Source organism: Diprion similis, chromosome 11 (genome assembly GCF_021155765.1).
Source record: "Diprion similis isolate iyDipSimi1 chromosome 11, iyDipSimi1.1, whole genome shotgun sequence".
Lineage (NCBI taxonomy): Eukaryota > Metazoa > Arthropoda > Insecta > Hymenoptera > Diprionidae > Diprion > Diprion similis.
This window is the reverse complement of record NC_060115.1, coordinates 15,235,832-15,380,010: the sequence shown is the minus strand read 5'-3', so window position 1 is coordinate 15,380,010 and position 144,179 is coordinate 15,235,832.

The following is a 144,179-nucleotide window of genomic DNA, read 5'->3' as shown; positions in this document are numbered from 1 at the left end:
CTCAAAACACGGAGTCGAATTTCGTTCGTTTGTTTCGTGGATATCGGTGAGTAACTTTTTTTCTATACATGCTAGCGACCTAAAACTTGTTTCATCGCATTCAGCGCGTCAAATTACGCCGGAAACGGCCGTCTCTGTTTTGATATTGCTCGAAACACGAAGTCGGAGTCCGTTTGTTTGTTTTCCAGATATCGGTTGGTAACTTTTTTTCTATACATGCTAGCGACCTAAAACTTGTTTGTTCGCATTCAGCCCGTCAAATTACACCGGAAACGGTCGTCTTTGTTCTGATATTGCTTAAAACACGAAGTCGAATTCCGTTCGTTTGTTTCGTGGATATCGGTGAGTAACTTTTTTTCTATACATGCTAGCGACCTAAAACTTGTTTTATCGCATTCAGCGCGTCAAATTACGCCGGAAACGGCCGTCTTTGTTTTGATATTGCTCGAAGCACGAAGTCGAAGTCCGTTTGTTTGTTTTTCAGATATCGTTTGGTAACTTTTTTTCTATACATGCGAGCGACCTAAAACTTGTTTCATCGCATTCAGCGCGTCAAATTACGCCGGAAACGGCCGTCTTTGTTTTGATATTGCTCGATAGACGAAGTCGGAGTCCGTTTGTTTGTTTTTCAGATATCGATCAGTAACTTTTTTTCTATACATGCTAGCGACCTAAAACTTGTTTGATCGCATTCAGCGCGTCAAATTACGCCGGAAACGGTCGTCTTTGTTTCGATATTGCTTAAAACACGAAGTCGAATTCCGTTCGTTTGTTTCGCGGATATCGGTAAGTAACTTTTTTTCTATACATGCTAGCGACCTAAAACTTGTTTCATCGCATTCAGCGCGTCAAATTACGCCGGAAGCGGCCGTCTTTGTTTTGATATTGCTCGATAGACGAAGTCGGAGTCCGTTTGTTTGTTCTTCAGATATCGGTTAGTAACTTTTTTTCCATACATGCTAGCGACCTGAAACTTGTTTTATCGCATTCAGCGCGTCAAATTACGCCGGAATCGGTCGTCTTTGTTTTGATATTGCTCAAAACACGGAGTCGAATTTCGTTCGTTTGTTTCGTGGATATCGGTGAGTAACTTTTTTTCTATACATGCTAGCGACCTAAAACTTGTTTTATCGCATTCAGCGCGTCAAATTACGCCGGAAACGGCCGTCTTTGTTTTGATATTGCTCGAAGCACGAAGTCGAAGTCCGTTTGTTTGTTTTTCAGATATCGTTTGGTAACTTTTTTTTTATACATGCGAGCGACCTAAAACTTGTTTCATCGCATTCAGCGCGTCAAATTACGCCGGAAACGGCCGTCTTTGTTTTGATATTGCTCGATAGACGAAGTCGGAGTCCGTTTGTTTGTTTTTCAGATATCGATCAGTAACTTTTTTTCTATACATGCTAGCGACCTAAAACTTGTTTGATCGCATTCAGCGCGTCAAATTACGCCGGAAACGGTCGTCTTTGTTTCGATATTGCTTAAAACACGAAGTCGAATTCCGTTCGTTTGTTTCGCGGATATCGGTGAGTAACTTTTTTTCTATACATGCTAGCGACCTAAAACTTGTTTCATCGCATTCAGCGCGTCAAATTACGCCGGAAGCGGCCGTCTTTGTTTTGATATTGCTCGATAGACGAAGTCGGAGTCCGTTTGTTTGTTCTTCAGATATCGGTTAGTAACTTTTTTTCCATACATGCTAGCGACCTGAAACTTGTTTTATCGCATTCAGCGCGTCAAATTACGCCGGAATCGGTCGTCTTTGTTTTGATATTGCTCAAAACACGGAGTCGAATTTCGTTCGTTTGTTTCGTGGATATCGGTGAGTAACTTTTTTTCTATACATGCTAGCGACCTAAAACTTGTTTCATCGCATTCAGCGCGTCAAATTACGCCGGAAACGGCCGTCTCTGTTTTGATATTGCTCGAAACACGAAGTCGGAGTCCGTTTGTTTGTTTTCCAGATATCGGTTGGTAACTTTTTTTCTATACATGCTAGCGACCTAAAACTTGTTTGTTCGCATTCAGCCCGTCAAATTACACCGGAAACGGTCGTCTTTGTTCTGATATTGCTTAAAACACGAAGTCGAATTCCGTTCGTTTGTTTCGTGGATATCGGTGAGTAACTTTTTTTCTATACATGCTAGCGACCTAAAACTTGTTTTATCGCATTCAGCGCGTCAAATTACGCCGGAAACGGCCGTCTTTGTTTTGATATTGCTCGAAGCACGAAGTCGAAGTCCGTTTGTTTGTTTTTCAGATATCGTTTGGTAACTTTTTTTCTATACATGCGAGCGACCTAAAACTTGTTTCATCGCATTCAGCGCGTCAAATTACGCCGGAAACGGCCGTCTTTGTTTTGATATTGCTCGATAGACGAAGTCGGAGTCCGTTTGTTTGTTTTTCAGATATCGATCAGTAACTTTTTTTCTATACATGCTAGCGACCTAAAACTTGTTTGATCGCATTCAGCGCGTCAAATTACGCCGGAAACGGTCGTCTTTGTTTCGATATTGCTTAAAACACGAAGTCGAATTCCGTTCGTTTGTTTCGCGGATATCGGTAAGTAACTTTTTTTCTATACATGCTAGCGACCTAAAACTTGTTTCATCGCATTCAGCGCGTCAAATTACGCCGGAAGCGGCCGTCTTTGTTTTGATATTGCTCGATAGACGAAGTCGGAGTCCGTTTGTTTGTTCTTCAGATATCGGTTAGTAACTTTTTTTCCATACATGCTAGCGACCTGAAACTTGTTTTATCGCATTCAGCGCGTCAAATTACGCCGGAATCGGTCGTCTTTGTTTTGATATTGCTCAAAACACGGAGTCGAATTTCGTTCGTTTGTTTCGTGGATATCGGTGAGTAACTTTTTTTCTATACATGCTAGCGACCTAAAACTTGTTTCATCGCATTCAGCGCGTCAAATTACGCCGGAAACGGCCGTCTCTGTTTTGATATTGCTCGAAACACGAAGTCGAAGTCCGTTTGTTTGTTTTCCAGATATCGGTTGGTAACTTTTTTTCTATACATGCTAGCGACCTAAAACTTGTTTGTTCGCATTCAGCCCGTCAAATTACACCGGAAACGGTCGTCTTTGTTCTGATATTGCTTAAAACACGAAGTCGAATTCCGTTCGTTTGTTTCGTGGATATCGGTGAGTAACTTGTTTTCTACACATGCTAGCGACCTAAAACTTGTTTTATCGCATTCAGCGCGTCAAATTACGCCGGAAACGGCCGTCTTTGTTTTGATATTGCTCGAAGCACGAAGTCGAAGTCCGTTTGTTTGTTTTTCAGATATCGTTTGGTAACTTTTTTTCTATACATGCGAGCGACCTAAAACTTGTTTCATCGCATTCAGCGCGTCAAATTACGCCGGAAACGGCCGTCTTTGTTTTGATATTGCTCGATAGACGAAGTCGGAGTCCGTTTGTTTGTTTTTCAGATATCGATCAGTAACTTTTTTTCTATACATGCTAGCGACCTAAAACTTGTTTGATCGCATTCAGCGCGTCAAATTACGCCGGAAACGGTCGTCTTTGTTTCGATATTGCTTAAAACACGAAGTCGAATTCCGTTCGTTTGTTTCGCGGATATCGGTGAGTAACTTTTTTTCTATACATGCTAGCGACCTAAAACTTGTTTCATCGCATTCAGCGCGTCAAATTACGCCGGAAGCGGCCGTCTTTGTTTTGATATTGCTCGATAGACGAAGTCGGAGTCCGTTTGTTTGTTCTTCAGATATCGGTTAGTAACTTTTTTTCCATACATGCTAGCGACCTGAAACTTGTTTTATCGCATTCAGCGCGTCAAATTACGCCGGAATCGGTCGTCTTTGTTTTGATATTGCTCAAAACACGGAGTCGAATTTCGTTCGTTTGTTTCGTGGATATCGGTGAGTAACTTTTTCTCTATACATGCTAGCGACCTAAAACTTGTTTCATCGCATTCAGCGCGTCAAATTACGCCGGAAGCGGCCGTCTTTGTTTTGATATTGCTCGATAGACGAAGTCGGAGTCCGTTTGTTTGTTCTTCAGATATCGGTTAGTAACTTTTTTTCCATACATGCTAGCGACCTGAAACTTGTTTCATCGCATTCAGCGCGTCAAATTACGCCGGAAACGGCCGTCTCTGTTTTGATATTGCTCGAAACACGAAGTCGAAGTCCGTTTGTTTGTTTTCCAGATATCGGTTGGTAACTTTTTTTCTATACATGCTAGCGACCTAAAACTTGTTTGTTCGCATTCAGCCCGTCAAATTACACCGGAAACGGTCGTCTTTGTTCTGATATTGCTTAAAACACGAAGTCGAATTCCGTTCGTTTGTTTCGTGGATATCGGTGAGTAACTTTTTTTCTATACATGCTAGCGACCTAAAACTTGTTTTATCGCATTCAGCGCGTCAAATTACGCCGGAAACGGCCGTCTTTGTTTTGATATTGCTCGAAGCACGAAGTCGAAGTCCGTTTGTTTGTTTTTCAGATATCGTTTGGTAACTTTTTTTCTATACATGCGAGCGACCTAAAACTTGTTTCATCGCATTCAGCGCGTCAAATTACGCCGGAAACGGCCGTCTTTGTTTTGATATTGCTCGATAGACGAAGTCGGAGTCCGTTTGTTTGTTTTTCAGATATCGATCAGTAACTTTTTTTCTATACATGCTAGCGACCTAAAACTTGTTTGATCGCATTCAGCGCGTCAAATTACGCCGGAAACGGTCGTCTTTGTTTCGATATTGCTTAAAACACGAAGTCGAATTCCGTTCGTTTGTTTCGCGGATATCGGTGAGTAACTTTTTTTCTATACATGCTAGCGACCTAAAACTTGTTTCATCGCATTCAGCGCGTCAAATTACGCCGGAAGCGGCCGTCTTTGTTTTGATATTGCTCGATAGACGAAGTCGGAGTCCGTTTGTTTGTTCTTCAGATATCGGTTAGTAACTTTTTTTCCATACATGCTAGCGACCTGAAACTTGTTTTATCGCATTCAGCGCGTCAAATTACGCCGGAATCGGTCGTCTTTGTTTTGATATTGCTCAAAACACGGAGTCGAATTTCGTTCGTTTGTTTCGTGGATATCGGTGAGTAACTTTTTTTCTATACATGCTAGCGACCTAAAACTTGTTTCATCGCATTCAGCGCGTCAAATTACGCCGGAAACGGCCGTCTTTGTTTTGATATTGCTCGAAGCACGAAGTCGAAGTCCGTTTGTTTGTTTTTCAGATATCGTTTGGTAACTTTTTTTCTATACATGCGAGCGACCTAAAACTTGTTTCATCGCATTCAGCGCGTCAAATTACGCCGGAAACGGCCGTCTTTGTTTTGATATTGCTCGATAGACGAAGTCGGAGTCCGTTTGTTTGTTTTTCAGATATCGATCAGTAACTTTTTTCCTATACATGCTAGCGACCTAAAACTTGTTTGATCGCATTCAGCGCGTCAAATTACGCCGGAAACGGTCGTCTTTGTTTCGATATTGCTTAAAACACGAAGTCGAATTCCGTTCGTTTGTTTCGCGGATATCGGTGAGTAACTTTTTTTCTATACATGCTAGCGACCTAAAACTTGTTTCATCGCATTCAGCGCGTCAAATTACGCCGGAAGCGGCCGTCTTTGTTTTGATATTGCTCGATAGACGAAGTCGGAGTCCGTTTGTTTGTTTTTCAGATATCGGTTAGTAACTTTTTTTCTTTACATGCTAGCGACCTGAAACTTGTTTTATCGCATTTAGCCTGTTAAATTACGCCGGAAACGGTCGTCTTTGTTGTGATATTGCTCAAAACACGGAGTCGAATTCCGTTCGTTTGTTTCGTGGATATCGGTGAGTAACTTTTTTTCTATACATGCTAGCGACCTAAAACTTGTTTTATCGCATTCAGCGCGTCAAATTACGCCGGAAACGGCCGTCTTTGTTTTGATATTGCTCGAAACACGAAGTCGAAGTCCGTTTGTTTGTTTTTCAGATATCGGTTGGTAACTTTTTTTCTATACATGCTAGCGACCTAAAACTTGTTTGTTCGCATTCAGCCCGTCAAATTACGCCTTAAACGGTCGTCTTTGTTCTGATATTGCTTAAAACACGAAGTCGAATTCCGTTCGTTTGTTTCGTGGATATCGGTGAGTAACTTTTTTTCTATACATGCTAGCGACCTAAAACTTGTTTCATCGCATTTAGCCCGTCAAATTACGCCGGAAACGGTCGTCTTTGTTTTGCTATTGCTCGAAACACGAAGTCGAATTTCGTTCGTTTGTTTCGTGGATATCGGTGAGTAACTTTTTTTCTATACATGCTAGCGACCTAAAACTTGTTTTATCGCATTCAGCGCGTCAAATTACGCCGAAAACGGCCGTCTTTGTTTTGATATTGCTCGAAACACGAAGTCGAAGTCCGTTTGTTTGTTTTTCAGATATCGGTTAGTAACTTTTTTTTTATACATGCTAGTGACCTAAAACTTGTTTTATCGCATTCAGCCCGTCAAATTGCGCCGGAAACGGTCGTCTTTGTTCTGATTTTGCTCAAAACACGGAGTCAATTTCCGTTCGTTTGTTTCGTGGATATCGGTGAGTAACTTTTTTTCTATACATGCTAGCGACCTCAAACTTGTTTTATCGCATTCAGCGCGTCAAATTGCGCCGGAGACGGTCGTCTTTGTTTTGATATTGCTCAAAACACGAAGTCGAATTTCGTTCGTTTGTTTCGTGGATATCGGTGAGTAACTTTTTTTCTATACATGCTAGCGACCAAAAACTTGTTCTATCGCATTCAGCGCGTCAAATTACGCCGGAAACGGCCGTCTTTGTTTTGATATTGCTCGAAACACGAAGTCGAAGTCCGTTTGTTTGTTTTTCAGATATTGGTTAGTAACTTTTTTTCTATACATGCTAGCGACCTAAAACTTGTTTCATCGCATTCAGCGCGTCAAATTACGCCGGAAACGGTCGTCTTTGTTCTGATATTGCTCAAAACACGGAGTCGAATTCCGTTTGTTTGTTTCGTGGATATCGGTGAGTAACTTTTTTTCTATACATGCTAGCGACCTAAAACTTGTTTTATCGCATTCAGCGCGTCAAATTACGCCGGAAACGGTCGTCTTTGTTTTGATATTGCTGAAAACACGAAGTCGAATTCCGTTCGTTTGTTTCGTGGATATCGGTGAGTAACTTTTTTTCTATACATGCTACCGACCTAAAACTTGTTTTATCGCATTCAGCGCGTCAAACTACGCCGGAAACGGTCGTCTTTGTTCTGATATTGCTCAAAACACGGAGTCAATTTCCGTTCGTTTGTTTCGTGGATATCGGTGAGTAACTCTTTTTTTATACATGCTAGCGACCTAAAACTTGTTTTATCGCATTCAGCCCGTCAAATTACGCCGGAAACGGTCGTCTTTCTTCTGATATTGCTCGACAGACGAAGTCGGAGTCCGTTTGTTTGTTTTTCAGATATCGGTTGGTAACTTTTTTTTCTATACATGTTCGCGACCTAAAACTTGTTTTATCGCATTCAGCCTGTCAAATTACGCCGGAAACGGTCGTCTTTGTTCTGATATTGCTCAAAACACGAAGTCGAATTCCGTTCGTTTGTTTCGTGGATATCGGTGAGTAACTTTTTTTCTATACATGCTAGCGACCTAAAACTTGTTTTATCGCATTCAGCCCGTCAAATTACGCCGGAAACGGTCGTCTTCGTTTTGATATCGCTTAAAACACGAAGTCGAATTCCGTTCGTTTGTTTCGTGGATATCGGTGAGTAACTTTTTTTCTATACATGCTAGCGACCTAAAACTTGTTTTATCGCATTCAGCGCGTCAAATTACGCCGGAAACGGCCGTCTTTGTTTTGATATTGCTCGAAACACGAAGTCGGAGTCCGTTTGTTTGTTTTTCAGATATCGGTCGGTAACTTTTTTTCTATACATGCTAGCGACCTAAAACTTGTTTGTTCGCATTCAGCCCGTCAAATTACGCCTCAAACGGTCGTCTTTGTTCTGATATTGCTTAAAACACGAAGTCGAATTCCGTTTGTTTGTTTCGTGGATATCGGTGAGTAACTTTTTTTCTATACATGCTAGCGACCTAAAACTTGTTTTATCGCATTCAACGCGTCACATTACGCCGGAAACGGTCGTCTTTGTTTTGATATTGCTTAAAACACGAAGTCGAATTCCGTTCGTTTGTTTTTCAGATATCGGTTGGTAACTTTTTTTCTATACATGCTAGCGACCTAAAACTTGTTTTATCGCATTCAGCGCGTCAAATTACGCCGGAATCGGCCGTCTTTGTTTTGATATTGCTCGAAACACGAAGTCGAAGTCCGTTTGTTTGTTTTTCAGATATCGGTTGTTAACTTTTTTTCTATACATGCTAGCGACCTAAAACTTGTTTCATCGTATTCAGCGCGTCAAATTACGCCGGAAACGGTCGTCTTTGTTCTGATATTGCTCAAAACACGGAGTCGAATTCCGTTTGTTTGTTTCGTGGATATCGGTGAGTAACTTTTTTTCTATACATGCTAGCGACCTAAAACTTGTTTTATCGCATTCAGCGCGTCAAATTACGCCGGAAACGGTCGTCTTTGTTTTGATATTGCTGTAAACACGAAGTCGAATTCCGTTCGTTTGTTTCGTGGATATCGGTGAGTAACTTTTTTTCTATACATGCTACCGACCTAAAACTTGTTTCATCGCATTTAGCCCGTCAAATTACGCCGGAAACGGTCGTCTTTGTTTTGCTATTGCTCGAAACACGAAGTCGAATTTCGTTCGTTTGTTTCGTGGATATCGGTGAGTAACTTTTTTTCTATACATGCTAGCGACCTAAAACTTGTTTTATCGCATTCAGCGCGTCAAATTACGCCGAAAACGGCCGTCTTTGTTTTGATATTGCTCGAAACACGAAGTCGAAGTCCGTTTGTTTGTTTTTCAGATATCGGTTAGTAACTTTTTTTTTATACATGCTAGTGACCTAAAACTTGTTTTATCGCATTCAGCCCGTCAAATTGCGCCGGAAACGGTCGTCTTTGTTCTGATTTTGCTCAAAACACGGAGTCAATTTCCGTTCGTTTGTTTCGTGGATATCGGTGAGTAACTTTTTTTCTATACATGCTAGCGACCTCAAACTTGTTTTATCGCATTCAGCGCGTCAAATTACGCCGGAAGCGGCCGTCTTTGTTTTGATATTGCTCGATAGACGAAGTCGGAGTCCGTTTGTTTGTTTTTCAGATATCGGTTAGTAACTTTTTTTCTTTACATGCTAGCGACCTGAAACTTGTTTTATCGCATTTAGCCTGTTAAATTACGCCGGAAACGGTCGTCTTTGTTGTGATATTGCTCAAAACACGGAGTCGAATTCCGTTCGTTTGTTTCGTGGATATCGGTGAGTAACTTTTTTTCTATACATGCTAGCGACCTAAAACTTGTTTTATCGCATTCAGCGCGTCAAATTACGCCGGAAACGGCCGTCTTTGTTTTGATATTGCTCGAAACACGAAGTCGAAGTCCGTTTGTTTGTTTTTCAGATATCGGTTGGTAACTTTTTTTCTATACATGCTAGCGACCTAAAACTTGTTTGTTCGCATTCAGCCCGTCAAATTACGCCTTAAACGGTCGTCTTTGTTCTGATATTGCTTAAAACACGAAGTCGAATTCCGTTCGTTTGTTTCGTGGATATCGGTGAGTAACTTTTTTTCTATACATGCTAGCGACCTAAAACTTGTTTCATCGCATTTAGCCCGTCAAATTACGCCGGAAACGGTCGTCTTTGTTTTGCTATTGCTCGAAACACGAAGTCGAATTTCGTTCGTTTGTTTCGTGGATATCGGTGAGTAACTTTTTTTCTATACATGCTAGCGACCTAAAACTTGTTTTATCGCATTCAGCGCGTCAAATTACGCCGAAAACGGCCGTCTTTGTTTTGATATTGCTCGAAACACGAAGTCGAAGTCCGTTTGTTTGTTTTTCAGATATCGGTTAGTAACTTTTTTTTTATACATGCTAGTGACCTAAAACTTGTTTTATCGCATTCAGCCCGTCAAATTGCGCCGGAAACGGTCGTCTTTGTTCTGATTTTGCTCAAAACACGGAGTCAATTTCCGTTCGTTTGTTTCGTGGATATCGGTGAGTAACTTTTTTTCTATACATGCTAGCGACCTCAAACTTGTTTTATCGCATTCAGCGCGTCAAATTGCGCCGGAGACGGTCGTCTTTGTTTTGATATTGCTCAAAACACGAAGTCGAATTTCGTTCGTTTGTTTCGTGGATATCGGTGAGTAACTTTTTTTCTATACATGCTAGCGACCAAAAACTTGTTCTATCGCATTCAGCGCGTCAAATTACGCCGGAAACGGCCGTCTTTGTTTTGATATTGCTCGAAACACGAAGTCGAAGTCCGTTTGTTTGTTTTTCAGATATTGGTTAGTAACTTTTTTTCTATACATGCTAGCGACCTAAAACTTGTTTCATCGCATTCAGCGCGTCAAATTACGCCGGAAACGGTCGTCTTTGTTCTGATATTGCTCAAAACACGGAGTCGAATTCCGTTTGTTTGTTTCGTGGATATCGGTGAGTAACTTTTTTTCTATACATGCTAGCGACCTAAAACTTGTTTTATCGCATTCAGCGCGTCAAATTACGCCGGAAACGGTCGTCTTTGTTTTGATATTGCTGAAAACACGAAGTCGAATTCCGTTCGTTTGTTTCGTGGATATCGGTGAGTAACTTTTTTTCTATACATGCTACCGACCTAAAACTTGTTTTATCGCATTCAGCGCGTCAAACTACGCCGGAAACGGTCGTCTTTGTTCTGATATTGCTCAAAACACGGAGTCAATTTCCGTTCGTTTGTTTCGTGGATATCGGTGAGTAACTCTTTTTTTATACATGCTAGCGACCTAAAACTTGTTTTATCGCATTCAGCCCGTCAAATTACGCCGGAAACGGTCGTCTTTCTTCTGATATTGCTCGACAGACGAAGTCGGAGTCCGTTTGTTTGTTTTTCAGATATCGGTTGGTAACTTTTTTTTCTATACATGTTCGCGACCTAAAACTTGTTTTATCGCATTCAGCCTGTCAAATTACGCCGGAAACGGTCGTCTTTGTTCTGATATTGCTCAAAACACGAAGTCGAATTCCGTTCGTTTGTTTCGTGGATATCGGTGAGTAACTTTTTTTCTATACATGCTAGCGACCTAAAACTTGTTTTATCGCATTCAGCCCGTCAAATTACGCCGGAAACGGTCGTCTTCGTTTTGATATCGCTTAAAACACGAAGTCGAATTCCGTTCGTTTGTTTCGTGGATATCGGTGAGTAACTTTTTTTCTATACATGCTAGCGACCTAAAACTTGTTTTATCGCATTCAGCGCGTCAAATTACGCCGGAAACGGCCGTCTTTGTTTTGATATTGCTCGAAACACGAAGTCGGAGTCCGTTTGTTTGTTTTTCAGATATCGGTCGGTAACTTTTTTTCTATACATGCTAGCGACCTAAAACTTGTTTGTTCGCATTCAGCCCGTCAAATTACGCCTCAAACGGTCGTCTTTGTTCTGATATTGCTTAAAACACGAAGTCGAATTCCGTTTGTTTGTTTCGTGGATATCGGTGAGTAACTTTTTTTCTATACATGCTAGCGACCTAAAACTTGTTTTATCGCATTCAACGCGTCACATTACGCCGGAAACGGTCGTCTTTGTTTTGATATTGCTTAAAACACGAAGTCGAATTCCGTTCGTTTGTTTTTCAGATATCGGTTGGTAACTTTTTTTCTATACATGCTAGCGACCTAAAACTTGTTTTATCGCATTCAGCGCGTCAAATTACGCCGGAATCGGCCGTCTTTGTTTTGATATTGCTCGAAACACGAAGTCGAAGTCCGTTTGTTTGTTTTTCAGATATCGGTTGTTAACTTTTTTTCTATACATGCTAGCGACCTAAAACTTGTTTCATCGTATTCAGCGCGTCAAATTACGCCGGAAACGGTCGTCTTTGTTCTGATATTGCTCAAAACACGGAGTCGAATTCCGTTTGTTTGTTTCGTGGATATCGGTGAGTAACTTTTTTTCTATACATGCTAGCGACCTAAAACTTGTTTTATCGCATTCAGCGCGTCAAATTACGCCGGAAACGGTCGTCTTTGTTTTGATATTGCTGTAAACACGAAGTCGAATTCCGTTCGTTTGTTTCGTGGATATCGGTGAGTAACTTTTTTTCTATACATGCTACCGACCTAAAACTTGTTTCATCGCATTTAGCCCGTCAAATTACGCCGGAAACGGTCGTCTTTGTTTTGCTATTGCTCGAAACACGAAGTCGAATTTCGTTCGTTTGTTTCGTGGATATCGGTGAGTAACTTTTTTTCTATACATGCTAGCGACCTAAAACTTGTTTTATCGCATTCAGCGCGTCAAATTACGCCGAAAACGGCCGTCTTTGTTTTGATATTGCTCGAAACACGAAGTCGAAGTCCGTTTGTTTGTTTTTCAGATATCGGTTAGTAACTTTTTTTTTATACATGCTAGTGACCTAAAACTTGTTTTATCGCATTCAGCCCGTCAAATTGCGCCGGAAACGGTCGTCTTTGTTCTGATTTTGCTCAAAACACGGAGTCAATTTCCGTTCGTTTGTTTCGTGGATATCGGTGAGTAACTTTTTTTCTATACATGCTAGCGACCTCAAACTTGTTTTATCGCATTCAGCGCGTCAAATTACGCCGGAGACGGTCGTCTTTGTTTTGATATTGCTCAAAACACGAAGTCGAATTTCGTTCGTTTGTTTCGTGGATATCGGTGAGTAACTTTTTTTCTATACATGCTAGCGACCAAAAACTTGTTCTATCGCATTCAGCGCGTCAAATTACGCCGGAAACGGCCGTCTTTGTTTTGATATTGCTCGAAACACGAAGTCGAAGTCCGTTTGTTTGTTTTTCAGATATTGGTTAGTAACTTTTTTTCTATACATGCTAGCGACCTAAAACTTGTTTCATCGCATTCAGCGCGTCAAATTACGCCGGAAACGGTCGTCTTTGTTCTGATATTGCTCAAAACACGGAGTCGAATTCCGTTTGTTTGTTTCGTGGATATCGGTGAGTAACTTTTTTTCTATACATGCTAGCGACCTAAAACTTGTTTTATCGCATTCAGCGCGTCAAATTACGCCGGAAACGGTCGTCTTTGTTTTGATATTGCTGAAAACACGAAGTCGAATTCCGTTCGTTTGTTTCGTGGATATCGGTGAGTAACTTTTTTTCTATACATGCTACCGACCTAAAACTTGTTTTATCGCATTCAGCGCGTCAAACTACGCCGGAAACGGTCGTCTTTGTTCTGATATTGCTCAAAACACGGAGTCAATTTCCGTTCGTTTGTTTCGTGGATATCGGTGAGTAACTCTTTTTTTATACATGCTAGCGACCTAAAACTTGTTTTATCGCATTCAGCCCGTCAAATTACGCCGGAAACGGTCGTCTTTCTTCTGATATTGCTCGACAGACGAAGTCGGAGTCCGTTTGTTTGTTTTTCAGATATCGGTTGGTAACTTTTTTTTCTATACATGTTCGCGACCTAAAACTTGTTTTATCGCATTCAGCCTGTCAAATTACGCCGGAAACGGTCGTCTTTGTTCTGATATTGCTCAAAACACGAAGTCGAATTCCGTTCGTTTGTTTCGTGGATATCGGTGAGTAACTTTTTTTCTATACATGCTAGCGACCTAAAACTTGTTTTATCGCATTCAGCCCGTCAAATTACGCCGGAAACGGTCGTCTTCGTTTTGATATCGCTTAAAACACGAAGTCGAATTCCGTTCGTTTGTTTCGTGGATATCGGTGAGTAACTTTTTTTCTATACATGCTAGCGACCTAAAACTTGTTTTATCGCATTCAGCGCGTCAAATTACGCCGGAAACGGCCGTCTTTGTTTTGATATTGCTCGAAACACGAAGTCGGAGTCCGTTTGTTTGTTTTTCAGATATCGGTCGGTAACTTTTTTTCTATACATGCTAGCGACCTAAAACTTGTTTGTTCGCATTCAGCCCGTCAAATTACGCCTCAAACGGTCGTCTTTGTTCTGATATTGCTTAAAACACGAAGTCGAATTCCGTTTGTTTGTTTCGTGGATATCGGTGAGTAACTTTTTTTCTATACATGCTAGCGACCTAAAACTTGTTTTATCGCATTCAACGCGTCACATTACGCCGGAAACGGTCGTCTTTGTTTTGATATTGCTTAAAACACGAATTCCGTTCGTTTGTTTTTCAGATATCGGTTGGTAACTTTTTTTCTATACATGCTAGCGACCTAAAACTTGTTTTATCGCATTCAGCGCGTCAAATTACGCCGGAAACGGCCGTCTTTGTTTTGATATTGCTCGAAACACGAAGTCGAAGTCCGTTTGTTTGTTTTTCAGATATCGGTTGTTAACTTTTTTTCTATACATGCTAGCGACCTAAAACTTGTTTGTTCGCATTCAGCCCGTCAAATTACGCCGGAAACGGTCGTCTTTGTTCTGATATTGCTTAAAACACGAAGTCGAATTCCGTTCGTTTGTTTCGTGGATATCGGTGAGTAACTTTTTTTCTATACATGCTAGCGACCTGAAACTTGTTTTATCGCATTCAGCGCGTCAAATTACGCCGGAAACGGTCGTCTTTGTTTTGATATTGCTCAAAACACGAAGTCAAATTCCGTTCGTTTGTTCCGTGGATATCGGTGAGTAACTTTTTTTCTATACATGCTAGCGACCTAAAACTTGTTTTATCGCATTCAGCGCGTCAAATTACGCCGGAAACGGCCGTCTTTGTTTTGATATTGCTCGAAACACGAAGTCGAAGTCCGTTTGTTTGTTTTTCAGATATCGGTTGGTAACTTTTTTTCTATACATGCTAGCGACCTAAAACTTGTTTGTTCGCATTCAGCCCGTCAAATTACGCCTTAAACGGTCGTCTTTGTTCTGATATTGCTTAAAACACGAAGTCGAATTCCGTTCGTTTGTTTCGTGGATATCGGTGAGTAACTTTTTTTCTATACATGCTAGCGACCTAAAACTTGTTTCATCGCATTTAGCCCGTCAAATTACGCCGGAAACGGTCGTCTTTGTTTTGATATTGCTCAAAACACGAAGTCGAATTTCGTTCGTTTGTTTCGTGGATATCGGTGAGTAACTTTTTTTCTATAAATGCTAGCGACCTAAAACTTGTTTTATCGCATTCAGCGCGTCAAATTACGCCGAAAACGGCCGTCTTTGTTTTGATATTGCTCGAAACACGAAGTCGAAGTCCGTTTGTTTGTTTTTCAGATATCGGTTAGTAACTTTTTTTTTATACATGCTAGTGACCTAAAACTTGTTTTATCGCATTCAGCCCGTCAAATTGCGCCGGAAACGGTAGTCTTTGTTCTGATTTTGCTCAAAACACGGAGTCAATTTCCGTTCGTTTGTTTCGTGGATATCGGTGAGTAACTTTTTTTCTATACATGCTAGCGACCTCAAACTTGTTTTATCGCATTCAGCGCGTCAAATTACGCCGGAGACGGTCGTCTTTGTTTTGATATTGCTCAAAACACGAAGTCGAATTTCGTTCGTTTGTTTCGTGGATATCGGTGAGTAACTTTTTTTCTATACATGCTAGCGACCTAAAACTTGTTTTATCGCATTCAGCGCGTCAAATTACGCCGGAAACGGCCGTCTTTGTTTTGATATTGCTCGAAGCACGAAGTCGAAGTCCGTTTGTTTGTTTTTCAGATATCGTTTGGTAACTTTTTTTCTATACATGCGAGCGACCTAAAACTTGTTTCATCGCATTCAGCGCGTCAAATTACGCCGGAAACGGTCGTCTTTGTTTCGATATTGCTCAAAACACGAAGTCAAATTCCGTTCGTTTGTTCCGTGGATATCGGTGAATAACTTTTTTTCTATACATGCTAGCGACCTAAAACTTGTTTTATCGCATTCAGCGCGTCAAATTACGCCGGAAACGGCCGTCTTTGTTTTGATATTGCTCGAAACACGAAGTCGAAGTCCGTTTGTTTGTTTTTCAGATATCGGTTGGTAACTTTTTTTCTATACATGCTAGCGACCTAAAACTTGTTTGTTCGCATTCAGCCCGTCAAATTACGCCTTAAACGGTCGTCTTTGTTCTGATATTGCTTAAAACACGAAGTCGAATTCCGTTCGTTTGTTTCGTGGATATCGGTGAGTAACTTTTTTTCTATACATGCTAGCGACCTAAAACTTGTTTCATCGCATTTAGCCCGTCAAATTACGCCGGAAACGGTCGTCTTTGTTTTGATATTGCTCAAAACACGAAGTCGAATTTCGTTCGTTTGTTTCGTGGATATCGGTGAGTAACTTTTTTTCTATAAATGCTAGCGACCTAAAACTTGTTTTATCGCATTCAGCGCGTCAAATTACGCCGAAAACGGCCGTCTTTGTTTTGATATTGCTCGAAACACGAAGTCGAAGTCCGTTTGTTTGTTTTTCAGATATCGGTTAGTAACTTTTTTTTTATACATGCTAGTGACCTAAAACTTGTTTTATCGCATTCAGCCCGTCAAATTGCGCCGGAAACGGTAGTCTTTGTTCTGATTTTGCTCAAAACACGGAGTCAATTTCCGTTCGTTTGTTTCGTGGATATCGGTGAGTAACTTTTTTTCTATACATGCTAGCGACCTCAAACTTGTTTTATCGCATTCAGCGCGTCAAATTACGCCGGAGACGGTCGTCTTTGTTTTGATATTGCTCAAAACACGAAGTCGAATTTCGTTCGTTTGTTTCGTGGATATCGGTGAGTAACTTTTTTTCTATACATGCTAGCGACCTAAAACTTGTTTTATCGCATTCAGCGCGTCAAATTACGCCGGAAACGGCCGTCTTTGTTTTGATATTGCTCGAAGCACGAAGTCGAAGTCCGTTTGTTTGTTTTTCAGATATCGTTTGGTAACTTTTTTTCTATACATGCGAGCGACCTAAAACTTGTTTCATCGCATTCAGCGCGTCAAATTACGCCGGAAACGGCCGTCTTTGTTTCGATATTGCTCGATAGACGAAGTCGGAGTCCGTTTGTTTGTTTTTCAGATATCGATCAGTAACTTTTTTTCTATACATGCTAGCGACCTAAAACTTGTTTGATCGCATTCAGCGCGTCAAATTACGCCGGAAACGGTCGTCTTTGTTTCGATATTGCTCAAAACACGAAGTCGAATTCCGTTCGTTTGTTTCGCGGATATCGGTGAGTAACTTTTTTTCTATACATGCTAGCGACCTAAAACTTGTTTCATCGCATTCAGCGCGTCAAATTACGCCGGAAGCGGCCGTCTTTGTTTTGATATTGCTCGATAGACGAAGTCGGAGTCCGTTTGTTTGTTTTTCAGATATCGGTTAGTAACTTTTTTTCTTTACATGCTAGCGACCTGAAACTTGTTTTATCGCATTCAGCCTGTTAAATTACGCCGGAAACGGTCGTCTTTGTTGTGATATTGCTCAAAACACGGAGTCGAATTCCGTTCGTTTGTTTCGTGGATATCGGTGAGTAACTTTTTTTCTATACATGCTAGCGACCTAAAACTTGTTTTATCGCATTCAGCGCGTCAAATTACGCCGGAAACGGCCGTCTTTGTTTTGATATTGCTCGAAACACGAAGTCGAAGTCCGTTTGTTTGTTTTTCAGATATCGGTTGGTAACTTTTTTTCTATACATGCTAGCGACCTAAAACTTGTTTGTTCGCATTCAGCCCGTCAAATTACGCCTTAAACGGTCGTCTTTGTTCTGATATTGCTTAAAACACGAAGTCGAATTCCGTTCGTTTGTTTCGTGGATATCGGTGAGTAACTTTTTTTCTATACATGCTAGCGACCTAAAACTTGTTTCATCGCATTAAGCCCGTCAAATTACGCCGGAAACGGTCGTCTTTGTTTTGCTATTGCTCGAAACACGAAGTCGAATTTCGTTCGTTTGTTTCGTGGATATCGGTGAGTAACTTTTTTTCTATACATGCTAGCGACCTAAAACTTGTTTTATCGCATTCAGCGCGTCAAATTACGCCGAAAACGGCCGTCTTTGTTTTGATATTGCTCGAAACACGAAGTCGAAGTCCGTTTGTTTGTTTTTCAGATATCGGTTAGTAACTTTTTTTTTATACATGCTAGTGACCTAAAACTTGTTTTATCGCATTCAGCCCGTCAAATTGCGCCGGAAACGGTCGTCTTTGTTCTGATTTTGCTCAAAACACGGAGTCAATTTCCGTTCGTTTGTTTCGTGGATATCGGTGAGTAACTTTTTTTCTATACATGCTAGCGACCTCAAACTTGTTTTATCGCATTCAGCGCGTCAAATTACGCCGGAGACGGTCGTCTTTGTTTTGATATTGCTCAAAACACGAAGTCGAATTTCGTTCGTTTGTTTCGTGGATATCGGTGAGTAACTTTTTTTCTATACATGCTAGCGACCAGAAACTTGTTTTATCGCATTCAGCGCGTCAAATTACGCCGGAAACGGCCGTCTTGGTTTTGATATTGCTCGAAACACGAAGTCGAAGTCCGTTTGTTTGTTTTTCAGATATTGGTTAGTAACTTTTTTTCTATACATGCTAGCGACCTAAAACTTGTTTCATCGCATTCAGCGCGTCAAATTACGCCGGAAACGGTCGTCTTTGTTCTGATATTGCTCAAAACACGGAGTCGAATTCCGTTTGTTTGTTTCGTGGATATCGGTGAGTAACTTTTTTTCTATACATGCTAGCGACCTAAAACTTGTTTTATCGCATTCAGCGCGTCAAATTACGCCGGAAACGGTCGTCTTTGTTTTGATATTGCTGAAAACACGAAGTCGAATTCCGTTCGTTTGTTTCGTGGATATCGGTGAGTAACTTTTTTTCTATACATGCTACCGACCTAAAACTTGTTTTATCGCATTCAGCGCGTCAAACTACGCCGGAAACGGTCGTCTTTGTTCTGATATTGCTCAAAACACGGAGTCAATTTCCGTTCGTTTGTTTCGTGGATATCGGTGAGTAACTCTTTTTTTATACATGCTAGCGACCTAAAACTTGTTTTATCGCATTCAGCCCGTCAAATTACGCCGGAAACGGTCGTCTTTCTTCTGATATTGCTCGACAGACGAAGTCGGAGTCCGTTTGTTTGTTTTTCAGATATCGGTTGGTAACTTTTTTTTCTATACATGTTCGCGACCTAAAACTTGTTTTATCGCATTCAGCCTGTCAAATTACGCCGGAAACGGTCGTCTTTGTTCTGATATTGCTCAAAACACGAAGTCGAATTCCGTTCGTTTGTTTCGTGGATATCGGTGAGTAACTTTTTTTCTATACATGCTAGCGACCTAAAACTTGTTTTATCGCATTCAGCCCGTCAAATTACGCCGGAAACGGTCGTCTTCGTTTTGATATCGCTTAAAACACGAAGTCGAATTCCGTTCGTTTGTTTCGTGGATATCGGTGAGTAACTTTTTTTCTATACATGCTAGCGACCTAAAACTTGTTTTATCGCATTCAGCGCGTCAAATTACGCCGGAAACGGCCGTCTTTGTTTTGATATTGCTCGAAACACGAAGTCGGAGTCCGTTTGTTTGTTTTTCAGATATCGGTCGGTAACTTTTTTTCTATACATGCTAGCGACCTAAAACTTGTTTGTTCGCATTCAGCCCGTCAAATTACGCCTCAAACGGTCGTCTTTGTTCTGATATTGCTTAAAACACGAAGTCGAATTCCGTTTGTTTGTTTCGTGGATATCGGTGAGTAACTTTTTTTCTATACATGCTAGCGACCTAAAACTTGTTTTATCGCATTCAGCGCGTCACATTACGCCGGAAACGGTCGTCTTTGTTTTGATATTGCTTAAAACACGAAGTCGAATTCCGTTCGTTTGTTTTTCAGATATCGGTTGGTAACTTTTTTTCTATACATGCTAGCGACCTAAAACTTGTTTTATCGCATTCAGCGCGTCAAATTACGCCGGAAACGGCCGTCTTTGTTTTGATATTGCTCGAAACACGAAGTCGAAGTCCGTTTGTTTGTTTTTCAGATATCGGTTGTTAACTTTTTTTCTATACATGCTAGCGACCTAAAACTTGTTTTATCGCATTCAGCGCGTCAAACTACGCCGGAAACGGTCGTCTTTGTTCTGATATTGCTCAAAACACGGAGTCAATTTCCGTTCGTTTGTTTCGTGGATATCGGTGAGTAACTCTTTTTTTATACATGCTACCGACCTAAAACTTGTTTTATCGCATTCAGCGCGTCAAACTACGCCGGAAACGGTCGTCTTTGTTCTGATATTGCTCAAAACACGGAGTCAATTTCCGTTCGTTTGTTTCGTGGATATCGGTGAGTAACTCTTTTTTTATACATGCTAGCGACCTAAAACTTGTTTTATCGCATTCAGCCCGTCAAATTACGCCGGAAACGGTCGTCTTTCTTCTGATATTGCTCGACAGACGAAGTCGGAGTCCGTTTGTTTGTTTTTCAGATATCGGTTGGTAACTTTTTTTTCTATACATGTTCGCGACCTAAAACTTGTTTTATCGCATTCAGCCTGTCAAATTACGCCGGAAACGGTCGTCTTTGTTCTGATATTGCTCAAAACACGAAGTCGAATTCCGTTCGTTTGTTTCGTGGATATCGGTGAGTAACTTTTTTTCTATACATGCTAGCGACCTAAAACTTGTTTTATCGCATTCAGCCCGTCAAATTACGCCGGAAACGGTCGTCTTCGTTTTGATATCGCTTAAAACACGAAGTCGAATTCCGTTCGTTTGTTTCGTGGATATCGGTGAGTAACTTTTTTTCTATACATGCTAGCGACCTAAAACTTGTTTTATCGCATTCAGCGCGTCAAATTACGCCGGAAACGGCCGTCTTTGTTTTGATATTGCTCGAAACACGAAGTCGGAGTCCGTTTGTTTGTTTTTCAGATATCGGTCGGTAACTTTTTTTCTATACATGCTAGCGACCTAAAACTTGTTTGTTCGCATTCAGCCCGTCAAATTACGCCTCAAACGGTCGTCTTTGTTCTGATATTGCTTAAAACACGAAGTCGAATTCCGTTTGTTTGTTTCGTGGATATCGGTGAGTAACTTTTTTTCTATACATGCTAGCGACCTAAAACTTGTTTTATCGCATTCAGCGCGTCACATTACGCCGGAAACGGTCGTCTTTGTTTTGATATTGCTTAAAACACGAAGTCGAATTCCGTTCGTTTGTTTTTCAGATATCGGTTGGTAACTTTTTTTCTATACATGCTAGCGACCTAAAACTTGTTTTATCGCATTCAGCGCGTCAAATTACGCCGGAAACGGCCGTCTTTGTTTTGATATTGCTCGAAACACGAAGTCGAAGTCCGTTTGTTTGTTTTTCAGATATCGGTTGTTAACTTTTTTTCTATACATGCTAGCGACCTAAAACTTGTTTGTTCGCATTCAGCCCGTCAAATTACGCCGGAAACGGTCGTCTTTGTTCTGATATTGCTTAAAACACGAAGTCGAATTCCGTTCGTTTGTTTCGTGGATATCGGTGAGTAACTTTTTTTCTATACATGCTAGCGACCAAAAACTTGTTTTATCGCATTCAGCGCGTCAAATTACGCCGGAAACGGCCGTCTTGGTTTTGATATTGCTCGAAACACGAAGTCGAAGTCCGTTTGTTTGTTTTTCAGATATTGGTTAGTAACTTTTTTTCTATACATGCTAGCGACCTAAAACTTGTTTCATCGCATTCAGCGCGTCAAATTACGCCGGAAACGGTCGTCTTTGTTCTGATATTGCTCAAAACACGGAGTCGAATTCCGTTTGTTTGTTTCGTGGATATCGGTGAGTAACTTTTTTTCTATACATGCTAGCGACCTAAAACTTGTTTTATCGCATTCAGCGCGTCAAATTACGCCGGAAACGGTCGTCTTTGTTTTGATATCGCTGAAAACACGAAGTCGAATTCCGTTCGTTTGTTTCGTGGATATCGGTGAGTAACTTTTTTTCTATACATGCTACCGACCTAAAACTTGTTTTATCGCATTCAGCGCGTCAAACTACGCCGGAAACGGTCGTCTTTGTTCTGATATTGCTCAAAACACGGAGTCAATTTCCGTTCGTTTGTTTCGTGGATATCGGTGAGTAACTTTTTTTCTATACATGCTAGCGACCTAAAACTTGTTTTATCGCATTCAGCGCGTCAAATTACGCCGGAAACGGTCGTCTTTGTTTTGATATTGCTGAAAACACGAAGTCGAATTCCGTTCGTTTGTTTCGTGGATATCGGTGAGTAACTTTTTTTCTATACATGCTACCGACCTAAAACTTGTTTTATCGCATTCAGCGCGTCAAACTACGCCGGAAACGGTCGTCTTTGTTCTGATATTGCTCAAAACACGGAGTCAATTTCCGTTCGTTTGTTTCGTGGATATCGGTGAGTAACTTTTTTTCTATACATGCTAGCGACCTAAAACTTGTTTTATCGCATTCAGCGCGTCAAATTACGCCGGAAACGGTCGTCTTTGTTTTGATATTGCTGAAAACACGAAGTCGAATTCCGTTCGTTTGTTTCGTGGATATCGGTGAGTAACTTTTTTTCTATACATGCTACCGACCTAAAACTTGTTTTATCGCATTCAGCGCGTCAAACTACGCCGGAAACGGTCGTCTTTGTTCTGATATTGCTCAAAACACGGAGTCAATTTCCGTTCGTTTGTTTCGTGGATATCGGTGAGTAACTCTTTTTTTATACATGCTAGCGACCTAAAACTTGTTTTATCGCATTCAGCCCGTCAAATTACGCCGGAAACGGTCGTCTTTCTTCTGATATTGCTCGACAGACGAAGTCGGAGTCCGTTTGTTTGTTTTTCAGATATCGGTTGGTAACTTTTTTTTCTATACATGTTCGCGACCTAAAACTTGTTTTATCGCATTCAGCCTGTCAAATTACGCCGGAAACGGTCGTCTTTGTTCTGATATTGCTCAAAACACGAAGTCGAATTCCGTTCGTTTGTTTCGTGGATATCGGTGAGTAACTTTTTTTCTATACATGCTAGCGACCTAAAACTTGTTTTATCGCATTCAGCCCGTCAAATTACGCCGGAAACGGTCGTCTTCGTTTTGATATCGCTTAAAACACGAAGTCGAATTCCGTTCGTTTGTTTCGTGGATATCGGTGAGTAACTTTTTTTCTATACATGCTAGCGACCTAAAACTTGTTTTATCGCATTCAGCGCGTCAAATTACGCCGGAAACGGCCGTCTTTGTTTTGATATTGCTCGAAACACGAAGTCGGAGTCCGTTTGTTTGTTTTTCAGATATCGGTCGGTAACTTTTTTTCTATACATGCTAGCGACCTAAAACTTGTTTGTTCGCATTCAGCCCGTCAAATTACGCCTCAAACGGTCGTCTTTGTTCTGATATTGCTTAAAACACGAAGTCGAATTCCGTTTGTTTGTTTCGTGGATATCGGTGAGTAACTTTTTTTCTATACATGCTAGCGACCTAAAACTTGTTTTATCGCATTCAGCGCGTCACATTACGCCGGAAACGGTCGTCTTTGTTTTGATATTGCTTAAAACACGAAGTCGAATTCCGTTCGTTTGTTTTTCAGATATCGGTTGGTAACTTTTTTTCTATACATGCTAGCGACCTAAAACTTGTTTTATCGCATTCAGCGCGTCAAATTACGCCGGAAACGGCCGTCTTTGTTTTGATATTGCTCGAAACACGAAGTCGAAGTCCGTTTGTTTGTTTTTCAGATATCGGTTGTTAACTTTTTTTCTATACATGCTAGCGACCTAAAACTTGTTTGTTCGCATTCAGCCCGTCAAATTACGCCGGAAACGGTCGTCTTTGTTCTGATATTGCTTAAAACACGAAGTCGAATTCCGTTCGTTTGTTTCGTGGATATCGGTGAGTAACTTTTTTTCTATACATGCTAGCGACCTGAAACTTGTTTTATCGCATTCAGCGCGTCAAATTACGCCGGAAACGGTCGTCTTTGTTTTGATATTGCTCAAAACACGAAGTCAAATTCCGTTCGTTTGTTCCGTGGATATCGGTGAGAAACTTTTTTTCTATACATGCTAGCGACCTAAAACTTGTTTTATCGCATTCAGCGCGTCAAATTACGCCGGAAACGGCCGTCTTTGTTTTGATATTGCTCGAAACACGAAGTCGAAGTCCGTTTGTTTGTTTTTCAGATATCGGTTGGTAACTTTTTTTCTATACATGCTAGCGACCTAAAACTTGTTTGTTCGCATTCAGCCCGTCAAATTACGCCTTGAACGGTCGTCTTTGTTCTGATATTGCTTAAAACACGAAGTCGAATTCCGTTCGTTTGTTTCGTGGATATCGGTGAGTAACTTTTTTTCTATACATGCTAGCGACCTAAAACTTGTTTCATCGCATTTAGCCCGTCAAATTACGCCGGAAACGGTCGTCTTTGTTTTGATATTGCTCAAAACACGAAGTCGAATTTCGTTCGTTTGTTTCGTGGATATCGGTGAGTAACTTTTCTTCTATAAATGCTAGCGACCTAAAACTTGTTTTATCGCATTCAGCGCGTCAAATTACGCCGAAAACGGCCGTCTTTGTTTTGATATTGCTCGAAACACGAAGTCGAAGTCCGTTTGTTTGTTTTTCAGATATCGGTTAGTAACTTTTTTTTTATACATGCTAGTGACCTAAAACTTGTTTTATCGCATTCAGCCCGTCAAATTGCGCCGGAAACGGTAGTCTTTGTTCTGATTTTGCTCAAAACACGGAGTCAATTTCCGTTCGTTTGTTTCGTGGATATCGGTGAGTAACTTTTTTTCTATACATGCTAGCGACCTCAAACCTGTTTTATCGCATTCAGCGCGTCAAATTACGCCGGAGACGGTCGTCTTTGTTTTGATATTGCTCAAAACACGAAGTCGAATTTCGTTCGTTTGTTTCGTGGATATCGGTCAGTAACTTTTTTTCTATACATGCTAGCGACCAAAAACTTGTTTTATCGCATTCAGCGCGTCAAATTACGCCGGAAACGGCCGTCTTTGTTTTGATATTGCTCGAAACACGAAGTCGAAGTCCGTTTGTTTGTTTTTCAGATATTGGTTAGTAACTTTTTTTCTATACATGCTAGCGACCTAAAACTTGTTTCATCGCATTCAGCGCGTCAAATTACGCCGGAAACGGTCGTCTTTGTTCTGATATTGCTCAAAACACGGAGTCGAATTCCGTTTGTTTGTTTCGTGGATATCGGTGAGTAACTTTTTTTCTATACATGCTAGCGACCTAAAACTTGTTTTATCGCATTCAGCGCGTCAAATTACGCCGGAAACGGTCGTCTTTGTTTTGATATTGCTGAAAACACGAAGTCGAATTCCGTTCGTTTGTTTCGTGGATATCGGTGAGTAACTTTTTTTCTATACATGCTACCGACCTAAAACTTGTTTTATCGCATTCAGCGCGTCAAACTACGCCGGAAACGGTCGTCTTTGTTCTGATATTGCTCAAAACACGGAGTCAATTTCCGTTCGTTTGTTTCGTGGATATCGGTGAGTAACTCTTTTTTTATACATGCTAGCGACCTAAAACTTGTTTTATCGCATTCAGCGCGTCAAATTACGCCGGAAACGGCCGTCTTTGTTTTGATATTGCTCGAAACACGAAGTCGAAGTCCGTTTGTTTGTTTTTCAGATATCGGTTGGTAACTTTTTTTCTATACATGCTAGCGACCTAAAACTTGTTTGTTCGCATTCAGCCCGTCAAATTACGCCTTGAACGGTCGTCTTTGTTCTGATATTGCTTAAAACACGAAGTCGAATTCCGTTCGTTTGTTTCGTGGATATCGGTGAGTAACTTTTTTTCTATACATGCTAGCGACCTAAAACTTGTTTCATCGCATTTAGCCCGTCAAATTACGCCGGAAACGGTCGTCTTTGTTTTGATATTGCTCAAAACACGAAGTCGAATTTCGTTCGTTTGTTTCGTGGATATCGGTGAGTAACTTTTCTTCTATAAATGCTAGCGACCTAAAACTTGTTTTATCGCATTCAGTGCGTCAAATTACGCCGAAAACGGCCGTCTTTGTTTTGATATTGCTCGAAACACGAAGTCGAAGTCCGTTTGTTTGTTTTTCAGATATCGGTTAGTAACTTTTTTTTTATACATGCTAGTGACCTAAAACTTGTTTTATCGCATTCAGCCCGTCAAATTGCGCCGGAAACGGTAGTCTTTGTTCTGATTTTGCTCAAAACACGGAGTCAATTTCCGTTCGTTTGTTTCGTGGATATCGGTGAGTAACTTTTTTTCTATACATGCTAGCGACCTCAAACCTGTTTTATCGCATTCAGCGCGTCAAATTACGCCGGAGACGGTCGTCTTTGTTTTGATATTGCTCAAAACACGAAGTCGAATTTCGTTCGTTTGTTTCGTGGATATCGGTCAGTAACTTTTTTTCTATACATGCTAGCGACCAAAAACTTGTTTTATCGCATTCAGCGCGTCAAATTACGCCGGAAACGGCCGTCTTTGTTTTGATATTGCTCGAAACACGAAGTCGAAGTCCGTTTGTTTGTTTTTCAGATATTGGTTAGTAACTTTTTTTCTATACATGCTAGCGACCTAAAACTTGTTTCATCGCATTCAGCGCGTCAAATTACGCCGGAAACGGTCGTCTTTGTTCTGATATTGCTCAAAACACGGAGTCGAATTCCGTTTGTTTGTTTCGTGGATATCGGTGAGTAACTTTTTTTCTATACATGCTAGCGACCTAAAACTTGTTTTATCGCATTCAGCGCGTCAAATTACGCCGGAAACGGTCGTCTTTGTTTTGATATTGCTGAAAACACGAAGTCGAATTCCGTTCGTTTGTTTCGTGGATATCGGTGAGTAACTTTTTTTCTATACATGCTACCGACCTAAAACTTGTTTTATCGCATTCAGCGCGTCAAACTACGCCGGAAACGGTCGTCTTTGTTCTGATATTGCTCAAAACACGGAGTCAATTTCCGTTCGTTTGTTTCGTGGATATCGGTGAGTAACTCTTTTTTTATACATGCTAGCGACCTAAATCTTGTTTTATCGCATCCAGCCCGTCAAATTACGCCGGAAACGGTCGTCTTTCTTCTGATATTGCTCGACAGACGAAGTCGGAGTCCGTTTGTTTGTTTTTCAGATATCGGTTGGTAACTTTTTTTTCTATACATGTTCGCGACCTAAAACTTGTTTTATCGCATTCAGCCTGTCAAATTACGCCGGAAACGGTCGTCTTTGTTCTGATATTGCTCAAAACACGAAGTCGAATTCCGTTCGTTTGTTTCGTGGATATCGGTGAGTAACTTTTTTTCTATACATGCTAGCGACCTAAAACTTGTTTTATCGCATTCAGCCCGTCAAATTACGCCGGAAACGGTCGTCTTCGTTTTGATATCGCTTAAAACACGAAGTCGAATTCCGTTCGTTTGTTTCGTGGATATCGGTGAGTAACTTTTTTTCTATACATGCTAGCGACCTAAAACTTGTTTTATCGCATTCAGCGCGTCAAACTACGCCGGAAACGGTCGTCTTTGTTCTGATATTGCTCAAAACACGGAGTCAATTTCCGTTCGTTTGTTTCGTGGATATCGGTGAGTAACTCTTTTTTTATACATGCTAGCGACCTAAAACTTGTTTTATCGCATTCAGCCCGTCAAATTACGCCGGAAACGGTCGTCTTTCTTCTGATATTGCTCGACAGACGAAGTCGGAGTCCGTTTGTTTGTTTTTCAGATATCGGTTGGTAACTTTTTTTTCTATACATGTTCGCGACCTAAAACTTGTTTTATCGCATTCAGCCTGTCAAATTACGCCGGAAACGGTCGTCTTTGTTCTGATATTGCTCAAAACACGAAGTCGAATTCCGTTCGTTTGTTTCGTGGATATCGGTGAGTAACTTTTTTTCTATACATGCTAGCGACCTAAAACTTGTTTTATCGCATTCAGCCCGTCAAATTACGCCGGAAACGGTCGTCTTCGTTTTGATATCGCTTAAAACACGAAGTCGAATTCCGTTCGTTTGTTTCGTGGATATCGGTGAGTAACTTTTTTTCTATACATGCTAGCGACCTCAAACTTGTTTTATCGCATCCAGCGCGTCAAATTACGCCGGAGACGGTCGTCTTTGTTTTGATATTGCTCAAAACACGAAGTCGAATTTCGTTCGTTTGTTTCGTGGATATCGGTCAGTAACTTTTTTTCTATACATGCTAGCGACCAAAAACTTGTTTTATCGCATTCAGCGCGTCAAATTACGCCGGAAACGGCCGTCTTTGTTTTGATATTGCTCGAAACACGAAGTCGAAGTCCGTTTGTTTGTTTTTCAGATATTGGTTAGTAACTTTTTTTCTATACATGCTAGCGACCTAAAACTTGTTTCATCGCATTCAGCGCGTCAAATTACGCCGGAAACGGTCGTCTTTGTTCTGATATTGCTCAAAACACGGAGTCGAATTCCGTTTGTTTGTTTCGTGGATATCGGTGAGTAACTTTTTTTCTATACATGCTAGCGACCTAAAACTTGTTTTATCGCATTCAGCGCGTCAAATTACGCCGGAAACGGTCGTCTTTGTTTTGATATTGCTGAAAACACGAAGTCGAATTCCGTTCGTTTGTTTCGTGGATATCGGTGAGTAACTTTTTTTCTATACATGCTACCGACCTAAAACTTGTTTTATCGCATTCAGCGCGTCAAACTACGCCGGAAACGGTCGTCTTTGTTCTGATATTGCTCAAAACACGGAGTCAATTTCCGTTCGTTTGTTTCGTGGATATCTGTGAGTAACTCTTTTTTTATACATGCTAGCGACCTAAAACTTGTTTTATCGCATTCAGCCCGTCAAATTACGCCGGAAACGGTCGTCTTTCTTCTGATATTGCTCGACAGACGAAGTCGGAGTCCGTTTGTTTGTTTTTCAGATATCGGTTGGTGACTTTTTTTTCTATACATGTTCGCGACCTAAAACTTGTTTTATCGCATTCAGCCTGTCAAATTACGCCGGAAACGGTCGTCTTTGTTCTGATATTGCTCAAAACACGAAGTCGAATTCCGTTCGTTTGTTTCGTGGATATCGGTGAGTAACTTTTTTTCTATACATGCTAGCGACCTAAAACTTGTTTTATCGCATTCAGCCCGTCAAATTACGCCGGAAACGGTCGTCTTCGTTTTGATATCGCTTAAAACACGAAGTCGAATTCCGTTCGTTTGTTTCGTGGATATCGGTGAGTAACTTTTTTTCTATACATGCTAGCGACCTAAAACTTGTTTTATCGCATTCAGCGCGTCAAATTACTACGGAAACGGCCGTCTTTGTTTTGATATTGCTCGAAACACGAAGTCGGAGTCCGTTTGTTTGTTTTTCAGATATCGGTCGGTAACTTTTTTTCTATACATGCTAGCGACCTAAAACTTGTTTGTTCGCATTCAGCCCGTCAAATTACGCCTCAAACGGTCGTCTTTGTTCTGATATTGCTTAAAACACGAAGTCGAATTCCGTTTGTTTGTTTCGTGGATATCGGTGAGTAACTTTTTTTCTATACATGCTAGCGACCTAAAACTTGTTTTATCGCATTCAGCGCGTCACATTACGCCGGAAACGGTCGTCTTTGTTTTGAAATTGCTTAAAACACGAAGTCGAATTCCGTTCGTTTGTTTTTCAGATATCGGTTGGTAACTTTTTTTCTATACATGCTAGCGACCTAAAACTTGTTTTATCGCATTCAGCGCGTCAAATTACGCCGGAAACGGCCGTCTTTGTTTTGATATTGCTCGAAACACGAAGTCGAAGTCCGTTTGTTTGTTTTTCAGATATCGGTTGTTAACTTTTTTTCTATACATGCTAGCGACCTAAAACTTGTTTGTTCGCATTCAGCCCGTCAAATTACGCCGGAAACGGTCGTCTTTGTTCTGATATTGCTTAAAACACGAAGTCGAATTCCGTTCGTTTGTTTCGTGGATATCGGTGAGTAACTTTTTTTCTATACATGCTAGCGACCTGAAACTTGTTTTATCGCATTCAGCGCGTCAAATTACGCCGGAAACGGCCGTCTTTGTTTTGATATTGCTCGAAACACGAAGTCGGAGTCCGTTTGTTTGTTTTTCAGATATCGGTCGGTAACTTTTTTTCTATACATGCTAGCGACCTAAACCTTGTTTGTTCGCATTCAGCCCGTCAAATTACGCCTCAAACGGTCGTCTTCGTTCTGATATTGCTTAAAACACGAAGTCGAATTCCGTTCGTTTGTTTCGTGGATATCGGTGAGTAACTTTTTTTCTATACATGCTAGCGACCTAAAACTTGTTTTATCGCATTCAGCGCGTCACATTACGCCGGAAACGGTCGTCTTTGTTTTGATATTGCTTAAAACACGAAGTCGAATTCCGTTCGTTTGTTTTTCAGATATCGGTTGGTAACTTTTTTTCTATACATGCTAGCGACCTAAAACTTGTTTTATCGCATTCAGCGCGTCAAATTACGCCGGAAACGGCCGTCTTTGTTTTGATATTGCTCGAAACACGAAGTCGAAGTCCGTTTGTTTGTTTTTCAGATATCGGTTGTTAACTTTTTTTCTATACATGCTAGCGACCTAAAACTTGTTTGTTCGCATTCAGCCCGTCAAATTACGCCGGAAACGGTCGTCTTTGTTCTGATATTGCTTAAAACACGAAGTCGAATTCCGTTCGTTTGTTTCGTGGATATCGGTGAGTAACTTTTTTTCTATACATGCTAGCGACCTGAAACTTGTATTATCGCATTCAGCGCGTCAAATTACGCCGGAAACGGTCGTCTTTGTTTTGATATTGCTCAAAACACGAAGTCAAATTCCGTTCGTTTGTTCCGTGGATATCGGTGAGTAACTTTTTTTCTATACATGCTAGCGACCTGAAACTTGTTTGTTCGCATTCAGCCCGTCAAATTACGCCTCAAACGGTCGTCTTTGTTCTGATATCGCTTAAAACACGAAGTCGAATTCCGTTCGTTTGTTTCGTGGATATCGGTGAGTAACTTTTTTTCTATACATGCTAGCGACCTAAAACTTGTTTTATCGCATTCAGCGCGTCAAATTACGCCGGAAACGGCCGTCTTTGTTTTGATATTGCTCGAAACACGAAGTCGAGGTCCGTTTGTTTGTTTTTCAGATATCGGTTGGTAACTTTTTTTATATACATGCAAGCGACCTAAAACTTGTTTCATCGCATTAAGCGCGTCAAATTACGCCGGAAACGGCCGTCTTTGTTTTGATATTGCTCGAAACACGAAGTCGAAGTCCGTTTGTTTGTTTTTCAGATATCGGTTGGTAACTTTTTTTCTATACATGCTAGCGACCTATAACTTGTTTGTTCGCATTCAGCCCGTCAAATTACGCCTTAAACGGTCGTCTTTGTTCTGATATTGCTTAAAACACGAAGTCGAATTCCGTTCGTTTGTTTCGTGGATATCGGTGAGTAACTTTTTTTCTTTACATGCTAGCGACCCAAAACTTGTTTTATCGCATTCAGCGCGTCACATTACGCCGGAAACGGTCGTCTTTGTTCTGATATTGCTTAAAACACGAAGTCGAATTCCGTTCGTTTGTTTTTCAGATATCGGTTGGTAACTTTTTTTCTATACATGCTAGCGACCTAAAACTTGTTTTATCGCATTCAGCGCGTCAAATTACGCCGGAAACGGCCGTCTTTGTTTTGATATTGCTCGAAACACGAAGTCGAAGTCCGTTTGTTTGTTTTTCAGATATCGGTAGGTAACTTTTTTTCTATACATGCTAGCGACCTGAAACTTGTTTTATCGCATTCAGCGCGTCAAATTACGCCGGAAACGGTCGTCTTTGTTCTGATATTGCTCAAAACACGGAGTCGAATTCCGTTTGTTTGTTTCGTGGATATCGGTGAGTAACTTTTTTTCTATACATGCTAGCGACCTAAAACTTGTTTTATCGCATTCAGCGCGTCAAATTACGCCGGAAACGGTCGTCTTTGTTTTGGTATTGCTTAAAACACGGAGTCGAAGTCCGTTTGTTTGTTTCGTGGATATCGGTGAGTAACTTTTTTTCTATACATGCTAGCGACCTAAAACTTGTTTTATCGCATTCAGCGCGTCAAATTACGCCGGAAACGGTCGTCTTTGTTTTGATATTGCTTAAAACACGAAGTCGAAGTCCGTTTGTTTGTTTTTCAGATATCGGTAGGTAACTTTTTTTCTATACATGCTAGCGACCTAAAACTTGTTTTATCGCATTCAGCGCGTCAAATTACGCCGGAAACGGTCGTCTTTGTTCTGATATTGCTCAAAACACGGAGTCGAATTCCGTTTGATTGTTTCGTGGATATCGGTGAGTAACTTTTTTTCTATACATGCTAGCGACCTAAAACTTATTTTATCGCATTCAGCGCGTCAAATTACGCCGGAAACGGTCGTCTTTGTTCTGATATTGCTCAAAACACGGAGTCGAATTCCGTTTGTTTGTTTCGTGGAGATCGGTGAGTAACTTTTTTTCTATACATGCTAGCGACCTAAAACTTGTTTTATCGCATTCAGCGCGTCAAATTACGCCGGAAACGGTCGTCTTCGTTTTGATATTGCTTAAAACACGAAGTCGAATTCCGTTCGTTTGTTTCGTGGATATCGGTGAGTAACTTTTTTTTATACATGCTAGCGACCTAAAACTTGTTTTATCGCATTCAGCGCGTCAAATTACGCCGGAAGCGGTCGTCTTTGTTCTGATATTGCTCAAAACACGGAGTCGAATTCCGTTCGTTTGTTTCGTGGATATCGGTGAGTAACTTTTTTTCTATACATGCTAGCGACCTGAAACTTGTTTTATCGCATTCAGCGCGTCAAATTACGCCGGAAACGGTCGTCTTTGTTTTGATATTGCTCAAAACACGAAGTCGAATTCGGTTCGTTTGTTTCGTGGATATCGGTAAGTAACTTTTTTTCTATACATGCTAGCGACCTAAAACTTGTTTTATCGCATTTAGCGCGTCAAATTACGCCGGAAACGGTCGACTTTGTTGTGATATTGCTCAAAACACGGAGTCGAATTCCGTTTGTTTGTTTCGTGGATATCGGTGAGTAACTTTTTTTCTATACATGCTAGCGACCTAAAACTTGTTTTATCGCATTCAGCGCGTCAAATTACGCCGGAAACGGTCGTCTTTGTTTTGATATTGCTTAAAACACGAAGTCGAAGTCCGTTTGTTTGTTTTTCAGATATCGGTTGGTAACTTTTTATCTATACATGCTAGCGACCTAAAACTTGTTTTATCGCATTCAGCGCGTCAAATTACGCCGGAAACGGTCGTCTTTGTTTTGATATTGCTTAAAACACGAAGTCGAATTCCGTTCGTTTGTTTCGTGGATATCGGTAAGTAACTTTTTTTCTATACATGCTAGCGACCTAAAACTTGTTTTATCGCATTCAGCGCGTCAAATTACGCCGGAAACGGCCGTCTTTGTTTTGATATTGCTTGAAACACGAAGTCGAAGTCCGTTTGTTTGTTTTTCAGATATCGGTAGGTAACTTTCTTTCTATACATGCTAGCGACCTGAAACTTGTTTTATCGCATTCAGCGCGTCAAATTACGCCGGAAACGGTCGTCTTTGTTTTGATATTGCTTAAAACACGAAGTCGAATTCGGTTCGTTTGTTTCGTGGATATCGGTAAGTAACTTTTTTTCTATACATGCTAGCGAACTAAAACTTGTTTTATCGCATTTAGCGCGTCAAATTACGCCGGAAACGGTCGTCTTTGTTGTGATATTGCTCAAAACACGGAGTCGAATTCCGTTTGTTTGTTTCGTGGATATCGGTGAGTAACTTTTTTTCTATACATGCTAGCGACCTAAAACTTGTTTTATCGCATTCAGCGCGTCAAATTACGCCGGAAACGGCCGTCTTTGTTTTGATATTGCTCGAAACACGAAGTCGAAGTCCGTTTGTTTGTTTTTCAGATATCGGTAGGTAACTTTTTTTCTATACATGCTAGCGACCTGAAACTTGTTTTATCGCATTCAGCGCGTCAAATTACGCCGGAAACGGTCGTCTTTGTTTTGATATTGCTTAAAACACGAAGTCGAATTCGGTTCGTTTGTTTCGTGGATATCGGTAAGTAACTTTTTTTCTATACATGCTAGCGACCTAAAACTTGTTTTATCGCATTTAGCGCGTCAAATTACGCCGGAAACGGTCGTCTTTGTTGTGATATTGCTCAAAACACGGAGTCGAATTCCGTTTGTTTGTTTCGTGGATATCGGTGAGTAACTTTTTTTCTATACATGCTAGCGACCTAAAACTTGTTTTATCGCATTCAGCGCGTCAAATTACGCCGGAAACGGTCGTCTTTGTTTTGATATTGCTTAAAACACGAAGTCGAAGTCCGTTTGTTTGTTTTTCAGATATCGGTCGGTAACTTTTTTTCTATACATGCTAGCGACCTAAAACTTGTTTTATCGCATTCAGCGCGTCAAATTACGCCGGAAGCGGTCGTCTTTGTTCTGATATTGCTCAAAACACGGAGTCGAATTCCGTTCGTTTGTTTCGTGGATATCGGTGAGTAACTTTTTTTCTATACATGCTAGCGACCTGAAACTTGTTTTATCGCATTCAGCGCGTCAAATTACGCCGGAAACGGTCGTCTTTGTTTTGATATTGCTCAAAACACGAAGTCGAATTCGGTTCGTTTGTTTCGTGGATATCGGTAAGTAACTTTTTTTCTATACATGCTAGCGACCTAAAACTTGTTTTATCGCATTTAGCGCGTCAAATTACGCCGGAAACGGTCGACTTTGTTGTGATATTGCTCAAAACACGGAGTCGAATTCCGTTTGTTTGTTTCGTGGATATCGGTGAGTAACTTTTTTTCTATACATGCTAGCGACCTAAAACTTGTTTTATCGCATTCAGCGCGTCAAATTACGCCGGAAACGGTCGTCTTTGTTTTGATATTGCTTAAAACACGAAGTCGAAGTCCGTTTGTTTGTTTTTCAGATATCGGTTGGTAACTTTTTATCTATACATGCTAGCGACCTAAAACTTGTTTTATCGCATTCAGCGCGTCAAATTACGCCGGAAACGGTCGTCTTTGTTTTGATATTGCTTAAAACACGAAGTCGAATTCCGTTCGTTTGTTTCGTGGATATCGGTAAGTAACTTTTTTTCTATACATGCTAGCGACCTAAAACTTGTTTTATCGCATTCAGCGCGTCAAATTACGCCGGAAACGGCCGTCTTTGTTTTGATATTGCTTGAAACACGAAGTCGAAGTCCGTTTGTTTGTTTTTCAGATATCGGTAGGTAACTTTCTTTCTATACATGCTAGCGACCTGAAACTTGTTTTATCGCATTCAGCGCGTCAAATTACGCCGGAAACGGTCGTCTTTGTTTTGATATTGCTTAAAACACGAAGTCGAATTCGGTTCGTTTGTTTCGTGGATATCGGTAAGTAACTTTTTTTCTATACATGCTAGCGACCTAAAACTTGTTTTATCGCATTTAGCGCGTCAAATTACGCCGGAAACGGTCGTCTTTGTTGTGATATTGCTCAAAACACGGAGTCGAATTCCGTTTGTTTGTTTCGTGGATATCGGTGAGTAACTTTTTTTCTATACATGCTAGCGACCTAAAACTTGTTTTATCGCATTCAGCGCGTCAAATTACGCCGGAAACGGTCGTCTTTGTTTTGATATTGCTTAAAACACGAAGTCGAAGTCCGTTTGTTTGTTTTTCAGATATCGGTTGGTAACTTTTTTTCTATACATGCTAGCGACCTAAAACTTGTTTTATCGCATTCAGCGCGTCAAATTACGCCGGAAACGGTCGTCTTTGTTTCGATATTGCTTAAAACACGAAGTCGAATTCCGTTCGTTTGTTTCGTGGATATCGGTGAGTAACTTTTTTTCTATACATGCTAGCGACCTAAAACTTGTTTTATCGCATTCAGCGCGTCAAATTACGCCGGAAACGGCCGTCTTTGTTTTGATATTGCTTGAAACACGAAGTCGAAGTCCGTTTGTTTGTTTTTCAGATATCGGTAGGTAACTTTCTTTCTATACATGCTAGCGACCTGAAACTTGTTTTATCGCATTCAGCGCGTCAAATTACGCCGGAAACGGTCGTCTTTGTTTTGATATTGCTTAAAACACGAAGTCGAATTCGGTTCGTTTGTTTCGTGGATATCGGTAAGTAACTTTTTTTCTATACATGCTAGCGACCTAAAACTTGTTTTATCGCATTTGGCGCGTCAAATTACGCCGGAAACGGTCGTCTTTGTTGTGATATTGCTCAAAACACGGAGTCGAATTCCGTTTGTTTGTTTCGTGGATATCGGTGAGTAACTTTTTTTCTATACATGCTAGCGACCTAAAACTTGTTTTATCGCATTCAGCGCGTCAAATTACGCCGGAAACGGCCGTCTTTGTTTTGATATTGCTCGAAACACGAAGTCGAAGTCCGTTTGTTTGTTTTTCAGATATCGGTAGGTAACTTTTTTTCTATACATGCTAGCGACCTGAAACTTGTTTTATCGCATTCAGCGCGTCAAATTACGCCGGAAACGGTCGTCTTTGTTTTGATATTGCTTAAAACACGAAGTCGAATTCGGTTCGTTTGTTTCGTGGATATCGGTAAGTAACTTTTTTTCTATACATGCTAGCGACCTAAAACTTGTTTTATCGCATTTAGCGCGTCAAATTACGCCGGAAACGGTCGTCTTTGTTGTGATATTGCTCAAAACACGGAGTCGAATTCCGTTTGTTTGTTTCGTGGATATCGGTGAGTAACTTTTTTTCTATACATGCTAGCGACCTAAAACTTGTTTTATCGCATTCAGCGCGTCAAATTACGCCGGAAACGGTCGTCTTTGTTTTGATATTGCTTAAAACACGAAGTCGAAGTCCGTTTGTTTGTTTTTCAGATATCGGTCGGTAACTTTTTTTCTATACATGCTAGCGACCTAAAACTTGTTTTATCGCATTCAGCGCGTCAAATTACGCCGGAAACGGTCGTCTTTGTTTTGATATTGCTTAAAACACGAAGTCAAATTCCGTTCGTTTGTTTCGTGGATATCGGTGAGTAACTTTTTTTCTATACATGCTAGCGACCTAAAACTTGTTTTATCGCATTCAGCGCGTCAAATTACGCCGGAAACGGCCGTCTTTGTTTTGATATTGCTCGAAACACGAAGTCGAAGTCCGTTTGTTTGTTTTTCAGATATCGGTAGGTAACTTTTTTTCTATACATGCTAGCGACCTGAAACTTGTTTTATCGCATTCAGCGCGTCAAATTACGCCGGAAACGGTCGTCTTTGTTCTGATATTGCTCAAAACACGGAGTCGAATTCCGTTTGTTTGTTTCGTGGATATCGGTGAGTAACTTTTTTTCTATACATGCTAGCGACCTAAAACTTGTTTTATCGCATTCAGCGCGTCAAATTACGCCGGAAACGGTCGTCTTTGTTTTGGTATTGCTTAAAACACGGAGTCGAAGTCCGTTTGTTTGTTTCGTGGATATCGGTGAGTAACTTTTTTTCTATACATGCTAGCGACCTAAAACTTGTTTTATCGCATTCAGCGCGTCAAATTACGCCGGAAACGGTCGTCTTTGTTTTGATATTGCTTAAAACACGAAGTCGAAGTCCGTTTGTTTGTTTTTCAGATATCGGTAGGTAACTTTTTTTCTATACATGCTAGCGACCTAAAACTTGTTTTATCGCATTCAGCGCGTCAAATTACGCCGGAAACGGTCGTCTTTGTTCTGATATTGCTCAAAACACGGAGTCGAATTCCGTTTGTTTGTTTCGTGGATATCGGTGAGTAACTTTTTTTCTATACATGCTAGCGACCTAAAACTTGTTTTATCGCATTCAGCGCGTCAAATTACGCCGGAAACGGTCGTCTTTGTTCTGATATTGCTCAAAACACGGAGTCGAATTCCGTTTGTTTGTTTCGTGGAGATCGGTGAGTAACTTTTTTTCTATACATGCTAGCGACCTAAAACTTGTTTTATCGCATTCAGCGCGTCAAATTACGCCGGAAACGGTCGTCTTCGTTTTGATATTGCTTAAAACACGAAGTCGAATTCCGTTCGTTTGTTTCGTGGATATCGGTGAGTAACTTTTTTTTATACATGCTAGCGACCTAAAACTTGTTTTATCGCATTCAGCGCGTCAAATTACGCCGGAAGCGGTCGTCTTTGTTCTGATATTGCTCAAAACACGGAGTCGAATTCCGTTCGTTTGTTTCGTGGATATCGGTGAGTAACTTTTTTTCTATACATGCTAGCGACCTGAAACTTGTTTTATCGCATTCAGCGCGTCAAATTACGCGGGAAACGGTCGTCTTTGTTTTGATATTGCTCAAAACACGAAGTCGAATTCGGTTCGTTTGTTTCGTGGATATCGGTAAGTAACTTTTTTTCTATACATGCTAGCGACCTAAAACTTGTTTTATCGCATTTAGCGCGTCAAATTACGCCGGAAACGGTCGACTTTGTTGTGATATTGCTCAAAACACGGAGTCGAATTCCGTTTGTTTGTTTCGTGGATATCGGTGAGTAACTTTTTTTCTATACATGCTAGCGACCTAAAACTTGTTTTATCGCATTCAGCGCGTCAAATTACGCCGGAAACGGTCGTCTTTGTTTTGATATTGCTTAAAACACGAAGTCGAAGTCCGTTTGTTTGTTTTTCAGATATCGGTTGGTAACTTTTTATCTATACATGCTAGCGACCTAAAACTTGTTTTATCGCATTCAGCGCGTCAAATTACGCCGGAAACGGTCGTCTTTGTTTTGATATTGCTTAAAACACGAAGTCGAATTCCGTTCGTTTGTTTCGTGGATATCGGTGAGTAACTTTTTTTCTATACATGCTAGCGACCTAAAACTTGTTTTATCGCATTCAGCGCGTCAAATTACGCCGGAAACGGCCGTCTTTGTTTTGATATTGCTTGAAACACGAAGTCGAAGTCCGTTTGTTTGTTTTTCAGATATCGGTAGGTAACTTTCTTTCTATACATGCTAGCGACCTGAAACTTGTTTTATCGCATTCAGCGCGTCAAATTACGCCGGAAACGGTCGTCTTTGTTTTGATATTGCTTAAAACACGAAGTCGAATTCGGTTCGTTTGTTTCGTGGATATCGGTAAGTAACTTTTTTTCTATACATGCTAGCGACCTAAAACTTGTTTTATCGCATTTAGCGCGTCAAATTACGCCGGAAACGGTCGTCTTTGTTGTGATATTGCTCAAAACACGGAGTCGAATTCCGTTTGTTTGTTTCGTGGATATCGGTGAGTAACTTTTTTTCTATACATGCTAGCGACCTAAAACTTGTTTTATCGCATTCAGCGCGTCAAATTACGCCGGAAACGGTCGTCTTTGTTTTGATATTGCTTAAAACACGAAGTCGAAGTCCGTTTGTTTGTTTTTCAGATATCGGTTGGTAACTTTTTTTCTATACATGCTAGCGACCTAAAACTTGTTTTATCGCATTCAGCGCTTCAAATTACGCCGGAAACGGTCGTCTTTGTTTTGATATTGCTTAAAACACGAAGTCGAATTCCGTTCGTTTGTTTCGTGGATATCGGTGAGTAACTTTTTTTCTATACATGCTAGCGACCTAAAACTTGTTTTATCGCATTCAGCGCGTCAAATTACGCCGGAAACGGCCGTCTTTGTTTTGATATTGCTTGAAACACGAAGTCGAAGTCCGTTTGTTTGTTTTTCAGATATCGGTAGGTAACTTTCTTTCTATACATGCTAGCGACCTGAAACTTGTTTTATCGCATTCAGCGCGTCAAATTACGCCGGAAACGGTCGTCTTTGTTTTGATATTGCTTAAAACACGAAGTCGAATTCGGTTCGTTTGTTTCGTGGATATCGGTAAGTAACTTTTTTTCTATACATGCTAGCGACCTAAAACTTGTTTTATCGCATTTGGCGCGTCAAATTACGCCGGAAACGGTCGTCTTTGTTGTGATATTGCTCAAAACACGGAGTCGAATTCCGTTTGTTTGTTTCGTGGATATCGGTGAGTAACTTTTTTTCTATACATGCTAGCGACCTAAAACTTGTTTTATCGCATTCAGCGCGTCAAATTACGCCGGAAACGGCCGTCTTTGTTTTGATATTGCTCGAAACACGAAGTCGAAGTCCGTTTGTTTGTTTTTCAGATATCGGTAGGTAACTTTTTTTCTATACATGCTAGCGACCTGAAACTTGTTTTATCGCATTCAGCGCGTCAAATTACGCCGGAAACGGTCGTCTTTGTTTTGATATTGCTTAAAACACGAAGTCGAATTCGGTTCGTTTGTTTCGTGGATATCGGTAAGTAACTTTTTTTCTATACATGCTAGCGACCTAAAACTTGTTTTATCGCATTTAGCGCGTCAAATTACGCCGGAAACGGTCGTCTTTGTTGTGATATTGCTCAAAACACGGAGTCGAATTCCGTTTGTTTGTTTCGTGGATATCGGTGAGTAACTTTTTTTCTATACATGCTAGCGACCTAAAACTTGTTTTATCGCATTCAGCGCGTCAAATTACGCCGGAAACGGTCGTCTTTGTTTTGATATTGCTTAAAACACGAAGTCGAAGTCCGTTTGTTTGTTTTTCAGATATCGGTCGGTAACTTTTTTTCTATACATGCTAGCGACCTAAAACTTGTTTTATCGCATTCAGCGCGTCAAATTACGCCGGAAACGGTCGTCTTTGTTTTGATATTGCTTAAAACACGAAGTCAAATTCCGTTCGTTTGTTTCGTGGATATCGGTGAGTAACTTTTTTTCTATACATGCTAGCGACCTAAAACTTGTTTTATCGCATTCAGCGCGTCAAATTACGCCGGAAACGGCCGTCTTTGTTTTGATATTGCTCGAAACACGAAGTCGAAGTCCGTTTGTTTGTTTTTCAGATATCGGTAGGTAACTTTCTTTCTATACATGCTAGCGACCTGAAACTTGTTTTATCGCATTCAGCGCGTCAAATTACGCCGGAAACGGTCGTCTTTGTTTTGATATTGCTTAAAACACGAAGTCGAATTTGGTTCGTTTGTTTCGTGGATATCGGTAAGTAACTTTTTTTCTATACATGCTAGCGACCTAAAACTTGTTTTATCGCATTTAGCGCGTCAAATTACGCCGGAAACGGTCGTCTTTGTTGTGATATTGCTCAAAACACGGAGTCGAATTCCGTTTGTTTGTTTCGTGGATATCGGTGAGTAACTTTTTTTCTATACATGCTAGCGACCTAAAACTTGTTTTATCGCATTCAGCGCGTCAAATTACGCCGGAAACGGTCGTCTTTGTTTTGATATTGCTTAAAACACGAAGTCGAAGTCCGTTTGTTTGTTTTTCAGATATCGGTTGGTAACTTTTTTTCTATACATGCTAGCGACCTAAAACTTGTTTTATCGCATTCAGCGCGTCAAATTACGCCGGAAACGGTCGTCTTTGTTTTGATATTGCTTAAAACACGAAGTCGAATTCCGTTCGTTTGTTTCGTGGATATCGGTGAGTAACTTTCTTTCTATACATGCTAGCGACCTAAAACTTGTTTTATCGCATTCAGCGCGTCAAATTACGCCGGAAACGGCCGTCTTTGTTTTGATATTGCTCGAAACACGAAGTCGAAGTCCGTTTGTTTGTTTTTCAGATATCGGTAGGTAACTTTCTTTCTATACATGCTAGCGACCTGAAACTTGTTTTATCGCATTCAGCGCGTCAAATTACGCCGGAAACGGTCGTCTTTGTTTTGATATTGCTTAAAACACGAAGTCGAATTTGGTTCGTTTGTTTCGTGGATATCGGTAAGTAACTTTTTTTCTATACATGCTAGCGACCTAAAACTTGTTTTATCGCATTAAGCGCGTCAAATTACGCCGGAAACGGTCGTCTTTGTTGTGATATTGCTCAAAACACGGAGTCGAATTCCGTTTGTTTGTTTCGTGGATATCGGTGAGTAACTTTTTTTCTATACATGCTAGCGACCTAAAACTTGTTTTATCGCATTCAGCGCGTCAAATTACGCCGGAAACGGTCGTCTTCGTTTTGATATTGCTTAAAACACGAAGTCGAATTCCGTTCGTTTGTTTCGTGGATATCGGTGAGTAACTTTTTTTTATACATGCTAGCGACCTAAAACTTGTTTTATCGCATTCAGCGCGTCAAATTACGCCGGAAACGGTCGTCTTTGTTCTGATATTGCTCAAAACACGGAGTCGAATTCCGTTCGTTTGTTTCGTGGATATCGGTGAGTAACTTTTTTTCTATACATGCTAGCGACCTGAAACTTGTTTTATCGCATTCAGCGCGTCAAATTACGCCGGAAACGGTCGTCTTTGTTTTGATATTGCTTAAAACACGAAGTCGAATTCGGTTCGTTTGTTTCGTGGATATCGGTAAGTAACTTTTTTTCTATACATGCTAGCGACCTAAAACTTGTTTTATCGCATTTAGCGCGTCAAATTACGCCGGAAACGGTCGTCTTTGTTGTGATATTGCTCAAAACACGGAGTCGAAGTCCGTTTGTTTGTTTTTCAGATATCGGTAGGTAACTTTCTTTCTATACATGCTAGCGACCTGAAACTTGTTTTATCGCATTCAGCGCGTCAAATTACGCCGGAAACGGACGTCTTTGTTTTGATATTGCTTAAAACACGAAGTCGAATTTGGTTCGTTTGTTTCGTGGATATCGGTAAGTAACTTTTTTTCTATACATGCTAGCGACCTAAAACTTGTTTTATCGCATTTAGCGCGTCAAATTACGCCGGAAACGGTCGTCTTTGTTGTGATATTGCTCAAAACACGGAGTCGAATTCCGTTTGTTTGTTTCGTGGATATCGGTGAGTAACTTTTTTTCTATACATGCTAGCGACCTAAAACTTGTTTTATCGCATTCAGCGCGTCAAATTACGCCGGAAACGGTCGTCTTTGTTTTGATATTGCTTAAAACACGAAGTCGAAGTCCGTTTGTTTGTTTTTCAGATATCGGTTGGTAACTTTTTTTCTATACATGCTAGCGACCTAAAACTTGTTTTATCGCATTCAGCGCTTCAAATTACGCCGGAAACGGTCGTCTTTGTTTTGATATTGCTTAAAACACGAAGTCGAATTCCGTTCGTTTGTTTCGTGGATATCGGTGAGTAACTTTTTTTCTATACATGCTAGCGACCTAAAACTTGTTTTATCGCATTCAGCGCGTCAAATTACGCCGGAAACGGCCGTCTTTGTTTTGATATTGCTTGAAACACGAAGTCGAAGTCCGTTTGTTTGTTTTTCAGATATCGGTAGGTAACTTTCTTTCTATACATGCTAGCGACCTGAAACTTGTTTTATCGCATTCAGCGCGTCAAATTACGCCGGAAACGGTCGTCTTTGTTTTAATATTGCTTAAAACACGAAGTCGAATTCGGTTCGTTTGTTTCGTGGATATCGGTAAGTAACTTTTTTTCTATACATGCTAGCGACCTAAAACTTGTTTTATCGCATTTGGCGCGTCAAATTACGCCGGAAACGGTCGTCTTTGTTGTGATATTGCTCAAAACACGGAGTCGAATTCCGTTTGTTTGTTTCGTGGATATCGGTGAGTAACTTTTTTTCTATACATGCTAGCGACCTAAAACTTGTTTTATCGCATTCAGCGCGTCAAATTACGCCGGAAACGGCCGTCTTTGTTTTGATATTGCTCGAAACACGAAGTCGAAGTCCGTTTGTTTGTTTTTCAGATATCGGTAGGTAACTTTTTTTCTATACATGCTAGCGACCTGAAACTTGTTTTATCGCATTCAGCGCGTCAAATTACGCCGGAAACGGTCGTCTTTGTTTTGATATTGCTTAAAACACGAAGTCGAATTCGGTTCGTTTGTTTCGTGGATATCGGTAAGTAACTTTTTTTCTATACATGCTAGCGACCTAAAACTTGTTTTATCGCATTTAGCGCGTCAAATTACGCCGGAAACGGTCGTCTTTGTTGTGATATTGCTCAAAACACGGAGTCGAATTCCGTTTGTTTGTTTCGTGGATATCGGTGAGTAACTTTTTTTCTATACATGCTAGCGACCTAAAACTTGTTTTATCGCATTCAGCGCGTCAAATTACGCCGGAAACGGTCGTCTTTGTTTTGATATTGCTTAAAACACGAAGTCGAATTCGGTTCGTTTGTTTTTCAGATATCGGTCGGTAACTTTTTTTCTATACATGCTAGCGACCTAAAACTTGTTTTATCGCATTCAGCGCGTCAAATTACGCCGGAAACGGTCGTCTTTGTTTTGATATTGCTTAAAACACGAAGTCAAATTCCGTTCGTTTGTTTCGTGGATATCGGTGAGTAACTTTTTTTCTATACATGCTAGCGACCTAAAACTTGTTTTATCGCATTCAGCGCGTCAAATTACGCCGGAAACGGCCGTCTTTGTTTTGATATTGCTCGAAACACGAAGTCGAAGTCCGTTTGTTTGTTTTTCAGATATCGGTAGGTAACTTTCTTTCTATACATGCTAGCGACCTGAAACTTGTTTTATCGCATTCAGCGCGTCAAATTACGCCGGAAACGGTCGTCTTTGTTTTGATATTGCTTAAAACACGAAGTCGAATTTGGTTCGTTTGTTTCGTGGATATCGGTAAGTAACTTTTTTTCTATACATGCTAGCGACCTAAAACTTGTTTTATCGCATTGAGCGCGTCAAATTACGCCGGAAACGGTCGTCTTTGTTGTGATATTGCTCAAAACACGGAGTCGAATTCCGTTTGTTTGTTTCGTGGATATCGGTGAGTAACTTTTTTTCTATACATGCTAGCGACCTAAAACTTGTTTTATCGCATTCAGCGCGTCAAATTACGCCGGAAACGGTCGTCTTTGTTTTGATATTGCTTAAAACACGAAGTCGAAGTCCGTTTGTTTGTTTTTCAGATATCGGTCGGTAACTTTTTTTCTATACATGCTAGCGACCTAAAACTTGTTTTATCGCATTCAGCGCGTCAAATTACGCCGGAAACGGTCGTCTTTGTTTTGATATTGCTTAAAACACGAAGTCAAATTCCGTTCGTTTGTTTCGTGGATATCGGTGAGTAACTTTTTTTCTATACATGCTAGCGACCTAAAACTTGTTTTATCGCATTCAGCGCGTCAAATTACGCCGGAAACGGCCGTCTTTGTTTTGATATTGCTCGAAACACGAAGTCGAAGTCCGTTTGTTTGTTTTTCAGATATCGGTAGGTAACTTTCTTTCTATACATGCTAGCGACCTGAAACTTGTTTTATCGCATTCAGCGCGTCAAATTACGCCGGAAACGGTCGTCTTTGTTTTGATATTGCTTAAAACACGAAGTCGAATTTGGTTCGTTTGTTTCGTGGATATCGGTAAGTAACTTTTTTTCTATACATGCTAGCGACCTAAAACTTGTTTTATCGCATTTAGCGCGTCAAATTACGCCGGAAACGGTCGTCTTTGTTGTGATATTGCTCAAAACACGGAGTCGAATTCCGTTTGTTTGTTTCGTGGATATCGGTGAGTAACTTTTTTTCTATACATGCTAGCGACCTAAAACTTGTTTTATCGCATTCAGCGCGTCAAATTACGCCGGAAACGGTCGTCTTTGTTTTGATATTGCTTAAAACACGAAGTCGAAGTCCGTTTGTTTGTTTTTCAGATATCGGTTGGTAACTTTTTTTCTATACATGCTAGCGACCTAAAACTTGTTTTATCGCATTCAGCGCGTCAAATTACGCCGGAAACGGTCGTCTTTGTTTTGATATTGCTTAAAACACGAAGTCGAATTCCGTTCGTTTGTTTCGTGGATATCGGTGAGTAACTTTCTTTCTATACATGCTAGCGACCTAAAACTTGTTTTATCGCATTCAGCGCGTCAAATTACGCCGGAAACGGCCGTCTTTGTTTTGATATTGCTCGAAACACGAAGTCGAAGTCCGTTTGTTTGTTTTTCAGATATCGGTAGGTAACTTTCTTTCTATACATGCTAGCGACCTGAAACTTGTTTTATCGCATTCAGCGCGTCAAATTACGCCGGAAACGGTCGTCTTTGTTTTGATATTGCTTAAAACACGAAGTCGAATTTGGTTCGTTTGTTTCGTGGATATCGGTAAGTAACTTTTTTTCTATACATGCTAGCGACCTAAAACTTGTTTTATCGCATTAAGCGCGTCAAATTACGCCGGAAACGGTCGTCTTTGTTGTGATATTGCTCAAAACACGGAGTCGAATTCCGTTTGTTTGTTTCGTGGATATCGGTGAGTAACTTTTTTTCTATACATGCTAGCGACCTAAAACTTGTTTTATCGCATTCAGCGCGTCAAATTACGCCGGAAACGGTCGTCTTCGTTTTGATATTGCTTAAAACACGAAGTCGAATTCCGTTCGTTTGTTTCGTGGATATCGGTGAGTAACTTTTTTTTATACATGCTAGCGACCTAAAACTTGTTTTATCGCATTCAGCGCGTCAAATTACGCCGGAAACGGTCGTCTTTGTTCTGATATTGCTCAAAACACGGAGTCGAATTCCGTTCGTTTGTTTCGTGGATATCGGTGAGTAACTTTTTTTCTATACATGCTAGCGACCTGAAACTTGTTTTATCGCATTCAGCGCGTCAAATTACGCCGGAAACGGTCGTCTTTGTTTTGATATTGCTTAAAACACGAAGTCGAATTCGGTTCGTTTGTTTCGTGGATATCGGTAAGTAACTTTTTTTCTATACATGCTAGCGACCTAAAACTTGTTTTATCGCATTTAGCGCGTCAAATTACGCCGGAAACGGTCGTCTTTGTTGTGATATTGCTCAAAACACGGAGTCGAAGTCCGTTTGTTTGTTTTTCAGATATCGGTAGGTAACTTTCTTTCTATACATGCTAGCGACCTGAAACTTGTTTTATCGCATTCAGCGCGTCAAATTACGCCGGAAACGGACGTCTTTGTTTTGATATTGCTTAAAACACGAAGTCGAATTTGGTTCGTTTGTTTCGTGGATATCGGTAAGTAACTTTTTTTCTATACATGCTAGCGACCTAAAACTTGTTTTATCGCATTTAGCGCGTCAAATTACGCCGGAAACGGTCGTCTTTGTTGTGATATTGCTCAAAACACGGAGTCGAATTCCGTTTGTTTGTTTCGTGGATATCGGTGAGTAACTTTTTTTCTATACATGCTAGCGACCTAAAACTTGTTTTATCGCATTCAGCGCGTCAAATTACGCCGGAAACGGTCGTCTTTGTTTTGATATTGCTTAAAACACGAAGTCGAAGTCCGTTTGTTTGTTTTTCAGATATCGGTTGGTAACTTTTTTTCTATACATGCTAGCGACCTAAAACTTGTTTTATCGCATTCAGCGCGTCAAATTACGCCGGAAACGGTCGTCTTTGTTTTGATATTGCTTAAAACACGAAGTCGAATTCCGTTCGTTTGTTTCGTGGATATCGGTGAGTAACTTTCTTTCTATACATGCTAGCGACCTAAAACTTGTTTTATCGCATTCAGCGCGTCAAATTACGCCGGAAACGGCCGTCTTTGTTTTGATATTGCTCGAAACACGAAGTCGAAGTCCGTTTGTTTGTTTTTCAGATATCGGTAGGTAACTTTCTTTCTATACATGCTAGCGACCTGAAACTTGTTTTATCGCATTCAGCGCGTCAAATTACGCCGGAAACGGTCGTCTTTGTTTTGATATTGCTTAAAACACGAAGTCGAATTTGGTTCGTTTGTTTCGTGGATATCGGTAAGTAACTTTTTTTCTATACATGCTAGCGACCTAAAACTTGTTTTATCGCATTAAGCGCGTCAAATTACGCCGGAAACGGTCGTCTTTGTTGTGATATTGCTCAAAACACGGAGTCGAATTCCGTTTGTTTGTTTCGTGGATATCGGTGAGTAACTTTTTTTCTATACATGCTAGCGACCTAAAACTTGTTTTATCGCATTCAGCGCGTCAAATTACGCCGGAAACGGTCGTCTTCGTTTTGATATTGCTTAAAACACGAAGTCGAATTCCGTTCGTTTGTTTCGTGGATATCGGTGAGTAACTTTTTTTTGTACATGCTAGCGACCTAAAACTTGTTTTATCGCATTCAGCGCGTCAAATTACGCCGGAAACGGTCGTCTTTGTTCTGATATTGCTCAAAACACGGAGTCGAATTCCGTTCGTTTGTTTCGTGGATATCGGTGAGTAACTTTTTTTCTATACATGCTAGCGACCTGAAACTTGTTTTATCGCATTCAGCGCGTCAAATTACGCCGGAAACGGTCGTCTTTGTTTTGATATTGCTTAAAACACGAAGTCGAATTCGGTTCGTTTGTTTCGTGGATATCGGTAAGTAACTTTTTTTCTATACATGCTAGCGACCTAAAACTTGTTTTATCGCATTTAGCGCGTCAAATTACGCCGGAAACGGTCGTCTTTGTTGTGATATTGCTCAAAACACGGAGTCGAATTCCGTTTGTTTGTTTCGTGGATATCGGTGAGTAACTTTTTTTCTATACATGCTAGCGACCTAAAACTTGTTTAATCGCATTCAGCGCGTCAAATTACGCCGGAAACGGTCGTCTTTGTTTTGATATTGCTTAAAACACGAAGTCGAAGTCCGTTTGTTTGTTTTTCAGATATCGGTTGGTAACTTTTTTTCTATACATGCTAGCGACCTAAAACTTGTTTTATCGCATTCAGCGCGTCAAATTACGCCGGAAACGGTCGTCTTTGTTTTGATATTGCTTACAACACGAAGTCGAATTCCGTTCGTTTGTTTCGTGGATATCGGTGAGTAACTTTTTTTCTATACATGCTAGCGACCTAAAACTTGTTTTATCGCATTCAGCGCGTCAAATTACGCCGGAAACGGCCGTCTTTGTTTTGATATTGCTCGAAACACGAAGTCGAAGTCCGTTTGTTTGTTTTTCAGATATCGGTAGGTAACTTTTTTTCTATACATGCTAGCGACCTGAAACTTGTTTTATCGCATTCAGCGCGTCAAATTACGCCGGAAACGGTCGTCTTTGTTTTGATATTGCTTAAAACACAAAGTCGAATTCGGTTCGTTTGTTTCGTGGATATCGGTAAGTAACTTTTTTTCTATACATGCTAGCGACCTAAAACTTGTTTTATCGCATTTAGCGCGTCAAATTACGCCGGAAACGGTCGTCTTTGTTGTGATATTGCTCAAAACACGGAGTCGAATTCCGTTTGTTTGTTTCGTGGATATCGGTGAGTAACTTTTTTCCTATACATGCTAGCGACCTAAAACTTGTTTTATCGCATTCAGCGCGTCAAATTACGCCGGAAACGGCCGTCTTTGTTTTGATATTGCTCGAAACACGAAGTCGAAGTCCGTTTGTTTGTTTTTCAGATATCGGTAGGTAACTTTTTTTCTATACATGCTAGCGACCTGAAACTTGTTTTATCGCATTCAGCGCGTCAAATTACGCCGGAAACGGTCGTCTTTGTTTTGATATTGCTCAAAACACGAAGTCGAATTCGGTTCGTTTGTTTCGTGGATATCGGTAAGTAACTTTTTTTCTATACATGCTAGCGACCTAAAACTTGTTTTATCGCATTTAGCGCGTCAAATTACGCCGGAAACGGTCGTCTTTGTTGTGATATTGCTCAAAACACGGAGTCGAATTCCGTTTGTTTGTTTCGTGGATATCGGTGAGTAACTTTTTTTCTATACATGCTAGCGACCTAAAACTTGTTTTATCGCATTCAGCGCGTCAAATTACGCCGGAAACGGTCGTCTTTGTTTTGATATTGCTTAAAACACGAAGTCGAAGTCCGTTTGTTTGTTTTCCAGATATCGGTTGGTAACTTTTTTTCTATACATGCTAGCGACCTAAAACTTGTTTTATCGCATTCAGCGCGTCAAATTACGCCGGAAACGGTCGTCTTTGTTTTGATATTGCTTAAAACACGAAGTCGAATTCCGTTCGTTTGTTTCGTGGATATCGGTGAGTAACTTTTTTTCTATACATGCTAGCGACCTAAAACTTGTTTTATTGCATTCAGCGCGTCAAATTACGCCGGAAACGGCCGTCTTTGTTTTGATATTGCTCGAAACACGAAGTCGAAGTCCGTTTGTTTGTTTTTCAGATATCGGTAGGTAACTTTTTTTCTATACATGCTAGCGACCTAAAACTTGTTTTATCGCATTCAGCGCGTCAAATTACGCCGGAAACAGTCGTCTTTGTTCTGATATTGCTCAAAACACGGAGTCGAATTCCGTTCGTTTGTTTCGTGGATATCGGTGAGTAACTTTTTTTCTATACATGCTAGCGACCTAAAACTTGTTTTATCGCATTCAGCGCGTCAAATTAAGCCGGAAACGGCCGTCGTTGTTTTAATATTGCTCGAAACACGAAGTCGAAGTCCGTTTGTTTGTTTTTCAGATATCGGTTGGTAACTTTTTTTCTATACATGCTAGCGACCTAAAACTTGTTTTATCGCATTCAGCGCGTCAAATTACGCCGGAAACGGTCGTCTTTGTTTTGATATTGCTTAAAACACGGAGTCGAATTCCGTTCGTTTGTTTCGTGGATATCGGTGAGTAACTTTTTTTCTATACATGCTAGCGACCTAAAACTTGTTTTATCGCATTCAGCGCGTCAAATTACGCCGGAAACGGCCGTCTTTGTTTTGATATTGCTCGAAACACGAAGTCGAAGTCCGTTTGTTTGTTTTTCAGATATCGGTAGGTAACTTTTTTTCTATACATGCTAGCGACCTAAAACTTGTTTCATCGCATTCAGCGCGTCAAATTACGCCGGAAGCGGTCGTCTTTGTTTTGATATTGCTTAAAACACGAAGTCGAATTCCGTTCGTTTGTTTCGTGGATATCGGTAAGTTCCTTCTTCTCTATACATGCTAGCGACCTAAAACTTGTTTCATCGCATTCAGCGCGTCAAATTACGCCGGAAACGGTCGTCTTTGTTGTGATATTGCTCAAAACACGGAGTCGAATTCCGTTTGTTTGTTTCGTGGATATCGGTGAGTAACTTTTTTTCTATACATGCTAGCGACCTAAAACTTGTTTTATCGCATTCAGCGCGTCAAATTACGCCGGAAACGGTCGTCTTTGTTTTGATATTGCTTAAAACACGAAGTCGAAGTCCGTTTGTTTGTTTTTCAGATATCGGTTGGTAACTTTTTTTCTATACATGCTAGCGACCTAAAACTTGTTTTATCGCATTTAGCGCGTCAAATTACGCCGGAAACGGTCGTCTTTGTTCTGATATTGCTCAAAACACGGAGTCGAATTCCGTTTGTTTGTTTCGTGGATATCGGTGAGTAACTTTTTTTCTATACATGCTAGCGACCTAAAACTTGTTTTATCGCATTCAGCGCGTCAAATTACGCCGGAAACGGTCGTCTTTGTTTTGATATTGCTTAAAACACGAAGTCGAATTCCGTTCGTTTGTTTCGTGGATATCGGTGAGTACCTTTTTTTCTATACATGCTAGCGACCTAAAACTTGTTTTATCGCATTGAGCGCGTCAAATTACGCCGGAAACGGCCCTCTTTGTTTTGATATTGCTCGAAACACGAAGTCGAAGTCCGTTTGTTTGTTTTTCAGATATCGGTAGGTAACTTTTTTTCTATACATGCTAGCGACCTAAAACTTGTTTCATCGCATTCAGCGCGTCAAATAACGCCGGAAACGGTCGTCTTTGTTTTGATATTGCTTAAAACACGAAGTCGAATTCCGTTCGTTTGTTTCGTGGATATCGGTAAGTTCCTTTCTTTCTATACATGCTAGCGACCTGAAACTTGTTTGATCGCATTCAGCGCGTCAAATTACGCCGGAAACGGTCGTCTTTGTTTTGATATTGCTTAAAACACGAAGTCGAATTCCGTTCGTTTGTTTCGTGGATATCGGTGAGTAACTTTTTTTCTATACATGCTAGCGACCTAAAACTTGTTTTATCGCATTCAGCGCGTCGAATTACGCCGGAAACGGTCGTCTTTGTTTTAATATTGCTTAAAACACGAAGTCGAATTCCGTTCGTTTGTTTCGTGGATATCGGTGAGTAACTTTTTTTCTATACATGCTAGCGACCTAAAACTTGTTTTATCGCATTCAGCGCGTCAAATTACGCCGGAAACGGTCGTCTTTGTTTTGATATTGCTTAAAACACGAAGTCGAATTCCGTTCGTTTGTTTCGTGGATATCGGTGAGTACCTTTTTTTCTATACATGCTAGCGACCGAAAACTTGTTTTATCGCATTCAGCGCGTCGAATTACGCCGGAAACGGTTGTCTTTGTTTTGATATTGCTTAAAACACGAAGTCGAATTCCGTTCGTTTGTTTCGTGGATATCGGTAAGTTCCTTTTTTTCTATACATGCTAGCGACCTAAAACTTGTTTTATCGCATTCAGCGCGTCAAATTACGCCGGAAACGGTCGTCTTTGTTGTGATATTGCTCAAAACACGGAGTCGAATTCCGTTTGTTTGTTTCGTGGATATCGGTGAGTAACTTTTTTTCTATACATGCTAGCGACCTAAAACTTGTTTTATCGCATTCAGCGCGTCAAATTACGCCGGAAACGGTCGTCTTTGTTTTGATATTGCTTAGAACACGAAAGCGAAGTCCGTTTGTTTGTTTTTCAGATATCGGTAGGTAACTTTTTTTCTATACATGCTAGCGACCTAAAACTTGTTTCATCGCATTCAGCGCGTCAAATTACGCCGGAAGCGGTCGTCTTTGTTTTGATATTGCTTAAAACACGAAGTCGAATTCCGTTCGTTTGTTTCGTGGATATCGGTAAGTTCCTTCTTCTCTATACATGCTAGCGACCTAAAACTTGTTTCATCGCATTCAGCGCGTCAAATTACGCCGGAAACGGTCGTCTTTGTTGTGATATTGCTCAAAACACGGAGTCGAATTCCGTTTGTTTGTTTCGTGGATATCGGTGAGTAACTTTTTTTCTATACATGCTAGCGACCTAAAACTTGTTTTATCGCATTCAGCGCGTCAAATTACGCCGGAAACGGTCGTCTTTGTTTTGATATTGCTTAAAACACGAAGTCGAATTCCGTTCGTTTGTTTCGTGGATATCGGTGAGTACCTTTTTTTCTATACATGCTAGCGACCTAAAACTTGTTTTATCGCATTCAGCGCGTCAAATTACGCCGGAAACGGTCGTCTTTGTTTTGATATTGCTTAAAACACGAAGTCGAATTCCGTTCGTTTGTTTCGTGGATATCGGTGAGTACCTTTTTTTCTATACATGCTAGCGACCGAAAACTTGTTTTATCGCATTCAGCGCGTCGAATTACGCCGGAAACGGTTGTCTTTGTTTTGATATTGCTTAAAACACGAAGTCGAATTCCGTTCGTTTGTTTCGTGGATATCGGTAAGTTCCTTTTTTTCTATACATGCTAGCGACCTAAAACTTGTTTTATCGCATTCAGCGCGTCAAATTACGCCGGAAACGGTCGTCTTTGTTGTGATATTGCTCAAAACACGGAGTCGAATTCCGTTTGTTTGTTTCGTGGATATCGGTGAGTAACTTTTTTTCTATACATGCTAGCGACCTAAAACTTGTTTTATCGCATTCAGCGCGTCAAATTACGCCGGAAACGGTCGTCTTTGTTTTGATATTGCTTAGAACACGAAAGCGAAGTCCGTTTGTTTGTTTTTCAGATATCGGTTAGTAACTTTTTTTCTATACATGCTAGCGACCTAAAACTTGTTTTATCGCATTTAGCCCGTCAAATTACGCCGGAAACGGTCGTCTTTGTTCTGATATTGCTCAAAACACGGAGTCGAATTCCGTTTGTTTGTTTCGTGGATATCGGTGAGTAACTTTTTTTCTATACATGCTAGGGACCTAAAACTTGTTTTATCGCATTCAGCGCGTCAAATTACGCCGAAGACGGTCGTCTTTGTTTTGATATTGCTCAAAACACGAAGTCGAAGTCCGTTTGTTTGTTTTTCAGATATCGGTTGGTAACTTTTTTTCTATACATGCTAGCGACCTAAAACTTGTTTCATCGCATTCAGCGCGTCAAATTTCGCCGGAAACGGTCGTCTTTGTTTTGATATTGCTTAAAACACGAAGTCGAAGTCCGTTTGTTTGTTTTTCAGATATCGGTTGGTAACTTTTTTTCTATACATGCTAGCGACCTAAAACTTGTTTTATCGCATTTAGCGCGTCAAATTACGCCGGAAACGGTCGTCTTTGTTCTGATATTGCTCAAAACACGGAGTCGAATTCCGTTTGTTTGTTTCGTGGATATCGGTGAGTAACTTTTTTTCTATACATGCTAGCGACCTAAAACTTGTTTTATCGCATTCAGCGCGTCAAATTACGCCGGAAACGGTCGTCTTTGTTTTGATATTGCTTAAAACACGAAGTCGAATTCCGTTCGTTTGTTTCGTGGATATCGGTGAGTACCTTTTTTTCTATACATGCTAGCGACCTAAAACTTGTTTTATCGCATTGAGCGCGTCAAATTACGCCGGAAACGGCCCTCTTTGTTTTGATATTGCTCGAAACACGAAGTCGAAGTCCGTTTGTTTGTTTTTCAGATATCGGTAGGTAACTTTTTTTCTATACATGCTAGCGACCTAAAACTTGTTTCATCGCATTCAGCGCGTCAAATAACGCCGGAAACGGTCGTCTTTGTTTTGATATTGCTTAAAACACGAAGTCGAATTCCGTTCGTTTGTTTCGTGGATATCGGTAAGTTCCTTTCTTTCTATACATGCTAGCGACCTGAAACTTGTTTGATCGCATTCAGCGCGTCAAATTACGCCGGAAACGGTCGTCTTTGTTTTGATATTGCTTAAAACACGAAGTCGAATTCCGTTCGTTTGTTTCGTGGATATCGGTGAGTAACTTTTTTTCTATACATGCTAGCGACCTAAAACTTGTTTTATCGCATTCAGCGCGTCAAATTACGCCGGAAACGGTCGTCTTTGTTTTAATATTGCTTAAAACACGAAGTCGAATTCCGTTCGTTTGTTTCGTGGATATCGGTGAGTAACTTTTTTTCTATACATGCTAGCGACCTAAAACTTGTTTTATCGCATTCAGCGCGTCAAATTACGCCGGAAACGGTCGTCTTTGTTTTGATATTGCTTAAAACACGAAGTCGAATTCCGTTCGTTTGTTTCGTGGATATCGGTGAGTACCTTTTTTTCTATACATGCTAGCGACCGAAAACTTGTTTTATCGCATTCAGCGCGTCGAATTACGCCGGAAACGGTTGTCTTTGTTTTGATATTGCTTAAAACACGAAGTCGAATTCCGTTCGTTTGTTTCGTGGATATCGGTAAGTTCCTTTTTTTCTATACATGCTAGCGACCTAAAACTTGTTTTATCGCATTCAGCGCGTCAAATTACGCCGGAAACGGTCGTCTTTGTTGTGATATTGCTCAAAACACGGAGTCGAATTCCGTTTGTTTGTTTCGTGGATATCGGTGAGTAACTTTTTTTCTATACATGCTAGCGACCTAAAACTTGTTTTATCGCATTCAGCGCGTCAAATTACGCCGGAAACGGTCGTCTTTGTTTTGATATTGCTTAGAACACGAAAGCGAAGTCCGTTTGTTTGTTTTTCAGATATCGGTTAGTAACTTTTTTTCTATACATGCTAGCGACCTAAAACTTGTTTTATCGCATTTAGCCCGTCAAATTACGCCGGAAACGGTCGTCTTTGTTCTGATATTGCTCAAAACACGGAGTCGAATTCCGTTTGTTTGTTTCGTGGATATCGGTGAGTAACTTTTTTTCTATACATGCTAGGGACCTAAAACTTGTTTTATCGCATTCAGCGCGTCAAATTACGCCGAAGACGGTCGTCTTTGTTTTGATATTGCTCAAAACACGAAGTCGAAGTCCGTTTGTTTGTTTTTCAGATATCGGTTGGTAACTTTTTTTCTATACATGCTAGCGACCTAAAACTTGTTTCATCGCATTCAGCGCGTCAAATTTCGCCGGAAACGGTCGTCTTTGTTTTGATATTGCTTAAAACACGAAGTCGAATTCCGTTCGTTTGTTTCGTGGATATCGGTGAGTAACTTTTTTTCTATACATGCTAGCGACCTAAAACTTGTTTTATCGCATTCAGCGCGTCAAATTACGCCGGAAACGGTCGTCTTTGTTCTGATATTGCTGAAAACACGGAGTCGAATTCCGTTTGTTTGTTTCGTGGATATCGGTGAGTAACTTTTTTTCTATACATGCTAGCGACCTAAAACTTGTTTTATCGCATTCAGCGCGTCAAATTACGCCGGAAACGGTCGTCTTTGTTCTGATATTGCTCAAAACACGGAGTCGAATTCCGTTTGTTTGTTTCGTGGAGATCGGTGAGTAACTTTTTTTCTATACATGCTAGCGACCTAAAACTTGTTTTATCGCATTCAGCGCGTCAAATTACGCCGGAAACGGCCGTCGTTGTTTTAATATTGCTCGAAACACGAAGTCGAAGTCCGTTTGTTTGTTTTTCAGATATCGGTTGGTAACTTTTTTTCTATACATGCTAGCGACCTAAAACTTGTTTTATCGCATTCAGCGCGTCAAATTACGCCGGAAACGGTCGTCTTTGTTCTGATATTGCTCAAAACACGGAGTCGAATTCCGTTTGTTTGTTTCGTGGATATCGGTGAGTAACTTTTTTTCTATACATGCTAGCGACCTAAAACTTGTTTGATCGCATTCAGCGCGTCAAATTACGCCGGAAACGGTCGTCTTTGTTTTGATATTGCTTAAAACACGAAGTCGAATTCCGTTCGTTTGTTTCGTGGATATCGGTGAGTACCTTTTTTTCTATACATGCTAGCGACCTAAAACTTGTTTTATTGCATTGAGCGCGTCAAATTACGCCGGAAACGGCCCTCTTTGTTTTGATATTGCTCGAAACACGAAGTCGAAGTCCGTTTGTTTGTTTTTCAGATATCGGTAGGTAACTTTTTTTCTATACATGCTAGCGACCTAAAACTTGTTTCATCGCATTCAGCGCGTCAAATTTCGCCGGAAACGGTCGTCTTTGTTTTGATATTGCTTAAAACACGAAGTCGAATTCCGTTCGTTTGTTTCGTGGATATCGGTAAGTTCCTTTCTTTCTATACATGCTAGCGACCTGAAACTTGTTTGATCGCATTCAGCGCGTCAAATTACGCCGGAAACGGTCGTCTTTGTTTTGATATTGCTCAAAACACGAAGTCGAATTCCGTTCGTTTGTTTCGTGGATATCGGTGAGTAACTTTTTTTCTATACATGCTAGCGACCTAAAACTTGTTTTATCGCATTCAGCGCGTCAAATTACGCCGGAAACGGTCGTCTTTGTTTTAATATTGCTTAAAACACGAAGTCGAATTCCGTTCGTTTGTTTCGTGGATATCGGTGAGTAACTTTTTTTCTATACATGCTAGCGACCTAAAACTTGTTTTATCGCATTCAGCGCGTCAAATTACGCCGGAAACGGTCGTCTTTGTTTTGATATTGCTTAAAACACGAAGTCGAATTCCGTTCGTTTGTTTCGTGGATATCGGTGAGTACCTTTTTTTCTATACATGCTAGCGACCTAAAACTTGTTTTATCGCATTCAGCGCGTCAAATTACGCCGGAAACGGTCGTCTTTGTTCTGATATTGCTCAAAACACGGAGTCGAATTCCGTTTGTTTGTTTCGTGGAGATCGGTGAGTAACTTTTTTTCTATACATGCTAGCGACCTAAAACTTGTTTTATCGCATTCAGCGCGTCAAATTACGCCGGAAACGGCCGTCGTTGTTTTAATATTGCTCGAAACACGAAGTCGAAGTCCGTTTGTTTGTTTTTCAGATATCGGTTGGTAACTTTTTTTCTATACATGCTAGCGACCTAAAACTTGTTTTATCGCATTCAGCGCGTCAAATTACGCCGGAAACGGTCGTCTTTGTTCTGATATTGCTCAAAACACGGAGTCGAATTCCGTTTGTTTGTTTCGTGGATATCGGTGAGTAACTTTTTTTCTATACATGCTAGCGACCTAAAACTTGTTTTATCGCATTCAGCGCGTCAAATTACGCCGGAAACGGTCGTCTTTGTTTTGATATTGCTTAAAACACGAAGTCGAATTCCGTTCGTTTGTTTCGTGGATATCGGTGAGTACCTTTTTTTCTATACATGCTAGCGACCTAAAACTTGTTTTATCGCATTGAGCGCGTCAAATTACGCCGGAAACGGCCCTCTTTGTTTTGATATTGCTCGAAACACGAAGTCGAAGTCCGTTTGTTTGTTTTTCAGATATCGGTAGGTAACTTTTTTTCTATACATGCTAGCGACCTAAAACTTGTTTCATCGCATTCAGCGCGTCAAATTACGCCGGAAACGGTCGTCTTTGTTTTGATATTGCTTAAAACACGAAGTCGAATTCCGTTCGTTTGTTTCGTGGATATCGGTAAGTTCCTTTCTTTCTATACATGCTAGCGACCTGAAACTTGTTTGATCGCATTCAGCGCGTCAAATTACGCCGGAAACGGTCGTCTTTGTTTTGATATTGCTCAAAACACGAAGTCGAATTCCGTTCGTTTGTTTCGTGGATATCGGTGAGTAACTTTTTTTCTATACATGCTAGCGACCTAAAACTTGTTTTATCGCATTCAGCGCGTCAAATTACGCCGGAAACGGTCGTCTTTGTTTTAATATTGCTTAAAACACGAAGTCGAATTCCGTTCGTTTGTTTCGTGGATATCGGTGAGTAACTTTTTTTCTATACATGCTAGCGACCTAAAACTTGTTTTATCGCATTCAGCGCGTCAAATTACGCCGGAAACGGTCGTCTTTGTTTTGATATTGCTTAAAACACGAAGTCGAATTCCGTTCGTTTGTTTCGTGGATATCGGTGAGTACCTTTTTTTCTATACATGCTAGCGACCTAAAACTTGTTTTATCGCATTCAGCGCGTCAAATTACGCCGGAAACGGCCCTCTTTGTTTTGATATTGCTCGAAACACGAAGTCGAAGTCCGTTTGTTTGTTTTTCAGATATCGGTAGGTAACTTTTTTTCTATACATGCTAGCGACCTAAAACTTGTTTCATCGCATTCAGCGCGTCAAATTACGCCGGAAACGGTTGTCTTTGTTTTGATATTGCTTAAAACACGAAGTCGAATTCCGTTCGTTTGTTTCGTGGATATCGGTAAGTTCCTTTTTTTCTATACATGCTAGCGACCTAAAACTTGTTTTATCGCATTCAGCGCGTCAAATTACGCCGGAAACGGTCGTCTTTGTTGTGATATTGCTCAAAACACGGAGTCGAATTCCGTTTGTTTGTTTCGTGGATATCGGTGAGTAACTTTTTTTCTATACATGCTAGCGACCTAAAACTTGTTTTATCGCATTCAGCGCGTCAAATTACGCCGGAAACGGTCGTCTTTGTTTTGATATTGCTCAAAACACGAAAGCGAAGTCCGTTTGTTTGTTTTTCAGATATCGGTTGGTAACTTTTTTTCTATACATGCTAGCGACCTAAAACTTGTTTTATCGCATTCAGCGCGTCAAATTACGCCGGAAACGGTCGTCTTTGTTCTGATATTGCTGAAAACACGGAGTCGAATTCCGTTTGTTTGTTTCGTGGATATCGGTGAGTAACTTTTTTTCTATACATGCTAGCGACCTAAAACTTGTTTTATCGCATTCAGCGCGTCAAATTACGCCGGAAACGGTCGTCTCTGTTCTGATATTGCTCAAAACACGGAGTCGAATTCCGTTTGTTTGTTTCGTGGAGATCGGTGAGTAACTTTTTTTCTATACATGCTAGCGACCTAAAACTTGTTTTATCGCATTCAGCGCATCAAATTACGCCGGAAACGGCCGTCGTTGTTTTAATATTGCTCGAAACACGAAGTCGAAGTCCGTTTGTTTGTTTTTCAGATATCGGTTGGTAACTTTTTTTCTATACATGCTAGCGACCTAAAACTTGTTTTATCGCATTCAGCGCGTCAAATTACGCCGGAAACGGTCGTCTTTGTTCTGATATTGCTCAAAACACGGAGTCGAATTCCGTTTGTTTGTTTCGTGGATATCGGTGAGTAACTTTTTTTCTATACATGCTAGCGACCTAAAACTTGTTTTATCGCATTCAGCGCGTCAAATTACGCCGGAAACGGTCGTCTTTGTTTTGATATTGCTTAAAACACGAAGTCGAATTCCGTTCGTTTGTTTCGTGGATATCGGTGAGTACCTTTTTTTCTATACATGCTAGCGACCTAAAACTTGTTTCATCGCATTGAGCGCGTCAAATTACGCCGGAAACGGCCCTCTTTGTTTTGATATTGCTCGAAACACGAAGTCGAAGTCCGTTTGTTTGTTTTTCAGATATCGGTAGGTAACTTTTTTTCTATACATGCTAGCGACCTAAAACTTGTTTCATCGCATTCAGCGCGTCAAATTACGCCGGAAACGGTCGTCTTTGTTTCGATATTGCTTAAAACACGAAGTCGAATTCCGTTCGTTTGTTTCGTGGATATCGGTAAGTTCCTTTCTTTCTATACATGCTAGCGACCTGAAACTTGTTTGATCGCATTCAGCGCGTCAAATTACGCCGGAAACGGTCGTCTTTGTTTTGATATTGCTTAAAACACGAAGTCGAATTCCGTTCGTTTGTTTCGTGGATATCGGTGAGTAACTTTTTTTCTATACATGCTAGCGACCTAAAACTTGTTTTATCGCATTCAGCGCGTCAAATTACGCCGGAAACGGTCGTCTTTGTTTTAATATTGCTTAAAACACGAAGTCGAATTCCGTTCGTTTGTTTCGTGGATATCGGTGAGTAACTTTTTTTCTATACATGCTAGCGACCTAAAACTTGTTTTATCGCATTCAGCGCGTCAAATTACGCCGGAAACGGTCGTCTTTGTTTTGATATTGCTTAGAACACGAAGTCGAATTCCGTTCGTTTGTTTCGTGGATATCGGTGAGTACCTTTTTTTCTATACATGCTAGCGACCTAAAACTTGTTTTATCGCATTGAGCGCGTCAAATTACGCCGGAAACGGCCCTCTTTGTTTTGATATTGCTCGAAACACGAAGTCGAAGTCCGTTTGTTTGTTTTTCAGATATCGGTAGGTAACTTTTTTTCTATACATGCTAGCGACCTAAAACTTGTTTCATCGCATTCAGCGCGTCAAATTACGCCGGAAACGGTTGTCTTTGTTTTGATATTGCTTAAAACACGAAGTCGAATTCCGTTCGTTTGTTTCGTGGATATCGGTAAGTTCCTTTTTTTCTATACATGCTAGCGACCTAAAACTTGTTTTATCGCATTCAGCGCGTCAAATTACGCCGGAAACGGTCGTCTTTGTTTTGATATTGCTTAAAACACGAAGTCGAATTCCGTTCGTTTGTTTCGTGGATATCGGTGAGTACCTTTTTTTCTATACATGCTAGCGACCTAAAACTTGTTTTATCGCATTGAGCGCGTCAAATTACGCCGGAAACGGCCCTCTTTGTTTTGATATTGCTCGAAACACGAAGTCGAAGTCCGTTTGTTTGTTTTTCAGATATCGGTAGGTAACTTTTTTTCTATACATGCTAGCGACCTAAAACTTGTTTCATCGCATTCAGCGCGTCAAATTACGCCGGAAACGGTCGTCTTTGTTTTGATATTGCTTAAAACACGAAGTCGAATTCCGTTCGTTTGTTTCGTGGATATCGGTAAGTTCCTTTCTTTCTATACATGCTAGCGACCTGAAACTTGTTTGATCGCATTCAGCGCGTCAAATTACGCCGGAAACGGTCGTCTTTGTTTTGATATTGCTTAAAACACGAAGTCGAATTCCGTTCGTTTGTTTCGTGGATATCGGTGAGTAACTTTTTTTCTATACATGCTAGCGACCTTAAACTTGTTTTATCGCATTCAGCGCGTCAAATTACGCCGGAAACGGTCGTCTTTGTTTTAATATTGCTTAAAACACGAAGTCGAATTCCGTTCGTTTGTTTCGTGGATATCGGTGAGTAACTTTTTTTCTATACATGCTAGCGACCTAAAACTTGTTTTATCGCATTCAGCGCGTCAAATTACGCCGGAAACGGTCGTCTTTGTTTTAATATTGCTTAAAACACGAAGTCGAATTCCGTTCGTTTGTTTCGTGGATATCGGTGAGTAACTTTTTTTCTATACATGCTAGCGACCTAAAACTTGTTTTATCGCATTCAGCGCGTCAAATTACGCCGGAAACGGTCGTCTTTGTTTTGATATTGCTTAAAACACAAAGTCGAATTCCGTTCGTTTGTTTCGTGGATATCGGTGAGTACCTTTTTTTCTATACATGCTAGCGACCTAAAACTTGTTTTATCGCATTCAGCGCGTCAAATTACGCCGGAAACGGCCCTCTTTGTTTTGATATTGCTCGAAACACGAAGTCGAAGTCCGTTTGTTTGTTTTTCAGATATCGGTAGGTAACTTTTTTTCTATACATGCTAGCGACCTAAAACTTGTTTCATCGCATTCAGCGCGTCAAATTACGCCGGAAACGGTTGTCTTTGTTTTGATATTGCTTAAAACACGAAGTCGAATTCCGTTCGTTTGTTTCGTGGATATCGGTAAGTTCCTTTTTTTCTATACATGCTAGCGACCTAAAACTTGTTTTATCGCATTCAGCGCGTCAAATTACGCCGGAAACGGTCGTCTTCGTTGTGATATTGCTCAAAACACGGAGTCGAATTCCGTTTGTTTGTTTCGTGGATATCGGTGAGTAACTTTTTTTCTATACATGCTAGCGACCTAAAACTTGTTTTATCGCATTCAGCGCGTCAAATTACGCCGGAAACGGTCGTCTTTGTTTTGATATTGCTCAAAACACGAAAGCGAAGTCCGTTTGTTTGTTTTTCAGATATCGGTTGGTAACTTTTTTTCTATACATGCTAGCGACCTAAAACTTGTTTTATCGCATTCAGCGCGTCAAATTACGCCGGAAACGGTCGTCTTTGTTCTGATATTGCTGAAAACACGGAGTCGAATTCCGTTTGTTTGTTTCGTGGATATCGGTGAGTAACTTTTTTTCTATACATGCTAGCGACCTAAAACTTGTTTTATCGCATTCAGCGCGTCAAATTACGCCGGAAACGGTCGTCTCTGTTCTGATATTGCTCAAAACACGGAGTCGAATTCCGTTTGTTTGTTTCGTGGAGATCGGTGAGTAACTTTTTTTCTATACATGCTAGCGACCTAAAACTTGTTTTATCGCATTCAGCGCGTCAAATTACGCCGGAAACGGCCGTCGTTGTTTTAATATTGCTCGAAACACGAAGTCGAAGTCCGTTTGTTTGTTTTTCAGATATCGGTTGGTAACTTTTTTTCTATACATGCTAGCGACCTAAAACTTGTTTTATCGCATTCAGCGCGTCAAATTACGCCGGAAACGGTCGTCTTTGTTCTGATATTGCTGAAAACACGGAGTCGAATTCCGTTTGTTTGTTTCGTGGATATCGGTGAGTAACTTTTTTTCTATACATGCTAGCGACCTAAAACTTGTTTTATCGCATTCAGCGCGTCAAATTACGCCGGAAACGGTCGTCTTTGTTTTGATATTGCTTAAAACACGAAGTCGAATTCCGTTCGTTTGTTTCGTGGATATCGGTGAGTACCTTTTTTTCTATACATGCTAGCGACCTAAAACTTGTTTTATCGCATTGAGCGCGTCAAATTACGCCGGAAACGGCCCTCTTTGTTTTGATATTGCTCGAAACACGAAGTCGAAGTCCGTTTGTTTGTTTTTCAGATATCGGTAGGTAACTTTTTTTCTATACATGCTAGCGACCTAAAACTTGTTTCATCGCATTCAGCGCGTCAAATTACGCCGGAAACGGTCGTCTTTGTTTTGATATTGCTTAAAACACGAAGTCGAATTCCGTTCGTTTGTTTCGTGGATATCGGTAAGTTCCTTTCTTTCTATACATGCTAGCGACCTGAAACTTGTTTGATCGCATTCAGCGCGTCAAATTACGCCGGAAACGGTCGTCTTTGTTTTGATATTGCTTAAAACACGAAGTCGAATTCCGTTCGTTTGTTTCGTGGATATCGGTGAGTAACTTTTTTTCTATACATGCTAGCGACCTAAAACTTGTTTTATCGCATTCAGCGCGTCAAATTACGCCGGAAACGGTCGTCTTTGTTTTAATATTGCTTAAAACACGAAGTCGAATTCCGTTCGTTTGTTTCGTGGATATCGGTGAGTAACTTTTTTTCTATACATGCTAGCGACCTAAAACTTGTTTTATCGCATTCAGCGCGTCAAATTACGCCGGAAACGGTCGTCTTTGTTTTGATATTGCTTAAAACACGAAGTCGAATTCCGTTCGTTTGTTTCGTGGATATCGGTGAGTACCTTTTTTTCTATACATGCTAGCGACCTAAAACTTGTTTTATCGCATTCAGCGCGTCAAATTACGCCGGAAACGGCGCTCTTTGTTTTGATATTGCTCGAAACACGAAGTCGAAGTCCGTTTGTTTGTTTTTCAGATATCGGTAGGTAACTTTTTTTCTATACATGCTAGCGACCTAAAACTTGTTTTATCGCATTCAGCGCGTCAAATTACGCCGGAAACGGTCGTCTTTGTTGTGATATTGCTCAAAACACGGAGTCGAATTCCGTTTGTTTGTTTCGTGGATATCGGTGAGTAACTTTTTTTCTATACATGCTAGCGACCTAAAACTTGTTTTATCGCATTCAGCGCGTCAAATTACGCCGGAAACGGTCGTCTTTGTTTTGATATTGCTCAAAACACGAAAGCGAAGTCCGTTTGTTTGTTTTTCAGATATCGGTTGGTAACTTTTTTTCTATACATGCTAGCGACCTAAAACTTGTTTTATCGCATTCAGCGCGTCAAATTACGCCGGAAACGGTCGTCTTTGTTCTGATATTGCTGAAAACACGGAGTCGAATTCCGTTTGTTTGTTTCGTGGATATCGGTGAGTAACTTTTTTTCTATACATGCTAGCGACCTAAAACTTGTTTTATCGCATTCAGCGCGTCAAATTACGCCGGAAACGGTCGTCTCTGTTCTGATATTGCTCAAAACACGGAGTCGAATTCCGTTTGTTTGTTTCGTGGAGATCGGTGAGTAACTTTTTTTCTATACATGCTAGCGACCTAAAACTTGTTTTATCGCATTCAGCGCGTCAAATTACGCCGGAAACGGCCGTCGTTGTTTTAATATTGCTCGAAACACGAAGTCGAAGTCCGTTTGTTTGTTTTTCAGATATCGGTTGGTAACTTTTTTTCTATACATGCTAGCGACCTAAAACTTGTTTTATCGCATTCAGCGCGTCAAATTACGCCGGAAACGGTCGTCTTTGTTCTGATATTGCTGAAAACACGGAGTCGAATTCCGTTTGTTTGTTTCGTGGATATCGGTGAGTAACTTTTTTTCTATACATGCTAGCGACCTAAAACTTGTTTTATCGCATTCAGCGCGTCAAATTACGCCGGAAACGGTCGTCTTTGTTTTGATATTGCTTAAAACACGAAGTCGAATTCCGTTCGTTTGTTTCGTGGATATCGGTGAGTACCTTTTTTTCTATACATGCTAGCGACCTAAAACTTGTTTTATCGCATTGAGCGCGTCAAATTACGCCGGAAACGGCCCTCTTTGTTTTGATATTGCTCGAAACACGAAGTCGAAGTCCGTTTGTTTGTTTTTCAGATATCGGTAGGTAACTTTTTTTCTATACATGCTAGCGACCTGAAACTTGTTTCATCGCATTCAGCGCGTCAAATTACGCCGGAAACGGTCGTCTTTGTTTTGATATTGCTTAAAACACGAAGTCGAATTCCGTTCGTTTGTTTCGTGGATATCGGTAAGTTCCTTTCTTTCTATACATGCTAGCGACCTGAAACTTGTTTGATCGCATTCAGCGCGTCAAATTACGCCGGAAACGGTCGTCTTTGTTTTGATATTGCTTAAAACACGAAGTCGAATTCCGTTCGTTTGTTTCGTGGATATCGGTGAGTAACTTTTTTTCTATACATGCTAGCGACCTAAAACTTGTTTTATCGCATTCAGCGCGTCAAATTACGCCGGAAACGGTCGTCTTTGTTTTAATATTGCTTAAAACACGAAGTCGAATTCCGTTCGTTTGTTTCGTGGATATCGGTGAGTAACTTTTTTTCTATACATGCTAGCGACCTAAAACTTGTTTTATCGCATTCAGCGCGTCAAATTACGCCGGAAACGGTCGTCTTTGTTTTGATATTGCTTAAAACACGAAGTCGAATTCCGTTCGTTTGTTTCGTGGATATCGGTGAGTACCTTTTTTTCTATACATGCTAGCGACCTAAAACTTGTTTTATCGCATTGAGCGCGTCAAATTACGCCGGAAACGGCCCTCTTTGTTTTGATATTGCTCGAAACACGAAGTCGAAGTCCGTTTGTTTGTTTTTCAGATATCGGTAGGTAACTTTTTTTCTATACATGCTAGCGACCTAAAACTTGTTTCATCGCATTCAGCGCGTCAAATTACGCCGGAAACAGTCGTCTTTGTTTTGATATTGCTTAAAACACGAAGTCGAATTCCGTTCGTTTGTTTCGTGGATATCGGTAAGTTCCTTTCTTTCTATACATGCTAGCGACCTGAAACTTGTTTGATCGCATTCAGCGCGTCAAATTACGCCGGAAACGGTCGTCTTTGTTTTGATATTGCTCAAAACACGAAGTCGAATTCCGTTCGTTTGTTTCGTGGATATCGGTGAGTAACTTTTTTTCTATACATGCTAGCGACCTAAAACTTGTTTTATCGCATTCAGCGCGTCAAATTACGCCGGAAACGGTCGTCTTTGTTTTAATATTGCTTAAAACACGAAGTCGAATTCCGTTCGTTTGTTTCGTGGATATCGGTGAGTAACTTTTTTTCTATACATGCTAGCGACCTAAAACTTGTTTTATCGCATTCAGCGCGTCAAATTACGCCGGAAACGGTCGTCTTTGTTTTGATATTGCTTAAAACACGAAGTCGAATTCCGTTCGTTTGTTTCGTGGATATCGGTGAGTACCTTTTTTTCTATACATGCTAGCGACCTAAAACTTGTTTTATCGCATTCAGCGCGTCAAATTACGCCGGAAACGGCCCTCTTTGTTTTGATATTGCTCGAAACACGAAGTCGAAGTCCGTTTGTTTGTTTTTCAGATATCGGTAGGTAACTTTTTTTCTATACATGCTAGCGACCTAAAACTTGTTTCATCGCATTCAGCGCGTCAAATTACGCCGGAAACGGTTGTCTTTGTTTTGATATTGCTTAAAACACGAAGTCGAATTCCGTTCGTTTGTTTCGTGAATATCGGTAAGTTCCTTTTTTTCTATACATGCTAGCGACCTAAAACTTGTTTTATCGCATTCAGCGCGTCAAATTACGCCGGAAACGGTCGTCTTTGTTGTGATATTGCTCAAAACACGGAGTCGAATTCCGTTTGTTTGTTTCGTGGATATCGGTGAGTAACTTTTTTTCTATACATGCTAGCGACCTAAAACTTGTTTTATCGCATTCAGCGCGTCAAATTACGCCGGAAACGGTCGTCTTTGTTTTGATATTGCTCAAAACACGAAAGCGAAGTCCGTTTGTTTGTTTTTCAGATATCGGTTGGTAACTTTTTTTCTATACATGCTAGCGACCTAAAACTTGTTTTATCGCATTCAGCGCGTCAAATTACGCCGGAAACGGTCGTCTTTGTTCTGATATTGCTGAAAACACGGAGTCGAATTCCGTTTGTTTGTTTCGTGGATATCGGTGAGTAACTTTTTTTCTATACATGCTAGCGACCTAAAACTTGTTTTATCGCATTCAGCGCGTCAAATTACGCCGGAAACGGTCGTCTCTGTTCTGATATTGCTCAAAACACGGAGTCGAATTCCGTTTGTTTGTTTCGTGGAGATCGGTGAGTAACTTTTTTTCTATACATGCTAGCGACCTAAAACTTGTTTTATCGCATTCAGCGCGTCAAATTACGCCGGAAACGGCCGTCGTTGTTTTAATATTGCTCGAAACACGAAGTCGAAGTCCGTTTGTTTGTTTTTCAGATATCGGTTGGTAACTTTTTTTCTATACATGCTAGCGACCTAAAACTTGTTTTATCGCATTCAGCGCGTCAAATTACGCCGAAAACGGTCGTCTTTGTTCTGATATTGCTCAAAACACGGAGTCGAATTCCGTTTGTTTGTTTCGTGGATATCGGTGAGTAACTTTTTTTCTATACATGCTAGCGACCTAAAACTTGTTTTATCGCATTCAGCGCGTCAAATTACGCCGGAAACGGTCGTCTTTGTTTTGATATTGCTTAAAACACGAAGTCGAATTCCGTTCGTTTGTTTCGTGGATATCGGTGAGTACCTTTTTTTCTATACATGCTAGCGACCTAAAACTTGTTTTATCGCATTCAGCGCGTCAAATTACGCCGGAAACGGTCGTCTTTGTTTTGATATTGCTCAAAACACGAAAGCGAAGTCCGTTTGTTTGTTTTTCAGATATCGGTTGGTAACTTTTTTTCTATACATGCTAGCGACCTAAAACTTGTTTTATCGCATTCAGCGCGTCAAATTACGCCGGAAACGGTCGTCTTTGTTCTGATATTGCTGAAAACACGGAGTCGAATTCCGTTTGTTTGTTTCGTGGATATCGGTGAGTAACTTTTTTTCTATACATGCTAGCGACCTAAAACTTGTTTTATCGCATTCAGCGCGTCAAATTACGCCGGAAACGGTCGTCTCTGTTCTGATATTGCTCAAAACACGGAGTCGAATTCCGTTTGTTTGTTTCGTGGAGATCGGTGAGTAACTTTTTTTCTATACATGCTAGCGACCTAAAACTTGTTTTATCGCATTCAGCGCGTCAAATTACGCCGGAAACGGCCGTCGTTGTTTTAATATTGCTCGAAACACGAAGTCGAAGTCCGTTTGTTTGTTTTTCAGATATCGGTTGGTAACTTTTTTTCTATACATGCTAGCGACCTAAAACTTGTTTTATCGCATTCAGCGCGTCAAATTACGCCGAAAACGGTCGTTTTTGTTCTGATATTGCTCAAAACACGGAGTCGAATTCCGTTTGTTTGTTTCGTGGATATCGGTGAGTAACTTTTTTTCTATACATGCTAGCGACCTAAAACTTGTTTTATCGCATTCAGCGCGTCAAATTACGCCGGAAACGGTCGTCTTTGTTTTGATATTGCTTAAAACACGAAGTCGAATTCCGTTCGTTTGTTTCGTGGATATCGGTGAGTACCTTTTTTTCTATACATGCTAGCGACCTAAAACTTGTTTTATCGCATTCAGCGCGTCAAATTACGCCGGAAACGGCCCTCTTTGTTTTGATATTGCTCGAAACACGAAGTCGAAGTCCGTTTGTTTGTTTTTCAGATATCGGTAGGTAACTTTTTTTCTATACATGCTAGCGACCTAAAACTTGTTTCATCGCATTCAGCGCGTCAAATTACGCCGGAAACGGTTGTCTTTGTTTTGATATTTCTTAAAACACGAAGTCGAATTCCGTTCGTTTGTTTCGTGGATATCGGTAAGTTCCTTTTTTTCTATACATGCTAGCGACCTAAAACTTGTTTTATCGCATTCAGCGCGTCAAATTACGCCGGAAACGGTCGTCTTTGTTTTGATATTGCTCAAAACACGAAAGCGAAGTCCGTTTGTTTGTTTTTCAGATATCGGTTGGTAACTTTTTTTCTATACATGCTAGCGACCTAAAACTTGTTTTATCGCATTCAGCGCGTCAAATTACGCCGGAAACGGTCGTCTTTGTTCTGATATTGCTGAAAACACGGAGTCGAATTCCGTTTGTTTGTTTCGTGGATATCGGTGAGTAACTTTTTTTCTATACATGCTAGCGACCTAAAACTTGTTTTATCGCATTCAGCGCGTCAAATTACGCCGGAAACGGTCGTCTCTGTTCTGATATTGCTCAAAACACGGAGTCGAATTCCGTTTGTTTGTTTCGTGGAGATCGGTGAGTAACTTTTTTTCTATACATGCTAGCGACCTAAAACTTGTTTTATCGCATTCAGCGCGTCAAATTACGCCGGAAACGGCCGTCGTTGTTTTAATATTGCTCGAAACACGAAGTCGAAGTCCGTTTGTTTGTTTTTCAGATATCGGTTGGTAACTTTTTTTCTATACATGCTAGCGACCTAAAACTTGTTTTATCGCATTCAGCGCGTCAAATTACGCCGAAAACGGTCGTCTTTGTTCTGATATTGCTCAAAACACGGAGTCGAATTCCGTTTGTTTGTTTCGTGGATATCGGTGAGTAACTTTTTTTCTATACATGCTAGCGACCTAAAACTTGTTTTATCGCATTCAGCGCGTCAAATTACGCCGGAAACGGTCGTCTTTGTTTTGATATTGCTTAAAACACGAAGTCGAATTCCGTTCGTTTGTTTCGTGGATATCGGTGAGTACCTTTTTTTCTATACATGCTAGCGACCTAAAACTTGTTTTATCGCATTCAGCGCGTCAAATTACGCCGGAAACGGCCCTCTTTGTTTTGATATTGCTCGAAACACGAAGTCGAAGTCCGTTTGTTTGTTTTTCAGATATCGGTAGGTAACTTTTTTTCTATACATGCTAGCGACCTAAAACTTGTTTCATCGCATTCAGCGCGTCAAATTACGCCGGAAACGGTTGTCTTTGTTTTGATATTTCTTAAAACACGAAGTCGAATTCCGTTCGTTTGTTTCGTGGATATCGGTAAGTTCCTTTTTTTCTATACATGCTAGCGACCTAAAACTTGTTTTATCGCATTCAGCGCGTCAAATTACGCCGGAAACGGTCGTCTTTGTTGTGATATTGCTCAAAACACGGAGTCGAATTCCGTTTGTTTGTTTCGTGGATATCGGTGAGTAACTTTTTTTCTATACATGCTAGCGACCTAAAACTTGTTTTATCGCATTCAGCGCGTCAAATTACGCCGGAAACGGTCGTCTTTGTTTTGATATTGCTCAAAACACGAAAGCGAAGTCCGTTTGTTTGTTTTTCAGATATCGGTTGGTAACTTTTTTTCTATACATGCTAGCGACCTAAAACTTGTTTTATCGCAGTCAGCGCGTCAAATTACGCCGGAAACGGTCGTCTTTGTTCTGATATTGCTGAAAACACGGAGTCGAATTCCGTTTGTTTGTTTCGTGGATATCGGTGAGTAACTTTTTTTCTATACATGCTAGCGACCTAAAACTTGTTTTATCGCATTCAGCGCGTCAAATTACGCCGGAAACGGTCGTCTCTGTTCTGATATTGCTCAAAACACGGAGTCGAATTCCGTTTGTTTGTTTCGTGGAGATCGGTGAGTAACTTTTTTTCTATACATGCTAGCGACCTAAAACTTGTTTTATCGCATTCAGCGCGTCAAATTACGCCGGAAACGGCCGTCGTTGTTTTGATATTGCTCGAAACACGAAGTCGAAGTCCGTTTGTTTGTTTTTCAGATATCGGTTGGTAACTTTTTTTCTATACATGCTAGCGACCTAAAACTTGTTTTATCGCATTCAGCGCGTCAAATTACGCCGAAAACGGTCGTCTTTGTTCTGATATTGCTCAAAACACGGAGTCGAATTCCGTTTGTTTGTTTCGTGGATATCGGTGAGTAACTTTTTTTCTATACATGCTAGCGACCTAAAACTTGTTTTATCGCATTCAGCGCGTCAAATTACGCCGGAAACGGTCGTCTTTGTTTTGATATTGCTTAAAACACGAAGTCGAATTCCGTTCGTTTGTTTCGTGGATATCGGTGAGTACCTTTTTTTCTATACATGCTAGCGACCTCAAACTTGTTTTATCGCATTGAGCGCGTCAAATTACGCCGGAAACGGCCCTCTTTGTTTTGATATTGCTCGAAACACGAAGTCGAAGTCCGTTTGTTTGTTTTTCAGATATCGGTAGGTAACTTTTTTTCTATACATGCTAGCGACCTAAAACTTGTTTCATCGCATTCAGCGCGTCAAATTACGCCGGAAACGGTCGTCTTTGTTTTGATATTGCTTAAAACACGAAGTCGAATTCCGTTCGTTTGTTTCGTGGATATCGGTAAGTTCCTTTCTTTCTATACATGCTAGCGACCTGAAACTTGTTTGATCGCATTCAGCGCGTCAAATTACGCCGGGAACGGTCGTCTTTGTTTTGATATTGCTTAAAACACGAAGTCGAATTCCGTTCGTTTGTTTCGTGGATATCGGTGAGTAACTTTTTTTCTATACATGCTAGCGACCTAAAACTTGTTTTATCGCATTCAGCGCGTCAAATTACGCCGAAAACGGTCGTCTTTGTTCTGATATTGCTCAAAACACGGAGTCGAATTCCGTTTGTTTGTTTCGTGGATATCGGTGAGTAACTTTTTTTCTATACATGCTAGCGACCTAAAACTTGTTTTATCGCATTCAGCGCGTCAAATTACGCCGGAAACGGTCGTCTTTGTTTTGATATTGCTTAAAACACGAAGTCGAATTCCGTTCGTTTGTTTCGTGGATATCGGTGAGTACCTTTTTTTCTATACATGCTAGCGACCTCAAACTTGTTTTATCGCATTGAGCGCGTCAAATTACGCCGGAAACGGCCCTCTTTGTTTTGATATTGCTCGAAACACGAAGTCGAAGTCCGTTTGTTTGTTTTTCAGATATCGGTAGGTAACTTTTTTTCTATACATGCTAGCGACCTAAAACTTGTTTCATCGCATTCAGCGCGTCAAATTACGCCGGAAACGGTCGTCTTTGTTTTGATATTGCTTAAAACACGAAGTCGAATTCCGTTCGTTTGTTTCGTGGATATCGGTAAGTTCCTTTCTTTCTATACATGCTAGCGACCTGAAACTTGTTTGATCGCATTCAGCGCGTCAAATTACGCCGGGAACGGTCGTCTTTGTTTTGATATTGCTTAAAACACGAAGTCGAATTCCGTTCGTTTGTTTCGTGGATATCGGTGAGTAACTTTTTTTCTATACATGCTAGCGACCTAAAACTTGTTTTATCGCATTCAGCGCGTCAAATTACGCCGGAAACGGTCGTCTTTGTTTTAATATTGCTTAAAACACGAAGTCGAATTCCGTTCGTTTGTTTCGTGGATATCGGTGAGTAACTTTTTTTCTATACATGCTAGCGACCTAAAACTTGTTTCATCGCATTCAGCGCGTCAAATTACGCCGGAAACGGTCGTCTTTGTTGTGATATTGCTCAAAACACGGAGTCGAATTCCGTTTGTTTGTTTCGTGGATATCGGTGAGTAACTTTTTTTCTATACATGCTAGCGACCTAAAACTTGTTTTATCGCATTCAGCGCGTCAAATTACGCCGGAAACGGTCGTCTTTGTTTTGATATTGCTCAAAACACGAAAGCGAAGTCCGTTTGTTTGTTTTTCAGATATCGGTTGGTAACTTTTTTTCTATACATGCTAGCGACCTAAAACTTGTTTTATCGCAGTCAGCGCGTCAAATTACGCCGGAAACGGTCGTCTTTGTTCTGATATTGCTGAAAACACGGAGTCGAATTCCGTTTGTTTGTTTCGTGGATATCGGTGAGTAACTTTTTTTCTATACATGCTAGCGACCTAAAACTTGTTTTATCGCATTCAGCGCGTCAAATTACGCCGGAAACGGTCGTCTCTGTTCTGATATTGCTCAAAACACGGAGTCGAATTCCGTTTGTTTGTTTCGTGGAGATCGGTGAGTAACTTTTTTTCTATACATGCTAGCGACCTAAAACTTGTTTTATCGCATTCAGCGCGTCAAATTACGCCGGAAACGGCCGTCGTTGTTTTAATATTGCTTGAAACACGAAGTCGAAGTCCGTTTGTTTGTTTTTCAGATATCGGTTGGTAACTTTTTATCTATACATGCTAGCGACCTAAAACTTGTTTTATCGCATTCAGCGCGTCAAATTACGCCGGAAACGGTCGTCTTTGTTTTGATATTGCTCAAAACACGAAAGCGAAGTCCGTTTGTTTGTTTTTCAGATATCGGTTGGTAACTTTTTTTCTATACATGCTAGCGACCTAAAACTTGTTTTATCGCAGTCAGCGCGTCAAATTACGCCGGAAACGGTCGTCTTTGTTCTGATATTGCTGAAAACACGGAGTCGAATTCCGTTTGTTTGTTTCGTGGATATCGGTGAGTAACTTTTTTTCTATACATGCTAGCGACCTAAAACTTGTTTTATCGCATTCAGCGCGTCAAATTACGCCGGAAACGGTCGTCTCTGTTCTGATATTGCTCAAAACACGGAGTCGAATTCCGTTTGTTTGTTTCGTGGAGATCGGTGAGTAACTTTTTTTCTATACATGCTAGCGACCTAAAACTTGTTTTATCGCATTCAGCGCGTCAAATTACGCCGGAAACGGCCGTCGTTGTTTTAATATTGCTCGAAACACGAAGTCGAAGTCCGTTTGTTTGTTTTTCAGATATCGGTTGGTAACTTTTTTTCTATACATGCTAGCGACCTAAAACTTGTTTTATCGCATTCAGCGCGTCAAATTACGCCGAAAACGGTCGTCTTTGTTCTGATATTGCTCAAAACACGGAGTCGAATTCCGTTTGTTTGTTTCGTGGATATCGGTGAGTAACTTTTTTTCTATACATGCTAGCGACCTAAAACTTGTTTTATCGCATTCAGCGCGTCAAATTACGCCGGAAACGGTCGTCTTTGTTTTGATATTGCTTAAAACACGAAGTCGAATTCCGTTCGTTTGTTTCGTGGATATCGGTGAGTAACTTTTTTTCTATACATGCTAGCGACCTAAAACTTGTTTTATCGCATTCAGCGCGTCAAATTACGCCGGAAACGGTCGTCTTTGTTGTGATATTGCTCAAAACACGGAGTCGAATTCCGTTTGTTTGTTTCGTGGATATCGGTGAGTAACTTTTTTTCTATACATGCTAGCGACCTAAAACTTGTTTTATCGCATTCAGCGCGTCAAATTACGCCGGAAACGGTCGTCTTTGTTTTGATATTGCTCAAAACACGAAAGCGAAGTCCGTTTGTTTGTTTTTCAGATATCGGTTGGTAACTTTTTTTCTATACATGCTAGCGACCTAAAACTTGTTTTATCGCAGTCAGCGCGTCAAATCACGCCGGAAACGGTCGTCTTTGTTCTGATATTGCTGAAAACACGGAGTCGAATTCCGTTTGTTTGTTTCGTGGATATCGGTGAGTAACTTTTTTTCTATACATGCTAGCGACCTAAAACTTGTTTTATCGCATTCAGCGCGTCAAATTACGCCGGAAACGGTCGTCTCTGTTCTGATATTGCTCAAAACACGGAGTCGAATTCCGTTTGTTTGTTTCGTGGAGATCGGTGAGTAACTTTTTTTCTATACATGCTAGCGACCTAAAACTTGTTTTATCGCATTCAGCGCGTCAAATTACGCCGGAAACGGCCGTCGTTGTTTTAATATTGCTCGAAACACGAAGTCGACGTCCGTTTGTTTGTTTTTCAGATATCGGTTGGTAACTTTTTTTCTATACATGCTAGCGACCTAAAACTTGTTTTATCGCATTCAGCGCGTCAAATTACGCCGAAAACGGTCGTCTTTGTTCTGATATTGCTCAAAACACGGAGTCGAATTCCGTTTGTTTGTTTCGTGGATATCGGTGAGTAACTTTTTTTCTATACATGCTAGCGACCTAAAACTTGTTTTATCGCATTCAGCGCGTCAAATTACGCCGGAAACGGTCGTCTTTGTTTTGATATTGCTTAAAACACGAAGTCGAATTCCGTTCGTTTGTTTCGTGGATATCGGTGAGTACCTTTTTTTCTATACATGCTAGCGACCTCAAACTTGTTTTATCGCATTGAGCGCGTCAAATTACGCCGGAAACGGCCCTCTTTGTTTTGATATTGCTCGAAACACGAAGTCGAAGTCCGTTTGTTTGTTTTTCAGATATCGGTAGGTAACTTTTTTTCTATACATGCTAGCGACCTAAAACTTGTTTCATCGCATTCAGCGCGTCAAATTACGCCGGAAACGGTCGTCTTTGTTTTGATATTGCTTAAAACACGAAGTCGAATTCCGTTCGTTTGTTTCGTGGATATCGGTAAGTTCCTTTCTTTCTATACATGCTAGCGACCTGAAACTTGTTTGATCGCATTCAGCGCGTCAAATTACGCCGGAAACGGTCGTCTTTGTTTTGATATTGCTTAAAACACGAAGTCGAATTCCGTTCGTTTGTTTCGTGGATATCGGTGAGTAACTTTTTTTCTATACATGCTAGCGACCTAAAACTTGTTTTATCGCATTCAGCGCGTCAAATTACGCCGGAAACGGTCGTCTTTGTTTTAATATTGCTTAAAACACGAAGTCGAATTCCGTTCGTTTGTTTCGTGGATATCGGTGAGTAACTTTTTTTCTATACATGCTAGCGACCTAAAACTTGTTTTATCGCATTCAGCGCGTCAAATTACGCCGGAAACGGTCGTCTTTGTTTTGATATTGCTTAAAACACGAAGTCGAATTCCGTTCGTTTGTTTCGTGGATATCGGTGAGTACCTTTTTTTCTATACATGCTAGCGACCTAAAACTTGTTTTATCGCATTCAGCGCGTCAAATTTTGCCGGAAACGGCCCTCTTTGTTTTGATATTGCTCGAAACACGAAGTCGAAGTCCGTTTGTTTGTTTTTCAGATATCGGTTGGTAACTTTTTTTCTATACATGCTAGCGACCTAAAACTTGTTTTATCGCATTTAGCCCGTCAAATTACGCCGGAAACGGTCGTCTTTGTTCTGATATTGCTCAAAACACGGAGTCGAATTCCGTTTGTTTGTTTCGTGGATATCGGTGAGTAACTTTTTTTCTATACATGCTAGGGACCTAAAACTTGTTTTATCGCATTCAGCGCGTCAAATTACGCCGGAAACGGTCGTCTTTGTTTTGATATTGCTTAAAACACGAAGTCGAAGTCCGTTTGTTTGTTTTTCAGATATCGGTTGGTAACTTTTTTTCTATACATGCTAGCGACCTAAAACTTGTTTTATCGCATTCAGCGCGTCAAATTACGCCGGAAACGGTCGTCTTTGTTCTGATATTGCTGAAAACACGGAGTCGAATTCCGTTTGTTTGTTTCGTGGATATCGGTGAGTAACTTTTTTTCTATACATGCTAGCGACCTAAAACTTGTTTTATCGCATTCAGCGCGTCAAATTACGCCGGAAACGGTCGTCTTTGTTCTGATATTGCTCAAAACACGGAGTCGAATTCCGTTTGTTTGTTTCGTGGAGATCGGTGAGTAACTTTTTTTCTATACATGCTAGCGACCTAAAACTTGTTTCATCGCATTCAGCGCGTCAAATTACGCCGGAAACGGCCGTCGTTGTTTTAATATTGCTCGAAACACGAAGTCGAAGTCCGTTTGTTTGTTTTTCAGATATCGGTTGGTAACTTTTTTTCTATACATGCTAGCGACCTAAAACTTGTTTTATCGCATTCAGCGCGTCAAATTACGCCGGAAACGGTCGTCTTTGTTCTGATATTGCTTCAAACACGAAGTCGAATTCCGTTTGTTTGTTTCGTGGATATCGGTGAGTAACTTTTTTTCTATACATGCTAGCGACCTAAAACTTGTTTTATCGCATTCAGCGCGTCAAATTGCGCCGGAAACGGTCGTCTTTGTTTTAATATTGCTCGAAACACGAAGTCGAAGTCCGTTTGTTTGTTTTTCAGATATCGGTTGGTAACTTTTTTTCTATACATGGTAGCGACCTAAAACTTGTTTTATCGCATTTAGCGCGTCAAATTACGCCGGAAACGGTCGTCTTTGTTTTGATATTGCTTAAAACACGAAGTCGAATTCCGTTCGTTTGTTTCGTGGATATCGGTGAGTAACTTTTTTTCTATACATGCTAGCGACCTTAAACTTGTTTTATCGCATTCAGCGCGTCAAATTACGCCGGAAACGGTCGTCTTTGTTTTGATATTGCTTAAAACACGAAGTCGAATTCCGTTCGTTTGTTTCGTGGATATCGGTGAGTACCTTTTTTTCTATACATGCTAGCGACCTAAAACTTGTTTTATCGCATTCAGCGCGTCAAATTACGCCGGAAACGGTCGTCTTTGTTCTGATATTGCTCAGAACACGGAGTCGAATTCCGTTTGTTTGTTTCGTGGATATCGGTGAGTAACTTTTTTTCTATACATGCTAGCGACCTAAAACTTGTTTTATCGCATTCAGCGCGTCAAATTACGCCGGAAACGGCCGTCGTTGTTTTAATATTGCTCGAAACACGAAGTCGAAGTCCGTTTGTTTGTTTTTCAGATATCGGTTGGTAACTTTTTTTCTATACATGCTAGCGACCTAAAACTTGTTTTATCGCATTCAGCGCGTCAAATTACGCCGGAAACGGCCTTCTTTGTTTTGATATTGCTCGAAACACGAAGTCGAAGTCCGTTTGTTTGTTTTTCAGATATCGGTAGGTAACTTTTTTTCTATACATGCTAGCGACCTAAAACTTGTTTTATCGCATTCAGCTCGTCAAATTACGCCGGAAACGGTCGTCTTTGTTCTGATATTGCTCAAAACACGGAGTCGAATTCCGTTTGTTTGTTTCGTGGAGATCGGTGAGTAACTTTTTTTCTATACATGCTAGCGACCTGAAACTTGTTTTATCGCATTCAGCGCGTCAAATTACGCCGAAAACGGTCGTCTTTGTTCTGATATTGCTCAAAACACGGAGTCGAATTCCGTTTGTTTGTTTCGTGGAGATCGGTGAGTAACTTTTTTTCTATACATGCTAGCGACCTAAAACTTGTTTAATCGCATTCAGCGCGTCAAATTACGCCGGAAACGGTCATCTTCGTTTTGATATTGCTTAAAACACGAAGTCGAATTCCGTTCGTTTGTTTCGTGGATATCGGTGAGTACCTTTTTTCTATACATGCTAGCGACCTAAAACTTGTTTTATCGCATTCAGCGCGTCAAATTACGCCGGAAACGGTCGTCTTTGTTCTGATATTGCTCAAAACACGGAGTCGAATTCCGTTTGTTTGTTTCGTGGATATCGGTGAGTAACTTTTCTTCTATACATGCTAGCGACCTAAAACTTGTTTTATCGCATTCAGCGCGTCAAATTACGCCGGAAACGGCCGTCGTTGTTTTAATATTGCTCGAAACACGAAGTCGAAGTCCGTTTGTTTGTTTTTCAGATATCGGTTGGTAACTTTTTTTCTATACATGCTAGCGACCTAAAACTTGTTTTATCGCATTCAGCGCGTCAAATTACGCCGGAAACGGTCGTCTTTGTTTTGATATTGCTTAAAACACGAAGTCGAATTCCGTTCGTTTGTTTCGTGGATATCGGTGAGTAACTTTTTTTCTATACATGCTAGCGACCTAAAACTTGTTTTATCGCATTCAGCGCGTCAAATTACGCCGGAAACGGCCTTCTTTGTTTTGATATTGCTCGAAACACGAAGTCGAAGTCCGTTTGTTTGTTTTTCAGATATCGGTAGGTCACTTTTTTTCTATACATGCTAGCGACCTAAAACTTGTTTTATCGCATTCAGCGCGTCAAATTACGCCGGAAACGGTCGTCTTTGTTTTGATATTGCTCAAAACACGAAGTCGAATTTCGTTCGTTTGTTTCGTGGATATCGGTGAGTAACTTTTTTTCTATACATGCTAGCGACCTAAAACTTGTTTTATCGCATTCAGCGCGTCAAATTACGCCGGAAACGGTCGTCTTTGTTCTGATATTGCTCAAAACACGGAGTCGAATTCCGTTTGTTTGTTTCGTGGAGATCGGTGAGTAACTTTTTTTCTATACATGCTAGCGACCTAAAACTTGTTTCATCGCATTCAGCGCGTCAAATTACGCCGGAAACGGTCGTCTTTGTTCTGATATTGCTTAAAACACGAAGTCGAATTCCGTTCGTTTGTTTCGTGGATGTCGGTGAGTACCTTTTTTCTATACATGCTAGCGACCTAAAACTTGTTTCATCGCATTCAGCGCGTCAAATTACGCCGGAAACGGTCGTCTTTGTTCTGATATTGCTCAAAACACGGAGTCGAATTCCGTTTGTTTGTTTCGTGGATATCGGTGAGTAACTTTTCTTCTATACATGCTAGCGACCTAAAACTTGTTTTATCGCATTCAGCGCGTCAAATTACGCCGGAAACGGCCGTCGTTGTTTTAATATTGCTCGAAACACGAAGTCGAAGTCCGTTTGTTTGTTTTTCAGATATCGGTTGGTAACTTTTTTTCTATACATGCTAGCGACCTAAAACTTGTTTTATCGCATTTAGCGCGTCAAATTACGCCGGAAACGGTCGTCTTTGTTCTGATATTGCTCAAAACACGGAGTCGAATTCCGTTTGTTTGTTTCGTGGATATCGGTGAGTAACTTTTTTTCTATACATGCTAGCGACCTAAAACTTGTTTTATCGCATTCAGCGCGTCAAATTACGCCGGAAACGGCCTTCTTTGTTTTGATATTGCTCGAAACACGAAGTCGAAGTCCGTTTGTTTGTTTTTCAGATATCGGTTGGTAACTTCTTTTCTATACATGCTAGCGACCTAAAACTTGTTTTATCGCATTCAGCGCGTCAAATTACGCCGGAAACGGCCGTCTTTGTTTTGATATTGCTCGAAACACGAAGTCGAAGTCCGTTTGTTTGTTTTTCAGATATCGGTAGGTAACTTTTTTTCTATACATGCTAGCGACCTAAACCTTGTTTCATCGCATTCAGCGCGTCAAATTACGCCGGAAACGGCCGTCGTTGTTTTAATATTGCTCGAAACACGAAGTCGAAGTCCGTTTGTTTGTTTTTCAGATATCGGTTGGTAACTTTTTTTCTATACATGCTAGCGACCTAAAACTTGTTTTATCGCATTCAGCGCGTCAAATTACGCCGGAAACGGTCGTCTTTGTTTTGATATTGCTTAAAACACGAAGTCGAATTCCGTTCGTTTGTTTCGTGGATATCGGTGAGTAACTTTTTTTCTATACATGCTAGCGACCTGAAACTTGTTTTATCGCATTCAGCGCGTCAAATTACGCCGGAAACGGCCGTCTTTGTTTTGATATTGCTCGAAACACGAAGTCGAAGTCCGTTTGTTTGTTTTTCAGATATCGGTAGGTAACTTTTTTTCTATACATGCTAGCGACCTAAAACTTGTTTCATCGCATTCAGCGCGTCAAATTACGCCGGAAACGGTCGTCTTTGTTTTGATATTGCTTAAAACACGAAGTCGAATTCCGTTCGTTTGTTTCGTGGATATCGGTAAGTTCCTTCTTTTCTATACATGCTAGCGACCTGAAACTTGTTTTATCGCATTCAGCGCGTCAAATTACGCCGGAAACGGCCGTCTTTGTTTTGATATTGCTCGAAACACGAAGTCGAAGTCCGTTTGTTTGTTTTTCAGATATCGGTAGGTAACTTTTTTTCTATACATGCTAGCGACCTAAAACTTGTTTTATCGCATTCAGCGCGTCAAATTACGCCGGAAACGGCCGTCGTTGTTTTAATATTGCTCGACACACGAAGTCGAAGTCCGTTTGTTTGTTTTTCAGATATCGGTTGGTAACTTTTTTTCTATACATGCTAGCGACCTAAAACTTGTTTTATCGCATTCAGCGCGTCAAATTACGCCGGAAACGGTCGTCTTTGTTTTGATATTGCTTAAAACACGAAGTCGAATTCCGTTCGTTTGTTTCGTGGATATCGGTGAGTAACTTTTTTTCTATACATGCTAGCGACCTGAAACTTGTTTTATCGCATTCAGCGCGTCAAATTACGCCGGAAACGGCCGTCTTTGTTTTGATATTGCTCGAAACACGAAGTCGAAGTCCGTTTGTTTGTTTTTCAGATATCGGTAGGTAACTTTTTTTCTATACATGCTAGCGACCTAAAACTTGTTTCATCGCATTCAGCGCGTCAAATTACGCCGGAAACGGTCGTCTTTGTTTTGATATTGCTTAAAACACGAAGTCGAATTCCGTTCGTTTGTTTCGTGGATATCGGTAAGTTCCTCCTTTTCTATACATGCTAGCGACCTAAAACTTGTTTCATCGCATTCAGCGCGTCAAATTACGCCGGAAACGGTCGTCTTTGTTCTGATATTGCTCAAAACACGGAGTCGAATTCCGTTTGTTTGTTTCGTGGATATCGGTGAGTAACTTTTCTTCTATACATGCTAGCGACCTAAAACTTGTTTTATCGCATTCAGCGCGTCAAATTACGCCGGAAACGGTCGTCTCTGTTCTGATATTGCTTAAAACACGAAGTCGAATTCCGTTCGTTTGTTTCGTGGATATCGGTAAGTTCCTTCTTTTCTATACATGCTAGCGACCTGAAACTTGTTTTATCGCATTCAGCGCGTCAAATTACGCCGGAAACGGCCGTCTTTGTTTTGATATTGCTCGAAACACGAAGTCGAAGTCCGTTTGTTTGTTTTTCAGATATCGGTAGGTAACTTTTTTTCTATACATGCTAGCGACCTAAAACTTGTTTTATCGCATTCAGCGCGTCAAATTACGCCGGAAACGGCCGTCGTTGTTTTAATATTGCTCGAAACACGAAGTCGAAGTCCGTTTGTTTGTTTTTCAGATATCGGTTGGTAACTTTTTTTCTATACATGCTAGCGACCTAAAACTTGTTTTATCGCATTCAGCGCGTCAAATTACGCCGGAAACGGTCGTCTTTGTTTTGATATTGCTTAAAACACGAAGTCGAATTCCGTTCGTTTGTTTCGTGGATATCGGTGAGTAACTTTTTTTCTATACATGCTAGCGACCTGAAACTTGTTTTATCGCATTCAGCGCGTCAAATTACGCCGGAAACGGCCGTCTTTGTTTTGATATTGCTCGAAACACGAAGTCGAAGTCCGTTTGTTTGTTTTTCAGATATCGGTAGGTAACTTTTTTTCTATACATGCTAGCGACCTAAAACTTGTTTCATCGCATTCAGCGCGTCAAATTACGCCGGAAACGGTCGTCTTTGTTTTGATATTGCTTAAAACACGAAGTCGAATTCCGTTCGTTTGTTTCGTGGATATCGGTAAGTTCCTTCTTTTCTATACATGCTAGCGACCTAAAACTTGTTTCATCGCATTCAGCGCGTCAAATTACGCCGGAAACGGTCGTCTTTGTTCTGATATTGCTCAAAACACGGAGTCGAATTCCGTTTGTTTGTTTCGTGGATATCGGTGAGTAACTTTTCTTCTATACATGCTAGCGACCTAAAACTTGTTTTATCGCATTCAGCGCGTCAAATTACGCCGGAAACGGCCGTCGTTGTTTTAATATTGCTCGAAACACGAAGTCGAAGTCCGTTTGTTTGTTTTTCAGATATCGGTTGGTAACTTTTTTTCTATACATGCTAGCGACCTAAAACTTGTTTTATCGCATTCAGCGCGTCAAATTACGCCGGAAACGGTCGTCTTTGTTTTGATATTGCTTAAAACACGAAGTCGAATTCCGTTCGTTTGTTTCGTGGATATCGGTGAGTAACTTTTTTTCTATACATGCTAGCGACCTGAAACTTGTTTTATCGCATTCAGCGCGTCAAATTACGCCGGAAACGGCCGTCTTTGTTTTGATATTGCTGGAAACACGAAGTCGAAGTCCGTTTGTTTGTTTTTCAGATATCGGTAGGTAACTTTTTTTCTATACATGCTAGCGACCTAAAACTTGTTTCATCGCATTCAGCGCGTCAAATTACGCCGGAAACGGTCGTCTTTGTTTTGATATTGCTCAAAACACGAAGTCGAATTCCGTTCGTTTGTTTCGTGGATATCGGTAAGTTCCTTCTTTTCTATACATGCTAGCGACCTAAAACTTGTTTCATCGCATTCAGCGCGTCAAATTACGCCGGAAACGGTCGTCTTTGTTGTGATATTGCTCAAAACACGGAGTCGAATTCCGTTTGTTTGTTTCGTGGATATCGGTGAGTAACTTTTTTTCTATACATGCTAGCGACCTAAAACTTGTTTTATCGCATTCAGCGCGTCAAATTACGCCGGTAACGGTCGTCTTTGTTTTGATATTGCTTAAAACACGAAGTCGAATTCCGTTCGTTTGTTTCGTGGATATCGGTGAGTAACTTTTTTTCTATACATGCTAGCGACCTGAAACTTGTTTTATCGCATTCAGCGCGTCAAATTACGCCGGAAACGGCCGTCTTTGTTTTGATATTGCTCGAAACACGAAGTCGAAGTCCGTTTGTTTGTTTTTCAGATATCGGTAGGTAACTTTTTTTCTATACATGCTAGCGACCTAAAACTTGTTTCATCGCATTCAGCGCGTCAAATTACGCCGGAAACGGTCGTCTTTGTTTTGATATTGCTTAAAACACGAAGTCGAATTCCGTTCGTTTGTTTCGTGGATATCGGTAAGTTCCTTTTTTTCTATACATGCTAGCGACCTGAAACTTGTTTTATCGCATTCAGCGCGTCAAATTACGCCGGAAACGGTCGTCTTTGTTTTGATATTGCTTAAAACACGAAGTCGAATTCCGTTCGTTTGTTTCGTGGATATCGGTGAGTAACTTTTTTTCTATACATGCTAGCGACCTAAAACTTGTTTTATCGCATTCAGCGCGTCAAATTACGCCGGAAACGGTCGTCTTTGTTTTAATATTGCTTAAAACACGAAGTCGAATTCCGTTCGTTTGTTTCGTGGATATTGGTGAGTAACTTTTTTTCTATACATGCTAGCGACCTAAAACTTGTTTTATCGCATTCAGCGCGTCAAATTACGCCGGAAACGGCCCTCTTTGTTTTGATATTGCTCGAAACACGAAGTCGAAGTCCGTTTGTTTGTTTTTCAGATATCGGTAGGTAACTTTTTTTCTATACATGCTAGCGACCTAAAACTTGTTTCATCGCATTCAGCGCGTCAAATTACGCCGGAAACGGTTGTCTTTGTTTTGATATTGCTTAAAACACGAAGTCGAATTCCGTTCGTTTGTTTCGTGGATATCGGTAAGTTCCTTTTTTTCTATACATGCTAGCGACCTAAAACTTGTTTTATCGCATTCAGCGCGTCAAATTACGCCGGAAACGGTCGTCTTTGTTTTGATATTGCTTAAAACACGAAGTCGAATTCCGTTTGTTTGTTTTGTGGATATCGGTGAGTAACTTTTTTTCTATACATGCTAGCGACCTAAAACTTGTTTTATCGCATTCAGCGCGTCAAATTACGCCGTAAACGGTCGTCTTTGTTTTGATATTGCTTAAAACACGAAGTCGAAGTCCGTTTGTTTGTTTTTCAGATATCGGTTGGTAACTTTTTTTCTATACATGCTAGCGACCTAAAACTTGTTTTATCGCATTTAGCGCGTCAAATTACGCCGGAAACGGTCGTCTTTGTTCTGATATTGCTCAAAACACGGAGTCGAATTCCGTTTGTTTGTTTCGTGGATATCGGTGAGTAACTTTTTTTCTATACATGCTAGCGACCTAAAACTTGTTTTATCGCATTCAGCGCGTCAAATTACGCCGGAAACGGTCGTCTTTGTTTTGATATTGCTTGAAACACGAAGTCGAATTCCGTTCGTTTGTTTCGTGGATATCGGTGAGTACCTTTTTTTCTATACATGCTAGCGACCTAAAACTTGTTTTATCGCATTAGGCGCGTCAAATTACGCCGGAAACGGCCCTTTTTGTTTTGATATTGCTCGAAACACGAAGTCGAAGTCCGTTTGTTTGTTTTTCAGATATCGGTAGGTAACTTTTTTTCTATACATGCTAGCGACCTAAAACTTGTTTCATCGCATTCAGCGCGTCAAATTACGCCGGAAACGGTCGTCTTTGTTTTGATATTGCTTAAAACACGAAGTCGAATTCCGTTCGTTTGTTTCGTGGATATCGGTAAGTTCCTTTTTTTCTATACATGCGAGCGACCTGAAACTTGTTTTATCGCATTCAGCGCGTCAAATTACGCCGGAAACGGTCGTCTTTGTTTTGATATTGCTTAAAACACGAAGTCGAATTCCGTTCGTTTGTTTCGTGGATATCGGTGAGTAACTTTTTTTCTATACATGCTAGCGACCTAAAACTTGTTTTATCGCATTCAGCGCGTCAAATTACGCCGGAAACGGTCGTCTTTGTTTTGATATTGCTTGAAACACGAAGTCGAATTCCGTTCGTTTGTTTCGTGGATATCGGTGAGTACCTTTTTTTCTATACATGCTAGCGACCTAAAACTTGTTTTATCGCATTAGGCGCGTCAAATTACGCCGGAAACGGCCCTTTTTGTTTTGATATTGCTCGAAACACGAAGTCGAAGTCCGTTTGTTTGTTTTTCAGATATCGGTAGGTAACTTTTTTTCTATACATGCTAGCGACCTAAAACTTGTTTCATCGCATTCAGCGCGTCAAATTACGCCGGAAACGGTCGTCTTTGTTTTGATATTGCTTAAAACACGAAGTCGAATTCCGTTCGTTTGTTTCGTGGATATCGGTAAGTTCCTTTTTTTCTATACATGCGAGCGACCTGAAACTTGTTTTATCGCATTCAGCGCGTCAAATTACGCCGGAAACGGTCGTCTTTGTTTTGATATTGCTTAAAACACGAAGTCGAATTCCGTTCGTTTGTTTCGTGGATATCGGTGAGTAACTTTTTTTCTATACATGCTAGCGACCTAAAACTTGTTTTATCGCATTCAGCGCGTCAAATTACGCCGGAAACGGTCGTCTTTGTTTTAATATTGCTTAAAACACGAAGTCGAATTCCGTTCGTTTGTTTCGTGGATATTGGTGAGTAACTTTTTTTCTATACATGCTAGCGACCTAAAACTTGTTTTATCGCATTCAGCGCGTCAAATTACGCCGGACACGGTCATCTTTGTTGTGATATTGCTCAAAACACGGAGTCGAATTCCGTTTGTTTGTTTCGTGGATATCGGTGAGTAACTTTTTTTCTATACATGCTAGCGACCTAAAACTTGTTTTATCGCATTCAGCGCGTCAAATTACGCCGGAAACGGTCGTCTTTGTTTTGATATTGCTTAAAACACGAAAGCGAAGTCCGTTTGTTTGTTTTTCAGATATCGGTTGGTAACTTTTTTTCTATACATGCTAGCGACCTAAAACTTGTTTTATCGCATTCAGCGCGTCAAATTACGCCGGAAACGGTCGTCTTTGTTTTGATATTGCTTAAAACACGAAGTCGAAGTCCGTTTGTTTGTTTTTCAGATATCGGTTGGTAACTTTTTTTCTATACATGCTAGCGACCTAAAACTTGTTTTATCGCATTCAGCGCGTCAAATTACGCCGGAAACGGTCGTCTTTGTTCTGATATTGCTGAAAACACGGAGTCGAATTCCGTTTGTTTGTTTCGTGGATATCGGTGAGTAACTTTTTTTCTATACATGCTAGCGACCTAAAACTTGTTTTATCGCATTCAGCGCGTCAAATTACGCCGGAAACGGTCGTCTTTGTTCTGATATTGCTCAAAACACGGAGTCGAATTCCGTTTGTTTGTTTTGTGGAGATCGGTGAGTAACTTTTTTTCTATACATGCTAGCGACCTAAAACTTGTTTTATCGCATTCAGCGCGTCAAATTACGCCGGAAACGGTCGTCTTTGTTTTGATATTGCTTAAAACACGAAGTCGAATTCCGTTCGTTTGTTTCGTGGATATCGGTGAGTACCTTTTTTTCTATACATGCTAGCGACCTAAAACTTGTTTTATCGCATTAGGCGCGTCAAATAACGCCGGAAACGGCCCTCTTTGTTTTGATATTGCTCGAAACACGAAGTCGAAGTCCGTTTGTTTGTTTTTCAGATATCGGTAGGTAACTTTTCTTCTATACATGCTAGCGACCTAAAACTTGTTTCATCGCATTCAGCGCGTCAAATTACGCCGGAAACGGTCGTCTTTGTTTTGATATTGCTTAAAACACGAAGTCGAATTCCGTTCGTTTGTTTCGTGGATATCGGTAAGTTCCTTTTTTTCTATACATGCTAGCGACCTGAAACTTGTTTTATCGCATTCAGCGCGTCAAATTACGCCGGAAACGGTCGTCTTTGTTTTGATATTGCTTAAAACACGAAGTCGAATTCCGTTCGTTTGTTTCGTGGATATCGGTGAGTAACTTTTTTTCTATACATGCTAGCGACCTAAAACTTGTTTTATCGCATTCAGCGCGTCAGATTACGCCGGAAACGGTCGTCTTTGTTTTAATATTGCTTAAAACACGAAGTCGAATTCCGTTCGTTTGTTTCGTGGATATTGGTGAGTAACTTTTTTTCTATACATGCTAGCGACCTAAAACTTGTTTTATCACATTCAGCGCGTCAAATTACGCCGGAAACGGTCGTCTTTGTTGTGATATTGCTCAAAACACGGAGTCGAATTCCGTTTGTTTGTTTCGTGGATATCGGTGAGTAACTTTTTTTCTATACATGCTAGCGACCTAAAACTTGTTTTATCGCATTCAGCGCGTCAAATTACGCCGGAAACGGTCGTCTTTGTTTTGATATTGCTTAAAACACGAAAGCGAAGTCCGTTTGTTTGTTTTTCAGATATCGGTTGGTAACTTTTTTTCTATACATGCTAGCGACCTAAAACTTGTTTCATCGCATTCAGCGGGTCAAATTACGCCGGAAACGGTCGACTTTGTTCTGATATTGCTCAAAACACGGAGTCGAATTCCGTTTGTTTGTTTCGTGGATATCGGTGAGTAACTTTTTTTCTATACATGCTAGCGACCTAAAACTTGTTTTATCGCATTCAGCGCGTCAAATCACGCCGGAAACGGTCGTCTTTGTTTTGATATTGCTTAAAACACGAAGTCGAAGTCCGTTTGTTTGTTTTTCAGATATCGGTTGGTAACTTTTTTTCTATACATGCTAGCGACCTAAAACTTGTTTTATCGCATTCAGCGCGTCAAATTACGCCGGAAACGGTCGTCTTTGTTCTGATATTGCTCAAAACACGGAGTCGAATTCCGTTTGTTTGTTTTGTGGAGATCGGTGAGTAACTTTTTTTCTATACATGCTAGCGACCTAAAACTTGTTTTATCGCATTCAGCGCGTCAAATTACGCCGGAAACGGTCGTCTTTGTTTTGATATTGCTTAAAACACGAAGTCGAATTCCGTTCGTTTGTTTCGTGGATATCGGTGAGTACCTTTTTTTCTATACATGCTAGCGACCTAAAACTTGTTTTATCGCATTAGGCGCGTCAAATTACGCCGGAAACGGCCCTCTTTGTTTTGATATTGCTCGAAACACGAAGTCGAAGTCCGTTTGTTTGTTTTTCAGATATCGGTAGGTAACTTTTCTTCTATACATGCTAGCGACCTAAAACTTGTTTCATCGCATTCAGCGCGTCAAATTACGCCGGAAACGGTCGTCTTTGTTTTGATATTGCTTAAAACACGAAGTCGAATTCCGTTCGTTTGTTTCGTGGATATCGGTAAGTTCCTTTTTTTCTATACATGCTAGCGACCTGAAACTTGTTTTATCGCATTCAGCGCGTCAAATTACGCCGGAAACGGTCGTCTTTGTTTTGATATTGCTTAAAACACGAAGTCGAATTCCGTTCGTTTGTTTCGTGGATATCGGTGAGTAACTTTTTTTCTATACATGCTAGCGACCTAAAACTTGTTTTATCGCATTCAGCGCGTCAAATTACGCCGGAAACGGTCGTCTTTGTTTTAATATTGCTTAAAACACGAAGTCGAATTCCGTTCGTTTGTTTCGTGGATATTGGTGAGTAACTTTTTTTCTATACATGCTAGCGACCTAAAACTTGTTTTATCACATTCAGCGCGTCAAATTACGCCGGAAACGGTCGTCTTTGTTGTGATATTGCTCAAAACACGGAGTCGAATTCCGTTTGTTTGTTTCGTGGATATCGGTGAGTAACTTTTTTTCTATACATGCTAGCGACCTAAAACTTGTTTTATCGCATTCAGCGCGTCAAATTACGCCGGAAACGGTCGTCTTTGTTTTGATATTGCTTAAAACACGAAAGCGAAGTCCGTTTGTTTGTTTTTCAGATATCGGTTGGTAACTTTTTTTCTATACATGCTAGCGACCTAAAACTTGTTTTATCGCATTCAGCGGGTCAAATTACGCCGGAAACGGTCGTCTTTGTTCTGATATTGCTCAAAACACGGAGTCGAATTCCGTTTGTTTGTTTCGTGGATATCGGTGAGTAACTTTTTTTCTATACATGCTAGCGACCTAAAACTTGTTTTATCGCATTCAGCGCGTCAAATTACGCCGGAAACGGTCGTCTTTGTTTTGATATTGCTTAAAACACGAAGTCGAAGTCCGTTTGTTTGTTTTTCAGATATCGGTTGGTAACTTTTTTTCTATACATGCTAGCGACCTAAAACTTGTTTTATCGCATTCAGCGCGTCAAATTACGCCGGAAACGGTCGTCTTTGTTCTGATATTGCTCAAAACACGGAGTCGAATTCCGTTTGTTTGTTTTGTGGAGATCGGTGAGTAACTTTTTTTCTATACATGCTAGCGACCTAAAACTTGTTTTATCGCATTCAGCGCGTCAAATTACGCCGGAAACGGTCGTCTTTGTTTTGATATTGCTTAAAACACGAAGTCGAATTCCGTTCGTTTGTTTCGTGGATATCGGTGAGTACCTTTTTTTCTATACATGCTAGCGACCTAAAACTTGTTTTATCGCATTAGGCGCGTCAAATTACGCCGGAAACGGCCCTCTTTGTTTTGATATTGCTCGAAACACGAAGTCGAAGTCCGTTTGTTTGTTTTTCAGATATCGGTAGGTAACTTTTCTTCTATACATGCTAGCGACCTAAAACTTGTTTCATCGCATTCAGCGCGTCAAATTACGCCGGAAACGGTCGTCTTTGTTTTGATATTGCTTAAAACACGAAGTCGAATTCCGTTCGTTTGTTTCGTGGATATCGGTAAGTTCCTTTTTTTCTATACATGCTAGCGACCTGAAACTTGTTTTATCGCATTCAGCGCGTCAAATTACGCCGGAAACGGTCGTCTTTGTTTTGATATTGCTTAAAACACGAAGTCGAATTCCGTTCGTTTGTTTCGTGGATATCGGTGAGTAACTTTTTTTCTATACATGCTAGCGACCTAAAACTTGTTTTATCGCATTCAGCGCGTCAAATTACGCCGGAAACGGTCGTCTTTGTTCTAATATTGCTTAAAACACGAAGTCGAATTCCGTTCGTTTGTTTCGTGGATATTGGTGAGTAACTTTTTTTCTATACATGCTAGCGACCTAAAACTTGTTTTATCACATTCAGCGCGTCAAATTACGCCGGAAACGGTCGTCTTTGTTGTGATATTGCTCAAAACACGGAGTCGAATTCCGTTTGTTTGTTTCGTGGATATCGGTGAATAACTTTTTTTCTATACATGCTAGCGACCTAAAACTTGTTTTATCGCATTCAGCGCGTCAAATTACGCCGGAAACGGTCGTCTTTGTTGTGATATTGCTCAAAACACGGAGTCGAATTCCGTTTGTTTGTTTCGTGGATATCGGTGAGTAACTTTTTTTCTATACATGCTAGCGACCTAAAACTTGTTTTATCGCATTCAGCGCGTCAAATTACGCCGGAAACGGTCGTCTTTGTTTTGATATTGCTTAAAACACGAAGTCGAATTCCGTTCGTTTGTTTCGTGGATATCGGTGAGTACCTTTTTTTCTATACATGCTAGCGACCTAAAACTTGTTTTATCGCATTAGGCGCGTCAAATTACGCCGGAAACGGCCCTCTTTGTTTTGATATTGCTCGAAACACGAAGTCGAAGTCCGTTTGTTTGTTTTTCAGATATCGGTAGGTAACTTTTCTTCTATACATGCTAGCGACCTAAAACTTGTTTCATCGCATTCAGCGCGTCAAATTACGCCGGAAACGGTCGTCTTTGTTTTGATATTGCTTAAAACACGAAGTCGAATTCCGTTCGTTTGTTTCGTGGATATCGGTAAGTTCCTTTTTTTCTATACATGCTAGCGACCTGAAACTTGTTTTATCGCATTCAGCGCGTCAAATTACGCCGGAAACGGTCGTCTTTGTTTTGATATTGCTTAAAACACGAAGTCGAATTCCGTTCGTTTGTTTCGTGGATATCGGTGAGTAACTTTTTTTCTATACATGCTAGCGACCTAAAACTTGTTTTATCGCATTCAGCGCGTCAAATTACGCCGGAAACGGTCGTCTTTGTTCTAATATTGCTTAAAACACGAAGTCGAATTCCGTTCGTTTGTTTCGTGGATATTGGTGAGTAACTTTTTTTCTATACATGCTAGCGACCTAAAACTTGTTTTATCACATTCAGCGCGTCAAATTACGCCGGAAACGGTCGTCTTTGTTGTGATATTGCTCAAAACACGGAGTCGAATTCCGTTTGTTTGTTTCGTGGATATCGGTGAATAACTTTTTTTCTATACATGCTAGCGACCTAAAACTTGTTTTATCGCATTCAGCGCGTCAAATTACGCCGGAAACGGTCGTCTTTGTTTTGATATTGCTTAAAACACGAAAGCGAAGTCCGTTTGTTTGTTTTTCAGATATCGGTTGGTAACTTTTTTTCTATACATGCTAGCGACCTAAAACTTGTTTTATCGCATTCAGCGGGTCAAATTACGCCGGAAACGGTCGTCTTTGTTCTGATATTGCTCAAAACACGGAGTCGAATTCCGTTTCTTTGTTTCGTGGATATCGGTGAGTAACTTTTTTTCTATACATGCTAGCGACCTAAAACTTGTTTTATCGCATTCAGCGCGTCAAATTACGCCGGAAACGGTCGTCTTTGTTTTGATATTGCTTAAAACACGAAGTCGAAGTCCGTTTGTTTGTTTTTCAGATATCGGTTGGTAACTTTTTTTCTATACATGCTAGCGACCTAAAACTTGTTTTATCGCATTCAGCGCGTCAAATCACGCCGGAAACGGTCGTCTTTGTTCTGATATTGCTGAAAACACGGAGTCGAATTCCGTTTGTTTGTTTCGTGGATATCGGTGAGTAACTTTTTTTCTATACATGCTAGCGACCTAAAACTTGTTTTATCGCATTCAGCGCGTCAAATTACGCCGGAAACGGTCGTCTTTGTTCTGATATTGCTCAGAACACGGAGTCGAATTCCGTTTGTTTGTTTCGTGGAGATCGGTGAGTAACTTTTTTTCTATACATGCTAGCGACCTAAAACTTGTTTTATCGCATTCAGCGCGTCAAATTACGCCGGAAACGGCCGTCGTTGTTTCAATATTGCTCAAAACACGAAGTCGAAGTCCGTTTGTTTGTTTTTCAGATATCGGTAGGTGACTTTTTTTCTATACATGCTAGCGACCTAAAACTTGTTTCATCGCATTCAGCGCGTCAAATTACGCCGGAAACGGTCGTCTTTGTTTTGATATTGCTCAAAACACGAAGTCGAATTCCGTTCGTTTGTTTCGTGGATATCGGTAAGTTCCTTTTTTTCTATACATGCTAGCGACCTGAAACTTGTTTTATCGCATGCAGCGCGTCAAATTACGCCGGAAACGGTCGTCTTTGTTTTGATATTGCTTAAAACACGAAGTCGAAGTCCGTTTGTTTGTTTTTCAGATATCGGTTGGTAACTTTTTTTCTATACATGCTAGCGACCTAAAACTTGTTTTATCGCATTCAGCGCGTCAAATCACGCCGGAAACGGTCGTCTTTGTTCTGATATTGCTGAAAACACGGAGTCGAATTCCGTTTGTTTGTTTCGTGGATATCGGTGAGTAACTTTTTTTCTATACATGCTAGCGACCTAAAACTTGTTTTATCGCATTCAGCGCGTCAAATTACGCCGGAAACGGTCGTCTTTGTTCTGATATTGCTCAAAACACGGAGTCGAATTCCGTTTGTTTGTTTCGTGGAGATCGGTGAGTAACTTTTTTTCTATACATGCTAGCGACCTAAAACTTGTTTTATCGCATTCAGCGCGTCAAATTACGCCGGAAACGGCCGTCGTTGTTTCAATATTGCTCAAAACACGAAGTCGAAGTCCGTTTGTTTGTTTTTCAGATATCGGTAGGTGACTTTTTTTCTATACATGCTAGCGACCTAAAACTTGTTTCATCGCATTCAGCGCGTCAAATTACGCCGGAAACGGTCGTCTTTGTTTTGATATTGCTCAAAACACGAAGTCGAATTCCGTTCGTTTGTTTCGTGGATATCGGTAAGTTCCTTTTTTTCTATACATGCTAGCGACCTGAAACTTGTTTTATCGCATGCAGCGCGTCAAATCACGCCGGAAACGGTCGTCTTTGTTTTGATATTGCTGAAAAAACACGAAGTCGAATTCCGTTCGTTTGTTTCGTGGATATCGGTGAGTAACTTTTTTTCTATACATGCTAGCGACCTAAAACTTGTTTTATCGCATTCAGCGCGTCAAATTACGCCGGAAACGGTCGTCTTTGTTTTAATATTGCTTAAAACACGAAGTCGAATTCCGTTCGTTTGTTTCGTGGATATTGGTAAGTAACTTTTTTTCTATACATGCTAGCGACCTAAAACTTGTTTTATCGCATTCAGCGCGTCAAATTACGCCGGAAACGGTCGTCTTTGTTGTGATATTGCTCAAAACACGGAGTCGAATTCCGTTTGTTTGTTTCGTGGATATCGGTGAGTAACTTTTTTTCTATACATGCTAGCGACCTAAAACTTGTTTTATCGCATTCAGCGCGTCAAATTACGCCGGAAACGGCCGTCGTTGTTTCAATATTGCTCAAAACACGAAGTCGAAGTCCGTTTGTTTGTTTTTCAGATATCGGTAGGTGACTTTTTTTCTATACATGCTAGCGACCTAAAACTTGTTTCATCGCATTCAGCGCGTCAAATTACGCCGGAAACGGTCGTCTTTGTTTTGATATTGCTTAAAACACGAAGTCGAATTCCGTTCGTTTGTTTCGTGGATATCGGTAAGTTCTTTTTTTTCTATACATGCTAGCGACCTGAAACTTGTTTTATCGCATTCAGCGCGTCAAATTACGCCGGAAACGGTCGTCTTTGTTTTGATATTGCTTAAAACACGAAGTCGAATTCCGTTCGTTTGTTTCGTGGATATCGGTGAGTAACTTTTTTTCTATACATGCTAGCGACCTAAAACTTGTTTTATCGCATTCAGCGCGTCAAATTACGCCGGAAACGGTCGTCTTTGTTTTAATATTGCTTAAAACACGAAGTCGAATTCCGTTCGTTTGTTTCGTGGATATCGGTGAGTACCTTTTTTTCTATACGTGCTAGCGACCTAAAACTTGTTTTATCACATTCAGCGCGTCAAATTACGCCGGAAACGGTCGTCTTTGTTGTGATATTGCTCAAAACACGGAGTCGAATTCCGTTTGTTTGTTTCGTGGATATCGGTGAGTAACTTTTTTTCTATACATGCTAGCGACCTAAAACTTGTTTTATCGCATTCAGCGCGTCAAATTACGCCGGAAACGGTCGTCTTTGTTTTGATATTGCTTAAAACACGAAGTCGAATTCCGTTCGTTTGTTTCGTGGATATCGGTGAGTACCTTTTTTTCTATACGTGCTAGCGACCTAAAACTTGTTTTATCGCATTCAGCGCGTCAAATTACGCCGGAAACGGCCCTCTTTGTTTTGATATTGCTCGAAACACGAAGTCGAAGTCCGTTTGTTTGTTTTTCAGATATCGGTAGGTAACTTTTTTTCTATACATGCTAGCGACCTAAAACTTGTTTCATCGCATTCAGCGCGTCAAATTACGCCGGAAACGGTTGTCTTTGTTTCGATATTGCTTAAAACACGAAGTCGAATTCCGTTCGTTTGTTTCGTGGATATCGGTAAGTTCCTTTTTTTCTATACATGCTAGCGACCTGAAACTTGTTTTATCGCATTCAGCGCGTCAAATTACGCCGGAAACGGTCGTCTTAGTTTTGATATTGCTTAAAACACGAAGTCGAATTCCGTTCGTTTGTTTCGTGGATATCGGTGAGTAACTTTTTTTCTATACATGCTAGCGACCTAAAACTTGTTTTATCGCATTCAGCGCGTCAAATTACGCCGGAAACGGTCGTCTTTGTTTTAATATTGCTTAAAACACGAAGTCGAATTCCGTTCGTTTGTTTCGTGGATATCGGTGAGTACCTTTTTTTCTATACGTGCTAGCGACCTAAAACTTGTTTTATCACATTCAGCGCGTCAAATTACGCCGGAAACGGTCGTCTTTGTTGTGATATTGCTCAAAACACGGAGTCGAATTCCGTTTGTTTGTTTCGTGGATATCGGTGAGTAACTTTTTTTCTATACATGCTAGCGACCTAAAACTTGTTTTATCGCATTCAGCGCGTCAAATTACGCCGGAAACGGTCGTCTTTGTTTTGATATTGCTTAAAACACGAAGTCGAATTCCGTTCGTTTGTTTCGTGGATATCGGTGAGTACCTTTTTTTCTATACGTGCTAGCGACCTAAAACTTGTTTTATCGCATTCAGCGCGTCAAATTACGCCGGAAACGGCCCTCTTTGTTTTGATATTGCTCGAAACACGAAGTCGAAGTCCGTTTGTTTGTTTTTCAGATATCGGTAGGTAACTTTTTTTCTATACATGCTAGCGACCTAAAACTTGTTTCATCGCATTCAGCGCGTCAAATTACGCCGGAAACGGTTGTCTTTGTTTCGATATTGCTTAAAACACGAAGTCGAATTCCGTTCGTTTGTTTCGTGGATATCGGTAAGTTCCTTTTTTTCTATACATGCTAGCGACCTAAAACTTGTTTTATCGCATTCAGCGCGTCAAATTACGCCGGAAACGGTCGTCTTTGTTTTGATATTGCTTAAAACACGAAGTCGAATTCCGTTTGTTTGTTTTGTGGATATCGGTGAGTAACTTTTTTTCTATACATGCTAGCGACCTAAAACTTGTTTTATCGCATTCAGCGCGTCAAATTACGCCGGAAACGGTCGTCTTTGTTTTAATATTGCTTAAAACACGAAGTCGAATTCCGTTCGTTTGTTTCGTGGATATTGGTGAGTAACTTTTTTTCTATACATGCTAGCGACCTAAAACTTGTTTTATCACATTCAGCGCGTCAAATTACGCCGGAAACGGTCGTCTTTGTTGTGATATTGCTCAAAACACGGAGTCGAATTCCGTTTGTTTGTTTCGTGGATATCGGTGAGTAACTTTTTTTCTATACATGCTAGCGACCTAAAACTTGTTTTATCGCATTCAGCGCGTCAAATTACGCCGGAAACGGTCGTCTTTGTTTTGATATTGCTTAAAACACGAAAGCGAAGTCCGTTTGTTTGTTTTTCAGATATCGGTTGGTAACTTTTTTTCTATACATGCTAGCGACCTAAAACTTGTTTTATCGCATTCAGCGGGTCAAATTACGCCGGAAACGGTCGTCTTTGTTCTGATATTGCTCAAAACACGGAGTCGAATTCCGTTTGTTTGTTTCGTGGATATCGGTGAGTAACTTTTTTTCTATACAGGCTAGCGACCTAAAACTTGTTTTATCGCATTCAGCGCGTCAAATTACGCCGGAAACGGTCGTCTTTGTTTTGATATTGCTTAAAACACGAAGTCGAAGTCCGTTTGTTTGTTTTTCAGATATCGGTTGGTAACTTTTTTTCTATACATGCTAGCGACCTAAAACTTGTTTTATCGCATTCAGCGCGTCAAATTACGCCGGAAACGGTCGTCTTTGTTCTGATATTGCTGAAAACACGGAGTCGAATTCCGTTTGTTTGTTTCGTGGATATCGGTGAGTAACTTTTTTTCTATACATGCTAGCGACCTAAAACTTGTTATATCGCATTCAGCGCGTCAAATTACGCCGGAAACGGTCGTCTTTGTTCTGATATTGCTCAAAACACGGAGTCGAATTCCGTTTGTTTGTTTCGTGGAGATGGGTGAGTAACTTTTTTTCTATACATGCTAGCGACCTAAAACTTGTTTTATCGCATTCAGCGCGTCAAATTACGCCGGAAACGGCCGTCGTTGTTTCAATATTGCTCAAAACACGAAGTCGAAGTCCGTTTGTTTGTTTTTCAGATATCGGTACGTGACTTTTTTTCTATACATGCTAGCGACCTAAAACTTGTTTCATCGCATTCAGCGCGTCAAATTACGCCGGAAACGGTCGTCTTTGTTTTGATATTGCTCAAAACACGAAGTCGAATTCCGTTCGTTTGTTTCGGGGATATCGGTAAGTTCCTTTTTTTCTATACATGCTAGCGGCCTGAAACTTGTTTTATCGCATTTAGCGCGTCAAATTACGCCGGAAACGGTCGTCTTTGTTCTGATATTGCTCAAAACACGGAGTCGAATTCCGTTTGTTTGTTTCGTGGATATCGGTGAGTAACTTTTTTTCTATACATGCTAGCGACCTAAAACTTGTTTTATCGCATTCAGCGCGTCAAATTACGCCAAAAACGGTCGTCTTTGTTTTGATATTGCTTGAAACACGAAGTCGAATTCCGTTCGTTTGTTTCGTGGATATCGGTGAGTACCTTTTTTTCTATACATGCTAGCGACCTAAAACTTGTTTTATCGCATTAGGCGCGTCAAATTACGCTGGAAACGGCCCTCTTTGTTTTGATATTGCTCGAAACACGAAGTCGAAGTCCGTTTGTTTGTTTTTCAGATATCGGTAGGTAACTTTTTTTCTATACATGCTAGCGACCTAAAACTTGTTTCATTGCATTCAGCGCGTCAAATTACGCCGAAAACGGTCGTCTTTGTTTTGATATTGCTTAAAACACGAAGTCGAATTCCGTTCGTTTGTTTCGTGGATATCGGTAAGTTCCTTTTTTTCTATACATGCTAGCGACCTGAAACTTGTTTTATCGCATTCAGCGCGTCAAATTACGCCGGAAACGGTCGTCTTTGTTTTAATATTGCTTAAAACACGAAGTCGAATTCCGTTCGTTTGTTTCGTGGATATTGGTGAGTAACTTTTTTTCTATACATGCTAGCGACCTAAAACTTGTTTTATCGCATTCAGCGCGTCAAATTACGCCGGAAACGGTCGTCTTTGTTGTGATATTGCTCAAAACACGGAGTCGAATTCCGTTTGTTTGTTTCGTGGATATCGGTGAGTAACTTTTTTTCTATACATGCTAGCGACCTAAAACTTGTTTTATCGCATTCAGCGCGTCAAATTACGCCGGAAACGGTCGTCTTTGTTTTGATATTGCTTAAAACACGAAGTCGAATTCCGTTCGTTTGTTTCGTGGATATCGGTGAGTAACTTTTTTTCTATACATGCTAGCGACCTAAAACTTGTTTTATCGCATTCAGCGCGTCAAATTACGCCGGAAACGGTCGTCTTTGTTTTAATATTGCTTAAAACACGAAGTCGAATTCCGTTCGTTTGTTTCGTGGATATTGGTGAGTAACTTTTTTTCTATACATGCTAGCGACCTAAAACTTGTTTTATCGCATTCAGCGCGTCAAATTACGCCGGAAACGGTCGTCTTTGTTTTGATATTGCTTAAAACACGAAGTCGAATTCCGTTCGTTTGTTTCGTGGATATCGGTGAGTACCTTTTTTTCTATACGTGCTAGCGACCTTAAACTTGTTTTATCGCATTCAGCGCGTCAAATTACGCCGGAAACGGCCCTCTTTGTTTTGATATTGCTCGAAACACGAAGTCGAAGTCCGTTTGTTTGTTTTTCAGATATCGGTAGGTAACTTTTTTTCTATACATGCTAGCGACCTAAAACTTGTTTCATCGCATTCAGCGCGTCAAATTACGCCGGAAACGGTTGTCTTTGTTTTGATATTGCTTAAAACACGAAGTCGAATTCCGTTCGTTTGTTTCGTGGATATCGGTAAGTTCCTTTTTTTCTATACATGCTAGCGACCTAAAACTTGTTTTATCGCATTCAGCGCGTCAAATTACGCCGGAAACGGTCGTCTTTGTTTTGATATTGCTTAAAACACGAAGTCGAATTCCGTTTGTTCGTTTTGTGGATATCGGTGAGTAACTTTTTTTCTATACATGCTAGCGACCTAAAACTTGTTTTATCGCATTCAGCGCGTCAAATTACGCCGTAAACGGTCGTCTTTGTTTTGATATTGCTTAAAACACGAAGTCGAAGTCCGTTTGTTTGTTTTTCAGATATCGGTTGGTAACTTTTCTTCTATACATGCTAGCGACCTAAAACTTGTTTTATCGCATTTAGCGCGTCAAATTACGCCGGAAACGGTCGTCTTTGTTCTGATATTGCTCAAAACACGGAGTCGAATTCCGTTTGTTTGTTTCGTGGATATCGGTGAGTAACTTTTTTTCTATACATGCTAGCGACCTAAAACTTGTTTTATCGCATTCAGCGCGTCAAATTACGCCGGAAACGGTCGTCTTTGTTTTGATATTGCTTGAAACACGAAGTCGAATTCCGTTCGTTTGTTTCGTGGATATCGGTGAGTACCTTTTTTTCTATACATGCTAGCGACCTAAAACTTGTTTTATCGCATTAGGCGCGTCAAATTACGCCGGAAACGGCCCTCTTTGTTTTGATATTGCTCGAAACACGAAGTCGAAGTCCGTTTGTTTGTTTTTCAGATATCGGTAGGTAACTTTTTTTCTATACATGCTAGCGACCTAAAACTTGTTTCATCGCATTCAGCGCGTCAAATTACGCCGGAAACGGTCGTCTTTGTTCTGATATTGCTCAAAACACGGAGTCGAATTCCGTTTGTTTGTTTTGTGGAGATCGGTGAGTAACTTTTTTTCTATACATGCTAGCGACCTAAAACTTGTTTTATCGCATTCAGCGCGTCAAATTACGCCGGAAACGGTCGTCGTTGTTTCAATATTGCTCAAAACACGAAGTCGAAGTCCGTTTGTTTGTTTTTCAGATATCGGTAGGTGACTTTTTTTCTATACATGCTAGCGACCTAAAACGTGTTTCATCGCATTCAGCGCGTCAAATTACGCCGGAAACGGTCGTCTTTGTTTTGATATTGCTTAAAACACGAAGTCGAATTCCGTTCGTTTGTTTCGTGGATATCGGTAAGTTCCTTTTTTTCTATACATGCTAGCGACCTAAAACTTGTTTTATCGCATTCAGCGCGTCAAATTACGCCGGAAACGGTCGTCTTTGTTGTGATATTGCTCAAAACACGGAGTCGAATTCCGTTTGTTTGTTTCGTGGATATCGGTGAGTAACTTTTTTTCTATACATGCTAGCGACCTAAAACTTGTTTTATCGCATTCAGCGCGTCAAATTACGCCGGAAACGGTCGTCTTTGTTTTGATATTGCTTAAAACACGAAGTCGAATTCCGTTCGTTTGTTTCGTGGATATCGGTGAGTAACTTTTTTTCTATACATGCTAGCGACCTAAAACTTGTTTTATCGCATTCAGCGCGTCAAATTACGCCGGAAACGGTCGTCTTTGTTTTAATATTGCTTAAAACACGAAGTCGAATTCCGTTCGTTTGTTTCGTGGATATTGGTGAGTAACTTTTTTTCTATACATGCTAGCGACCTAAAACTTGTTTTATCGCATTCAGCGCGTCAAATTACGCCGGAAACGGTCGTCTTTGTTTTGATATTGCTTAAAACACGAAGTCGAATTCCGTTCGTTTGTTTCGTGGATATCGGTGAGTACCTTTTTTTCTATACGTGCTAGCGACCTTAAACTTGTTTTATCGCATTCAGCGCGTCAAATTACGCCGGAAACGGCCCTCTTTGTTTTGATATTGCTCGAAACACGAAGTCGAAGTCCGTTTGTTTGTTTTTCAGATATCGGTAGGTAACTTTTTTTCTATACATGCTAGCGACCTAAAACTTGTTTCATCGCATTCAGCGCGTCAAATTACGCCGGAAACGGTTGTCTTTGTTTTGATATTGCTTAAAACACGAAGTCGAATTCCGTTCGTTTGTTTCGTGGATATCGGTAAGTTCCTTTTTTTCTATACATGCTAGCGACCTAAAACTTGTTTTATCGCATTCAGCGCGTCAAATTACGCCGGAAACGGTCGTCTTTGTTTTGATATTGCTTAAAACACGAAGTCGAATTCCGTTTGTTCGTTTTGTGGATATCGGTGAGTAACTTTTTTTCTATACATGCTAGCGACCTAAAACTTGTTTTATCGCATTCAGCGCGTCAAATTACGCCGTAAACGGTCGTCTTTGTTTTGATATTGCTTAAAACACGAAGTCGAAGTCCGTTTGTTTGTTTTTCAGATATCGGTTGGTAACTTTTCTTCTATACATGCTAGCGACCTAAAACTTGTTTTATCGCATTTAGCGCGTCAAATTACGCCGGAAACGGTCGTCTTTGTTCTGATATTGCTCAAAACACGGAGTCGAATTCCGTTTGTTTGTTTCGTGGATATCGGTGAGTAACTTTTTTTCTATACATGCTAGCGACCTAAAACTTGTTTTATCGCATTCAGCGCGTCAAATTACGCCGGAAACGGTCGTCTTTGTTTTGATATTGCTTGAAACACGAAGTCGAATTCCGTTCGTTTGTTTCGTGGATATCGGTGAGTACCTTTTTTTCTATACATGCTAGCGACCTAAAACTTGTTTTATCGCATTAGGCGCGTCAAATTACGCCGGAAACGGCCCTCTTTGTTTTGATATTGCTCGAAACACGAAGTCGAAGTCCGTTTGTTTGTTTTTCAGATATCGGTAGGTAACTTTTTTTCTATACATGCTAGCGACCTAAAACTTGTTTCATCGCATTCAGCGCGTCAAATTACGCCGGAAACGGTCGTCTTTGTTCTGATATTGCTCAAAACACGGAGTCGAATTCCGTTTGTTTGTTTTGTGGAGATCGGTGAGTAACTTTTTTTCTATACATGCTAGCGACCTAAAACTTGTTTTATCGCATTCAGCGCGTCAAATTACGCCGGAAACGGTCGTCGTTGTTTCAATATTGCTCAAAACACGAAGTCGAAGTCCGTTTGTTTGTTTTTCAGATATCGGTAGGTGACTTTTTTTCTATACATGCTAGCGACCTAAAACGTGTTTCATCGCATTCAGCGCGTCAAATTACGCCGGAAACGGTCGTCTTTGTTTTGATATTGCTTAAAACACGAAGTCGAATTCCGTTCGTTTGTTTCGTGGATATCGGTAAGTTCCTTTTTTTCTATACATGCTAGCGACCTGAAACTTGTTTTATCGCATTCAGCGCGTCAAATTACGCCGGAAACGGTCGTCTTTGTTTTGATATCGCTTAAAACACGAAGTCGAATTCCGTTCGTTTGTTTCGTGGATATCGGTGAGTAACTTTTTTTCTATACATGCTAGCGACCTAAAACTTGTTTTATCGCATTCAGCGCGTCAAATTACGCCGGAAACGGTCGTCTTTGTTTTAATATTGCTTAAAACACGAAGTCGAATTCCGTTCGTTTGTTTCGTGGATATTGGTGAGTAACTTTTTTTCTATACATGCTAGCGACCTAAAACTTGTTTTATCGCATTCAGCGCGTCAAATTACGCCGGAAACGGTCGTCTTTGTTTTGATATTGCTTAAAACACGAAGTCGAATTCCGTTCGTTTGTTTCGTGGATATCGGTGAGTACCTTTTTTTCTATACGTGCTAGCGACCTTAAACTTGTTTTATCGCATTCAGCGCGTCAAATTACGCCGGAAACGGCCCTCTTTGTTTTGATATTGCTCGAAACACGAAGTCGAAGTCCGTTTGTTTGTTTTTCAGATATCGGTAGGTAACTTTTTTTCTATACATGCTAGCGACCTAAAACTTGTTTCATCGCATTCAGCGCGTCAAATTACGCCGGAAACGGTTGTCTTTGTTTTGATATTGCTTAAAACACGAAGTCGAATTCCGTTCGTTTGTTTCGTGGATATCGGTAAGTTCCTTTTTTTCTATACATGCTAGCGACCTAAAACTTGTTTTATCGCATTCAGCGCGTCAAATTACGCCGGAAACGGTCGTCTTTGTTTTGATATTGCTTAAAACACGAAGTCGAATTCCGTTTGTTCGTTTTGTGGATATCGGTGAGTAACTTTTTTTCTATACATGCTAGCGACCTAAAACTTGTTTTATCGCATTCAGCGCGTCAAATTACGCCGTAAACGGTCGTCTTTGTTTTGATATTGCTTAAAACACGAAGTCGAAGTCCGTTTGTTTGTTTTTCAGATATCGGTTGGTAACTTTTTTTCTATACATGCTAGCGACCTAAAACTTGTTTTATCGCATTTAGCGCGTCAAATTACGCCGGAAACGGTCGTCTTTGTTCTGATATTGCTCAAAACACGGAGTCGAATTCCGTTTGTTTGTTTCGTGGATATCGGTGAGTAACTTTTTTTCTATACATGCTAGCGACCTAAAACTTGTTTTATCGCATTCAGCGCGTCAAATTACGCCGGAAACGGTCGTCTTTGTTTTGATATTGCTTGAAACACGAAGTCGAATTCCGTTCGTTTGTTTCGTGGATATCGGTGAGTACCTTTTTTTCTATACATGCTAGCGACCTAAAACTTGTTTTATCGCATTAGGCGCGTCAAATTACGCCGGAAACGGCCCTCTTTGTTTTGATATTGCTCGAAACACGAAGTCGAAGTCCGTTTGTTTGTTTTTCAGATATCGGTAGGTAACTTTTTTTCTATACATGCTAGCGACCTAAAACTTGTTTCATCGCATTCAGCGCGTCAAATTACGCCGGAAACGGTCGTCTTTGTTTTGATATTGCTTGAAACACGAAGTCGAATTCCGTTCGTTTGTTTCGTGGATATCGGTAAGTTCCTTTTTTTCTATACATGCTAGCGACCTGAAACTTGTTTTATCGCATTCAGCGCGTCAAATTACGCCGGAAACGGTCGTCTTTGTTTTGATATTGCTTAAAACACGAAGTCGAATTCCGTTCGTTTGTTTCGTGGATATCGGTGAGTAACTTTTTTTCTATACATGCTAGCGACCTAAAACTTGTTTTATCGCATTCAGCGCGTCAAATTACGCCGGAAACGGTCGTCTTTGTTTTGATATTGCTTAAAACACGAAAGCGAAGTCCGTTTGTTCGTTTTTCAGATATCGGTTGGTAACTTTTTTTCTATACATGCTAGCGACCTAAAACTTGTTTTATCGCATTCAGCGGGTCAAATTACGCCGGAAACGGTCGTCTTTGTTCTGATATTGCTCAAAACACGGAGTCGAATTCCGTTTGTTTGTTTCGTGGATATCGGTGAGTAACTTTTTTTCTATACATGCTAGCGACCTAAAACTTGTTTTATCGCATTCAGCGCGTCAAATTACGCCGGAAACGGTCGTCTTTGTTTTGATATTGCTTAAAACACGAAGTCGAAGTCCGTTTGTTTGTTTTTCAGATATCGGTTGGTAACTTTTTTTCTATACATGCTAGCGACCCAAAACTTGTTTTATCGCATTCAGCGCGTCAAATTACGCCGGAAACGGTCGTCTTTGTTCTGATATTGCTGAGAACACGGAGTCGAATTCCGTTTGTTTGTTTCGTGGATATCGGTGAGTAACTTTTTTTCTATACATGCTAGCGACCTAAAACTTGTTTTATCGCATTCAGCGCGTCAAATGTCGCCGGAAACGGTCGTCTTTGTTCTGATATTGCTCAAAACACGGAGTCGAATTCCGTTTGTTTGTTTTGTGGAGATCGGTGAGTAACTTTTTTTCTATACATGCTAGCGACCTAAAACTTGTTTTATCGCATTCAGCGCGTCAAATTACGCCGGAAACGGTCGTCTTTGTTCTGATATTGCTCAAAACACGGAGTCGAATTCCGTTTGTTTGTTTTGTGGAGATCGGTGAGTAACTTTTTTTCTATACATGCTAGCGACCTAAAACTTGTTTTATCGCATTCAGCGCGTCAAATTACGCCGGAAACGGTCGTCGTTGTTTCAATATTGCTCAAAACACGAAGTCGAAGTCCGTTTGTTTGTTTTTCAGATATCGGTAGGTGACTTTTTTTCTATACATGCTAGCGACCTAAAACGTGTTTCATCGCATTCAGCGCGTCAAATTACGCCGGAAACGGTCGTCTTTGTTTTGATATTGCTTAAAACACGAAGTCGAATTCCGTTCGTTTGTTTCGTGGAAATCGGTAAGTTCCTTTTTTTCTATACATGCTAGCGACCTAAAACTTGTTTTATCGCATTCAGCGCGTCAAATTACGCCGGAAACGGTCGTCTTTGTTTTGATATTGCTTAAAACACGAAGTCGAATTCCGTTTGTTTGTTTCGTGGATATCGGTAAGTTCCTTTTTTTCTATACATGCTAGCGACCTGAAACTTGTTTTATCGCATTCAGCGCGTCAAATTACGCCGGAAACGGTCGTCTTTGTTTTGATATTGCTTAAAACACGAAGTCGAATTCCGTTCGTTTGTTTCGTGGATATCGGTGAGTAACTTTTTTTCTATACATGCTAGCGACCTAAAACTTGTTTTATCGCATTCAGCGCGTCAAATTACGCCGGAAACGGTCGTCTTTGTTGTGATATTGCTCAAAACACGGAGTCGAATTCCGTTTGTTTGTTTCGTGGATATCGGTGAGTAACTTTTTTTCTATACATGCTAGCGACCTAAAACTTGTTTTATCGCATTCAGCGGGTCAAATTACGCCGGAAACGGTCGTCTTTGTTCTGATATTGCTCAAAACACGGAGTCGAATTCCGTTTGTTTGTTTCGTGGATATCGGTGAGTAACTTTTTTTCTATACATGCTAGCGACCTAAAACTTGTTTTATCGCATTCAGCGCGTCAAATTACGCCGGAAACGGTCGTCTTTGTTTTGATATTGCTTAAAACACGAAGTCGAAGTCCGTTTGTTTGTTTTTCAGATATCGGTTGGTAACTTTTTTTCTATACATGCTAGCGACCTAAAACTTGTTTTATCGCATTCAGCGCGTCAAATTACGCCGGAAACGGTCGTCTTTGTTCTGATATTGCTGAAAACACGGAGTCGAATTCCGTTTGTTTGTTTCGTGGATATCGGTGAGTAACTTTTTTTCTATACATGCTAGCGACCTAAAACTTGTTTTATCGCATTCAGCGCGTCAAATTACGCCGGAAACGGTCGTCTTTGTTTTGATATTGCTTAAAACACGAAGTCGAATTCCGTTCGTTTGTTTCGTGGAAATCGGTAAGTTCCTTTTTTTCTATACATGCTAGCGACCTAAAACTTGTTTTATCGCATTCAGCGCGTCAAATTACGCCGGAAACGGTCGTCTTTGTTTTGATATTGCTTAAAACACGAAGTCGAATTCCGTTTGTTTGTTTCGTGGATATCGGTAAGTTCCTTTTTTTCTATACATGCTAGCGACCTGAAACTTGTTTTATCGCATTCAGCGCGTCAAATTACGCCGGAAACGGTCGTCTTTGTTTTGATATTGCTTAAAACACGAAGTCGAATTCCGTTCGTTTGTTTCGTGGATATCGGTGAGTAACTTTTTTTCTATACATGCTAGCGACCTAAAACTTGTTTTATCGCATTCAGCGCGTCAAATTACGCCGGAAACGGTCGTCTTTGTTGTGATATTGCTCAAAACACGGAGTCGAATTCCGTTTGTTTGTTTCGTGGATATCGGTGAGTAACTTTTTTTCTATACATGCTAGCGACCTAAAACTTGTTTTATCGCATTCAGCGGGTCAAATTACGCCGGAAACGGTCGTCTTTGTTCTGATATTGCTCAAAACACGGAGTCGAATTCCGTTTGTTTGTTTCGTGGATATCGGTGAGTAACTTTTTTTCTATACATGCTAGCGACCTAAAACTTGTTTTATCGCATTCAGCGCGTCAAATTACGCCGGAAACGGTCGTCTTTGTTTTGATATTGCTTAAAACACGAAGTCGAAGTCCGTTTGTTTGTTTTTCAGATATCGGTTGGTAACTTTTTTTCTATACATGCTAGCGACCTAAAACTTGTTTTATCGCATTCAGCGCGTCAAATTACGCCGGAAACGGTCGTCTTTGTTCTGATATTGCTGAAAACACGGAGTCGAATTCCGTTTGTTTGTTTCGTGGATATCGGTGAGTAACTTTTTTTCTATACATGCTAGCGACCTAAAACTTGTTTTATCGCATTCAGCGCGTCAAATTACGCCGGAAACGGTCGTCTTTGTTCTGATATTGCTCAAAACACGGAGTCGAATTCCGTTTGTTTGTTTTGTGGAGATCGGTGAGTAACTTTTTTTCTATACATGCTAGCGACCTAAAACTTGATTTATCGCATTCAGCGCGTCAAATTACGCCGGAAACGGCCGTCGTTGTTTCAATATTGCTCAAAACACGAAGTCAAAGTCCGTTTGTTTGTTTTTCAGATATCGGTAGGTGACTTTTTTTCTATACATGCTCGCGACCTGAAACTTGTTTCATCGCATTCAGCGCGTCAAATTACGCCGGAAACGGTCGTCTTTGTTTTGATATTGCTTAAAACACGAAGTCGAATTCCGTTCGTTTGTTTCGTGGATATCGGTAAGTTCCTTTTTTTTTATACATGCTAGCGACCTGAAACTTGTTTTATCGCATTCAGCGCGTCAAATTACGCCGGAAACGGTCGTCTTTGTTTTGATATTGCTTAAAACACGAAGTCGAATTCCGTTCGTTTGTTTCGTGGATATCGGTGAGTAACTTTTTTTCTATACATGCTAGCGACCTAAAACTTGTTTTATCGCATTCAGCGCGTCAAATTACGCCGGAAACGGTCGTCTTTGTTGTAATATTGCTTAAAACACGAAGTCGAATTCCGTTCGTTTGTTTCGTGGATATTGGTGAGTAACTTTTTTTCTATACATGCTAGCGACCTAAAACTTGTTTTATCGCATTCAGCGCGTCAAATTACGCCGGAAACGGCCCTCTTTGTTTTGATATTGCTCGAAACACGAAGTCGAAGTCCGTTTGTTTGTTTTTCAGATATCGGTAGGTAACTTTTTTTCTATACATGCTAGCGACCTAAAACTTGTTTCATCGCATTCAGCGCGTCAAATTACGCCGGAAACGGTTGTCTTTGTTTTGATATTGCTTAAAACACGAAGTCGAATTCCGTTCGTTTGTTTCGTGGATATCGGTAAGTTCCTTTTTTTCTATACATGCTAGCGACCTAAAACTTGTTTTATCGCATTCAGCGCGTCAAATTACGCCGGAAACGGTCGTCTTTGTTTAGATATTGCTTAAAACACGAAGTCGAATTCCGTTTGTTTGTTTCGTGGATATCGGTGAGTTCCTTTTTTTCTATACATGCTAGCGACCTGAAACTTGTTTTATCGCATTCAGCGCGTCAAATTACGCCGGAAACGGTCGTCTTTGTTTTAATATTGCTTAAAACACGAAGTCGAATTCCGTTCGTTTGTTTCGTGGATATTGGTGAGTAACTTTTTTTCTATACATGCTAGCGACCTAAAACTTGTTTTATCGCATTCAGCGCGTCAAATTACGCCGGAAACGGTCGTCTTTGTTGTGATATTGCTCAAAACACGGAGTCGAATTCCGTTTGTTTGTTTCGTGGATATCGGTGAGTAACTTTTTTTCTATACATGCTAGCGACCTAAAACTTGTTTTATCGCATTCAGCGGGTCAAATTACGCCGGAAACGGTCGTCTTTGTTCTGATATTGCTCAAAACACGGAGTCGAATTCCGTTTGTTTGTTTCGTGGATATCGGTGAGTAACTTTTTTTCTATACATGCTAGCGACCTTAAACTTGTTTTATCGCATTCAGCGCGTCAAATTACGCCGGAAACGGTCGTCTTTGTTTTGATATTGCTTGAAACACGAAGTCGAAGTCCGTTTGTTTGTTTTTCAGATATCGGTTGGTAACTTTTTTTCTATACATGCTAGCGACCTAAAACTTGTTTTATCGCATTCAGCGCGTCAAATTACGCCGGAAACGGTCGTCTTTGTTCTGATATTGCTGAAAACACGGAGTCGAATTCCGTTTGTTTGTTTCGTGGATATCGGTGAGTAACTTTTTTTCTATACATGCTAGCGACCTAAAACTTGTTTTATCGCATTCAGCGCGTCAAATTACGCCGGAAACGGTCGTCTTTGTTCTGATATTGCTCAAAACACGGAGTCGAATTCCGTTTGTTTGTTTTGTGGAGATCGGTGAGTAACTTTTTTTCTATACATGCTAGCGACCTGAAACTTGATTTATCGCATTCAGCGCGTCAAATTACGCCGGAAACGGCCGTCGTTGTTTCAATATTGCTCAAAACACGAAGTCAAAGTCCGTTTGTTTGTTTTTCAGATATCGGTAGGTGACTTTTTTTCTATACATGCTCGCGACCTAAAACTTGTTTCATCGCATTCAGCGCGTCAAATTACGCCGGAAACGGTCGTCTTTGTTTTGATATTGCTTAAAACACGAAGTCGAATTCCGTTCGTTTGTTTCGTGGATATCGGTAAGTTCCTTTTTTTCTATACATGCTAGCGACCTGAAACTTGTTTTATCGCATTCAGCGCGTCAAATTACGCCGGAAACGGTCGTCTTTGTTTTGATATTGCTTAAAACACGAAGTCGAATTCCGTTTGTTTGTTTTGTGGATATCGGTGAGTAACTTTTTTTCTATACATGCTAGCGACCTAAAACTTGTTTTATCGCATTCAGCGCGTCAAATTACGCCGGAAACGGTCGTCTTTGTTTTAATATTGCTTAAAACACGAAGTCGAATTCCGTTCGTTTGTTTCGTGGATATTGGTGAGTAACTTTTTTTCTATACATGCTAGCGACCTAAAACTTGTTTTATCGCATTCAGCGCGTCAAATTACGCCGGAAACGGTCGTCTTTGTTTTGATATTGCTTAAAACACGAAGTCGAATTCCGTTCGTTTGTTTCGTGGATATCGGTGAGTACCTTTTTTTCTATACGTGCTAGCGACCTTAAACTTGTTTTATCGCATTCAGCGCGTCAAATTACGCCGGAAACGGCCCTCTTTGTTTTGATATTGCTCGAAACACGAAGTCGAAGTCCGTTTGTTTGTTTTTCAGATATCGGTAGGTAACTTTTTTTCTATACATGCTAGCGACCTAAAACTTGTTTTATCGCATTCAGCGCGTCAAATTACGCCGGAAACGGTCGTCTTTGTTTTGATATTGCTTAAAACACGAAGTCGAATTCCGTTTGTTTGTTTTGTGGATATCGGTGAGTAACTTTTTTTCTATACATGCTAGCGACCTAAAACTTGTTTTATCGCATTCAGCGCGTCAAATTACGCCGTAAACGGTCGTCTTTGTTTTGATATTGCTTAAAACACGGAGTCGAAGTCCGTTTGTTTGTTTTTCAGATATCGGTTGGTAACTTTTTTTCTATACATGCTAGCGACCTAAAACTTGTTTTATCGCATTTAGCGCGTCAAATTACGCCGGAAACGGTCGTCTTTGTTCTGATATTGCTCAAAACACGGAGTCGAATTCCGTTTGTTTGTTTCGTGGATATCGGTGAGTAACTTTTTTTCTATACATGCTAGCGACCTAAAACTTGTTTTATCGCATTCAGCGCGTCAAATTACGCCGGAAACGGTCGTCTTTGTTTTGATATTGCTTGAAACACGAAGTCGAATTCCGTTCGTTTGTTTCGTGGATATCGGTGAGTACCTTTTTTTCTATACATGCTAGCGACCTAAAACTTGTTTTATCGCATTAGGCGCGTCAAATTACGCCGGAAACGGCCCTCTTTGTTTTGATATTGCTCGAAACACGAAGTCGAAGTCCGTTTGTTTGTTTTTCAGATATCGGTAGGTAACTTTTTTTCTATACATGCTAGCGACCTAAAACTTGTTTCATCGCATTCAGCGCGTCAAATTACGCCGGAAACGGTCGTCTTTGTTTTGATATTGCTTAAAACACGAAGTCGAATTCCGTTCGTTTGTTTCGTGGATATCGGTAAGTTCCTTTTTTTCTATACATGCTAGCGACCTGAAACTTGTTTTATCGCATTCAGCGCGTCAAATTACGCCGGAAACGGTCGTCTTTGTTTTGATATTGCTTAAAACACGAAGTCGAATTCCGTTCGTTTGTTTCGTGGATATCGGTGAGTAACTTTTTTTCTATACATGCTAGCGACCTAAAACTTGTTTTATCGCATTCAGCGCGTCAAATTACGCCGGAAACGGTCGTCTTTGTTTTAATATTGCTTAAAACACGAAGTCGAATTCCGTTCGTTTGTTTCGTGGATATTGGTAAGTAACTTTTTTTCTATACATGCTAGCGACCTAAAACTTGTTTTATCGCATTCAGCGCGTCAAATTACGCCGGAAACGGTCGTCTTTGTTGTGATATTGCTCAAAACACGGAGTCGAATTCCGTTTGTTTGTTTCGTGGATATCGGTGAGTAACTTTTTTTCTATACATGCTAGCGACCTAAAACTTGTTTTATCGCATTCAGCGCGTCAAATTACGCCGGAAACGTTCGTCTTTGTTTTGATATTGCTTAAAACACGAAAGCGAAGTCCGTTTGTTTGTTTTTCAGATATCGGTTGGTAACTTTTTTTCTATACATGCTAGCGACCTAAAACTTGTTTTATCGCATTCAGCGGGTCAAATTACGCCGGAAACGGTCGTCTTTGTTGTGATATTGCTCAAAACACGGAGTCGAATTCCGTTTGTTTGTTTCGTGGATATCGGTGAGTAACTTTTTTTCTATACATGCTAGCGACCTAAAACTTGTTTTATCGCATTCAGCGCGTCAAATTACGCCGGAAACGGTCGTCTTTGTTTTGATATTGCTTAAAACACGAAAGCGAAGTCCGTTTGTTTGTTTTTCAGATATCGGTTGGTAACTTTTTTTCTATACATGCTAGCGACCTAAAACTTGTTTTATCGCATTCAGCGGGTCAAATTACGCCGGAAACGGTCGTCTTTGTTCTGATATTGCTCAAAACACGGAGTCGAATTCCGTTTGTTTGTTTCGTGGATATCGGTGAGTAACTTTTTTTCTATACATGCTAGCGACCTAAAACTTGTTTTATCGCATTCAGCGCGTCAAATTACGCCGGAAACGGTCGTCTTTGTTTTGATATTGCTTAAAACACGAAGTCGAAGTCCGTTTGTTTGTTTTTCAGATATCGGTTGGTAACTTTTTTTCTATACATGCTAGCGACCTAAAACTTGTTTTATCGCATTCAGCGCGTCAAATTACGCCGGAAACGGTCGTCTTTGTTCTGATATTGCTGAAAACACGGAGTCGAATTCCGTTTGTTTGTTTCGTGGATATCGGTGAGTAACTTTTTTTCTATACATGCTAGCGACCTAAAACTTGTTTTATCGCATTCAGCGCGTCAAATGACGCCGGAAGCGGCCGTCTTTGTTCTGATATTGCTCAAAACACGGAGTCGAATTCCGTTTGTTTGTTTTGTGGAGATCGGTGAGTAACTTTTTTTCTATACATGCTAGCGACCTAAAACTTGTTTTATCGCATTCAGCGCGTCAAATTACGCCGGAAACGGTCGTCTTTGTTTTGATATTGCTTAAAACACGAAGTCGAATTCCGTTCGTTTGTTTCGTGGATATCGGTGAGTACCTTTTTTTCTATACATGCTAGCGACCTAAAACTTGTTTTATCGCATTAGGCGCGTCAAATTACGCCGGAAACGGCCCTCTTTGTTTTGATATTGCTTGAAACACGAAGTCGAAGTCCGTTAGTTTGTTTTTCAGATATCGGTAGGTAACTTTTTTTCTATACATGCTAGCGACCTAAAACTTGTTTCATCGCATTCAGCGCGTCAAATTACGCCGGAAACGGTCGTCTTTGTTTTGATATTGCTTAAAACACGAAGTCGAATTCCGTTCGTTTGTTTCGTGGATATCGGTAAGTTCCTTTTTTTCTATACATGCTAGCGACCTGAAACTTGTTTTATCGCATTCAGCGCGTCAAATTACGCCGGAAACGGTCGTCTTTGTTTTGATATTGCTTAAAACACGAAGTCGAATTCCGTTCGTTTGTTTCGTGGATATCGGTGAGTAACTTTTTTTCTATACATGCTAGCGACCTAAAACTTGTTTTATCGCATTCAGCGCGTCAAATTACGCCGGAAACGGTCGTCTTTGTTTTAATATTGCTTAAAACACGAAGTCGAATTCCGTTCGTTTGTTTCGTGGATATTGGTGAGTAACTTTTTTTCTATACATGCTAGCGACCTAAAACTTGTTTTATCGCATTCAGCGCGTCAAATTACGCCGGAAACGGTCGTCTTTGTTGTGATATTGCTCAAAACACGGAGTCGAATTCCGTTTGTTTGTTTCGTGGATATCAGTGAGTAACTTTTTTTCTATACATGCTAGCGACCTAAAACTTGTTTTATCGCATTCAGCGCGTCAAATTACGCCGGAAACGGTCGTCTTTGTTTTGATATTGCTTAAAACACGAAAGCGAAGTCCGTTTGTTTGTTTTTCAGATATCGGTTGGTAACTTTTTTTCTATACATGCTAGCGACCTAAAACTTGTTTTATCGCATTCAGCGGGTCAAATTACGCCGGAAACGGTCGTCTTTGTTCTGATATTGCTCAAAACACGGAGTCGAATTCCGTTTGTTTGTTTCGTGGATATCGGTGAGTAACTTTTTTTCTATACATGCTAGCGACCTAAAACTTGTTTTATCGCATTCAGCGCGTCAAATTACGCCGGAAACGGTCGTCTTTGTTTCGATATTGCTTAAAACACGAAGTCGAAGTCCGTTTGTTTGTTTTTCAGATATCGGTTGGTAACTTTTTTTCTATACATGCTAGCGACCTAAAACTTGTTTTATCGCATTCAGCGCGTCAAATTACGCCGGAAACGGTCGTCTTTGTTCTGATATTGCTGAAAACACGGAGTCGAATTCCGTTTGTTTGTTTCGTGGATATCGGTGAGTAACTTTTTTTCTATACATGCTAGCGACCTAAAACTTGTTTTATCGCATTCAGCGCGTCAAATTACGCCGGAAACGGTCGTCTTTGTTTTGATATTGCTTAAAACACGAAGTCGAAGTCCGTTTGTTTGTTTTTCAGATATCGGTTGGTAACTTTTTTTCTATACATGCTAGCGACCTAAAACTTGTTTTATCGCATTCAGCGCGTCAAATTACGCCGGAAACGGTCGTCTTTGTTCTGATATTGCTGAAAACACGGAGTCGAATTCCGTTTGTTTGTTTCGTGGATATCGGTGAGTAACTTTTTTTCTATACATGCTAGCGACCTAAAACTTGTTTTATCGCATTCAGCGCGTCAAATTACGCCGGAAACGGTCGTCTTTGTTCTGATATTGCTCAAAACACGGAGTCGAATTCCGTTTGTTTGTTTTGTGGAGATCGGTGAGTAACTTTTTTTCTATACATGCTAGCGACCTAAAACTTGATTTATCGCATTCAGCGCGTCAAATTACGCCGGAAACGGCCGTCGTTGTTTCAATATTGCTCAAAACACGAAGTCAAAGTCCGTTTGTTTGTTTTTCAGATATCGGTAGGTGACTTTTTTTCTATACATGCTCGCGACCTAAAACTTGTTTCATCGCATTCAGCGCGTCAAATTACGCCGGAAACGGTCGTCTTTGTTTTGATATTGCTTAAAACACGAAGTCGAATTCCGTTCGTTTGTTTCGTGGATATCGGTAAGTTCCTTTTTTTCTATACATGCTAGCGACCTGAAACTTGTTTTATCGCATTCAGCGCGTCAAATTACGCCGGAAACGGTCGTCTTTGTTTTGATATTGCTTAAAACACGAAGTCGAATTCCGTTCGTTTGTTTCGTGGATATCGGTGAGTAACTTTTTTTCTATACATGCTAGCGACCTAAAACTTGTTTTATCGCATTCAGCGCGTCAAATTACGCCGGAAACGGTCGTCTTTGTTTTAATATTGCTTAAAACACGAAGTCGAATTCCGTTCGTTTGTTTCGTGGATATTGGTGAGTAACTTTTTTTCTATACATGCTAGCGACCTAAAACTTGTTTTATCGCATTCAGCGCGTCAAATTACGCCGGAAACGGCCCTCTTTGTTTTGATATTGCTCGAAACACGAAGTCGAAGTCCGTTTGTTTGTTTTTCAGATATCGGTAGGTAACTTTTTTTCTATACATGCTAGCGACCTAAAACTTGTTTCATCGCATTCAGCGCGTCAAATTACGCCGGAAACGGTTGTCTTTGTTTTGATATTGCTTAAAACACGAAGTCGAATTCCGTTCGTTTGTTTCGTGGATATCGGTAAGTTCCTTTTTTTCTATACATGCTAGCGACCTAAAACTTGTTTTATCGCATTCAGCGCGTCAAATTACGCCGGAAACGGTCGTCTTTGTTTTGATATTGCTTAAAACACGAAGTCGAATTCCGTTTGTTTGTTTCGTGGATATCGGTGAGTTCCTTTTTTTCTATACATGCTAGCGACCTGAAACTTGTTTTATCGCATTCAGCGCGTCAAATTACGCCGGAAACGGTCGTCTGTGTTTTGATATTGCTTAAAACACGAAGTCGAATTTCATTCGTTTGTTTCGTGGATATCGGTGAGTAACTTTTTTTCTATACATGCTAGCGACCTAAAACTTGTTTTATCGCATTCAGCGCGTCAAATTACGCCGGAGACGGTCGTCTTTGTTGTGATATTGCTCAAAACACGGAGTCGAATTCCGTTTGTTTGTTTCGTGGATATCGGTGAGTAACTTTTTTTCTATACATGCTAGCGACCTAAAACTTGTTGTATCGCATTCAGCGGGTCAAATTACGCCGGAAACGGTCGTCTTTGTTCTGATATTGCTCAAAACACGGAGTCGAATTCCGTTTGTTTGTTTCGTGGATATCGGTGAGTAACTTTTTTTCTATACATGCTAGCGACCTTAAACTTGTTTTATCGCATTCAGCGCGTCAAATTACGCCGGAAACGGTCGTCTTTGTTTTGATATTGCTTAAAACACGAAGTCGAAGTCCGTTTGTTTGTTTTTCAGATATCGGTTGGTAACTTTTTTTCTATACATGCTAGCGACCTAAAACTTGTTTTATCGCATTCAGCGCGTCAAATTACGCCGGAAACGGTCGTCTTTGTTCTGATATTGCTGGAAACACGGAGTCGAATTCCGTTTGTTTGTTTCGTGGATATCGGTGAGTAACTTTTTTTCTATACATGCTAGCGACCTAAAACTTGTTTTATCGCATTCAGCGCGTCAAATTACGCCGGAAGCGGTCGTCTTTGTTCTGATATTGCTCAAAACACGGAGTCGAATTCCGTTTGTTTGTTTTGTGGAGATCGGTGAGTAACTTTTTTTCTATACATGCTAGCGACCTGAAACTTGTTTTATCGCATTCAGCGCGTCAAATTACGCCGGAAACGGTCGTCTTTGTTTTGATATTGCTTAAAACACGAAGTCGAATTCCGTTCGTTTGTTTCGTGGATATTGGTGAGTAACTTTTTTTCTATACATGCTAGCGACCTAAAACTTGTTTTATCGCATTCAGCGCGTCAAATTACGCCGGAAACGGTCGTCTTTGTTGTGATATTGCTCAAAACACGGAGTCGAATTCCGTTTGTTTGTTTCGTGGATATCGGTGAGTAACTTTTTTTCTATACATGCTAGCGACCTAAAACTTGTTGTATCGCATTCAGCGGGTCAAATTACGCCGGAAACGGTCGTCTTTGTTCTGATATTGCTCAAAACACGGAGTCGAATTCCGTTTGTTTGTTTCGTGGATATCGGTGAGTAACTTTTTTTCTATACATGCTAGCGACCTTAAACTTGTTTTATCGCATTCAGCGCGTGAAATTACGCCGGAAACGGTCGTCTTTGTTTTGATATTGCTTAAAACACGAAGTCGAAGTCCGTTTGTTTGTTTTTCAGATATCGGTTGGTAACTTTTTTTCTATACATGCTAGCGACCTAAAACTTGTTTTATCGCATTCAGCGCGTCAAATTACGCCGGAAACGGTCGTCTTTGTTCTGATATTGCTGAAAACACGGAGTCGAATTCCGTTTGTTTGTTTCGTGGATATCGGTGAGTAACTTTTTTTCTATACATGCTAGCGACCTAAAACTTGTTTTATCGCATTCAGCGCGTCAAATTACGCCGGAAACGGTCGTCTTTGTTCTGATATTGCTCAAAACACGGAGTCGAATTCCGTTTGTTTGTTTTGTGGATATCGGTAAGTTCCTTTTTTTCTATACATGCTAGCGACCTGAAACTTGTTTTATCGCATTCAGCGCGTCAAATTACGCCGGAAACGGTCGTCTTTGTTTTGATATTGCTTAAAACACGAAGTCGAATTCCGTTCGTTTGTTTCGTGGATATCGGTGAGTAACTTTTTTTCTATACATGCTAGCGACCTAAAACTTGTTTTATCGCATTCAGCGCGTCAAATTACGCCGGAAACGGTCGTCTTTGTTTTAATATTGCTCAAAACAAAAAGTCGAATTCCGTTCGTTTGTTTCGTGGATATTGGTGAGTAACTTTTTTTCTATACATGCTAGCGACCTAAAACTTGTTTTATCGCATTCAGCGCGTCAAATTACGCCGGAAACGGTCGTCTTTGTTTTGATATTGCTTAAAACACGAAGTCGAATTCCGTTCGTTTGTTTCGTGGATATCGGTGAGTACCTTTTTTTCTATACGTGCTAGCGACCTAAAACTTGTTTTATCGCATTCAGCGCGTCAAATTACGCCGGAAACGGCCCTCTTTGTTTTGATATTGCTCGAAACACGAAGTCGAAGTCCGTTTGTTTGTTTTTCAGATATCGGTAGGTAACTTTTTTTCTATACATGCTAGCGACCTAAAACTTGTTTCATCGCATTCAGCGCGTCAAATTACGCCGGAAACGGTTGTCTTTGTTTTGATATTGCTTAAAACACGAAGTCGAATTCCGTTCGTTTGTTTCGTGGATATCGGTAAGTTCCTTTTTTTCTATACATGCTAGCGACCTAAAACTTGTTTTATCGCATTCAGCGCGTCAAATTACGCCGAAAACGGTCGTCTTTGTTTTGATATTGCTTAAAACACGAAGTCGAAGTCCGTTTGTTTGTTTTTCAGATATCGGTTGGTAACTTTTTTTCTATACATGCTAGCGACCTAAAACTTGTTTTATCGCATTCAGCGCGTCAAATTACGCCGGAAACGGTCGTCTTTGTTCTGATATTGCTGAAAACACGGAGTCGAATTCCGTTTGTTTGTTTCGTGGATATCGGTGAGTAACTTTTTCTCTATACATGCTAGCGACCTAAAACTTGTTTTATCGCATTCAGCGCGTCAAATGACGCCGGAAACGGTCGTCTTTGTTCTGATATTGCTCAAAACACGGAGTCGAATTCCGTTTGTTTGTTTTGTGGAGATCGGTGAGTAACTTTTTTTCTATACATGCTAGCGACCTAAAACTTGTTTTATCGCATTCAGCGCGTCAAATTACGCCGGAAACGGTCGTCTTTGTTTTGATATTGCTTAAAACACGAAGTCGAATTCCGTTCGTTTGTTTCGTGGATATCGGTGAGTACCTTTTTTTCTATACATGCTAGCGACCTAAAACTTGTTTTATCGCATTAGGCGCGTCAAATTACGCCGGAAATGGCCCTCTTTGTTCTGATATTGCTCGAAACACGAAGTCGAAGTCCGTTTGTTTGTTTTTCAGATATCGGTAGGTAACTTTTTTTCTATACATGCTAGCGACCTAAAACTTGTTTCATCGCATTCAGCGCGTCAAATTACGCCGGAAACGGTCGTCTTTGTTTTGATATTGCTTAAAACACGAAGTCGAATTCCGTTCGTTTGTTTCGTGGATATCGGTAAGTTCCTTTTTTTCTATACATGCTAGCGACCTGAAACTTGTTTTATCGCATTCAGCGCGTCAAATTACGCCGGAAACGGTCGTCTTTGTTTTGATATTGCTTAAAACACGAAGTCGAATTCCGTTCGTTTGTTTCGTGGATATCGGTGAGTAACTTTTTTTCTATACATGCTAGCGACCTAAAACTTGTTTTATCGCATTCAGCGCGTCAAATTACGCCGGAAACGGTCGTCTTTGTTTTAATATTGCTTAAAACACGAAGTCGAATTCCGTTCGTTTGTTTCGTGGATATTGGTGAGTAACTTTTTTTCTATACATGCTAGCGACCTAAAACTTGTTTTATCGCATTCAGCGCGTCAAATTACGCCGGAAACGGTCGTCTTTGTTGTGATATTGCTCAAAACACGGAGTCGAATTCCGTTCGTTTGTTTCGTGGATATCGGTGAGTAACTTTTTTTCTATACATGCTAGCGACCTAAAACTTGTTTTATCGCATTCAGCGGGTCAAATTACGCCGGAAACGGTCGTCTTTGTTTTGATATTGCTTAAAACACGAAGTCGAATTCCGTTCGTTTGTTTCGTGGATATCGGTGAGTAACTTTTTTTCTATACATGCTAGCGACCTAAAACTTGTTTTATCGCATTCAGCGCGTCAAATTACGCCGGAAACGGTCGTCTTTGTTTTAATATTGCTCGAAACACGAAGTCGAAGTCCGTTTGTTTGTTTTTCAGATATCGGTAGGTAACTTTTTTTCTATACATGCTAGCGACCTAAAACTTGTTTCATCGCATTCAGCGCGTCAAATTACGCCGGAAACGGTTGTCTTTGTTTTGATATTGCTTAAAACACGAAGTCGAATTCCGTTCGTTTGTTTCGTGGATATCGGTAAGTTCCTTTTTTTCTATACATGCTAGCGACCTAAAACTTGTTTTATCGCATTCAGCGCGTCAAATTACGCCGAAAACGGTCGTCTTTGTTTTGATATTGCTTAAAACACGAAGTCGAAGTCCGTTTGTTTGTTTTTCAGATATCGGTTGGTAACTTTTTTTCTATACATGCTAGCGACCTAAAACTTGTTTTATCGCATTCAGCGCGTCAAATTACGCCGGAAACGGTCGTCTTTGTTCTGATATTGCTGAAAACACGGAGTCGAATTCCGTTTGTTTGTTTCGTGGATATCGGTGAGTAACTTTTTTTCTATACATGCTAGCGACCTAAAACTTGTTTTATCGCATTCAGCGCGTCAAATGACGCCGGAAACGGTCGTCTTTGTTCTGATATTGCTCAAAACACGGAGTCGAATTCCGTTTGTTTGTTTTGTGGAGATCGGTGAGTAACTTTTTTTCTATACATGCTAGCGACCTAAAACTTGTTTTATCGCATTCAGCGCGTCAAATTACGCCGGAAACGGTCGTCTTTGTTTTGATATTGCTTAAAACACGAAGTCGAATTCCGTTCGTTTGTTTCGTGGATATCGGTGAGTACCTTTTTTTCTATACATGCTAGCGACCTCAAACTTGTTTTATCGCATTAGGCGCGTCAAATTACGCCGGAAACGGCCCTCTTTGTTCTGATATTGCTCGAAACACGAAGTCGAAGTCCGTTTGTTTGTTTTTCAGATATCGGTAGGTAACTTTTTTTCTATACATGCTAGCGACCTAAAACTTGTTTCATCGCATTCAGCGCGTCAAATTACGCCGGAAACGGTCGTCTTTGTTTTGATATTGCTTAAAACACGAAGTCGAATTCCGTTCGTTTGTTTCGTGGATATCGGTAAGTTCCTTTTTTTCTATACATGCTAGCGACCTGAAACTTGTTTTATCGCATTCAGCGCGTCAAATTACGCCGGAAACGGTCGTCTTTGTTTTGATATTGCTTAAAACACGAAGTCGAATTCCGTTCGTTTGTTTCGTGGATATCGGTGAGTAACTTTTTTTCTATACATGCTAGCGACCTAAAACTTGTTTTATCGCATTCAGCGCGTCAAATTACGCCGGAAACGGTCGTCTTTGTTTTAATATTGCTTAAAACACGAAGTCGAATTCCGTTCGTTTGTTTCGTGGATATTGGTGAGTAACTTTTTTTCTATACATGCTAGCGACCTAAAACTTGTTTTATCGCATTCAGCGCGTCAAATTACGCCGGAAACGGTCGTCTTTGTTGTGATATTGCTCAAAACACGGAGTCGAATTCCGTTCGTTTGTTTCGTGGATATCGGTGAGCAACTTTTTTTCTATACATGCTAGCGACCTAAAACTTGTTTTATCGCATTCAGCGGGTCAAATTACGCCGGAAACGGTCGTCTTTGTTTTGATATTGCTTAAAACACGAAGTCGAATTCCGTTCGTTTGTTTCGTGGATATCGGTGAGTAACTTTTTTTCTATACATGCTAGCGACCTAAAACTTGTTTTATCGCATTCAGCGCGTCAAATTACGCCGGAAACGGTCGTCTTTGTTTTGATATTGCTTAAAACACGAAGTCGAAGTCCGTTTGTTTGTTTTTCAGATATCGGTTGGTAACTTTTTTTCTATACATGCTAGCGACCTAAAACTTGTTTTATCGCATTCAGCGCGTCAAATTACGCCGGAAACGGTCGTCTTTGTTCTGATATTGCTGAAAACACGGAGTCGAATTCCGTTTGTTTGTTTCGTGGATATCGGTGAGTAACTTTTTTTCTATACATGCTAGCGACCTGAAACTTGTTTTATCGCATTCAGCGCGTCAAATTACGCCGGAAACGGTCGTCTTTGTTCTGATATTGCTCAAAACACGGAGTCGAATTCCGTTTGTTTGTTTTGTGGAGATCGGTGAGTAACTTTTTTTCTATACATGCTAGCGACCTAAAACTTGATTTATCGCATTCAGCGCGTCAAATTACGCCGGAAACGGCCGTCGTTGTTTCAATATTGCTCAAAACACGAAGTCAAAGTCCGTTTGTTTGTTTTTCAGATATCGGTAGGTGACTTTTTTTCTATACATGCTCGCGACCTAAAACTTGTTTCATCGCATTCAGCGCGTCAAATTACGCCGGAAACGGTCGTCTTTGTTTTGATATTGCTTAAAACACGAAGTCGAATTCCGTTCGTTTGTTTCGTGGATATCGGTAAGTTCCTTTTTTTCTATACATGCTAGCGACCTGAAACTTGTTTTATCGCATTCAGCGCGTCAAATTACGCCGGCAACGGTCGTCTTTGTTTTGATACTGCTTAAAACACGAAGTCGAATTCCGTTCGTTTGTTTCGTGGATATCGGTGAGTAACTTTTTTTCTATACATGCTAGCGACCTAAAACTTGTTTTATCGCATTCAGCGCGTCAAATTACGCCGGAAACGGTCGTCTTTGTTTTAATATTGCTTAAAACACGGAGTCGAATTCCGTTCGTTTGTTTCGTGGATATTGGTGAGTAACTTTTTTTCTATACATGCTAGCGACCTAAAACTTGTTTTATCGCATTCAGCGCGTCAAATTACGCCGGAAACGGCCCTCTTTGTTTTGATATTGCTCGAAACACGAAGTCGAAGTCCGTTTGTTTGTTTTTCAGATATCGGTAGGTAACTTTTTTTCTATACATGCTAGCGACCTAAAACTTGTTTCATCGCATTCAGCGCGTCAAATTACGCCGGAAACGGTCGTCTTTGTTTTAATATTGCTTAAAACACGAAGTCGAATTCCGTTCGTTTGTTTCGTGGATATTGGTGAGTAACTTTTTTTCTATACATGCTAGCGACCTAAAACTTGTTTTATCGCATTCAGCGCGTCAAATTACGCCGGAAACGGTCGTCTTTGTTGTGATATTGCTCAAAACACGGAGTCGAATTCCGTTCGTTTGTTTCGTGGATATCGGTGAGTAACTTTTTTTCTATACATGCTAGCGACCTAAAACTTGTTTTATCGCATTCAGCGGGTCAAATTACGCCGGAAACGGTCGTCTTTGTTTTGATATTGCTTAAAACACGAAGTCGAATTCCGTTCGTTTGTTTCGTGGATATCGGTGAGTAACTTTTTTTCTATACATGCTAGCGACCTAAAACTTGTTTTATCGCATTCAGCGCGTCAAATTACGCCGGAAACGGTCGTCTTTGTTTTAATATTGCTCGAAACACGAAGTCGAAGTCCGTTTGTTTGTTTTTCAGATATCGGTAGGTAACTTTTTTTCTATACATGCTAGCGACCTAAAACTTGTTTCATCGCATTCAGCGCGTCAAATTACGCCGGAAACGGTTGTCTTTGTTTTGATATTGCTTAAAACACGAAGTCGAATTCCGTTCGTTTGTTTCGTGGATATCGGTAAGTTCCTTTTTTTCTATACATGCTAGCGACCTAAAACTTGTTTTATCGCATTCAGCGCGTCAAATTACGCCGAAAACGGTCGTCTTTGTTTTGATATTGCTTAAAACACGAAGTCGAAGTCCGTTTGTTTGTTTTTCAGATATCGGTTGGTAACTTTTTTTCTATACATGCTAGCGACCTAAAACTTGTTTTATCGCATTCAGCGCGTCAAATTACGCCGGAAACGGTCGTCTTTGTTCTGATATTGCTGAAAACACGGAGTCGAATTCCGTTTGTTTGTTTCGTGGATATCGGTGAGTAACTTTTTTTCTATACATGCTAGCGACCTAAAACTTGTTTTATCGCATTCAGCGCGTCAAATGACGCCGGAAACGGTCGTCTTTGTTCTGATATTGCTCAAAACACGGAGTCGAATTCCGTTTGTTTGTTTTGTGGAGATCGGTGAGTAACTTTTTTTCTATACATGCTAGCGACCTAAAACTTGTTTTATCGCATTCAGCGCGTCAAATTACGCCGGAAACGGTCGTCTTTGTTTTGATATTGCTTAAAACACGAAGTCGAATTCCGTTCGTTTGTTTCGTGGATATCGGTGAGTACCTTTTTTTCTATACATGCTAGCGACCTAAAACTTGTTTTATCGCATTAGGCGCGTCAAATTACGCCGGAAACGGCCCTCTTTGTTCTGATATTGCTCGAAACACGAAGTCGAAGTCCGTTTGTTTGTTTTTCAGATATCGGTAGGTAACTTTTTTTCTATACATGCTAGCGACCTAAAACTTGTTTCATCGCATTCAGCGCGTCAAATTACGCCGGAAACGGTCGTCTTTGTTTTGATATTGCTTAAAACACGAAGTCGAATTCCGTTCGTTTGTTTCGTGGATATCGGTAAGTTCCTTTTTTTCTATACATGCTAGCGACCTGAAACTTGTTTTATCGCATTCAGCGCGTCAAATTACGCCGGAAACGGTCGTCTTTGTTTTAATATTGCTTAAAACACGAAGTCGAATTCCGTTCGTTTGTTTCGTGGATATTGGTGAGTAACTTTTTTTCTATACATGCTAGCGACCTAAAACTTGTTTTATCGCATTCAGCGCGTCAAATTACGCCGGAAACGGTCGTCTTTGTTGTGATATTGCTCAAAACACGGAGTCGAATTCCGTTTGTTTGTTTCGTGGATATCGGTGAGTAACTTTTTTTCTATACATGCTAGCGACCTAAAACTTGTTTTATCGCATTCAGCGCGTCAAATTACGCCGGAAACGGTCGTCTTTGTTTTGATATTGCTTAAAACACGAAAGCGAAGTCCGTTTGTTTGTTTTTCAGATATCGGTTGGTAACTTTTTTTCTATACATGCTAGCGACCTAAAACTTATTTTATCGCATTCAGCGGGTCAAATTACGCCGGAAACGGTCGTCTTTGTTGTGATATTGCTCAAAACACGGAGTCGAATTCCGTTTGTTTGTTTCGTGGATATCGGTGAGTAACTTTTTTTCTATACATGCTAGCGACCTAAAACTTGTTTTATCGCATTCAGCGGGTCAAATTACGCCGGAAACAGTCGTCTTTGTTCTGATATTGCTCAAAACACGGAGTCGAATTCCGTTTGTTTGTTTCGTGGATATCGGTGAGTAACTTTTTTTCTATACATGCTAGCGACCTAAAACTTGTTTCATCGCATTCAGCGCGTCAAATTACGCCCGAAACGGTCGTCTTTGTTTTGATATTGCTTAAAACACGAAGTCGAAGTCCGTTTGTTTGTTTTTCAGATATCGGTTGGTAACTTTTTTTCTATACATGCTAGCGACCTAAAACTTGTTTTATCGCATTCAGCGCGTCAAATTACGCCGGAAACGGTCGTCTTTGTTCTGATATTGCTGAAAACACGGAGTCGAATTCCGTTTGTTTGTTTCGTGGATATCGGTGAGTAACTTTTTTTCTATACATGCTAGCGACCTAAAACTTGTTTTATCGCATTCAGCGCGTCAAATTACGCCGGAAACGGTCGTCTTTGTTCTGATATTGCTCAAAACACGGAGTCGAATTCCGTTTGTTTGTTTTGTGGAGATCGGTGAGTAACTTTTTTTCTATACATGCTAGCGACCTAAAACTTGATTTATCGCATTCAGCGCGTCAAATTACGCCGGAAACGGTCGTCTTTGTTGTGATATTGCTCAAAACACGGAGTCGAATTCCGTTTGTTTGTTTCGTGGATATCGGTGAGTAACTTTTTTTCTATACATGCTAGCGACCTAAAACTTGTTTTATCGCATTCAGCGCGTCAAATTACGCCGGAAACGGTCGTCTTTGTTTTGATATTGCTTAAAACACGAAGTCGAATTCCGTTCGTTTGTTTCGTGGATATCGGTAAGTTCCTTTTTTTCTATACATGCTAGCGACCTGAAACTTGTTTTATCGCATTCAGCGCGTCAAATTACGCCGAAAACGGTCGTCTTTTTTTTGATATTGCTTAAAACACGAAGTCGAAGTCCGTTTGTTTGTTTTTCAGATATCGGTTGGTAACTTTTTTTCTATACATGCTAGCGACCTAAAACTTGTTTTATCGCATTCAGCGCGTCAAATTACGCCGGAAACGGTCGTCTTTGTTCTGATATTGCTGAAAACACGGAGTCGAATTCCGTTTGTTTGTTTCGTGGATATCGGTGAGTAACTTTTTTTCTATACATGCTAGCGACCTAAAACTTGTTTTATCGCATTCAGCGCGTCAAATTACGCCGGAAACGGTCGTCTTTGTTCTGATATTGCTCAAAACACGGAGTCGAATTCCGTTTGTTTGTTTCGTGGATATCGGTGATTAACTTTTTTTCTATACATGCTAGCGACCTAAAACTTGTTTTATCGCATTCAGCGCGTCAAAGTACGCCGGAAACGGTCGTCTTTGTTCTGATATTGCTGAAAACACAGAGTCGAATTCCGTTTGTTTGTTTCGTGGATATCGGTGAGTAACTTTTTTTCTATACATGCTAGCGACCTAAAACTTGTTTTATTGCATTTAGCGCGTCAAATTACGCCGAAAACGGTCGTCTTTGTTCTGATACTGCTCAAAACACGGAGTCGAATTCCGTTTGTTTGTTTTGTGGAGATCGGTGAGTAACTTTTTTTCTATACATGCTAGCGACCTAAAACTTGTTTTATCGCATTCAGCGCGTCAAATTACGCCGGAAACGGTCGTCTTTGTTTTGATATTGCTTAAAACACGAAGTCGAATTCCGTTCGTTTGTTTCGTGGATATCGGTAAGTACCTTTTTTTCTATACATGCTAGCGACCTAAAACTTGTTTTATCGCATTAGGCGCGTCAAATTACGCCGGAAACGGCCCTCTTTGTTTTGATATTGCTCGAAACACGAAGTCGAAGTCCGTTTGTTTGTTTTTCAGATATCGGTAGGTAACTTTTTTTCTATACATGCTAGCGACCTAAAACTTGTTTTATCGCATTCAGCGCGTCAAATTACGCCGGAAACGGTCGTCTTTGTTTTGATATTGCTTAAAACACGAAGTCGAATTCCGTTCGTTTGTTTCGTGGATATCGGTAAGTTCCTTTTTTTCTATACATGCTAGCGACCTGAAACTTGTTTTATCGCATTCAGCGCGTCAAATTACGCCGGAAACGGTCGTCTTTGTTTTGATATTGCTTAAAACACGAAGTCGAATTCCGTTCGTTTGTTTCGTGGATATCGGTGAGTAACTTTTTTTCTATACATGCTAGCGACCTAAAACTTGTTTTATCGCATTCAGCGCGTCAAATTACGCCGGAAACGGTCGTCTTTGTTTTAATATTGCTTAAAACACGAAGTCGAATTCCGTTCGTTTGTTTCGTGGATATTGGTGAGTAACTTTTTTTCTATACATGCTAGCGACCTAAAACTTGTTTTATCGCATTCAGCGCGTCAAATTACGCCGGAAACGGTCGTCTTTGTTGTGATATTGCTCAAAACACGGAGTCGAATTCCGTTTGTTTGTTTCGTGGATATCGGTGAGTAACTTTTTTTCTATACATGCTAGCGACCTAAAACTTGTTCTATCGCATTCAGCGCGTCAAATTACGCCGGAAACGGTCGTCTTTGTTTTGATATTGCTTAAAACACGAAAGCGAAGTCCGTTTGTTTGTTTTTCAGATATCGGTTGGTAACTTTTTTTCTATTCATGCTGGCGACCTAAAACTTGTTTTATCGCATTCAGCGGGTCAAATTACGCCGGAAACGGTCGTCTTTGTTCTGATATTGCTCAAAACACGGAGTCGAATTCCGTTTGTTTGTTTCGTGGATATCGGTGAGTAACTTTTTTTCTATACCTGCTAGCGACCTAAAACTTGTTTTATCGCATTCAGCGCGTCAAATTACGCCGGAAACGGTCGTCTTTGTTTTGATATTGCTTAAAACACGAAGTCGAAGTCCGTTTGTTTGTTTTTCAGATATCGATTGGTAACTTTTTTTCTATACATGCTAGCGACCTAAAACTTGTTTTATCGCATTCAGCGCGTCAAATTACGCCGGAAACGGTCGTCTTTGTTGTGATATTGCTCAAAACACGGAGTCGAATTCCGTTTGTTTGTTTCGTGGATATCGGTGAGTAACTTTTTTCTATACATGCTAGCGACCTAAAACTTGTTTTATCGCATTCAGCGCGTCAAATTACGCCGGAAACGGTCGTCTTTGTTTTGATATTGCTTAAAACACGAAAGCGAAGTCCGTTTGTTTGTTTTTCAGATATCGGTTGGTAACTTTTTTTCTATACATGCTAGCGACCTAAAACTTGTTTTATCGCATTCAGCGGGTCAAATTACGCCGGAAACGGTCGTCTTTGTTCTGATATTGCTCAAAACACGGAGTCGAATTCCGTTTGTTTGTTTCGTGGATATCGGTGAGTAACTTTTTTTCTATACATGCTAGCGACCTAAAACTTGTTTTATCGCATTCAGCGCGTCAAATTACGCCGGAAACGGTCGTCTTTGTTTTAATATTGCTTAAAACACGAAGTCGAATTCCGTTCGTTTGTTTCGTGGATATTGGTGAGTAACTTTTTTTCTATACATGCTAGCGACCTAAAACTTGTTTTATCGCATTCAGCGCGTCAAATTACGCCGAAAACGGTCGTCTTTGTTGTGATATTGCTCAAAACACGGAGTCGAATTCCGTTTGTTTGTTTCGTGGATATCGGTGAGTAACTTTTTTTCTATACATGCTAGCGACCTAAAACTTGTTTTATCGCATTCAGCGCGTCAAATTACGCCGGAAACGGTCGTCTTTGTTTTGATATTGCTCAAAACACGAAAGCGAAGTCCGTTTGTTTGTTTTTCAGATATCGGTTGGTAACTTTTTTTCTATACATGCTAGCGACCTAAAACTTGTTTTATTGCATTCAGCGGGTCAAATTACGCCGGAAACGGTCGTCTTTGTTCTGATATTGCTCAAAACACGGAGTCGAATTCCGTTTGTTTGTTTCGTGGATATCGGTGAGTAACTTCTTTTCTATACATGCTAGCGACCTAAAACTTGTTTTATCGCATTCAGCGCGTCAAATTACGCCGGAAACGGTCGTCTTTGTTTTGATATTGCTTAAAACACGAAGTCGAAGTCCGTTTGTTTGTTTTTCAGATATCGGTTGGTAACTTTTTTTCTATACATGCTAGCGACCTAAAACTTGTTTTATCGCATTCAGCGCGTCAAATTACGCCGGAAACGGTCGTCTTTGTTCTGATATTGCTGAAAACACGGAGTCGAATTCCGTTTGTTTGTTTCGTGGATATCGGTGAGTAACTTTTTTTCTATACATGCTAGCGACCTAAAACTTGTTTTATCGCATTCAGCGCGTCAAATTACGCCGGAAACGGTCGTCTTTGTTCTGATATTGCTCAAAACACGGAGTCGAATTCCGTTTGTTTGTTTCGTGGATATCGGTGAGTAACTTTTTTTCTATACATGCTAGCGACCTAAAACTTGTTTTATCGCATTCAGCGCGTCAAATTACGCCGGAAACGGTCGTCTTTGTTTTGATATTGCTTAAAACACGAAGTCGAAGTCCGTTTGTTTGTTTTTCAGATATCGGTTGGTAACTTTTTTTCTATACATGCTAGCGACCTAAAACTTGTTTTATCGCATTCAGCGGGTCAAATTACGCCGGAAACGGTCGTCTTTGTTCTGATATTGCTCAAAACACGGAGTCGAATTCCGTTTGTTTGTTTCGTGGATATCGGTGAGTAACTTTTTTTCTATACATGCTAGCGACCTAAAACTTGTTTTATCGCATTCAGCGCGTCAAATTACGCCGGAAACGGTCGTCTTTGTTTTGATATTGCTCAAAACACGAAAGCGAAGTCCGTTTGTTTGTTTTTCAGATATCGGTTGGTAACTTTTTTTCTATACATGCTAGCGACCTAAAACTTGTTTTATTGCATTCAGCGGGTCAAATTACGCCGGAAACGGTCGTCTTTGTTCTGATATTGCTCAAAACACAGAGTCGAATTCCGTTTGTTTGTTTCGTGGATATCGGTGAGTAACTTCTTTTCTATACATGCTAGCGACCTAAAACTTGTTTTATCGCATTCAGCGCGTCAAATTACGCCGGAAACGGTCGTCTTTGTTTTGATATTGCTTAAAACACGAAGTCGAAGTCCGTTTGTTTGTTTTTCAGATATCGGTTGGTAACTTTTTTTCTATACATGCTAGCGACCTAAAACTTGTTTTATCGCATTCAGCGCGTCAAATTACGCCGGAAACGGTCGTCTTTGTTCTGATATTGCTGAAAACACGGAGTCGAATTCCGTTTGTTTGTTTCGTGGATATCGGTGAGTAACTTTTTTTCTATACATGCTAGCGACCTAAAACTTGTTTTATCGCATTCAGCGGGTCAAATTACGCCGGAAACGGTCGTCTTTGTTCTGATATTGCTCAAAACACGGAGTCGAATTCCGTTTGTTTGTTTCGTGGATATCGGTGAGTAACTTTTTTTCTATACATGCTAACGACCTAAAACTTGTTTTATCGCATTCAGCGCGTCAAATTACGCCGGAAACGGTCGTCGTTGTTTTGATATTGCTTAAAACACGAAAGCGAAGTCCGTTTGTTTGTTTTTCAGATATCGGTTGGTAACTTTTTTTCTATACATGCTGGCGACCTAAAACTTGTTTTATCGCATTCAGCGCGTCAAATTACGCCGGAAACGGTCGTCTTTGTTTTGATATTGCTCAAAACACGAAAGCGAAGTCCGTTTGTTTGTTTTTCAGATATCGGTTGGTAACTTTTTTTCTATACATGCTAGCGACCTAAAACTTGTTTTATTGCATTCAGCGGGTCAAATTACGCCGGAAACGGTCGTCTTTGTTCTGATATTGCTCAAAACACGGAGTCGAATTCCGTTTGTTTGTTTCGTGGATATCGGTGAGTAACTTCTTTTCTATACATGCTAGCGACCTAAAACTTGTTTTATCGCATTCAGCGCGTCAAATTACGCCGGAAACGGTCGTCTTTGTTTTGATATTGCTTAAAACACGAAGTCGAAGTCCGTTTGTTTGTTTTTCAGATATCGGTTGGTAACTTTTTTTCTATACATGCTAGCGACCTAAAACTTGTTTTATCGCATTCAGCGCGTCAAATTACGCCGGAAACGGTCGTCTTTGTTCTGATATTGCTGAAAACACGGAGTCGAATTCCGTTTGTTTGTTTCGTGGATATCGGTGAGTAACTTTTTTTCTATACATGCTGGCGACCTAAAACTTGTTTTATCGCATTCAGCGGGTCAAATTACGCCGGAAACGGTCGTCTTTGTTCTGATATTGCTCAAAACACGGAGTCGAATTCCGTTTGTTTGTTTCGTGGATATCGGTGAGTAACTTTTTTTCTATACATGCTAGCGACCTAAAACTTGTTTTATCGCATTCAGCGCGTCAAATTACGCCGGAAACGGTCGTCTTTGTTTTGATATTGCTTAAAACACGAAGTCGAAGTCCGTTTGTTTGTTTTTCAGATATCGATTGGTAACTTTTTTTCTATACATGCTAGCGACCTAAAACTTGTTTTATCGCATTCAGCGCGTCAAATTACGCCGGAAACGGTCGTCTTTGTTGTGATATTGCTCAAAACACGGAGTCGAATTCCGTTTGTTTGTTTCGTGGATATCGGTGAGTAACTTTTTTCTATACATGCTAGCGACCTAGAACTTGTTTTATCGCATTCAGCGCGTCAAATTACGCCGGAAACGGTCGTCTTTGTTTTGATATTGCTTAAAACACGAAAGCGAAGTCCGTTTGTTTGTTTTTCAGATATCGGTTGGTAACTTTTTTTCTATACATGCTAGCGACCTAAAACTTGTTTTATCGCATTCAGCGGGTCAAATTACGCCGGAAACGGTCGTCTTTGTTCTGATATTGCTCAAAACACGGAGTCGAATTCCGTTTGTTTGTTTCGTGGATATCGGTGAGTAACTTTTTTTCTATACATGCTAGCGACCTAAAACTTGTTTTATCGCATTCAGCGCGTCAAATTACGCCGGAAACGGTCGTCTTTGTTTTAATATTGCTTAAAACACGAAGTCGAATTCCGTTCGTTTGTTTCGTGGATATTGGTGAGTAACTTTTTTTCTATACATGCTAGCGACCTAAAACTTGTTTTATCGCATTCAGCGCGTCAAATTACGCCGGAAACGGTCGTCGTTGTTTTGATATTGCTTAAAACACGAAAGCGAAGTCCGTTTGTTTGTTTTTCAGATATCGGTTGGTAACTTTTTTTCTATACATGCTGGCGACCTAAAACTTGTTTCATCGCATTCAGCGGGTCAAATTACGCCGGAAACGGTCGTCTTTGTTCTGATATTGCTCAAAACACGGAGTCGAATTCCGTTTGTTTGTTTCGTGGATATCGGTGAGTAACTTTTTTTCTATACATGCTAGCGACCTAAAACTTGTTTTATCGCATTCAGCGGGTCAAATTACGCCGGAAACGGTCGTCTTTGTTCTGATATTGCTCAAAACACGGAGTCGAATTCCGTTTGTTTGTTTCGTGGATATCGGTGAGTAACTTTTTTTCTATACATGCTAGCGACCTAAAACTTGTTTTATCGCATTCAGCGCGTCAAATTACGCCGGAAACGGTCGTCGTTGTTTTGATATTGCTTAAAACACGAAAGCGAAGTCCGTTTGTTTGTTTTTCAGATATCGGTTGGTAACTTTTTTTCTATACATGCTGGCGACCTAAAACTTGTTTTATCGCATTCAGCGCGTCAAATTACGCCGGAAACGGTCGTCTTTGTTTTGATATTGCTCAAAACACGAAAGCGAAGTCCGTTTGTTTGTTTTTCAGATATCGGTTGGTAACTTTTTTTCTATACATGCTAGCGACCTAAAACTTGTTTTATTGCATTCAGCGGGTCAAATTACGCCGGAAACGGTCGTCTTTGTTCTGATATTGCTCAAAACACGGAGTCGAATTCCGTTTGTTTGTTTCGTGGATATCGGTGAGTAACTTCTTTTCTATACATGCTAGCGACCTAAAACTTGTTTTATCGCATTCAGCGCGTCAAATTACGCCGGAAACGGTCGTCTTTGTTTTGATATTGCTTAAAACACGAAGTCGAAGTCCGTTTGTTTGTTTTTCAGATATCGGTTGGTAACTTTTTTTCTATACATGCTAGCGACCTAAAACTTGTTTTATCGCATTCAGCGCGTCAAATTACGCCGGAAACGGTCGTCTTTGTTCTGATATTGCTGAAAACACGGAGTCGAATTCCGTTTGTTTGTTTCGTGGATATCGGTGAGTAACTTTTTTTCTATACATGCTAGCGACCTAAAACTTGTTTTATCGCATTCAGCGCGTCAAATTACGCCGGAAACGGTCGTCTTTGTTCTGATATTGCTCAAAACACGGAGTCGAATTCCGTTTGTTTGTTTCGTGGATATCGGTGAGTAACTTTTTTTCTATACATGCTAGCGACCTAAAACTTGTTTTATCGCATTCAGCGCGTCAAATTACGCCGGAAACGGTCGTCTTTGTTTTGATATTGCTTAAAACACGAAGTCGAAGTCCGTTTGTTTGTTTTTCAGATATCGGTTGGTAACTTTTTTTCTATACATGCTAGCGACCTAAAACTTGTTTTATCGCATTCAGCGGGTCAAATTACGCCGGAAACGGTCGTCTTTGTTCTGATATTGCTCAAAACACAGAGTCGAATTCCGTTTGTTTGTTTCGTGGATATCGGTGAGTAACTTTTTTTCTATACATGCTAGCGACCTAAAACTTGTTTTATCGCATTCAGCGCGTCAAATTACGCCGGAAACGGTCGTCGTTGTTTTGATATTGCTTAAAACACGAAAGCGAAGTCCGTTTGTTTGTTTTTCAGATATCGGTTGGTAACTTTTTTTCTATACATGCTGGCGACCTAAAACTTGTTTTATCGCATTCAGCGGGTCAAATTACGCCGGAAACGGTCGTCTTTGTTCTGATATTGCTCAAAACACGGAGTCGAATTCCGTTTGTTTGTTTCGTGGATATCGGTGAGTAACTTTTTTTCTATACATGCTAGCGACCTAAAACTTGTTTTATCGCATTCAGCGCGTCAAATTACGCCGGAAACGGTCGTCTTTGTTTTGATATTGCTTAAAACACGAAGTCGAAGTCCGTTTGTTTGTTTTTCAGATATCGATTGGTAACTTTTTTTCTATACATGCTAGCGACCTAAAACTTGTTTTATCGCATTCAGCGCGTCAAATTACGCCGGAAACGGTCGTCTTTGTTGTGATATTGCTCAAAACACGGAGTCGAATTCCGTTTGTTTGTTTCGTGGATATCGGTGAGTAACTTTTTTCTATACATGCTAGCGACCTAGAACTTGTTTTATCGCATTCAGCGCGTCAAATTACGCCGGAAACGGTCGTCTTTGTTTTGATATTGCTTAAAACACGAAAGCGAAGTCCGTTTGTTTGTTTTTCAGATATCGGTTGGTAACTTTTTTTCTATACATGCTAGCGACCTAAAACTTGTTTTATCGCATTCAGCGGGTCAAATTACGCCGGAAACGGTCGTCTTTGTTCTGATATTGCTCAAAACACGGAGTCGAATTCCGTTTGTTTGTTTCGTGGATATCGGTGAGTAACTTTTTTTCTATACATGCTAGCGACCTAAAACTTGTTTTATCGCATTCAGCGCGTCAAATTACGCCGGAAACGGTCGTCTTTGTTTTAATATTGCTTAAAACACGAAGTCGAATTCCGTTCGTTTGTTTCGTGGATATTGGTGAGTAACTTTTTTTCTATACATGCTAGCGACCTAAAACTTGTTTTATCGCATTCAGCGCGTCAAATTACGCCGGAAACGGTCGTCGTTGTTTTGATATTGCTTAAAACACGAAAGCGAAGTCCGTTTGTTTGTTTTTCAGATATCGGTTGGTAACTTTTTTTCTATACATGCTGGCGACCTAAAACTTGTTTTATCGCATTCAGCGGGTCAAATTACGCCGGAAACGGTCGTCTTTGTTCTGATATTGCTCAAAACACGGAGTCGAATTCCGTTTGTTTGTTTCGTGGATATCGGTGAGTAACTTTTTTTCTATACATGCTAGCGACCTAAAACTTGTTTTATCGCATTCAGCGCGTCAAATTACGCCGGAAACGGTCGTCTTTGTTTTGATATTGCTTAAAACACGAAGTCGAAGTCCGTTTGTTTGTTTTTCAGATATCGATTGGTAACTTTTTTTCTATACATGCTAGCGACCTAAAACTTGTTTTATCGCATTCAGCGCGTCAAATTACGCCGGAAACGGTCGTCTTTGTTGTGATATTGCTCAAAACACGGAGTCGAATTCCGTTTGTTTGTTTCGTGGATATCGGTGAGTAACTTTTTTCTATACATGCTAGCGACCTAAAACTTGTTTTATCGCATTCAGCGCGTCAAATTACGCCGGAAACGGTCGTCTTTGTTTTGATATTGCTTAAAACACGAAAGCGAAGTCCGTTTGTTTGTTTTTCAGATATCGGTTGGTAACTTTTTTTCTATACATGCTAGCGACCTAAAACTTGTTTTATTGCATTCAGCGGGTCAAATTACGCCGGAAACGGTCGTCTTTGTTCTGATATTGCTCAAAACACGGAGTCGAATTCCGTTTGTTTGTTTCGTGGATATCGGTGAGTAACTTCTTTTCTATACATGCTAGCGACCTAAAACTTGTTTTATCGCATTCAGCGCGTCAAATTACGCCGGAAACGGTCGTCTTTGTTTTGATATTGCTTAAAACACGAAGTCGAAGTCCGTTTGTTTGTTTTTCAGATATCGGTTGGTAACTTTTTTTCTATACATGCTAGCGACCTAAAACTTGTTTTATCGCATTCAGCGCGTCAAATTACGCCGGAAACGGTCGTCTTTGTTCTGATATTGCTGAAAACACGGAGTCGAATTCCGTTTGTTTGTTTCGTGGATATCGGTGAGTAACTTTTTTTCTATACATGCTAGCGACCTAAAACTTGTTTTATCGCATTCAGCGCGTCAAATTACGCCGGAAACGGTCGTCTTTGTTCTGATATTGCTCAAAACACGGAGTCGAATTCCGTTTGTTTGTTTCGTGGATATCGGTGAGTAACTTTTTTTCTATACATGCTAGCGACCTAAAACTTGTTTTATCGCATTCAGCGCGTTAAATTACGCCGGAAACGGTCGTCTTTGTTTTGATATTGCTTCAAACACGAAGTCGAATTCCGTTCGTTTGTTTCGTGGATATCGGTGAGTAACTTTTTTTCTATACATGCTAGCGACCTAAAACTTGTTTTATCGCATTCAGCGCGTCAAATTACGCCGGAAACGGTCGTCTTTGTTTTGATATTGCTTAAAACACGAAGTCGAAGTCCGTTTGTTTGTTTTTCAGATATCGGTTGGTAACTTTTTTTCTATACATGCTAGCGACCTAAAACTTGTTTTATCGCATTCAGCGGGTCAAATTACGCCGGAAACGGTCGTCTTTGTTCTGATATTGCTCAAAACACGGAGTCGAATTCCGTTTGTTTGTTTCGTGGATATCGGTGAGTAACTTTTTTTCTATACATGCTAGCGACCTAAAACTTGTTTTATCGCATTCAGCGCGTCAAATTACGCCGGAAACGGTCGTCTTTGTTTTGATATTGCTTAAAACACGAAGTCGAAGTCCGTTTGTTTGTTTTTCAGATATCGGTTAGTAACTTTTTTTCTATACATGCTAGCGACCTAAAACTTGTTTTATCGCATTCAGCGCGTCAAATTACGCCGGAAACGGTCGTCTTTGTTCTGATATTGCTGAAAACACGGAGTCGAATTCCGTTTGTTTGTTTCGTGGATATCGGTGAGTAACTTTTTTTCTATACATGCTAGCGACCTAAAACTTGTTTTATCGCATTCAGCGCGTTAAATTACGCCGGAAACGGTCGTCTTTGTTCTGATATTGCTCAAAACACGGAGTCGAATTCCGTTTGTTTGTTTTGTGGAGATCGGTGAGTAACTTTTTTTCTATACATGCTAGCGACCTAAAACTTGTTTTATCGCATTCAGCGCGTCGAATTACGCCGGAAACGGCCGTCGTTGTTTCAATATTGCTCAAAACACGAAGTCGAAGTCCGTTTGTTTGTTTTTCAGATATCGGTAGGTGACTTTTTTTCTATACATGCTAGCGACCTAAAACTTGTTTCATCGCATTCAGCGCGTCAAATTACGCCGGAAACGGTCGTCTTTGTTTTGATATTGCTTAAAACACGAAGTCGAATTCCGTTCGTTTGTTTCGTGGATATCGGTAAGTTCCTTTTTTTCTATACATGCTAGCGACCTGAAACTTGTTTTATCGCATTCAGCGCGTTAAATTACGCCGGAAACGGTCGTCTTTGTTTTGATATTGCTTAAAACACGAAGTCGAATTCCGTTCGTTTGTTTCGTGGATATCGGTGAGTAACTTTTTTTCTATACATGCTAGCGACCTAAAACTTGTTTTATCGCATTCAGCGCGTCAAATTACGCCGGAAACGGTCGTCTTTGTTTTAATATTGCTTAAAACACGAAGTCGAATTCCGTTCGTTTGTTTCGTGGATATTGGTGAGTAACTTTTTTTCTATACATGCTAGCGACCTAAAACTTGTTTTATCGCATTCAGCGCGTCAAATTACGCCGGAAACGGTCGTCTTTGTTTTGATATTGCTTAAAACACGAAGTCGAATTCCGTTCGTTTGTTTCGTGGATATCGGTGAGTACCTTTTTTTCTATACGTGCTAGCGACCTAAAACTTGTTTTATCGCATTCAGCGCGTCAAATTACGCCGGAAACGGCCCTCTTTGTTTCGATATTGCTCGAAACACGAAGTCGAAGTCCGTTTGTTTGTTTTTCAGATATCGGTAGGTAACTTTTTTGCTATACATGCTAGCGACCTAAAACTTGTTTCATCGCATTCAGCGCGTCAAATTACGCCGGAAACGGCCCTCTTTGTTTCGATATTGCTCGAAACACGAAGTCGAAGTCCGTTTGTTTGTTTTTCAGATATCGGTAGGTAACTTTTTTTCTATACATGCTAGCGACCTAAAACTTGTTTCATGGCATTCAGCGCGTCAAATTACGCCGGAAACGGTTGTCTTTGTTTTGATATTGCTTAAAACACGAAGTCGAAGTCCGTTTGTTTGTTTTTCAGATATCGGTAGGTGACTTTTTTTCTATACATGCTAGCGACCTAAAACTTGTTTTATCGCATTCAGCGCGTCAAATTACGCCGGAAACGGTCGTCTTTGTTTTGATATTGCTTAAAACACGAAGTCGAATTCCGTTCGTTTGTTTCGTGGATATCGGTAAGTTCCTTTTTTTCTATACATGCTAGCGACCTGAAACTTGTTTTATCGCATTCAGCGCGTTAAATTACGCCGGAAACGGTCGTCTTTGTTTTGATATTGCTTAAAACACGAAGTCGAATTCCGTTCGTTTGTTTCGTGGATATCGGTGAGTAACTTTTTTTCTATACATGCTAGCGACCTAAAACTTGTTTTATCGCATTCAGCGCGTCAAATTACGCCGGAAACGGTCGTCTTTGTTTTAATATTGCTTAAAACACGAAGTCGAATTCCGTTCGTTTGTTTCGTGGATATTGGTGAGTAACTTTTTTTCTATACATGCTAGCGACCTAAAACTTGTTTTATCGCATTCAGCGCGTCAAATTACGCCGGAAACGGTCGTCTTTGTTTTGATATTGCTTAAAACACGAAGTCGAAGTCCGTTTGTTTGTTTTTCAGATATCGGTTGGTAACTTTTTTTCTATACATGCTAGCGACCTAAAACTTGTTTTATCGCATTCAGCGGGTCAAATTACGCCGGAAACGGTCGTCTTTGTTCTGATATTGCTCAAAACACAGAGTCGAATTCCGTTTGTTTGTTTCGTGGATATCGGTGAGTAACTTTTTTTCTATACATGCTAGCGACCTAAAACTTGTTTTATCGCATTCAGCGCGTCAAATTACGCCGGAAACGGTCGTCGTTGTTTTGATATTGCTTAAAACACGAAAGCGAAGTCCGTTTGTTTGTTTTTCAGATATCGGTTGGTAACTTTTTTTCTATACATGCTGGCGACCTAAAACTTGTTTTATCGCATTCAGCGGGTCAAATTACGCCGGAAACGGTCGTCTTTGTTCTGATATTGCTCAAAACACGGAGTCGAATTCCGTTTGTTTGTTTCGTGGATATCGGTGAGTAACTTTTTTTCTATACATGCTAGCGACCTAAAACTTGTTTTATCGCATTCAGCGCGTCAAATTACGCCGGAAACGGTCGTCTTTGTTTTGATATTGCTTAAAACACGAAAGCGAAGTCCGTTTGTTTGTTTTTCAGATATCGGTTGGTAACTTTTTTTCTATACATGCTGGCGACCTAAAACTTGTTTTATCGCATTCAGCGGGTCAAATTACGCCGGAAACGGTCGTCTTTGTTCTGATATTGCTCAAAACACGGAGTCGAATTCCGTTTGTTTGTTTCGTGGATATCGGTGAGTAACTTTTTTTCTATACATGCTAGCGACCTAAAACTTGTTTTATCGCATTCAGCGCGTCAAATTACGCCGGAAACGGTCGTCTTTGTTTTGATATTGCTTAAAACACGAAGTCGAAGTCCGTTTGTTTGTTTTTCAGATATCGATTGGTAACTTTTTTTCTATACATGCTAGCGACCTAAAACTTGTTTTATCGCATTCAGCGCGTCAAATTACGCCGGAAACGGTCGTCTTTGTTGTGATATTGCTCAAAACACGGAGTCGAATTCCGTTTGTTTGTTTCGTGGATATCGGTGAGTAACTTTTTTCTATACATGCTAGCGACCTAAAACTTGTTTTATCGCATTCAGCGCGTCAAATTACGCCGGAAACGGTCGTCTTTGTTTTGATATTGCTTAAAACACGAAAGCGAAGTCCGTTTGTTTGTTTTTCAGATATCGGTTGGTAACTTTTTTTCTATACATGCTAGCGACCTAAAACTTGTTTTATTGCATTCAGCGGGTCAAATTACGCCGGAAACGGTCGTCTTTGTTCTGATATTGCTCAAAACACGGAGTCGAATTCCGTTTGTTTGTTTCGTGGATATCGGTGAGTAACTTCTTTTCTATACATGCTAGCGACCTAAAACTTGTTTTATCGCATTCAGCGCGTCAAATTACGCCGGAAACGGTCGTCTTTGTTTTGATATTGCTTAAAACACGAAGTCGAAGTCCGTTTGTTTGTTTTTCAGATATCGGTTGGTAACTTTTTTTCTATACATGCTAGCGACCTAAAACTTGTTTTATCGCATTCAGCGCGTCAAATTACGCCGGAAACGGTCGTCTTTGTTCTGATATTGCTGAAAACACGGAGTCGAATTCCGTTTGTTTGTTTCGTGGATATCGGTGAGTAACTTTTTTTCTATACATGCTAGCGACCTAAAACTTGTTTTATCGCATTCAGCGCGTCAAATTACGCCGGAAACGGTCGTCTTTGTTCTGATATTGCTCAAAACACGGAGTCGAATTCCGTTTGTTTGTTTCGTGGATATCGGTGAGTAACTTTTTTTCTATACATGCTAGCGACCTAAAACTTGTTTTATCGCATTCAGCGCGTTAAATTACGCCGGAAACGGTCGTCTTTGTTTTGATATTGCTTCAAACACGAAGTCGAATTCCGTTCGTTTGTTTCGTGGATATCGGTGAGTAACTTTTTTTCTATACATGCTAGCGACCTAAAACTTGTTTTATCGCATTCAGCGCGTCAAATTACGCCGGAAACGGTCGTCTTTGTTTTGATATTGCTTAAAACACGAAGTCGAAGTCCGTTTGTTTGTTTTTCAGATATCGGTTGGTAACTTTTTTTCTATACATGCTAGCGACCTAAAACTTGTTTTATCGCATTCAGCGGGTCAAATTACGCCGGAAACGGTCGTCTTTGTTCTGATATTGCTCAAAACACGGAGTCGAATTCCGTTTGTTTGTTTCGTGGATATCGGTGAGTAACTTTTTTTCTATACATGCTAGCGACCTAAAACTTGTTTTATCGCATTCAGCGCGTCAAATTACGCCGGAAACGGTCGTCTTTGTTTTGATATTGCTTAAAACACGAAGTCGAAGTCCGTTTGTTTGTTTTTCAGATATCGGTTGGTAACTTTTTTTCTATACATGCTAGCGACCTAAAACTTGTTTTATCGCATTCAGCGCGTCAAATTACGCCGGAAACGGTCGTCTTTGTTCTGATATTGCTGAAAACACGGAGTCGAATTCCGTTTGTTTGTTTCGTGGATATCGGTGAGTAACTTTTTTTCTATACATGCTAGCGACCTAAAACTTGTTTTATCGCATTCAGCGCGCTAAATTACGCCGGAAACGGTCGTCTTTGTTCTGATATTGCTCAAAACACGGAGTCGAATTCCGTTTGTTTGTTTTGTGGAGATCGGTGAGTAACTTTTTTTCTATACATGCTAGCGACCTCAAACTTGTTTTATCGCATTCAGCGCGTCGAATTACGCCGGAAACGGCCGTCGTTGTTTCAATATTGCTCAAAACACGAAGTCGAAGTCCGTTTGTTTGTTTTTCAGATATCGGTAGGTGACTTTTTTTCTATACATGCTAGCGACCTAAAACTTGTTTCATCGCATTCAGCGCGTCAAATTACGCCGGAAACGGTCGTCTTTGTTTTGATATTGCTTAAAACACGAAGTCGAATTCCGTTCGTTTGTTTCGTGGATATCGGTAAGTTCCTTTTTTTCTATACATGCTAGCGACCTGAAACTTGTTTTATCGCATTCAGCGCGTTAAATTACGCCGGAAACGGTCGTCTTTGTTTTGATATTGCTTAAAACACGAAGTCGAATTCCGTTCGTTTGTTTCGTGGATATCGGTGAGTAACTTTTTTTCTATACATGCTAGCGACCTAAAACTTGTTTTATCGCATTCAGCGCGTCAAATTACGCCGGAAACGGTCGTCTTTGTTTTAATATTGCTTAAAACACGAAGTCGAATTCCGTTCGTTTGTTTCGTGGATATTGGTGAGTAACTTTTTTTCTATACATGCTAGCGACCTAAAACTTGTTTTATCGCATTCAGCGCGTCAAATTACGCCGGAAACGGTCGTCTTTGTTTTGATATTGCTTAAAACACGAAGTCGAATTCCGTTCGTTTGTTTCGTGGATATCGGTGAGTACCTTTTTTTCTATACGTGCTAGCGACCTAAAACTTGTTTTATCGCATTCAGCGCGTCAAATTACGCCGGAAACGGCCCTCTTTGTTTCGATATTGCTCGAAACACGAAGTCGAAGTCCGTTTGTTTGTTTTTCAGATATCGGTAGGTAACTTTTTTTCTATACATGCTAGCGACCTAAAACTTGTTTCATCGCATTCAGCGCGTCAAATTACGCCGGAAACGGCCCTCTTTGTTTCGATATTGCTCGAAACACGAAGTCGAAGTCCGTTTGTTTGTTTTTCAGATATCGGTAGGTAACTTTTTTTCTATACATGCTAGCGACCTAAAACTTGTTTCATGGCATTCAGCGCGTCAAATTACGCCGGAAACGGTTGTCTTTGTTTTGATATTGCTTAAAACACGAAGTCGAAGTCCGTTTGTTTGTTTTTCAGATATCGGTAGGTGACTTTTTTTCTATACATGCTAGCGACCTAAAACTTGTTTCATCGCATTCAGCGCGTCAAATTACGCCGGAAACGGTCGTCTTTGTTTTGATATTGCTTAAAACACGAAGTCGAATTCCGTTCGTTTGTTTCGTGGATATCGGTAAGTTCCTTTTTTTCTATACATGCTAGCGACCTGAAACTTGTTTTATCGCATTCAGCGCGTTAAATTACGCCGGAAACGGTCGTCTTTGTTTTGATATTGCTTAAAACACGAAGTCGAATTCCGTTCGTTTGTTTCGTGGATATCGGTGAGTAACTTTTTTTCTATACATGCTAGCGACCTAAAACTTGTTTTATCGCATTCAGCGCGTCAAATTACGCCGGAAACGGTCGTCTTTGTTTTAATATTGCTTAAAACACGAAGTCGAATTCCGTTCGTTTGTTTCGTGGATATTGGTGAGTAACTTTTTTTCTATACATGCTAGCGACCTAAAACTTGTTTTATCGCATTCAGCGCGTCAAATTACGCCGGAAACGGTCGTCTTTGTTTTGATATTGCTTAAAACACGAAGTCGAATTCCGTTCGTTTGTTTCGTGGATATCGGTGAGTACCTTTTTTTCTATACGTGCTAGCGACCTAAAACTTGTTTTATCGCATTCAGCGCGTCAAATTACGCCGGAAACGGTCGTCTTTGTTTTGATATTGCTTAAAACACGAAGTCGAAGTCCGTTTGTTTGTTTTTCAGATATCGGTTGGTAACTTTTTTTCTATACATGCTAGCGACCTAAAACTTGTTTTATCGCATTCAGCGCGTTAAATTACGCCGGAAACGGTCGTCTTTGTTTTGATATTGCTTCAAACACGAAGTCGAATTCCGTTCGTTTGTTTCGTGGATATCGGTGAGTAACTTTTTTTCTATACATGCTAGCGACCTAAAACTTGTTTTATCGCATTCAGCGCGTCAAATTACGCCGGAAACGGTCGTCTTTGTTTTGATATTGCTTAAAACACGAAGTCGAAGTCCGTTTGTTTGTTTTTCAGATATCGGTTGGTAACTTTTTTTCTATACATGCTAGCGACCTAAAACTTGTTTTATCGCATTCAGCGGGTCAAATTACGCCGGAAACGGTCGTCTTTGTTCTGATATTGCTCAAAACACGGAGTCGAATTCCGTTTGTTTGTTTCGTGGATATCGGTGAGTAACTTTTTTTCTATACATGCTAGCGACCTAAAACTTGTTTTATCGCATTCAGCGCGTCAAATTACGCCGGAAACGGTCGTCTTTGTTTTGATATTGCTTAAAACACGAAGTCGAAGTCCGTTTGTTTGTT